The 119,553-nt window shown below is 59.1% G+C and overlaps 13 protein-coding genes and 1 non-coding gene across 17 annotated transcripts; 5 read left to right on the top strand and 9 right to left on the bottom strand.

The window, feature by feature from the left end:
• Window positions 1–18,776: 18,776 nt before the first annotated feature.
• On the bottom strand, window positions 18,777–23,319 carry LOC131568315 (interleukin-36 receptor antagonist protein-like). The gene is made up of 5 exons (XM_058820320.1): window positions 23,159–23,319; window positions 22,906–23,015; window positions 21,661–21,816; window positions 21,089–21,213; window positions 18,777–19,384 (listed from the first exon to the last, which is right to left on the bottom strand). Exons 1-5 carry the CDS (start codon window positions 23,185–23,187, stop codon window positions 19,193–19,195), a joined length of 612 nt encoding a protein of 203 aa, XP_058676303.1. The 5' UTR covers window positions 23,188–23,319; the 3' UTR covers window positions 18,777–19,192.
• A 1,376-nt stretch (window positions 23,320–24,695) lies between these two features.
• On the bottom strand, window positions 24,696–26,258 carry LOC131568161 (interleukin-36 receptor antagonist protein-like). The gene is made up of 4 exons (XM_058820083.1): window positions 26,029–26,258; window positions 25,853–25,941; window positions 25,635–25,765; window positions 24,696–25,080 (listed from the first exon to the last, which is right to left on the bottom strand). The coding sequence occupies exons 1-4, from the start codon at window positions 26,256–26,258 to the stop codon at window positions 24,868–24,870; spliced, it is 663 nt and encodes a 220-aa protein (XP_058676066.1). The 3' UTR covers window positions 24,696–24,867.
• Window positions 26,259–26,901: 643 nt separating this feature from the next.
• Window positions 26,902–30,157, top strand: TMED4 (transmembrane p24 trafficking protein 4). The gene is made up of 5 exons (XM_058820216.1): window positions 26,902–27,066; window positions 27,268–27,368; window positions 27,651–27,776; window positions 28,438–28,584; window positions 29,535–30,157. Exons 1-5 carry the CDS (start codon window positions 26,922–26,924, stop codon window positions 29,682–29,684), a joined length of 669 nt encoding a protein of 222 aa, XP_058676199.1. The 5' UTR covers window positions 26,902–26,921; the 3' UTR covers window positions 29,685–30,157.
• Window positions 30,158–30,398: 241 nt separating this feature from the next.
• DDX56 (DEAD-box helicase 56) lies at window positions 30,399–43,448 on the top strand. Its single transcript, XM_058820244.1, has 14 exons — window positions 30,399–30,461; window positions 30,832–30,993; window positions 31,974–32,134; window positions 33,109–33,279; window positions 34,203–34,293; window positions 35,536–35,780; window positions 36,933–37,046; window positions 37,894–38,076; window positions 38,332–38,426; window positions 38,519–38,592; window positions 39,155–39,244; window positions 40,035–40,140; window positions 41,160–41,248; window positions 43,056–43,448. Exons 1-14 carry the CDS (start codon window positions 30,399–30,401, stop codon window positions 43,134–43,136), a joined length of 1,725 nt encoding a protein of 574 aa, XP_058676227.1. The 3' UTR covers window positions 43,137–43,448.
• Window positions 43,449–45,323: 1,875 nt separating this feature from the next.
• NPC1L1 (NPC1 like intracellular cholesterol transporter 1) lies at window positions 45,324–60,319 on the top strand. Its single transcript, XM_058820082.1, has 20 exons — window positions 45,324–45,377; window positions 47,088–48,601; window positions 49,380–49,480; window positions 49,552–49,724; window positions 50,765–50,893; window positions 51,397–51,579; window positions 51,843–51,960; window positions 52,367–52,494; window positions 52,917–53,054; window positions 53,553–53,642; window positions 53,822–54,012; window positions 54,095–54,226; window positions 55,341–55,451; window positions 55,579–55,634; window positions 56,301–56,451; window positions 56,887–57,118; window positions 57,755–57,868; window positions 58,364–58,526; window positions 59,496–59,682; window positions 60,310–60,319. The coding sequence occupies exons 1-20, from the start codon at window positions 45,324–45,326 to the stop codon at window positions 60,317–60,319; spliced, it is 3,975 nt and encodes a 1,324-aa protein (XP_058676065.1).
• A 1,141-nt stretch (window positions 60,320–61,460) lies between these two features.
• MRPS24 (mitochondrial ribosomal protein S24) lies at window positions 61,461–63,776 on the bottom strand. Its single transcript, XM_058820297.1, has 4 exons — window positions 63,746–63,776; window positions 63,246–63,314; window positions 62,659–62,770; window positions 61,461–61,954 (listed from the first exon to the last, which is right to left on the bottom strand). The coding sequence occupies exons 1-4, from the start codon at window positions 63,770–63,772 to the stop codon at window positions 61,671–61,673; spliced, it is 492 nt and encodes a 163-aa protein (XP_058676280.1). The 5' UTR covers window positions 63,773–63,776; the 3' UTR covers window positions 61,461–61,670.
• A 675-nt stretch (window positions 63,777–64,451) lies between these two features.
• Window positions 64,452–71,465, bottom strand: C26H2orf42 (chromosome 26 C2orf42 homolog). The gene is made up of 9 exons (XM_058820288.1): window positions 71,345–71,465; window positions 69,581–70,404; window positions 68,759–68,869; window positions 68,399–68,533; window positions 67,995–68,099; window positions 67,280–67,387; window positions 66,302–66,402; window positions 66,068–66,230; window positions 64,452–64,703 (listed from the first exon to the last, which is right to left on the bottom strand). The coding sequence occupies exons 1-9, from the start codon at window positions 71,368–71,370 to the stop codon at window positions 64,516–64,518; spliced, it is 1,761 nt and encodes a 586-aa protein (XP_058676271.1). The 5' UTR covers window positions 71,371–71,465; the 3' UTR covers window positions 64,452–64,515.
• Window positions 71,466–72,701: 1,236 nt separating this feature from the next.
• Window positions 72,702–86,236, bottom strand: TIA1 (TIA1 cytotoxic granule associated RNA binding protein). Of its 2 annotated transcripts, XM_058820153.1 has the most exons (13): window positions 86,083–86,236; window positions 82,893–82,989; window positions 81,891–81,984; window positions 80,601–80,655; window positions 80,450–80,487; window positions 79,908–79,995; window positions 79,512–79,587; window positions 78,887–78,995; window positions 78,339–78,434; window positions 78,148–78,232; window positions 77,229–77,352; window positions 75,316–75,455; window positions 72,702–72,925 (listed from the first exon to the last, which is right to left on the bottom strand). In XM_058820153.1, the coding sequence occupies exons 1-13, from the start codon at window positions 86,106–86,108 to the stop codon at window positions 72,814–72,816; spliced, it is 1,140 nt and encodes a 379-aa protein (XP_058676136.1). In that variant the 5' UTR covers window positions 86,109–86,236; the 3' UTR covers window positions 72,702–72,813. The 2 variants fall into 2 exon arrangements, with proteins under 2 accessions (XP_058676136.1, XP_058676137.1); XM_058820154.1 differs by lacking the exon at window positions 80,450–80,487 and having other exon boundaries at window positions 81,886–81,984.
• Window positions 86,237–87,378: 1,142 nt separating this feature from the next.
• On the bottom strand, window positions 87,379–87,449 carry TRNAG-CCC (transfer RNA glycine (anticodon CCC)). The gene has a single exon. It is a non-coding gene; the product is annotated as a tRNA-Gly (tRNA).
• A 105-nt stretch (window positions 87,450–87,554) lies between these two features.
• On the top strand, window positions 87,555–92,294 carry PCYOX1 (prenylcysteine oxidase 1). Its single transcript, XM_058820109.1, has 6 exons — window positions 87,555–87,642; window positions 88,250–88,456; window positions 89,018–89,192; window positions 89,472–89,683; window positions 90,324–90,476; window positions 90,842–92,294. Exons 1-6 carry the CDS (start codon window positions 87,555–87,557, stop codon window positions 91,498–91,500), a joined length of 1,494 nt encoding a protein of 497 aa, XP_058676092.1. The 3' UTR covers window positions 91,501–92,294.
• Window positions 92,295–92,419: 125 nt separating this feature from the next.
• On the bottom strand, window positions 92,420–94,600 carry SNRPG (small nuclear ribonucleoprotein polypeptide G). Its single transcript, XM_058820113.1, has 4 exons — window positions 94,524–94,600; window positions 94,293–94,315; window positions 93,714–93,838; window positions 92,420–92,589 (listed from the first exon to the last, which is right to left on the bottom strand). The coding sequence occupies exons 1-4, from the start codon at window positions 94,553–94,555 to the stop codon at window positions 92,539–92,541; spliced, it is 231 nt and encodes a 76-aa protein (XP_058676096.1). The 5' UTR covers window positions 94,556–94,600; the 3' UTR covers window positions 92,420–92,538.
• Window positions 94,601–95,035: 435 nt separating this feature from the next.
• Window positions 95,036–99,985, top strand: LOC131568180 (prenylcysteine oxidase 1-like). The gene is made up of 6 exons (XM_058820108.1): window positions 95,036–95,317; window positions 96,085–96,291; window positions 96,838–97,012; window positions 97,292–97,503; window positions 97,653–97,805; window positions 98,181–99,985. The coding sequence occupies exons 1-6, from the start codon at window positions 95,227–95,229 to the stop codon at window positions 98,837–98,839; spliced, it is 1,497 nt and encodes a 498-aa protein (XP_058676091.1). The 5' UTR covers window positions 95,036–95,226; the 3' UTR covers window positions 98,840–99,985.
• Window positions 99,986–100,063: 78 nt separating this feature from the next.
• Window positions 100,064–103,107, bottom strand: FAM136A (family with sequence similarity 136 member A). 3 transcript variants are annotated; one of them, XM_058820110.1, is made up of 4 exons: window positions 103,020–103,107; window positions 102,048–102,188; window positions 101,395–101,650; window positions 100,064–100,534 (listed from the first exon to the last, which is right to left on the bottom strand). In XM_058820110.1, the coding sequence occupies exons 1-3, from the start codon at window positions 103,104–103,106 to the stop codon at window positions 101,462–101,464; spliced, it is 417 nt and encodes a 138-aa protein (XP_058676093.1). In that variant the 5' UTR covers window position 103,107; the 3' UTR covers window positions 100,064–100,534; window positions 101,395–101,461. The 3 variants fall into 3 exon arrangements, 2 of the variants coding, with proteins under 2 accessions (XP_058676093.1, XP_058676095.1); XM_058820112.1 differs by lacking the exon at window positions 100,064–100,534 and adding an exon at window positions 100,910–101,040; XR_009275711.1 differs by lacking the exons at window positions 101,395–101,650; window positions 102,048–102,188; window positions 103,020–103,107 and adding an exon at window positions 100,778–100,859.
• Window positions 103,108–104,291: 1,184 nt separating this feature from the next.
• Window positions 104,292–114,412, bottom strand: TGFA (transforming growth factor alpha). The gene is made up of 6 exons (XM_058820305.1): window positions 114,340–114,412; window positions 111,223–111,276; window positions 108,389–108,503; window positions 106,812–106,961; window positions 105,587–105,717; window positions 104,292–104,770 (listed from the first exon to the last, which is right to left on the bottom strand). The coding sequence occupies exons 1-6, from the start codon at window positions 114,368–114,370 to the stop codon at window positions 104,763–104,765; spliced, it is 489 nt and encodes a 162-aa protein (XP_058676288.1). The 5' UTR covers window positions 114,371–114,412; the 3' UTR covers window positions 104,292–104,762.
• Window positions 114,413–119,553: the final 5,141 nt, after the last annotated feature.

The following is a 119,553-nucleotide window of genomic DNA, read 5'->3' as shown; positions in this document are numbered from 1 at the left end:
GGTGGCACTTAAAAAGTGTCCCTTGTCCCACACGGGGGACATTGGGGACTGTCCCTTCACAGGGGTGGCACTTGGGGCTGTCCCTGTCACAGGGAGGGGACATATGGAGTGTCCCTGTCACAGGGGGTGGCACTTAAAGTGTCCCATGGAGGGGACATTGGGGACTGTCCCTTGTCCCTTCACAGGGGTGGTACTTTGGGGACCGTCCCTGTCACAGAGGTGGCACTTGGGAACATCCCCTGTCCCAGGGGGTGGCACTTTGTGGCAGGGTCCCCACGGGGGGTGTCACGGTTGGTCCCGGTGGCACTTGGGGACACTCCTGGGGACAATCCAGGTCTGTCACAGCCTGTCCCGGTGGCGCTTGGGGACAATGACGCGCGTGGCCCTGCGCTCCGAGATGTGGCGCCGCACGCGGCCCGGGGGCGGCTCTGTCACCAGCGAGGGGCTCGAGTGGCACTTGGTGAGCGGCGCGGGGACGGGGGGACACTCGGGGCTGTCCCCAAGGGCGCCCCCGGCCGCGTCCCCGAGGTCCCCGCCGCTGTCCCCGAGGGTGGCGCTGTCGCCGCTGTCCCCGCGCAGCCACGCCCCCAGCGCCTGCACGTAGGTCAGGCAGCGCTGGCGCTGCGGGGACACGCGCGTCACCAACCGAGGTGGCACCGGTGTCACCCCTCGTGTCACCCCAGTGGCACTGGGTCACCCCCTCCCTCCTCCTGGTCACTGTGTCACTCCCTGGTGTCCCCACTGTTCCCACTGTCCTCGATTCAGTGTCCCCAATGTCCCCAGTGACGTCCCCAATCCCTCAGTGTCTCCCTGATGTCCCCAATGTCCCCATTGCCCCCAGTGTTCCCATTGTCCCCAATCCCCGAATGTCGCCATTGTCCTCATTGCCCCCTCAATGTCCCCAATGTCCCTGTGCCACCCCAGTGTCTCCCCACTGTCCCCATTGTCTTCAATCCAGTGTCCCCACTGTCCCCTTTGTCCCCACTGTCCCAGTATCCCCAATGTCCCCATTGTCCTCATTGCCCCCTCAATGTCCCCAATGTCCCTGTGCCACCCCAGTGTCCCCATTGTCCTTTCTGTCTCCAGTGTTCCCATTGTCCCCGATGTCCCTGTGCCACCCCAGTGTCTCCCCAGTGTCCCCACTGTCCCCTTTGCCCCCATTGTCCCAGTATCCCCAATGTCCCCATTGTCCTCATTGCCCTCTCAGTGTCCCCAGTGTCCCTGTGCCACCCCAGTGTCCCCATTGCCCCAATGTCCCCATTGTCACCTCCTGGCACAGGAAGTCCCTGTGTGTCCAGTGTCCCCAATGTCCCCATTGCCCCCAATGTCCTCAATGTCCCTGTGCCACCCCATTGTCCCCATTGTCACCTGCTGGCGTAGGAAGTCCCCGTGTGCCCGGTGTCCCCATTGTCCCCAGTGTCCCCATTGCCCCCATTCTCCTCAATGTCCCCAATGTCCTCAATGTCCCTGTGCCACCCCAATGTCCCTGTGCCACCCCATTGTCCCCATTGTCACCTGCTGGCGTAGGAAGTCCCCGTGTGCCCGGTGTCCCCAGTGTCCCCATTGCCCCCATTGTCCCATTGCCCCCATTGTCCCCAATGTCCCCATTGCTCCCAATGTCCCCGATGTCCCCATTGCTCCCAATGTCCCTGATGTCCCTGCTGTCACCTGCTGGCGTAGGAAGTCCCTGTGTGCCCGGTGTCCCCAATGCCCCCATTGTCCCATTGCCCCCAGTGTCCCCATTGTCCCCAATGTCCCCACGTCCCCAATGTCCCCATTGCTCCCAATGTCCCTGATGTCCCTGCTGTCACCTCGTGGCGCAGGAAGTCCCCGTGTGCCCGGTGTCCCCATTGTCCCCAGTGTCCCCATCCCCCCCAATGTCCCCGATGTCCCCATTGTCCCCATTGTCACCTCATGCCGCAGGAAGTCCCCGTGTGCCCGGTGCTCCTCCTGCTCCCGTCCCCGTCCCTCGGGCAGGAGCCGCTGGTGCTCCAGGAGCTGGCACGTCACTGTCCCCAACCAGCGGCGCAGCTGGCACTGCTGCTGCTCCTGGGGACATTGGGGACACCAATGGGGACATTGGGGTCACTGTCCCCAACCAGCGGCGCAGCTGGCACTGCTGCTGCTCCTGGGGACATTGGGGACACCAATGGGGACATTGGGGTCACTGTCCCCAACCAGCGGCGCAGCTGGCACTGCTGCTGCTCCTGGGGACATTGGGGACACCAATGGGGACATGGAGCTGGCCCTGCTGCTGCTCCTGGGGACACTGGGGACATCACTGGGGACATTGGGGTGGCACAGGGACATTGGGGACAGTGGGGACACTGGGGACATTGAGGTGGCACAGGGACATTGGGGACACTGGGGACATGGGGATGACAAAAGGGACACTGGGGACATTGGGGTGGCACAGACCAAATTTGAGAGTTTTGGGGACATTTGAGGTATTTGGGGTTCCTGTGGGATTTGGGGTTTTGATGGGATTTGGGGTTTCTGTGGGATATGGGATATTTCAATGGGGCTTTTGGGTTTTTTGGATATTTCTGTGGGGTTTTTGGGGGGTTTTTGGGGTGTTTTTGGGGTGTTTCTCACCGGGGGGCAGTGGCTGGGCGCCGAGGGCAGGATGGGGTATTTCTGTGGGGTTTTTGGGGTGTTTTTGGGGTGTTTTTGGGGTGTTTCTCATCGGGGGGCAGCGGCTGGGCGCCGAGGGCAGGATGGGGTATTTCTGTGGGGTTTTTGGGGTGTTTTTGGGGGGTTTTTGGGGTGTTTCTCACCGGGGGGCAGCGGCTGGGCGCTGAGGGCAGGATGGGTCTCACGAAGCGGCGCCGGGACCCCACGGCCGCGGGGAACGGGGGCGACGAGCAGAGGGCGGCGGCCACGTTGATGCCAAACACCCACTGGGACAGCTCATGGGGACTCCTGTGACGTCACGGTGACGTCATCAGCGACGTCACGACGACGTCGTACCCGCCAAGCGTCCCGCGTGCCGCAAAAACCGCAAGTATTGCAAAGAAGCCCAAGCACCCCCAAATTACCCCAAAAATACCCCAAATTTACCCCACAAATATCCCAAAAATATCTGTAAAATGGCCCCTAAAATAACCCCAAAATACCCCAAAAATATCCCTCAAAATACAAAATAAATTCCCCCAAAAACTCCTCCTAAGGTAGCCTAAAAATACCCTCCAAATACCCCAAAAATCCCACTGAAAATTCCCCCCAAAATACCACAAAATTACCCCAAAAATACCCCTTAATTACCCCCAAATTTCCTCTCCAAAAATTCCCCCCAAATACCCCCTAAAATACCCCAAAAATATTCCAAAAATTACTCCCAAAAATACCCCCAAATTACCCCTAAAATACCCCAATAATATCCCAAATTATGTTTTTAGGATTTCAGATTTAGGACTCTTTTCAGGATTTGAGATTTTTTCCCATATTTGGGATATTTTTTTTATTTGGGGTTTTTTCCATATTTGGTTTTTAGTCCATATTTGGGATATTTTTTTAATTTGTTTTTTTTTTCCATATTTGGGGTTGTTTTCCATATTTGGCATTTTTTCCATATTTGGAATTTTCCCCCATATTTGGAGATTTTTTCCATATTTGGAATTTTTCCCCATATTTGGAGATTTTTTTCCATATTTGGGGGTTTTTCCATATTTGGGGTTGTTTTCCACATTTGGCATTTTTTCCATATATGGAATTTTTTTCCATATTTGGTGTTTTTTAGGATTTGGGATTTCTTTCCAGACCCGGCATTTTTTTAGGGTTTTGCAATTTTTTTAGGATTTTTGCATTTTTTTTTCAGAATTTTGCCTTTTTTAACCCTTTCCGAGCCACTTATCCTTATGGGATTTTTTTTTCCCAGCTTTAGGATTTGTTTTTTTTTTTAGGATTCCCTCCTTTTTGGGGTTTTTAGGGTATTTTTGGTCCCTTACTGCGCCTGGCAGAGGAACTCGCGCCGGTCCCCGGTGCGCAGCAGGAACACGTTGGGGCGTTTGGTGTATTTGGGGTGCGGCTGGGCCAGGGCGTGGGGCAGCCCCAAAACCTCCTCGGGGCCCTCGGGGGGGTCCCTCTGCAGCGCCAGGAGGGGCCCCCGGAGCTCAGCCCTGAAACGCTTCCAGCCCCGCCGGCCCCACGGCGCTGGGGGAAAAAATCCCAAAATTAGTAAATCATAAAATATTCCCGATAAAATCCCATTAAATCCACCACAAATCCCATGAATTTCCCATTAAATTCCCCCAAGTCCCATGAAATTCCCAATAAATTCCCCCAAGTCCCATGAAATTCCCAATAAATTCCCCCAAGTCCCATGAAATTCCCACAAAATCCCATTAAATTAATCCCAAATCCACCCCAAACCAGCCCCGCCGGCCCCACGGGGCTGGGGAGAAAAAATCCCAAAATTAGTAAATCATAAAATATTCCCGATAAAATCCCATTAAATCCACCACAAATCCCATGAATTTCCCATTAAATTCCCACAAAATCCCATTAAATTAATCCCAAACCCACCCCAAACCAGCCCCGCCGGCCCCGTGGGGCTGGGGGAAAAAAATCCCAAAATTAGTAAATACTAAAATATTCCTGATAAAATCCCGTTAAAATTCCAGCCCAAATCCCATGAAAATGCCACAAAATCCACCACAAATCCCACGAATTTCCCATTAAATTCCCACAAAATCCCATCAAATTCCACTAAAATCCCATAAAAATCCCCTAAAATCCTCAAATCCCCCAAACCGACCCTTTTTGCCGTCCCTCTCTGCCAGGACATTCCCCCCAAAAATCCCATAAACATACCAAAAACATCCCATAATATCCCCCCAAAATCCCCCAAAATTCTCCCAGAAATCCCATAAAATCCCCAAAAATCCCCTAAAATCCCCCAAATCCCCCAAAATCCCCCAAACCGACCCTTTTTGCCATCGCTCTCTGCCAGGACCTTCCTGGCCAGGACCCCCCTGCGGGCGGGGCCGGGGCCCCCCAGGAGTTCTGGGGGAAATTCGGGATTTGGGAATTTTGGGGCTTTTTTGGCCTTTTGGGAATCGGCCCCGGGCTCGTCCTCGTCGTCCCTGTGAAAATCCCAATAAAAATCCCGTTAAACTGGCAGGGAAATTGCAGAAAATCCCAGAAAATCCGACCCGAAACAACCCAACACAAATCTCACAAAATCCCAGAAAATCCCATAAATTCGGCATCAAAATCCCTTAAAATCTGACCCAAATCCCATAAAATCTGACCCAAATCCCACAAAAACCCCATTAAATAGATGGTAAATAGCAGAAAATCCCACAAAATCCAACCCAAAATCCCACAAAAATCCCAGAAAATTTGTGGAGAAATAGCAGAAGATCCCATAAAATCTGACCCGAATCCCACAAAATCCCATAAATTTGGCTTCAAAATCCCACAAAATCCAACCAAAATCCCATAAATTACCATTCAAATCCCATAAAATCCCTTAAAATCTGCCCCTAATCCCACAAAATCCAGCCCAAATCCCACAAAAATCCCATTAAATTGGTGGTGAAGTAGCAGAAAATCCCACCAAGTCCAACCCAAAATCCCACCAAGTCCAATCCAACTCCCATTAATTTGGCACCAAAATCCCATAAAATCTGACCCAAATCCCATAAAATTCAACCAAAATCCCACAAAAATCCCACAAAACCCAACCCAAATCCCCCAAAATCCCATAAATTCCCCCCAAAATCCCATAAACTCCCCCCCAAATCCCATAAATTCCCGCTCACGTTGCCCATTCCAGTTTCCGGCTGCGGATGGAACCGTACAGAGCCTGAGGGGAAAATTGGGATTTTTTTAGGGTTTTTTTTAGGGTTTTTAGGGTTTTTTTGGGATATTTTTTTCTAATTTTTAAAGGATTTTTGGGGGGATTTTTTCGGAATTTTTGGGGGATTTTTTCGGATTTTTTGGGGATTTAAAAAAAATTTTGGGGGATTTTTAAAGATATTTTGGGGGTTTTTCTGGGATTTGTTTTCAGATTTTTGGGGGTATTTTCTTAGGATTTTTTTCCCCCACTTTTGGGGCTTTTGTGGGGCTTTTTTTTTTAAGGATTTTTTTGGGATTTTTTAAAGGATTTTTTAAAGTTGTTTTTTGTTTTCATTTTGGCGGGGGATTTTTTTAGGATTTTCAATCTTTATTTTTTGGGTATTTTTTAGGATTCTTCTTTAGGACTTTTCTGGGATTTTTTTTTCAGATATTTTTTAGCTTTTTGGGGGGATCTTTTTAGGATTTTTTGGGGACTTTTTTAGGATTTTTGGGGGGTATTTTTTTAGGATTTTTAAGGGAATTTTTTGGATTTTTGGGGGTATTTTCGGGGGGATTTTTAGAGGATATTTTTAGGAATTTTTAGGATTTTTTGGGGGGGTTTTTTGGGGTTTTTTGGGTACCTTGAGCTGCTCCCGGGGGAAGTCCTGCCCGTCCATCATCCCGCTCAGGTTGGTCACGAACTCGGAGCTGCTCATGGCCCGGCCCAGGCGCTGCGGGGTGAGGGCAAAGTCACCCCAAAAACGGGAAAAAAACCCAAAATCTGCCCCCAAACGCTCCAAAATGCCCCAAAATCACCTCAAAAAATGTTAAAAAAAACCCTGAATTTGCCCCAAAACTGCCCCAAATCTGCAACCCAAATTGGCCCCAAAATCAACCCAAAAAAGGAGAAAAACCCAAAAGGAACCCCGGGGATGATTCACCCCAAACCCAACCCAAATCTGCCCCAAATCGACCTCAAATTGGCCCCAAATCTGCCCCAAAATCCCAAATCTGACCCCAAATCCACCCCAAAATCCCACATCCACCCCATGCCCCAATCCCCCTCCCCAAATTCCACGTGGGGATTTTCTGGGGATTTTGGTTTTTTTTTTTTTTTTTTGTATTTAGGGTCATTTTTGGGGTTGCCTTACCTGGATGTGAGCTCTGTTGGATTTTGGGGTATTTTGAGCAGATTTGGGGTAATTTCTAGGGTTGTTTTGGGGGTTTTTCTGGGACATTTGGGGATTTAGGGTTATTTTGGGATATTTGGGGGTTTTTGGGGGTGTTTTTTTGGGAGTTTTTTGGGGTTTTTTTGGGGGTGTCTCACCTGGCCGTGCAGGTCGGTGTTGAGCAGCATCAGGGCGCAGGTGAGGGTGTGAACGGAGTCTGGGGGGGAATTGGGGTTTTAGGGGATCCCAAATCCCCCAAAGGGACCCCAAAATCCCTAGAAGGGTTGGATTTGGGGTTTTTAGGGTCGGTTTTGGGGTGGATTTGGGGTTTTTAGGGTCGGTTTTGGGGTGGATTTGGGGTCTTACCAGCAGAAGGAAAAGCCCCGGGGTTGCAGCAGGGATTTGGGGTGGATTTAGGGTCAGTTTTAGGTATTTAGGGTTGGTTTTAGGGTATTTAGGGTGGATTTGGGGTCTCACCAGCAGAAGGAAAGGTGCTGGGGTTGCAGCAAGGATTTGGGGTAATTTTTAGGGTATTTAGTGTCGGTTTTAGGGTGGATTTGGGGTCTCACCAGCCGACAGAAAAGCGCCGGGGTTGCAGCGGGGATTTAGGGTCAGTTTTGGGGTATTTAGGGTCGGTTTTAGGGTCAGTTTTTGGGTGTGTTTGGGGTCTCACCAGCCGAGGGAAAGGCGCCGGGGCTGCAGTGAGGATTTGGGGTGGATTTGGGGTATTTAGGGCCGGGTTTAGGGTGGATTTGGGGTCTCACCCTCAGAAGGAAAAGCCCTCGGGTTGCAGCAGGGATTTGGGGTGGATTTGGGGTATTTAGGGTCAGTTTTGGGGTCTCACCAGCTGAGGGAAAGGTGCCGGGGTTGCAGCAGGGATTGAGGGTCAGTTTTAGGATATTTGGGGTCAGTTTTGGGGTATTTAGGGTCAGTTTTGAGGTATTTAGGGTCAGTTTTAGCTCTCACCAGCCGAGGGAAAGGTGCCGGGGTTGCAGCAGGGATTTGGGGTGGATTTGGGGTATTTAGGGTCAGTTTTGGGGTCTCACCAGCCGAGGGAAAGGTGCCGGGGTTGCAGCAGGGATTGAGGGTCAGTTTTAGGATATTTAGGGTCAGTTTTGGGGTACTTAGGGTCAGTTTTAGCTCTCACCAGCCGAGGGAAAGGTGCCGGGGTTGCAGCAGGGATTTGGGGTGGGTTTAGGGTCAGTTTTAGGACATTTAGGGTCGGTTTTAGGGTATTTAGGGTCAGTTTTAGGTCTCACCAGCCGAAGGGAACAGCCCGGGGTTGCAGCGGTGGAAGCGGCTCGAGAAGTGCCCCAGGACTCGCTCGCGCTCCTGAGTCTCCCCCGAGAGCACCAGGGCCCGCAGGAACTGCCTGGGGCACCCCAAAAACCCCCAAAGTGACCCCAAAACACCCCAAAACCACCCTGAAATACCACAAAACCGCCCCAAAAATTCCCCCCCAAACCCCGTCCCAAAAATCCCCCAAATTTCCCCCAGAATGACGCAAAAAATCCCCCCCAAAATCCCTCCAAACTCCCCCGAATTTCTCCACAAAAAATCTCCAAATTCCCCCACGAAACTGCCCCAAAAAAATCCCCTCAAATTTCCCCAAACAATCCCCAAATCCCTCCCAAAGTTGCCCCAAAATCCCCTCAAAAAAAATCCCCCAAACTCCCTCCAATTTCCCCACAAAAAAACCCTCTAGATCTGCCTCAAAATTGCCCCAAAATATCTCCCAAAATTGCCTCAAACAGTCCCAAATCCAACCCGAAGTTGCCCCAAAATCCCCCCCCAAAAATCCTCAAATAATTCCAATGATCCCAAAAATAGCCCCAAATCTTTCAAAAAAATCCCAAAAGTTCCCCCAAAAATCCCTCCAAATCCCTCCCTGAAACCCCAAATTCCCCCCAAATAATCCCCAAATTATTCTAAAAATCCCAAAAATCCCAAATCCCCCAAAATTCCCAATTTTCCCCCAGTTCTCACCTCAGGGCCTGCTCCAGGCTCAGCCCCTGGAACTGGAAGAGCTCCAGGTACTCCCGCGCCACCCGAGCGCTGAACTCCGTGCTGGGAAGGAAAATTTGGGACAAAAATCCTCAATTCCCACCCCAAAATCCACAATTCCCACAAAAATCCTCTATTCCCAAAAAAAAATTCCATAATTCCCACAAAAAAAATCCTCATTTTTTCCCCAAAATTCACTTTTTTCTCCCTCAAAATCCCCATTTTTCTCCTCCAATTTCCCTTTTTTTTCTCCAAAATTCCCATTTTTCCCCCAACTTTTACCCTCAAAATCCCCATTTTCCTTCCCAAAAATCCTATTTTTCCTCACAAATCCCCATTTTTCGCTTCATAATTCCCCTTTTTCTCCTCATTTTTTCCCCAAAATTCCCCTTTTCTCCCCCCAAAAAAATCCCCATTTTCCCCTCAAAAATCCCATTTTTCCCTCCCTAAAATTCCCCTATTTTCCCCCTAAAATTCCCCTTTTTTCTCCCATTTTGCCCCAAAAAAATCCCATTTTTCCCTCCCAAAAATCCCCGTTTTTTCCCCCTCATAATTCCCCATTTTTCTTCCCAAAAAATCCCATTTTCCCCTCCAAATCCCCTTTTCTCCCCCGCCTAAAATTCCCCATTTTCCCCCCCAAAAACCCCCATTTTTCCCTCCCAAAAATTTTCAATTTTTCCCCATTTTCCCCCCATTTTTCCCTCTCAAAAATCCTCTTTTTTCCCCATTTCTTCCCCCAAAAATCCCATTTTTCCCTCACGAAAATCCCTTTTTTTCCCCAAACCCCTCATTTTTATCTCCCAAAATTCCCCAATTTTCCCCCCTAAAATTCCCCATTTTTCCCTCCCAAAAATCCCTGGTTTTCCCCTCATAATTCCCATTTTTCCCCAAAAAAAGTTCAATTTTTTCCCATTTTTCCCTCCCAAAAATCCCCTTTTTTCCCCACTTCTTCCCCCAAAACTCCCATTTTCCCCTCACAAAAATCCCATTTTTCCCCCACAAAAATCCCATTTTTTCCCCCGTTTTCCCCAATTTTTTGTCCCCAAACCCCTCATTTTTCCTCCCAAAATTCCCTTTTTTTTTCCCCAAACCCCATTTTTTTCCCAATTTTCCCAAATTCCCGTTTTTTCCCCCCAATCTCTCACTCCTTGCGCAGGTACGAGGCCACCTGGGACTTCCTGACCCCGTCCAGGCGGAAAAGGCGCCGGGCCAGGGCCTGGGGGTCCTCCCTGAGGGGAAAATGGGGGAAAAAATGAGATTTTTGGGGTAAAAATAGGGGAAAATGGGGATTTTTGAGGGGAAAATGGGGATTTTGGGGTGAAAATGGGGATTTTGGTGGAAAAATATGGGGGAAAATGGGGATTTTGGGAAAAAAATAATGGGGGAAAATTGGGAATTTGGGGGGGGGAATGGGGAGGAAATGGGAATTTGAGGGGGGAAATAATGGGGGGAAAGATTGGGGATTTGAGGGGGAAAAATGGGAATTATGAGGAAAAATATGGGGGGAAATTGGGATTTTGGGAAGAAAAATGGAGATTTGAGGGGGAAAAATGGGAGTTTTGGGGGAAAATTGGGGGAAATTGAGGGGAAATGGGAATTTTGGGGAAGAATGGGAATTTGGAGGGGAAAAATTTGGAATTTTGGGAAGAAAAATGGGGATTTAGGGGAAAAAACTGGGAATTTTGAGGGGAGAAAATGAGGGGGGGAACAGAAATTTTGAGGGGGAAAAATGGGGGAAAATTGGGAATTTTTGGGGGAAAGATGTGGAAGAGTGGGAATTTTGGGGGGAAAAATGGGAATTTGGAAGGAAAATTGGGATTTTGGGGGCGGGGGGGATGGGAATTTAGAAGAAAAATAGGGGGAAGATGGGAATTTTGGGGTGGGAAATGGGGATTTTGGGGAAAAAGGGGGAGGGTCCTAATGGGGTCTGGGGTCTCGGGGGGTTCCTCACCCGGGGGGCTCCAGGTTGGTTTTGGGGGGCGGCTCCTCAGGGTCGGGGGGGGACCCCCCAAAAATCCCGGGGCTTGGGGGGGGCCCGGGGGGGTCCTGAGGGGATTTTGGGGGGTCCTGGGGGGGTTTGAGGTGGATTTGGGGGGATCTGGGGAGATTTTGGGGGATTTTTTGGGGGCTATGGGGAGATTTCGGGTGGATTTGAGGCATTTTGGGGGGGTCCTGAGGGGATTTGGGGTGGATTTGGGGCATTTCTGGGGGGCTTAGGGGAGATTTGGGGGGGTCATGGGGGGATTTGGGGGGAATAAGGGGGGATTTGGGGGGGCTCAGAGAGGGTTTGGGGTGGATTTGGGGCATTTTGGGGGGGTCCAGAGAGGATTTTGGGGGGTCCTGGGGCAACCTCAGGAGATTTTGGGGGAATTTTGGGGGGCTCAGGGGGGATCTGGGGGGGCTCAGGGGGGATCTGGGGAGATTTTGGGGCATTTTGGGGGGGTCCTGAAGGGATTTGGGGAGATTTTGGGGGATTTTGGGGGGGCCCCGGGGGCTTTGGGGGGGTTTGAGGGGGGTCAGGGGGTGGAGGGGGCTCTGGACCCCCCATTTTGGGGGGAAATTTGGGGTTTGGTGTCCCCATTTTTGGGGCATTTGGGGTTCCCATTTATGGGGTGAATCTGGGGGAATTTGGGGTCTTTGGGGTCCCTCTTTTTGGGGCAAAACTGGGGGGATTTGGGGGATTTGGGGTCGCTCTTTTTGGGGCCAGTTTGGGGGTTCTGAGGGGATTTGGGGTCCCTCTTTTGGGGACAAATTTGGGGGGATTTGGGGTCCCAATTTTTGGGGTAAATCTGGGGGTTCTGGGAGGTTTTGGGGTCCCTCTTTTTGGGGTAAATTTGGGGGCATTTGGGGGCTTTGGGGTCTCCATTTTTGGGGTAAATCTGGGGGGATTTGGGGGGTTTGGGGTCCCTCTTTTTGGGGTAAAAATGGGGCGATTTGGGGGCTTTGGGGTCCCTCTTTTTGGGGCCAGTTTAGGGGTTCTGGGAGGTTTTGGGGTCTCCCTTTTTGGGATAAATCTGTGGGTGCTGTGAGGTTTTGGGGTCCCTCTTTTTGGGGTAAATTTGGGGGCATTTGGGGGCTTTGGGGTCTCTCTTTTTGGGGTAAATCTGGGAGGTTTTGGGGTCTCCCTTTTGGGGGTAAATCTGGGGGGATTTGGGGCAAATCTGGGGGGATTCGGGGGCTATGAGGTCCCTCTTTTTGGGGCCAATTTAGGGGTTCTGGGAGGTTTTGGGGTCTCCCTTTTTGGGATAAATTTGGGAGGTTTTGGGGTCTTTGGGGTCCCTCTTTTAGGGGCACATTTGGGGGTTCTGGGAGGTTTTGGGGTCCCTCTTTTTGGGGTAATTCTGGAAGGTTTTGGGGTCCCTGTTTTTGGGGTAAAACTGGAGGGATTTGGGGCAAATCTGGGGGGATTTGGGGGTTTTGGGGTCCCTCTTTTTGGGGTAAATCTGGGAGGTTTTGGGGTCTCCCTTTCTGGGGTAAATCTGGGGGGATTTGGGGTTTTTGGGGTCCCTCTTTTAGGGGCACATTTGGGGGTTCTGGCGGGATTTGGGGTCCCTCCTTGTGGGGTAAATCTGGGGGGCTTTGGGGATTTTGGGGTAAATCTGGGGGGATTTGGGGTCCCTCATTTTGGGGTAAATCTGGGGGGTCCCAGGAACTGGGGGGCTCCTCCAGGGGGGTGGGAGGGTCCAGCCCCCCCCATTTTGGGTCCACCCATTTGGGAGGGTCCCCAAATTCCAGGGGTGGATCCAAGGGGTCCCCAAATTCCAGAGGCGGATCTGGGGGGTCCCCAAATTCTGGAGTTCTGGGTGGTCCTGGGGGAGGAGAAGACACCAAGGGGGGGTCCCCAAATTCCAGGGGGTCCCCAAATTCCAGGGGATCCCCAAATTCTGGTGGGTCCCCAAATTCTGGAGGCGGATCCGGGGTGTCCCCAAATTCCGGGGTTCTGGGTGGTCCTGGGGATGGAGAAGACGCCAAGGGGGGGTCTCCATCAGGATTGGTGGGACCCCTCCCCAAATTAACCCAATCCCCCCCAAATTTGGGGTGCCCCACTCACCCCAGCCCGTGGTGGTGGTGGTGGCGGCTCCTGGGGGGTGGCACCCGAGGGTGGCATCGAGGGTGGCACCGTGGGGACGCCAGGGGGGCACCCCCGGGGGCAGCGGGTGCTGGAACAGGGGGTTGGTGTGGAAATGGGGCTCCTCATCCAGGTCCTCCTCATCATCCAGGTCATCCTCCAGGTTCTCCTCATCCAGGTTCTCCTCATCATCCAGGTCCTCATCCACGTCCTCATCCAGATCCTCCTCATCCAGGTTCTTCTCCTTCGTGTTCTTCTCCTCATCTAGGTCCTTCTCATCCAGGTTCTCCTTGTGTTCATCTTCATGGGAGGAGTCACCGTGGTCATGGTGGTCATCACGGTCATGGTGGTCATCACGGTCATGGTGGTCATGGTGGTCATCTAGGTCATTGTGGTCATTGAGCTCATGGTGGTCATCACGGTCATGGTGGTCATCACGGTCATTGCGGTCATCATGGCCTTTGTGCTCATCGTGGTCATGGTGGACATTGTGGTCATCAAGGTCATCAAGGTCATGGTGGTCATCATGGTCTTTGTGGTCATTGAGGTCTTTGTCGTCATCAAGGTCACTGAGCTCATGGTGGTCGTCATGGTGGTCACGGTGGTCATGGTGGTCATCACAGTCATGGTTGTCATCTAGGTCATTGTCATCATCATGGTCCTTGTGGTCATGGTGGTCATGGTGGTCATCACAGTCACTATGGTCATTATGGTCATTGAGGTCACTGAAGTCATTGTGGTCATTGAGGTCATGGTGGTCATCATGGTCATTGTGATCATCCAGGTCATGGTGGTCATCATGGTCATTGAGGTCACGGTGGTTATCATGGTGATCTAGGTCATGGTGATCATGGTGGTTATCATGGTCTTTGTGGTCGTCAAGGTCATTGTGGCCATCGCGGTTATCACAGTCATGGTGGTCATCGTGGTCATCATGGTCATGGTGGTTGTCACCATCATTGTCACCTTCCTCTCCCTCCTGGCTGAGTCTGGGGGCTTGGGGCCTGGAGGAGATGGGACCATCCATGGTGGTCCCATCCATGGTCATGGGACTGGGGGAGATCCTGGAATCCACGGGAACGTTCTCTGGACAAATCGCTTCATCAGGGGTCACGGGCCTGGGTGAGGTGGGACCATCCATGGTCATGGACCTGGGTGAGGCAGGACCATCCATGGTCACGGTCTTGGCCAAGGTGGGACCATCCATGGTCACAGGCTCAGGTGAGATCCTTGAATCCACAGCCAGGTGCTCTGGAGAGAAGGTCCCATCTGTGGTCACGAATTGGGGTGAGGCGATCCCATCCATGGTCACGGTCCACGATGAGGTGTCACCACCCATGGACATGATGCCCCCAAAGAAGAACTCAAAGCTTTGGTCCCTGGGAATGGCCTGGGGTGGGATGTCCTCATCCATGGACACATGCAGGATCTCCTCCAACGTGGATCCATGGCCTTGGAGCTCCTGGGAGATGCTCCCACCCACGGTCATGGATTTGGGTGGGATGTCCACATCCGTGCACGCCTGGAAGATCTCCTCGCACGTGGATTCATGGTCGCGGAGCTCCTGGGAGAGCTCCATGGTCATGGATTTGGGTGGGATGGAACCATCTGTGGACATCTGAAAGATGTCCTGATCCATCAACATGGATTTGCGTGGGATGTCCTCATCCTCGGCCATGGATTTGGGTGGGATGTCCTCATCTACAGCCGTGGGTTTGGATGGGATGTCCTCACCCATGCACACCTGGAAGATCTCCTCAAACGTGGATTCAGGGCTTTGGAGCTCCTGGGAGACGTTCCCATCAATGGTCATGGATTTGGGTGAGATGTCCTCATGTGTGACCATTGGTTTGGGTGAGATGTTGTCATCCATGGGTTTGGGTGGGATGTCCTCATCCATGGACTTGGGTGAGATGTTGTCATGTGTGACCATGGCTTTGGGTGAGATGTTCTCATCCATGAATACCTGGAAGATCTCCTCAAACCTGGATTCTTGGCCTTGGAGCTCCTGGGAGATGCTCCCAGCCCCATCCTGGCGGTGGTCCTGAGGATGGTCCTGGAGGTGGTCCTGGGCCAGGTCCTGGTGTTGTTCCCCAGTGTCCGTCTGTCCCTCGATGGCGCCCTGGAGCTCCTGGACACAGAGCTGGGCACGGAGCAGGCTGGCCCAGAACACGTCCGGGACCGCGGCCGGAGCAGGGGTCAGGGCGGGGGTCAGGGCAGGGGTCAGGGTGGGGGTCAAGGCAGTGGTCAGTGCAGTGGCTTGGGTGGGGGTCATGGTCAAGGTGGGGGTCTGGGCAGTGGTCAAGGTGGGGGTCAAGGAGGGGGTCAGTGCAGTGGTCAGTGCAGGGGTCACTGCAGGGGTCAGCGCAGGGGTCAGCGCAGGGGTCAGTGTCCGTGCGGGGCTCTCTGCAGTGGTCAGTGCAGGGGTCACTGCGGGGGTCACTGCAGGGGTCAGCGCAGGGGTCACTGCGGGGGTCACTGCAGTGGTCACTGCAGGGGTCAGCGCAGGGGTCACTGCAGTGGTCAGTGCAGGGGTCACTGCGGGGGTCACTGCAGGGGTCAGTGTCCGTGCGGGGCTCTCGGCCCCTGCCCCCGAGAAGGCGATGGCGTCCAGCACCGGCAGCGCCACGGGGGGGACGGGGGGGGCCCTGGGGGGGTCCATGGGCGCTGCCGGACCCTCCCTACGGCCGGAGAGTGGACAATGGATGTGCAATGACCATGGGGCAGTGCCGGACCCTCCCTACGGCCGGAGAGTGGACAATGGATGTGCAATGACCATGGGGCACTGCCGGACCCTCCCTACGGCCGGAGAGTGGACAATGGTTCCACAACGGCTGGAGTGGCCAGAGGAGTGACCGTGGGTCAGTGCTGGACCTCAGGGAGCGGCTGGAGGAGTGACCATGGGGCAGTGCCGGACCCTCCCTATGGCCAGAGGGTGGGAGTGACCACGGGGCACTGCTGGACCCTTCCTCGGGTGGCTCCACAGTGGCCGGAGGAGTGACCGTGGGTCAGTGCCGGACCTCAGGCAGTGGCTCTGCGGTGGCCGGAGTGTCCAGAGGAGTGACCATGGTGTGGGGAGACCCTGGGGAGAGGAGGAAGAGGGAGAAAGGGATGAAGGAGGGAGGGAAAGAGGGAAGGAGGGAGAGGGATGGAGGAGGAAGAGGGATGGAGGAAGGAAGGAAGGAAGGAAGGAAGGAAGGAAGGAAGGAAGGAAGGAAGGAAGGAAGGAAGGAAGGAAGGAAGGAAGGAAGGAAGGAAGGAAGGAAGGAAGGAAGGAAGGAAGGAAGGAAGGAAGGAAGGAAGGAAGGAAGGAAGGAAGGAAGGAAGGAAGGAAGGAAGGAAGGAAGGAAGGAAGGAAGGAAGGAAGGAAGGAAGGAAGGAAGGAAGGAAGGAAGGAAGGAAGGAAGGAAGGAAGGAAGGAAGGAAGGAGAAAAAAGGATTCGAGAGAGGGAGGAAATGCGGGAGGAGGGAGGGAAGGAGCGGAGGAGGAGGAAGGAGAGAGGGAGGGATGAAGGAGGGAGGGAAAGAGGTGAGGAGGGAGAGGGATGGAGGAGGAAGAGGGAGAGTGGGAGTGAGGAAGGAAGGAGGAAAAAGAGTGGGGAGAGGGAGGGAAGGATGGAGGAAAAAAGGATTCGAGAGAGGGAGGGAGGAAGTGCGGGAGGAGGGAGGGAAGGAGCAGAGGAGGAGGAAGAAGAGGAGAGAGGGAGGAAGGAGAGAGGGAGGGAGGGAGGAAGGAAGGAAGGAGGAAAAAAGGAGGGAGGGAGTGCGGGAGGAGGGAGGGAAGGAGCAGAGGAGGAGGGAGAGAGGAGGAGGAGGAGGAAGGAGAGAGGAGGAGGAAGGAAGTGCTCGGAGGAGGGACGGAGGGCGCGGAGGAGGAAGGAGGAAGGACAGCGAGGAGGAGGAGGAGGAGGAGGAGGAGGAGGGCACAGCGAGGGCTCCGGGGGTCTCCCCGACCCTCCCCCGGTGTCACCTGCAAGTGCCACCTCCCCCTGTCACCACCCGGTGCCACCGCGGCCGCCCCGTGTCACCTCCCGGTGTCACCACGCGGTGTCACAGCGGGCACCTCGTGTCGGTGTCCCCGCGTCACCAGCCGGTGTCACCTCCCGGTGTCGCGGAGCCGCCACCCGGTGTCCCGCCGTGTCCCGGTGTCCCCGGGCGCTGTCACCTCCCGGTGCCGCTGTCCCCGCGGCCACCCCGCGTCACCGTCCCCGTGTCACCCGCGTCACCCGCGGCCGCTTCCGCCCCGCCGGGACAGGAAACGGGGGGAGGGCACCCCAAAAACCACCCGCGGAACCCCGAAAATTCCGACCGAAAAAAACTCCCCGAAATCCCCAAAAAACTCCCGGGATTCCCCGAAAAATCCCACCCGGGACCACCCCCCCCAAAAAATTCCGGGATCCCCCAAAAAAAGGGGATACCAAAAAAAGCCGGACCCCAAAAAAAAACCCCGGACCCCACAAAATCTGGGACCCTAAAAATCTCATTCAGAACCCCCAAAAAACTGCCGGGATCCCAAAAAAAAAAAAAAATACGGGATCGTCCAAAAAAACTCAGGACCCCCCAAAAAATCCAGGATCCTTAAAAAGCTTCGGGACACCCCAAAAAACTCCCGAACCCCACAAAATCCGGGACCCCAAAAATCCCACCCGGGACCCCAAAAAATCCCATTCAGGACTCCAAAAATCCCGCGTGACCCCAAAATCCGGCCCGGGACCCCAAGTTTTATGGGGGACACCAAAATGGGGGGGCAGGGGGACCCCAAAATTTCCGGGTGACCCCAGAGAGGGGGGGCAGCGAACTTTGAGGGTTCCGGGGAGACCCCAAGAGTTGAGGGGACCCCAAAAGTGACCCTGAAAACCAGGAGGGGAACCCCAAAGTTAATTGGGATCCTCAAAAGGGTCGGGGGGACCCCTAAAGTTCCGGGCGACCCCAAATTTTAGGGGGGCGGGGGGGGGGGGGGCAAAGGTTATGGGGGCGGGGCCGGGAGTTTTTGGGGTTCCCCCGGATTTTGGGGGGGTTTCCCTGATTTGGGGGGTCCTGGGGGGGTTCGGGGACGTTTTGGGGACCCCCAGACCCTCCCCGGGCTTTGGGGACCCCCCCGGGGCCGCCCCCTGCCCTCCCCTCCCCCTTCCCTTACCAGCAGCGCCGCGCGGGGGCGTGGTCTGGCGTCACCACGCCCACAATGGGCGGGGCAATTGGGCATTAGTATGCACGACACGCCTCTGTGGTCGGCCACGCCCCTCTGAGTGAGGCCACGCCCCCGGCATGAGGAAAGGGGCGGGGCGTGCGGTGGGCCAGGCTTGGGGCGTGGTCTGTCGTGGTCACGCCCATAAGGGGAGGGGTTTGATGGATGTTGGCATGAGAGACACGCCCATCAAGCTAGACCACGCCCCCTAATTGAAGGGAAGGGGCGGGGCTGACGGGGGGAGGGTCCTGAGCGCCCCAAAAAAGGATTTTGACCATAAAAGGAAGTTCCGGGCCCCAAAAAGGAAGATTCTGATCCCAAAAGGGGGTTCTGGACCCCAAAAAGGAGCATTCTGACCCCAAAAAGGAGCATTCTGACCCCAAAAGGAGGGTCCTGTCCTGCCACGGGTCCGTCCTGTCCCCACAGGTCACACCCACGAGGTGACACCAGCAGATGGCGCTTTATTGACAGGGCAGTGACAACAGCCCCCGGTGTCCCCTCGCCCACAGATGTCCCCGAGCCATGGACGTCCCCAAGCTCTGGATGTCCCTCCACCATGGATGTCCCTGGTTGGTGGCACTGTCGCTCGCGGCGCAGGTAGAAGGCGGTGGCAGTGATGAATGTCCCCAGTCCCGGATGTCCCCAGTCCCATGGATGTCCCCAGGTGTCACTCGCGGCGCAGGTAGAAGGCGGTGGTGGCACCATGGATGTCCCCAGTCCCAGGGATGTCCCCAGGTGTCACTCGCGGCGCAGGTAGAAGGCGGTGGTGGCACCAGGGATGTCCCCATGATGGATGTCCCCAGATGTAGAAGGGGGTGGTGGCACCATGGATGTCCCCAGTCCCATGGATGTCCCCAGGTGTCACTCGCGGCGCAGGTAGAAGGCGGTGGTGGCACCAGGGATGTCCCCATGATGGATGTCCCCAGATGTAGAAGGCGGTGGTGGCACCATGGATGTCCCCAGTCCCAGGGATGTCCCCAGGTGTCACTTGCGGCGCAGGTAGAAGGCCGTGGCGCCCGGGGCCAGGCCCAGCGGCTCCTCCGGGGCCGTGCTGAGGAAGAGCCCGGGGAAGGCGGCGGCCTCGAAGGTGTGCGTGGAGCCCCCGAAGGTCTTGTAGAAGGTGAAGGGCAGGGCCCTGTCCTTGTCCCCCGAGAACAGGTCCAGCAGCCCCACGTCCTGCCGGGCAGGGGACACAAAATGGTGGCACCGAATGGTGACAGCAGCGGCATGGTGGCGTCACCTCGGGGAACGACCATCTGCAGGTGGCACCTCCACGAGGAACCCACACAAACCCAGTCTCCAGGTAACCCCATGTCCAGGTGACATCACCTCGAGGAACATCCATCTCCAGGTGACCCCATGTCCAGGTGTCCCCATCCCCAGGTGACATCACCTGATGGAACAACCATCTACAGGTGGCACCACCTCGAGGAACCCACATAGACCCAATCTCCAGGTAACCCCATGTCCAGGTGACCCCATCTCCAGGTGTTCCCATCCCCAGGTGATCCCATCTCAAGGAACATCCATCTGCAGGTGGTATCATCTCCAGGTGTTCCCATCCCCAGGTGACCCCAAATCCAGGTGACATCACCTCAAGGAAGACCCATCTGCAGGTGGCACCATCTCCAGGTGACCTCATGTCCAGGTGTCCCCACCCTCAGGTGACTCCACCTCGAGGAACCCACACTGATCTCATCTCCAGGTGACCCCACCTCAAGGAACCCCCATCTCCAGATGACAACAACATCAGGACCACACCCCCAGGTGACCACACCCCCAGGTGATGCCATCATCACCCCGCCCTGGGGAATCCCCACTTCCTGGTGACCCCACCTCCAGGTTGGCATTGCTTTGGGGTGACGCCACTCCCGGGTGCCCCACCTTGGGCTGACCTAGCCCTGGGTGCCCACCACACCTTGGGATGGCTCTTCCCAGGATGTTCATCTTGGGTTCTCCACCTTGGGCAGACCCACCTTGGGCTGAGCCATCAAAATCTGAGCACCCATTGGTTTGACCACAGCATCCCAGAATTCCCACTTCCTGGTCAAACCAGCACGTTGTCCCAACCACCTCTGGATGTCCCCACCTTGATTGACTCACCTTGGATTGACCTACCTTGAGTGACCCACCTTGGATTGACCCAGATTGAGCTGACCCACCTTGGGTTGTCCACCTCGGATTGACCCATCTTTGGGTCCCAACCACCTCTGGATGTCCCCACCTTGATTGCTCCACCTTGGATTGGCCACCTTGCATTGACCCAGCTTGAGTTGACCAACCTTGAGTTGTCCGCCTTGACTGACCCACCTGGACTGACCCAACTTTGGGCCTCAACCACCTCTGGACGTCCCCACCTTGAGTTGACCCACCTTGAGTGACCCACCTTGGGTTGCCCACCTGCATTGACCCAATTTGAGTTGACCCAACTTGGATTGACCCAAATTAGGTTGACCTATCTCAAGTTGACCTACCTTGAGTTGATTCCACTTGAGCTGACCCACCTTGGGTTGCCCACCTTGCATTGCCCCACCTGGATTGACCCAATTTGAGCTGACCCACCTTGGGTTGATCCACCTTGGTTGACCTACCTTGAGTTGACCAACCTTGGCCTGTCCACCTTGGATTGACCCATTTGTGTGTCCCAACCATCTCTGGATGTCCCCACCTTGATTGACCCACCTTGAGTTGACCCATCTTGGATTGACCCAACTTGTGTTGACCAACCTTGGGTTGCCCAACTTGCCCTGACCCATCTTGAGCTGTCCCACCTGTGCCACCTTTGTGTCCCCACTGCCCCACATTGAGTCACCCCGTGTCACCCCCAGCCCCTGTGCCACCCCCGTGTCCCCTGTGCCACCCGTGCCACCCCCGTGTCACCTCCAGGCTCAGCCGGGGCTCGGGGCCGGTGCCACAGGACAGGGCGCGGGTGCCACCGCGGATGCCCACGATGAGGGGACTGCGCCGGCGCTCCAGGTGCCGGTTGGGGACAACGCTGATGGGCTCTGTGGGACATGGGGTGTCACTGCTGTGCCCCCAGGGTGTCACCCATGGAGTGTCACTCTTGTCACCCCCAGGGTGTCACCCACAGAGTGTCACCCTTGTCACCCCAGAGGGACACCCATGGAGAGTCACCCATGGATTGTAACTCCTGTCCCTTACAGAGGGACACCACAGATTGTCACCGCTGTCCTTCCAGAGGGACACCCGTGAATTGTCACCCATTGGCAGTGTCGCCCATGCAGTGTCACCCCTGTCCCCCCCCCCAGGGTGTCACCCATGGATTGTCACCCCTGTTTGCCCCCAGGTGTCACCCCTGCAGTGTCACCGCTGTCCCTGGGTGTCACCCATGGATTGTCACCCATTGGCGGTGTCACCCATGGATTGTCACCCCTGTCCACCCCCCGGGTGTCACCCCTGCAGTGTCACCGCTGTCCCCGGGTGTCACCCACCTTCCAGGGCGGCGTTGGCCCCCTGCAGGCTGGTGGCCACCAGGTGTCCGTGGCGCAGGCACAGCCCCTGCTGCTCCGTGTCCCGCAGCACGTAGTGGTACGGCTGGGGCTCGGGCCGTGACGCCGGTGTCACCTCCCCGAAGGGCACCGTCACCTCTGGGGACACGGGGACAGACGGGTGGGACACGGGGACGGCGGGATGGACAGGTAAGGACATGGGACACGGGGACACGGGGACAGACGGGTGGGACACGGGGACGGCGGGATGGACAGGTAAGGACATGGGACACGGGGACACGGGGACAGACGGGTGGGACACGGGGACGGCGGGATGGACAGGTAAGGACATGGGACACGGGGACACGGGGACGGAGAGGTGGGACATGGGGACATGTGGATGGACAGGGGGACATGGGGACATGGGACACGGGGACACAAGGACAGACAGGTGGGACACGGGGACAGCAGGATGGACAGGTGGGACACAGGGAGGGACAGGTAAGGACATGGGACATGGGGACATGGGGACGGACAGGTGGGACACAGGGACATGGGGACACAAGGACAGACAGGTGGGACATGGGGACAGCAGGATGGACAGGTGAGACACAGGGAGGGACAGGTAAGGACATGGGACATGGGGACAGACAGGGGGGACACGGGGACAGCGGGATGGACAGGTGGGACACAGGGACAGACAGGTAAGGACATGGGACACAGGGACACGAGGACAGACAGGTGGGACACGGGGACATGGGGACACAGGGACACCAGGACAGGTGGGACATGGGGACATGAGACATGGGGACATGGGGACAGACAGATGGGACACAGGGACGGACAGGTAAGGACATGGGACATGGGGACGGACAGGTGGGGATGTGGGACACCGGCATATGGGACATGGGGACATCACAGGGACGGACAGGTGGACAGGGGACACGGGGACGGACAGGTGGACACAAGGACAGGGGGACTGACAGGTGGGGACATGGGAGCGTGGGGACACAGGGATGGACGGGGGGTCATGGGGACACGGGGACATGGGGACACAGGGATGGACAGGGGGACGTGGGGACATGGGAGCACCACAAGGACGTGGGGACGTGGGGATGTGGGGACACGGAGGGGACACCCGGAGGATGTGGCACATGAGGACATCACAGGGACACAGGGACAGGGGACGTGGGGACATGGGGACAGGGGTGGACACGGGGACAGGGACACGGGGACACCTGCACCCACCTATCCCCAGGAAGTCGTCGAACAAGGCCACCATGTCGGGGTCGATGACGCCCTCGGCCGTGTCCCCGCTGTCCGCCATGGCCCCCAGAGGGTGTCCCCGGGGTGTCCTTCTGTGGGGACAGAGGGCTCAGGGCAGGTGACACCGGGGAGGTGACACTGCCGGGGCGCGAGGCAGGGGACAGCGCTGTCCCTACCTTGTCCCCATGATGTCCCTATGCCATCCCCACGCTGTCCCCACGCTGTCCCCGCTCACCTGAGGGCAGCTCTGGATGCGCGTGACATGGCTGGGCCTGCGGAGATGGTGGCACAGGTGGCACAGGCGGCACAGGCGGCACTGCGTGCCAGCAGGATTGTCCCCGAGCGTGTCCCTGTCCCCGGAGCAGCACCTGTGGATGTGTCACCTCCCGGGATCCTGTCCCGTGTCCTCTGGGCCGTGTCCCCGCGGGTGACAGTGCCTTTATGGAGCCGGGCAGGGCGGGGACAGAGCCCGCCCCGGTAATTGGCAGGGGAGGTGACAGTGACAATGACACCGAGCGATGGTGAAATGCCACCTGCTGCCAGCGTCCCCAGTGCCGCTCACGGCCACCACGGCGGGAATGTCCCCTGTGCCAGACCTGTCCCCTGTGCCATGGCACCCTGTGGGTGGCCCCTGTGCCCTGTCCCTGTGGTGCCATCGCCTTGTCACCATTGTCACCATGAGTGTTGTCCCCAGGGTGCTGTTAGCCCTGTCCCCTGTGTCCCATCCCTGTGTCCCTTGTCCCCAAACTCCCGCGTGCCCTGTCCCCGGTGTCCCCAGTGTCCCATCCCCGTGTCCCTTGTCCCCAAAGCCCTGTGAGCTCTGTCCCCAAGGTCCCACATCCCCAGTCCCCAAGGTCTTGTGTGCCTTGTCCCCATGGTGACCTGTCCCCAAAGTCCCATGTCCCCTGTCTCTATTGTCCCCCACTCCCTGTCCCCACCTTCCCGTGTGCCCTGTCCCCATGGTGACCTGTCCTCCAAATGCCACCATCCCTGTCCCTATTGTCCCCCATTCCCTGTCCCCACACCCCGTGTGCCCCCTGTCCCCTGTGTCGCGCTGTCCCCGCGCTGTCCCCGCCGTGTCGCCCGTGTCGCGTTGTCCCCGTGCCGCCCCGCGGGATCCGGGAAGGGGCCGCGCCACCCCCTCCCGTTGGGGACGTCCCGTCGTGTCCCCATCGCCCGGGTGGCGCAAGAGCGGCCACTCCGCGGCGGTGACACATCCAGCGGGGCCACCAGCCCCGCCCTGCCACCCGTGCGCCACCACCCGTGTGCCACCACCCGTGTGCCACCACCCCTGTGCCACCACCCACACTCGGGCACCGCTGGCATCGGCATCTCTTTATTCGCGCACCGGAGCCCGGGGAGGATGGCGCTGTCCCCAGGGGGATGTCGCTGTCCCCAGGGCGATGTCGCTGTCCCCAGGGGGATGTCGCTGTCCCCAGGGCGATGTCGCTGTCCCCAGGGGGATGGCGCGCCCCGGAGCAAGGGGGGATGGCACGGTCCGGGATGGATGTCACCGTCCTGGGGAAGATGTCGCCGAGGAGCGAGGATGGCACCCTCGCTGGGTGAGGATGTCGCCATGCTGGGGGGCATGCCAGCCTCTCCAGGAAGGTGTCACCACCTTGGGATGAAGGTGTCACCACCCTGGGGGACAGGGAATGGGGGACAGATGCCTGGAGATGCCACCCTCCCCAGAGGGATGTCACCACTCTGGGGGAGATGCCACCCTCCCCAGAGGGATGTCACCGTGCTGAGGGGAATGCCACCCTCCCCAGAGGGATGTCATCGTCCTGGGGGTGATGCCACCCTCCCCAGCGGGATGTCACCGCTCTGGGGGAGATGCCACCCTCTCCAGGGGGATGTCACCGTTCTAGGGGTGATGCCACCCTCCCCAGGAAGATGCCACCACCCCGGGTCCCCGCTGTCCCCGCGCGGGCCCGGGGGCGCTCAGCAGAGCTGGAAGTAGAAGTCGAGCAGGTTGGAGGTGACATCGCGGTGGCGACAGAGCGCCAGGGGCTGGTGGCCGCGCGGGGACGTGCACAGGAACCAGCCGGGGTGCGCGGCCGACTCGAAGCGCCACAGCCCGTCCCGGTAGGAGCGGAAGAAGGTGAAGGCGGCCGCGCTGTCACCGGCGCGGGGCAGCTCCCGGATGTCCACGTCCTGCGGTGACAGCGCCGTGTCACCCGCGGGGACAGCGCCCGGGCACCGCGGGCACCGTGTGCCAGCGCCGCGGTGCGGTGTGGGCACCGCCTGTAATGTCCCCATCCCACGATGTCCCATCCCTGACGTCCCCACGTCCCTATGCCCGCGGTCCTGGTGTCCCTACCCCGCAATGTCCCACTCCTGAAGTCCCCATGTCCCCATCCCCACAGTCCCAGTGTCCCCATGCCCGCAGTCCCCGTGGTCCCTGTGTCCCCCCCCCCACAATGTCCCATCCCTGAGGTCCCCGCTGTCCCCTCGCTGTCCCCACGCTGTCCCTTCGCTGTCCCCACGGTATCCCCGCTCTCCCTACACTGTCCCCGCTGTCCCCTCGCTGTCCCCTCGCTGTCCCCGCTGTCCACGCTGTCCCCTCGCTGTCCCCTCGCTGTCCCCGCTGTCCCCTCGCTGTCCCCTCGCTGTCCCCGCTGTCCCCGCTGTCCCCTCGCTGTCCCCTCGCTGTCCCCGCTGTCCCCTCGCTGTCCCCGCTGTCCCCTCGCTGTCCCCGCTGTCCGCACCTGCAGCCGCAGCCGGGGCTCTCCGGCGGGGCCGCGCTCGGTGCGGAGGCAGCGGGAGCCGCTCCGGATCCCCAGGATCACCGGCAGCCGCGCGGGCTCCAGGGCTCGGTTGGGCACCCAGAACACTTTCTCTGCGGGTGGGTGGGTGACACGGGGACCCTCAGCGCGCGTCCCCGCGGCTGTCCCCGCGCGCGCCCCCGCGCTCGTCCCCGCGTCACCTTCCAGCGCGGCGTTGGCGCCCTGCAGGTGCCCGGCCACCAGCTGGTCACCGCGCAGGTACAGCGAGCGCTGGTTCACGTCCCACAGCCTGGCGGGCAAAGGGGGGACGGCGGTGCCACCGCTCGGTGCCACCCCCGTCCCGTGCCGCCCCCGCCGCCCCCGGGCCGCCCCTTACCGGTACTGGAACACCTCGGTCTGCAGCGCGGGCGCGTGGCAGAGGGCGAAGCCTTCGGCCTCTGCGCGGAGGAAGAGGAGGGCGAGGCTGAGGGCGGCCACGCGGAGGCCCCCGCGCCCCCTGCCCGCGCCCGCCGAGCCTCGGGGACCCCTCCCGGTGGCACCGGCCGTGCCGGGCGCTCCGTGTCCCCTCCGGGCCGTGCGCGGGGTCCCCGGGCAGCGCTCACCCATGGGACCCCCGGTTCTGCCGGGACCCCGGCTCCGGTGCGACCGCGGCTCCGGTGCGACCCCCGGTTCCTGTAGGACCCCCTGTTCCGCTGGGACCCCGGCTCCTGTGACGCCCCTGCCTCCGCTGTGACACCCCCGGCTCCGGTGTTACCCCCGGTTCCAGTGGGACCCCCGGCTCCGGGCGCTGCGGGCGGCGGAGAGGAAGGGAGGAAGGAAGGAAGAAAGTTGCCGGTGTTGCCACACTGCTGAGAAGGGCGCGCCCCGCCCCCGCCATTGCTCAGCATCCCCGCGGGGTGACAAACGAGGGGACACATGGCGGGGGGGGGGAAGGTGACAGCGTGACACGCGTGGGGACACCGCGACCCCCGCGATGGCTGTGGCGGGGCTCGAACTTGCGATCTCAGCAGTGAGAGAGCGGCGCCCTCCCCGCTGCGCCACCGCGGCGGAGGGCGCGCGTGCGCGCTGCGGGAGCTGCGGGAAGCACACGGGTGGCGTGGGGAGCCCTGAGTGGCCGTGGGTGTTGCGCATGCGCAAAGCGAGACACGGCGGTGAGGGCCGCACTGCGCGTGTGCAGAGCCTGCGCCGAGAGTGCGGCGCATGCGAGTTGAGCAGGGTGAGGCGCTGGCGCATGCGCAGAGCGCCCCCGGCGGGCGGGCGGGAGGAATCATGGCGGCGCTGTGGGATGCGATGAGGGCGGCGATGGCCGCGGTGCTGCTGCTGGGCTGGGGCGCGCACGGGCTCTACTTCCACATCGGAGAGACCGAGAAGCGCTGCTTCATCGAGGAGATCCCCGACGAGACCATGGTCATCGGTGCGGACGGCGGCGGGGAGTACCGGGAATGGCGGGGGCGTGAGGGGGGAGAGACCACCGGGAATGGCGGGGGGGGAATGGGAGAGACCACCGGGGGATTGGCGGGGAGCGGGGGGAACCACTGAGGGTTGGCGGGGGGGGAGCGGGAGGAACCACCGGGCGCGGGGGTCGGCTCCGAGCCCCGTGCCCGCTCCGTGCCAGGCAATTACCGGACGCAGCTGTGGGACAAACAGTCCGAGTCCTTCCTGCCCTCCACCCCCGGGCTGGGCATGCACGTGGAGGTCAAGGACCCCGACGGAAAGGTGAGGGGGGCTTGGGCATCTCGTGGGCACGGGGAGGGGCTCCTGGGCATCCCTCGGGCATGGGGAGGGGTCTTTGGCGGGGGGCGTTTGGGCAATCCCCAGGCTGTGCCCCAGCCCCCGGGGGAGTGACAGTGTCCCCGTGGGATGCCAGTGCCATGGCCTGACAGTGTCCCCACAGGATGCCAGTGGCCGTGCCCATGGCCCTGACGCTGTCCCCACGTTGGCACAGGTGGTGCCAATAGCCATGCCCATGGCCCTGACAGTGTCCCCACGTTGGCACAGGTGGTGATGTCGCGGCAGTACGGCTCCGAGGGGCGCTTCACGTTCACGTCGCACACGCCGGGCGAGCACCAGATCTGCCTGCACTCCAACTCCACCCGCATGGCGCTGTTCGCCGGGGGCAAGCTGGTAACCGTGCCCTGTGCCAGCCTGGCACAGCCCTGAGACACCCTCGGGGATGGCCCTGGCGCAGCCCTGGGGGAGCCCCATGCCCTTCTCATGGCTGTGCCAGCGCTGGTGACAGCCCTGTGCCCTACCCATGGCTGTGCCATTGATGGTTCCATTGCTGGTGCCATGGTTGGAGCCATGATTGGTGCCATGGTTGGACCATGGTTGATGCCATTACTGGTGCCATGGTTAGTGCCGAGGTTGTTGCTATGATTGATGCCATGGTTGATGCCATGGTTGGCGCCATTACATGGCTGGATCCATGGTTGGAGCCATTACCAATGCCATGTTTGGCATGTTTGGGAGCCGTGATTGGAGCCATGGTTGGAGCCTGGTTGGTGCCATTACTGGTGCCATGCTTGGACCATGGTTGTGCCATGGTTGGGAGCCATGGTTGGCACCAGTAATGGTGCCATGGTTGGTGCCGTGGTTGGTTTGAGCCATGGTTGGTGCCATAACTGGTGCCATGGTTGGTGCCGTGGTTGGTTCGAGCCATGGTTGGTGCCATTACTGGCGTCACGATTGTTGCTATGGTTGGAACCATGGTTGGTGCCATATTGTTGGCATTACTGGTGCCATGGTCGGTGCCAGCCGTGGTGCCAGCCCGTGCCCTGTCCCGCAGCGGGTGCACCTGGACATCCAGGTGGGCGAGCACACCAACAACTACCCCGAGATCGCTGCCAAGGACAAGCTGACGGAGCTGCAGCTCCGCGCGCGCCAGCTGCTCGACCAGGTGGAGCAGATCCAGAAGGAGCAGAACTACCAGAGGGTAGGTGGGCACCAAGGGGGGTTTGGGGGGATTTATGGGGGTTTGGGGGTGAATTCGTGGATTTTTGGGGTCAATCTGAAAGGTTTTGGGGTGGATTCATGTAGGGTTTTGGGGTCAGTCTGTGAGGTTTCAGTGTGAATTTTTTGGGTTTTAGGTGGATTTCTCAGGGGTTTTTTGGGGTGAATTTGTGGGGTTTTGGGGTCAGTCTTTAGGGTTTTGGGGTGAATTTATGGGGTTGAATTCATGGGGTTTTGGGGTCGATCTGAGGGTTTGGGGTGAATTCATGTGGGGTTTTGGGGTGAATTTTTGGGGTTGAATTCATGAGGTTTTGGGGTCAATCTGAGGGTTTGGGGTGGAGTTCACAGGGTTTTGGGGTAGATTTTTGGGGTTTTGGGGTGAACCTGCAGCTTTGGTGTGGATTTATGGGATTTTGGTGTGGATTTATTGGATTTTGGGGTGGATTTGTGGGGTTTTGGGGTGAATCTTCGGGGTTTTGGGGTGAATCTTTGGGGTTTTCCCCTCAGTACCGGGAGGAGCGGTTCCGCATGACGAGAGCACCAACCAGCCAATCTGTGGGGTTTTGGGGTAGATTTTTGGGGTTTTGGGGTGAACCTGCAGCTTTGGTGTGGATTTATGGGGTTTTGGTGTGGATTTATGGGATTTTGGGGTGGATTTGTGGGGTTTTGGGGTGAATCTTTGGGGTTTTGGGGTGAATCTTTGGGGTTTTCCCCTCAGTACCGGGAGGAGCGGTTCCGCATGACGAGCGAGAGCACCAACCAGCCAATCTGTGGGGTTTTGGGGTAGATTTTTGGGGTTTTGGGGTGAACCTGCAGCTTTGGTGTGGATTTATGGGATTTTGGTGTGGATTTATGGGATTTTGGGGTGGATTTGTGGGGTTTTGGGGTGAATCTTCGGGGTTTTGGGGTGAATCTTTGGGGTTTTCCCCTCAGTACCGGGAGGAGCGGTTCCGCATGACGAGCGAGAGCACCAACCAGCGCGTGCTCTGGTGGTCCATCGCCCAGACCGTCATCCTCATCCTCACCGGCCTCTGGCAGATGCGGCACCTCAAGAGCTTCTTCGAGGCCAAGAAACTCGTCTAGCCCCCCGAAACCCCCTCGAGGGGTACCCCAAAATCCATTCCAACCTGGGGGGCAGCCCAAAACCGACCCCAACCCCAAAAGACACCCCAAAATGCACCCCCATCCCAGGGTGTGCCCCAAACCTCACCCTCACCTTGGGGAGCACCCCAAAACCAACCCTGATCCCAGAGGGATCCCCAAAATCCACTCCTAACCCTGTAATGGGGGATCCCACCCACCTTGGGCTGCTAGGGAGGGACCCCCAAACCCATCCCACGCATTTTGGGGTGCTGGGGAGGGTCCCTCACTCCCTTCTGGCACCCCAAACCCATCCCAGGTTGCTGGGGAGGGACCCCAAACCCATCCCACCCACCCTGGGGCGCTCCCTGCGGATTTTGGGGTGCCCTGCTTGCCATGGAGGGAGCAGAGAAAGGCGCCACCCCCCGAGGTGGTTTTTTTTGGGGGGGGAAATAAAGGTTTTTTTGTTCCACCAAGAGTTGCCGGTGCGTTTTGGGGTGGGAAGGGGGTCGTGGCGCTGCAGGCATTCAGCTGCTGCCCAAACCCGGCCGTTTTCACCCCAAAAATCGGTCCCGGGGCGGATTTTGGGGTGTCGGGGTGCTCTGGGTCCTCCGCCGCCAGGGGGCGCCCTCAGCCGCCATGGCGGCGCTCTGCGCGCGCCGGAAGCGCCGGTGGGCGGGGCCGCGGGACCGGAAGTGCGTGCGCGGCGGGGCCAAGATGGCGGCAGAGATGGAGGCGAAGGGGTTCGAGCACATGGGGCTGGACGGGCGGCTGCTGAGGGTGAGCGCAACGGGACCGGCGGGGAGTTTGGCCGGGGATAGCGGGGCATTGGGGAGGCGGCGATCGCCGGGGTGCCGGGAGGGGTGAGGGGTCCCTCCGAGGGGAGGGATCGGGGGAAGAAGGGATGGGGACACCGGGGTGGCGCGGGGGTTGTGGGGTCGCTCTGGGGACCCTCTGAGGGCACGGGGACACTGGGATCCCTCTGAGGGGAGGGTGCGTTGGAATCCCTTCAGGGGTGGGGGGGGCTGAGAGGGCACCGGAGTCTCCTGGGGTGGGAGGACAGTGGAGATTGTCCCCACGGGGAGGCGGTGGCACTGGGACTGTCACCATTGCGGTGTCCCCGAGGTGACACCGAGCTCTGTGCCCGCAGGCGGTGGCGGAGCTGGGCTGGGCAGTGCCCACGGCCATCCAGGCCCGCGCCATCCCGCTGGCCATGGAGGGCCGGGACCTGCTGGCCCGGGCCAGGACCGGCTCAGGGAAAACGGGAGCGTACGGACTGCCCGTGCTGCACAAACTGCTGGGGATCAAAGAGGTACTGGGGAAACTGGGGGAACTGGGGGTACTGGGGGAACTGGGGGTACTGGGGATACTGGGGGTACTGGGACTGCACAAACTGCTGGGGATCAAAGAGGTACTGGGGAAACTGGGGGAACTGGGGGTACTGGGGGAACTGGGGGGAACTGGGGGAACTGGGGATACTGGGGGAACTGGGGGTACTGGGGGAACTGGGGGTACTGGGGGTACTGGGGGTACTGGGACTGCACAAACTGCTTGGGATCAAAGAGGTACTGGGGAAACTGGGGGTACTGGGGGAACTGGGGGGAACTGGGGGTACTGGGGGTACTGGGGGAACTGGGGGAACTGGGGGTACTGGGGGAACTGGGGGTACTGGGAATACTGGGATTGCCCGTGCTGCACAAACTGCTGGGGATCAAAGAGGTGCTGGGGGAACTGGGGAAACTGGGGGTACTGGGGATACTGGGGGAACTGGGGATACTGGGGGAACTGGGGATACTGGGGGAACTGGGGATACTGGGACTGCACAAACTGCTGGGGATCAAAGAGGTACTGGGGGGAACTGGGGGTACTGGGGGAAACTGGGGGGAACTGGGGGTACTGGGGGGAACTGGGATTGCCCGTGCTGCACAAACTGCTGGGGATCAAGGAGGTACTGGGGATACTGGGGGTACTGGGAGGAACTGGGGGTACTGGGGGGTACTGGGGGGTACTGAGGGGAACTGGGGGTACTGGGGAGACTGGGGGAACTGGGGAAACTGGGGGTACTGGGGGAACTGGGGGTACTGGGGAAACTGGGACTGCCCGTGCTGCACAAGCTGCTGGGCATCAAGGGAGTACTGGGGGCACTGGGGGCACTGGGAGCACTGGGGTGCCCTGGGGGACTGGGGGCACTGAGGGGATGTGAACACTGGGGTGCACTGGGGGCCGCTGGGGCTGACCCTGCTGTCCCCCCCGTGTGCCCCCAGTGACCCCGCCGTCCCCCCGTGTCCCCAGGCGTCCCCAGCCGTGCCGCAGGCCGTGCGGGCGCTGGTGCTGGTGCCCTCTGCGGAGCTGGCACGGCAGGTTGGGCACACCCTGCGCCGCCTGGCCGCCTTCTGCGCCCGCCAGCTGCGCGTGGCCGAGCTCTGCGGCCACTCGGACCTCGCCGAGCAGCGGTCAGCCACCCCTGAGCCCCCGGTGTGCCCTGAGCCCCCGGTGTCCCCAGAGCCACCCCCTGAGCCCCCGGTGTTCCCTGAGCCCCCCCGTGTCCCCAGAGCCCCCCCGGTGTCCCCTGAGCCCCCGGTGTCCCCAGAGCCCCCCCGTGTCCCCAGAGCCACCCCCTGAGCCCCCCGTGTCCCCAGAGCCACCCTGGTGTCCCCTGAGCCCCCCCGGTGTCCCCTGAGCCCCCCCGTGTCCCCTGACCCACCCGGTGTCCCCTGACCCACCCGGTGTCCCCAGAGCCACCCCGGTGTCCCCTGAGCCCCCCCGTGTCCCCAGAGCCACCCTGGTGTCCCTGACCTGCCCACCGTGTCCCCTGACCCCCCCCGTGTCCCCAGAGCCACCCTGGTGTCCCTGACCTGCCCACCGTGTCCCCAGGCTGGTGCCCTGTGGTGGGCACACCTGGACGTGTCCTGGCACACCTGGATGGGCACAGCCTGGCCCTGACCCCTCCCTGGGTGTCCCCTGGGTGTCCCTTCAATGTCCCTGAGCCCCGTGACCCCTCTGGGTGTCCCCTGAGTGTCCTCTCCATGTCCCTGACTCCTCTCCAGGTGTCCCCTGGGTGTCCCCTCAATGTCCCTGACTCCTCTCCAGGTGTCCCCTGAGTGTCCTCTCCATGTCCCTGACTCCTCTCCAGGTGTCCCTTCCATGTCCCTTCAATGTGCCTGACCTAACCCCTCCCTGAGTGTCCCCTGGGTGTTCCTGACCCCTCTCTGAGTGTCCCCTCGATGTCCCCAAGCCCCCCTGGCCCCTGTGTGTCCCCAGGCCGGTGCTGATGGAGCAGCCCGACATCGTGGTGGGCACGCCTGGCCGTGTCCTGGCACACGTGGCCGGGCACAGCCTGGCACTGGCTGTCCCCTGGGTGTCCCCTCAATGTCCTGGGTGTCCCCTGGGTGTCCCCTTGGTGTCACTGACCCCTGTGTGTCCCCAGGCCGGTGCTGATGGAGCAGCCCGACATCGTGGTGGGCACGCCTGGCCGTGTCCTGGCACACGTGGCCGGGCACAGCCTGGCACTGCGGCCCTGGCTGGAGCTGCTGGTGCTGGACGAGGCCGATCTGCTGCTGTCCTTCGGCTTCGGGGACGACATCCGCGCCCTGCTCTGGTGGGGACACGCTGGGGACACGCTGGGGACAGCCGGGGGACGTGGGGGGACACAGAGAAGGACATGGTGGGGACAGGGAGGGGAAACCGGGGGGACACCCAGGGGACACTGAGGGGACACTGAGGGGACATGGGGGCACACCAGGGGACACAGAGAAGGACTCAGGAAGACAAGGATGGGATACTGAGGGGACACCCAGAGGACACCGGGGACAGGGAGGGGACATAGAGAAGGACATGGGGGGACAGGGAGGAGAAACCGAGGGGACATCGGGGGACACACTGGGGACAGGGAGGGGACACCCAGGGCACAGGGGGGGACATAGAGAAGGACACAGGGGACAAGGAGGGGATACTGAGGGGACACCTGGGGGGACAGGGAGGGGACACCCAGGGGAACATGGAAGGGACAGGGAGGGGATACAGAGAGGGACACAGGGGACAGGGAGGGGATATTGGGGGGACAGGCAGGGGACACCAAGGGGACAACGAGTGGGGACAGTGGAGGTGACAATGGGAGGGGACACAGGGAGACAGGGAAGAGACACCCAGGGGTGGCACTGGAGGGACAGGAAGGGGGGACAGTGTGGGAGTACAGGGGGCGGCATGGGGACAGTGGGGGGGACAAGGGGAGGGGACACTGAGAGGACAATGGGGGCACACCAAGGGGGACGGGGAGGGGACACTGAAGGCTTTGGGGTTTTTGAAGTTTTGGGGTTCCCTGAGAGATTTTGGGGGACGCTGGAGGTTTTGAGATTTCAGGGTGTGCTGAGAATTTGGGGGGCACTGGGATCTTGGGGTCTTGAAGGTTTTTTGGGGCACTGAAGGGTTAGGGGGGTTCTGAGCAGTTTTGGGGTGTTCTGGGTGGTTTTGGGGTGCCCTGGGGAGGTTTTGGGGTGCCCCTGACCCCCCGTGCCCCCCCAGCCACATGCCCAAGATCTACCAGGCCCTGCTGGTGTCGGCCACCCTGAACCCCGAGCTGGAGGCGCTGCAGGAGCTGGTGCTGCACAACCCCGTGAGGAATTTGGGGGGTTTGGGTCATTTTGGGGGGTCTGGAGTGAGCTCTGGGGGTTCCACCCTGAAACACAAATCCCTCATTTCCCATTCCTGACCCCAAATCCTGTTCCAGGTGCAGGTTCTGTCCCCAGAGTTGCTCCCAGCTGCAGCAGTTCCCAGTGCCCATTTTGGGATCCCGACCCCAGATTCCCTGGGAATTCCAGTTCCCCAGTGCCCAGTATTGGGGTTTGAACCCCAAATCCCATTCCATGTCCATGTCCTGCCCCCCGAGCCCCAACTCCCCGGCAGTTCCCAATCCCCAGTTTCAGGTTTTTAACCCCAAATTCCTGTTCCAGGTGCGTGTCCTGCCCCCTGAGCCCCATCTCCTGGGCAGTTCCCAGTCCCCAATTTCAGGTTTTTAACCCCAAATCCTGTTCCAGGTCCATGTCCTGCCCCCAGAGCCCTGTCTCCTGGGCAGCTCCCAGCTGCAGCAGTTCCCCAGTTCCCAATTTGGGATTTGGCAGTTCCCAATCTCCAATTTTGGGATTTTAACCCTAAATCCTGTTCCAGGTCCATGTCCTGCCCCCAGAGCCCCAACTCCCCGGCAGCTCCCAGCTGCAGCAGTTCCACAGTTCCCAGTTTGGGATTTGGCAGTTCCCCAGTGCCCAATTCCAGGTTTTTAACCCCAAATCCCCCAATTCCAGGTCCATGTCCTGCTCCCAGAGCCCCGTCTCCCCAGGCAGCTCCCAGCTGCAGCAGTTCCCCAGTGCCCAGTTTGGGATTTGGCAGTTCCCAATCCCCAATTTTGGGATTTTAACCCCAAATGCCCCAATTTTAGGTCCATGTCCTGCCCCCCAAGCCCTGTCTCCTGGGCAGTTCCCAGTCCCCAATTTCAGGTTTTTAACCCCAAATCCCCCAATTCCAGGTCCATGTCCTGCCCCCAGAGCCCCAACTCCCCGGCAGCTCCCAGCTGCAGCAGTTCCCCAGTTCCCAGTTTGGGATTTGGCAGTTCCCAATCTGAAATTTTGGGATTTTAACCCCAAATCCCCCAATTTTAGGTCCATGTCCTGCCCCTAGAGCCCGGTCTCCTGGGCAGCTCCCAGCTGCAGCAGTTCCCCAATCCCAAATTTCAGGTTTTTACCCCCAAATCCTGTTCCATGTCCATGTCCTGCCCCCAGAGCCCTGTCTCCCGGGCAGCTCCCAGCTGCAGCAGTTCCCCAGTGCCCAATTTCAGGTTTTTAACCCCAAATTCCAATTTTAGGTTCAGGTTCTCCCCCCTGAGCCCCGTCTCCCGGGCAGCTCCCAGCTGCAGCAGTTCCAGCTGCGCTGTCCCACGGAGGAGGACAAGTTCCTGCTGCTGGCGGCGCTGCTGAAGCTGCGGCTGCTGCGGGGCCGGGCGCTGCTCTTCGTGGGCAGCCTGGCCCGGGCCTTCAGGGTCAAACTGTTCCTGGAGCAGTTCGGGATCGCCGCCTGCGCCCTCAACCCGCAGCTGCCCGCCCGCTCACGGTGAGTATGGGGGGGTTTGTGGGGTGGGATTTGTGGGGTGGGATGGGAATTGCCATCTGTGCCCTCAACCCGCAGCTGCCCGCCCGCTCACGGTGAGTATGGGGGGGTTTGTGGGGTGGGATTTGTGGGGTGGGATGGGAATTGCCATCTGTGCCCTCAACCCGCAGCTGCCCGCGCAGTCATGGTGGGTATAGGGGGTTTGTGGGGTTGGGTTTGTGGGGTGGGATGGGAATTGCCATCTGTGCCCTCAACCCGCAGCTGCCCGCCCGCTCACGGTGAGTATGGGGGGGTTTATGGGGTGGGGTTTGTGGGGTGGGATGGGAATTGCCATCTGTGCCCTCAACCCATTGCTGCCTGCCCGCTCACGGTGAGTCCTGGTGGGGTTTATGGGGTGGGGTTTGTGGGGTGGGATGGGAATTGCCATTTGTGCCCTCAACCCATTGCTGCCCGCGCAGTCATGGTGGGTATAGGGGGTTTGTGGGGTTGGGTTTGTGGGGTGGGATGGGAATTGCCATCTGTGCCCTCAACCCGCAGCTGCCCGCCCAGTCATGGTGGGTATGGGGGGTTTGTGGGGTGGGGTTTGTGGGAATTCCTGGTTTTGTCCTCAGTCTGCAGCTGCCTGTGTGATCCCGGCGAGTCCTGGTGGGTTTGTGGGGTTTGTGGGGTGAGGTTTGTGGGAATTGCTGTTTGAGTCCTAAATTCCTGGGTTTTCACGTGGTCCCAGTGATTCCTGAGAGGAAGGAATGGGGTGGGATTTGTGGGGTGAGAATTCTCGTTTGTGTCCTCAACCCACTGCTGCCTGCGGGATCCCCGTGAGTCCTGGTGAGATTTGTGGGGTGGGATTTGTGGGAATTGCCACTTGAGTCCTGAATTCCTGAATTTTCACCTGATCCCGGTGATTTCTGAGGGGAGACAACGGGGTGGGATTTATGGGGTGGGGTTTATGGGAATTCCCATTTGTGCCCTCAACCCGCTGCTGCCTGTGGGATCCCGGTGAGCCCTGAGGGATTTCTGGGGTTTCTGGGGTTTATGGGGTGCTGTTTTTTGGAATTTCCATTTGTGCGTTTAATTGCCATTCGTGTCCCGGGGTGCCTGGTGACACTGGGATGTCCCAGGTGTCACTGGGATGGTGTCCCCGTCCCTGTCCCACAGGTGCCACGTCATTGCCCAGTTTAACCGGGGTCTCTATGATTACATCGTGGCCACCGACGAGGAGGGGCCGGCGGAGCCCCCCCGGCACCGCCCGCGCAGGGCGGGCACGGCCAGGTCAGACTGGGGACATTGGGGACATTGGGGTGGCACAGGGGACAGCCAGAGCCCCCCCGGCACCGCCCGCGCAGGGCGGGCACGGCCAGGTCAGACTGGGGACATTGGGGACATTGGGGTGGCACTGGGGACAGCCAGAGCCCCCCTGGCACCGCCCGCGCAGGGCGGGCACGGCCAGGTCAGACTGGGGACATTGGGGACATTGGGGTGGCACTGGGGACAGCCAGAGCCCCCCTGGCACCGCCCGCGCAGGGCGGGCACGGCCAGGTCAGACTGGGGACATTGGGGACATTGGGGTGGCACTGGGGACAGCCAGAGCCCCCCCGGCACCGCCCGCGCAGGGCGGGCACGGCCAGGTCAGACTGGGGACATTGGGGTGGCAATGGGGACACTGGGGACATTGGGGACAGCCAGGGCATGGCCAGAGCTCCCCCGGCGCCGCCTGCACAGGGGGGGCACGGCCAGGTCAGATTGGGGACACTGGGGACAGTGGGGTGGCTGTGGGGACATTGGGGACAGCAGGGTGGCACTGGGGACAGCCAGGTCAGATTGGGGACAGCCAGGACATGGCCAGGTCAGCCTGGGGACAGCAGGGACACTGGGGACTCTGGAGACAGCCAGGTCAGACTGGAGACAATAGGGACAGCAAGGGGACATTGGGGACAGCCAGGTCAGACTGGGGACATCTTGGGGACACTGGGGATGGCACTGGGGACAGCAGGGACAGTGGGTGGGACTGGAGACTGGGACCCACGTCCCTGACCCCGTTGTGTGGGGAGGAAGGGTGACAGGAAGGGACAGTCCCCGCGGTGTCCCCCTGTCCCTGACTGTCCCCATGTGCCCCCAGGAAAGGTGACAAGAAGGGTGACAAGAAGGGTGACAAGAAGGGTGACAAGAAGACGCAGCCCCCGCAGTGTCCCCAGGACCCCGAGTTCGGGGTCTCTCGTGGCATCGATTTCCAGAACGTCGCCGCCGTCATCAACTTCGATGTCCCCAACTCTGTGGAGACCTACATCCATCGTGTGGGCAGGTGTGACACAGGGCCACCACGGGGTCACCAGAGTCACCTTGGTGTCCCCAGGGTGTCCCCGTGGTCCCTGCTATCCCTGTCCCCACGCTGTCCCTGTCCTCAGGGTGTCCCTGTCCCCACCGTGTCCCTGTCTCCACAGCTCCCAGTGTCCCTGTCCCCATGGGTGCCCCCAGGGTGTCCCCGGTGTCCCTGTCCCCGTGGTCCCTGTGTCCTGTCCCCGTCCCCACGGTGTCCCCACGGCGTCCCTGTCCCCAGGACAGCGCGTGGGGACAGCCCTGGCACGGCGCTGACGCTGGCACTGCCCGACGAGCTGGAGGGGCTGCGGCGCATCGAGGACACGCTGGCAGCAGGTGACACTGGGGACACTGAGGGGGTTTGGGGACGCTGAGGTGACGCTGAGGTGACGCTGAGGTGACGCTGAGGTGGCCCCGTGTCCCCGCAGAGAACGGGCAGTCCATGCTGCAGCCCTACGAGTTCCGCATGGAGGAGATCGAGACGCTGCGCTACCGCTGCAGGGTGAGGGGACACTGAGGGGACAGCGGGGACACCAGGGGGACACTGAGGGGACAGGCCTGTCCCCAGGGTCCCATTAATGTCCCCAGTGTCCCATTAATGTCCCCAATGTCCCATTAATGTCCCCAGTGATGTCCCCAATGTCCCCAGGACACCATGCGCGCTGTCACCAAGCAGGCCTGTCCCCAATGTCCCATTAATGTCCCCAATGTCCCATTAATGTCCCCAATGATGTCCCCAATGTCCTCAGGACGCCATGCGCGCTGTCACCAAGCAGGGCTGTCCCCAGTGATGTCATTGATGTCCCCAATGATGTCATTGATGTCCCCAATGTCCCCAGGACGCCATGCGCGCTGTCACCAAGCAGGCCTGTCCCCAATGATGTCATTGATGTCCCCAATGATGTCATTGATGTCCCCAATGTCCCAATGATGTCCCCAATGTCCCATTGATGTCCCCAATGATGTCATTGACGTCCCCAATGATGTCATTGATGTCCCCAATGTCCCATTGATGTCCCCAATGATGTCCCCAATGTCCCCAATGATGTCCCCAATGTCCCCAGGACGCCATGCGCGCTGTCACCAAGCAGGCCGTGCGCGAGGCGCGGCTGCGGGAGCTGCGCCAGGAGCTGCTCAACTGCGAGAAGCTCAAGGTGAGACCCCAAAACTGGGGTGAAAACCCCCAAAATTGGGTAAAAAAAAAAAAAAAACACAAAAATTGGATTAAAAAAAAAAAAACCAAAATTGAGATAAAACCCCCAAAATTGGGGCTCAAAAAAAAAAAAAAAAACTAAAATGGGGATAAAAACCTCCTAAATGGGGATAAAAAACCCACAAAAATTAAAATGGAAGCTTGAAAAAAATAGGATTAAAAGCACCCGAAATGGGGATAGAAAAATACCCAAAATTGGGATAAAAATCCCTAAAATGGGGATAAAAACCCCCAAATGGGGTTAAAACCTCTGCAATGGGGATAAAAAACCCCACAAAAATTAAGATGGGTGCTTTAAAAAATGGGATTAAAAATACCCAAAAGGGGGAATTAAAAAATACCCAAAATGGGGACAAAAAACCCCCAAAATTGAGATGAAAAAACTCCCCAAAATTGGGATAAAAAAATACACAAAATGTGAATAAAACCCCCAACATTTGGATTAAAAACCACCATAATTTGGATAAAAACCCCAAAATTGGTGTAAAACCCCCAAAATTGGGATAAAAAGCCCTAAAATTTGGATTAAAAACCCCAAAATGGGGCTAAAAACCCCAAATCTTTTGGGGATTTCCTCCCCAACCCCTCAGTTTGAACCTGATTTTTGCCATTTTAACGCCTCTGGGGGAGGAGTTTCCCTGCTGCAATTGACAAATTATTGATTAGTTCTTAATTAAGGATGAATTAAGGGCTAATTAAGGGTTAATTAATGGTTAATTAATGAATTCCAGGTGTATTTTGAGGACAATCCCCGGGACCTGCAGGCGCTGAGGCACGACCGGCCCCTGCACCCGGCCAACGTGCAGCCACACATGGGCCACGTGCCCGAGTACCTGGGTACCAAAATGGGGCAAAAAAGGGGGAAATTGGGAAAAAATGGGGAAAAAATGGAAAAAAAATTGAAATTTGGGGAAAAAACGGGGCAAAAATGGGGAAAAAATTTGAAATTTTGGGAGAAAAATGGGGAACTGGGAATGGGATCAGCCCCATGTGGGCCACGTGCCTGAGTACCTGGGTGCCCAAAAATGGGGCAAAAAAGGGGGAAATTGGGAAAAAATGGGGAAAAATGGAAAAAAAATTGAAATTTGGGGAAAAAACGGGGCAAAAATGGGGAAAAAATTTGAAATTTTGGGAGAAAAATGGGGAACTGGGAATGGGATCAGCCCCACGTGGGCCACGAGCCTGAGTACCTGGGTGCCCAAAAATGGGTCAAAAAAGGGGGAAATTGGGGAAAAATGGGGAAAAAATGGAAAAAAAATTGAAATTTGGGGAAAAAACGGGGCAAAAATGGGGAAAAAATTTGAAATTTTGGGAGAAAAATGGGGAACTGGGAATGGGATCAGCCCCATGTGGGCCACGAGCCTGAGTACCTGGGTGCCCAAAAATGGGGCAAAAAAGGGGGAAATTGGGGAAAAAAAAAGGAATTTGGGGAAAAAACGGGGGGAAAATGGGGAAAAAAATTGAAATTTTGGGGGAAAAAATGGGGAATGGGGAAGTGGGTCCTGGGAATGGGGTCAGCCCCACGTGGGCCACTGGGCACCAAAATGGGGCAAAAAAGGGGGAAATTGGGAAAATAGGGAAATTTTGGGGAAAAATGGGTTAAAAAGTGAAATTTTGGAGTAAAAATGGGGAACTGGGAGCAGCTTCAGCCCTACCTGGGCCACGTACCTGAGTACCCAAAAATGGGGCAAAAAAGAGGGAAATTGGGAAAAATGGGGGGGAAATTTGAAAATTTGTGGAAGAAAAAGGGGGAAATTGGGGAAATTAGGGTTTGTGGGTGGTTTTGGGGTAGGAATTGGGGTAACTGGGATTCAGGGGTGGTTTTGGGGTGCACTAACCCCCTTTGTGCTCCCCAGTGCCCCCCAGTCTCCGCGGCATCGCCGACCCCAACCCCAAAAAGAGGAAATGTCCCCGAGGGGCCGGGGCCCGGCGAGGGGGGAGGAAGGTGAGGGACCCCAAATTCCCCCCAAAATTCCCACAAAATCCCCCAAATTCCCTCCCAAAGTCCCCCGGATTCCCTCCCCAAATTCCCCCCTCAAAATCTCCCAAATCCCCACCTCCAAAATCTCCCAAATCCCCACCTCCAAAATCTCCCAAATCCCCTCCCCAAAATCTCCCAAATCCCCTCCCCAAAATCTCCCAAATCCCCACCCCCAAAATCTCCCAAATTCCCCCCCAAAATCTCCCAAATTCCCTCCCCAAAATCTCCCAAATCCCCTCCCCAAAATCTCCCGAATCCCCTCCCCAATTTGCCCCCGACCAAAATCCCCCAAATCCCCCCCAAAATCCCTGAAATTTCCCCAAATTCCCCCCTAAATTCCCCCCCCCAAATCCCCCAAATTCCCTCCCAAAAATCCCCCAAATTCCCCCCACGAAAATCCCCGAAATCCCCCAAATTCCGCCCCCAAAATCCCCCAAATTCTCCTCCCCAAATTCTCCCCAAAGCCCCTGAACCCCAAAATTCCCCCAGAAGCCCCAAATCCCCCCCTTGCAATTTCCCCCATAAATCCCCCCCAAATCCTCCTCAAACTCTCCCAAATCCTTCCCAAAACCCCCAAATCCCCCCCAAATCCCCCAAAACCCCCTGGACCCCCAAATCCCCCCCAAATCCCCCCTAAATCCCCCAAATCCCCCCAAATCCCCCCTAAATCCCCCCAAACTCCCCCAAATCCCCCCTAAATCCCCCCCAAATCCCCCAAACCCCCCCAAACTCCCCCAAATCCCCCCTAAATCCCCCCAAATCCCCCCCAAATCCCCCCTAAATCCCCCAAATCCCCCCTAAATCCCCCAAACCTCCCCCAAACCCCCCTAAATCCCCCCCAAATCCCCCCCAAATCGCCCCTAAATCCCCCCAATCCCCCCCAATGCCCCCCAAATCCCCCCTACATTCCCCCTAAACCTCCCCTAAATCCCCCCCAAATCCCCCAAATTTCCCCCAATCCCCCCAAATCCCCCCCTAAATCCCCCCCAAATCCTCCTCAAACTCTCCCAAATCCTTCCCAAAACCCCCAAATCCCCCCCAAATCCCCCCTAAATCCCCCCAAATTCCCCCTAAATCCCCCCTAAATCCCCCCAAACTCCCCCAAATCCCCCCTAAATCCCCCCCAAATCCCCCCAAACCTCCCCAAACTCCCCCAAACCCCCCTAAATCCCCCCCAAATCCCCCCCAAATCGCCCCTAAATCCCCCAATCCCCCCCCAATGCCCCCCAAATCCCCCCTACATTCCCCCTAAACCTCCCCTAAATCCCCCCCAAATCCCCCAAATTTCCCCCAAATCCCCCCTAAATCCCCCCCAAATTCCCCTTAAATCCCCCCCAAATCCCCCCTAAATCCCCCAAATCGCCCCTAAATCCCCCCAATCCCCCCCAATGCCCCCCAAATCCCCCCTACATTCCCCCTAAACCTCCCCTAAATCCCCCCCAAATCCCCCAAATTTCCCCCAAATCCCCCCTAAATCCCCTAAATCCCCCCCAAATCCTCCTCAAACTTTCCCAAATCCTTCCCAAAACCCCCAAATCCCCCCTAAATCCCCCCAAATCCCCCCTAAATCCCCCCAAATCCCCCCTAAATGCCCCCTAAATCCCCCCCAAATCCCCCAAATCCCCCCTAAATGCCCCTAAATCCCCCCTAAATCCCCCAAATCCCCCCTAAATCCCCCAAACCCCCCCAAATCCCCCCTAAATCCCCCAAACCCCCCCAAATCCCCCCTAAATCCCCCAAACCCCCCCAAATCCCCCCCGTTTCTCCTCAGCCCCGCGGCTCCGGGAATCCCCTGCAGAGCTTCAGATTCGCCCGGCGAGGGAACAAACGGGGGGCAAAGGGCACCCCCTGAGCCTGGCACCCCCTGGGCACCCCCTGGGAGCCTGACACCCCCTGGGAGCCTGACACACCCTGGGCACACCCTGGGCACACCCCCTGAGAGCCTGGCACCCCCAGGGGCAGCGGGCACCTCCTGAACCTGGCACGCCTGGGGGTAGCTGGGGACGCCCCCTGTGCCAGCCTGGGGACACCGGTGTCACCCTCTGAGCCCCTGGGCACACCCCGGGGTCACCACGGCCACCCCCCGTGCCAGCCTGCGGGCCCACCTGTTACCCCCTGTGCCACCCTGAGGGCACCACGGGGGTCGGTGACAAATAAAGGTGCCAAGGAGCCGCTCCGGTGTCCCCTGGTGTCCCTTGAGGCCGGGCTGGGCACGGTGCCAGGCGGGTGACAGGGACGCTGCTGTGGGCAAAGGTGCCAGGGCAGTGTCCCCGTTATCTGTGCCCCCGTTATCTGTGCCCCCCTTATCTCTGTGCCCCGCTATCTGTCCCCCCTTGTTGTCCCCAAGGCCACCAGGGCCATAAACAGCGGTACGAGGGCACCCAGGAGTGGCACCGATGGCACTGGGGGCTGGCACCTCTGGGGACACTGCAGGGACCTGGCACGGGCTCGGGGGTGGCACCGGGGTGGGTGTGGCACCGGGGTGGGTGTGGCACTGCCCCGCCCTGGTGACATCGGGGACAGGTGTGGCACCGAACGGGGTCCAAGGCCCTGAACCCGGCGGGTACAGAGGGCACCGGGTGGCACTGTCACACTGGGATGGCACGGCACTGTCACACTGGGATGGCACAGCACTGTCACACTGGGATGGCACTGTCACACTGGGATGGCACGGCACTGTCACACTGGGATGGCACTGCCACACTGGGATGGCACAGCACTGTCACACTGGGATGGCACTGTCACACTGGGATGGCACTGTCACATGGGGATGGCACGGCACTGTCACACTGGGATGGCACTGCCACACTGGGATGGCACAGCACTGTCACACTGGGATGGCACTGTCACATGGGGATGGCATGGCACTGTCACACTGGGATGGCACTGTCACACTGGGATGGCACTGTCACACTGGGATGGCACAGCACTGTCACACTGGGATGGCATGGCACTGTCACACTGGGATGGCACAGCACTGTCACACTGGGATGGCATGGCACACTGGGTTGGCACTGTCACATGGGGATGGCACTGTCACACTGGGATGGCACGGCACTGTCACAATGGGATGACACTGCCACACTGGGATGGCATGGCACTGTCACAGGGGGATGGCACCGGCATGGCACTGTCACTATCAGGATGGCACTGTCATACAAGGCGTGGCACTGGCACCGCCGGCTTGTCACTGGGACAGAGGGCACCGTGGTGGCGCTGGCACCACCAGGATGGCGCCAGGATGGCTTTGGCACTGCTGGGATGGCACCAGGATGGCCCTGGCACAGCACAGCCGGGCGTCACCCCGGGATGTGGCACTGCCACTGTCACAGGTGCCCGTGGGTGATGTCCTGCTGCCACCCTGTGCCAGCCGTGCTCCCGAATTCCTGCGTTTATCCCCGAATCTGCACCCCTGGGTGCCCCCGATGCCACCCTGAACTGCCAAATTCCCGATCTGGTGCCCGTGGGTGGCCCCTGATGCCACCCCTGGTGCCAGCCTGAACTCATCAATTCCTGTTTTGTCCCCATTTCAGTGCCCTGCTGGCACTGCCCCCTGTACTCCCGAATCCCCATTTTTTCCCCATTCCAGTGCCCATCGGTGCCACCCAGAACTCCCCCGTTTTCTCCTCATTTTGATGCCACCCCGAGCTCCCAGATCCCCATTCCGGTGCCCATCGGTGCCACCCCAAGCTCCCAAACCCCCGTTTTCTCCTCATTTTGATGCCCATCGGTGCCACCCCGAGCTCCCAAGCCCCCGTTTTCTCCTCATTTTGATGCCCATCGGTGCCACCCCGAGCTCCCAAACCCCCGTTTTCTCCTCATTTTGATGCCCATCGGTGCCACCCCGAGCTCCCAAGCCCCCGTTTTGCCCCGTTGCGGTGCCCGCGGGTGCCAGCCCGTGCCCGCCCCGCCCGGACCGATCGATCGATCGGGTTAATGATCGATCCGCCCGGGGCTGATTGGCCCCGCTGCCATCAGGCCAGCGCTGCCCTGCCCGCCCTTAAAGGCGCGGGTGGCACCGGGGCACAGCGCTGCCAGCATGGCCGCCTCCCTGGCACTGCCCGGCGCCCTCCTGGCCGCGCTCCTGGCGCTGGTAGGGACGGCGACGCCGCGGGTGGCACTGGGAGGGCACGGGGCGGGCACCGGGGGTGGCACCGGAGCGGGGACATTTGGGGGGGCTGAGGGTGGCAGAGCCGGGGGGACGCGGGTGTGGTGCCCACTGGTGGCATTTGGGTGGCATTTAGAAGGTTTGGGGGTGGCAGAGCCGGGGAACGCTGGCGTGGTGCCCACCTGGTGGCATCTGGGTGGCTGAGGGTGGCAGAGCTGGGGGTACCGTTGTGGCACCCACCTGGTGGCATTTGGGTGGCATTTGGAAGGTTTGGGGGTGGCAGAGCTGAGGGGACACGGGTGTGGTGCCCACCTGGTGGCATCTGGGTGGCTGAGGGTGGCAGAGCTGGGGGTACCGTTGTGGTGCCCGCCTGGTGACATCTCGGTGGCACTTGGAAGGTTTTGGGGTGGCAGAGCTCGGGGGACACAGGTGGGGTGCCCACCTGGTGGCATTTGGGAGGGGCTGAGGGGGACACTGCTGTGGTGCCCTTTGGGTGCCCATTGGGTGACACTTGGGTGCCCATAGCGTGCCATTAAGAGGTGGCAGAGCTGGGGACACCATTGTGGCACCCACTGGGTGACATCTGGGTGGCATTCAGAGGTGGCAGGGTGGGGACACCCCTTGGTGCCCTTTGGATGCCAGTCAGGGCTGATGTGCAGGACCTGGGAGTGGCAGAGCCGCTCCTTGTGGTGCCCTCGGGTGGCACCTGGTGACAGCTGGGTGGCACTGGGGAGACTGAGAGGGGCAGAGCAGGGGGACACCTCCATGGTGCCCATCAGGTGCCACCAGGGTGGCATTTGGGTGACGTTTGGACGGGCTGAGAGTGGCAGAGTGGGGACAATGTTGCGGTGCCCATCAGGTGCCACTTGTGTGCCATTTGGAGGGGCTGGGGTGACAGAATGGAGGGGACACTGCTGTGGTGCCCTTTGGGTGCCATTTGGGTGACATTTAGGTGCCATCTGGGTGTGGTTGGAGGAACCAAAGGTGGCAGAGCCGTGGGGACTCCGCTGTGGTGCCCTTTGGGTGACATTTGGGCGCTGTCGGAGGACCTGGAAATGGCAGAGCTCTGGATACATTGTGGTGCCCATCAGGTGCCACCTGGGCGCCATTTGGTGGAACCGGGGTGACAGAATGGAGGGGACACTGCTGTGGTGCCCTTTGGGTGCCATTTGGAGGACCTGGAGGTGGCAGAACGTGGGTACAATGCCACGATGCCCACTGGTGCCATCTGGGTGCGGTTTGGAGGAACCAAAGGTGGCAGAGCCACGGGGACACCGCTGTGGTGCCCTTTGGGTGGCATTCGGGTGGCATTTGGAGGAACTGGGGTGGCAGAACGTGGGGATGATGCCGTGGTGCCCTTTGGGTGCCATTTGGGTGTCGTTGGAGGGCCTGAAGGTGGCAGAGCCACGGGGACACGGCTGTGGTGCCCGCTGGTGACATTTGGGTGACATTTGGAGGAACCGGGGCGGCAGAACGGAGGGGACACCGCTGTGGCGCACACTGGGTGACATTTGGAGGAACTGGAGGTGGCAGAACGTGGGTACAATGCTGTGGTGCCCACTGGTGCCATCTGGGTGCGGTTTGGCGGAACCGAAGGCGCCAGAGCTGCGGCGACGCCTCCTCAGCGCCCATCGGGTTCCCCTCAACCCCTCAGGGTGCCACCACCGTGCCACCGCCCCGTCCCTGTCCCCGCAGGCGTCGCCGTCGCTGACCCCCGTGCACCAGGCCGGCGTCTGCGCCTTCTACAACGAGTGCGGCCGCAACCCCGAGGTGAACTCGTCTCTGGTGCCCGCCAAGGTGCCCTGCCTGTCCAACACGCCGGCGCGGGTGGCACGGGGCGCGCTGCTGTCCCTGCTGCGCGTGGTGTGCCCCGAGCTGGTCGGGGGCGACAATGCCACCGTGCGGGTTTGCTGCAGCTACGCCCAGCTGGTCTCGCTGCGCCGCAGCGTGGAGCTGTCGGGCGCCGTCCTGGCACGGTGCCCGTCCTGCGCCCGCAACTTCGCCAACCTCTACTGCCACAACATCTGCAGCCCCGACCAGAGCCTGTTCACCAACGTCACCCGCGTCGCCGACTACGCGGCGCTGCCCGGCGCCCGGGCCGTGCTGGAGTACCAGCTCTTCTACCGCAGCCGCTACGCCGAGGCCGCCTTCGCCTCGTGCCGGGACGTGCGGATGCCCGCCACGGGCGGCTACGCCATCTCCACCATGTGCGGGCGCTACGGTGCCCAGCTGTGCACGGCCCAGCGCTGGCTGGACTTCCAGGGCGACAAGAACAACGGGCTGGCGCCGCTGCAGATCGACTTCCAGCTGCTGCCCGACGGCTCCGAGCCCGGCCGGGGCGTCGCCCCGCTGGACGCGCCCGTCTGGGGCTGCGACCAAGCGCCCGACGCCGACCAGGAGCCGTGCTCGTGCCAGGACTGCGCCCAGGCGTGCCCGCCCACGGTGCCGCCCGCCGACCCGCCGCCGCCGTTCCGCATCGGCCGCGCCGACGGCGTGCTGGTCATCTGCGCGCTGCTCTTCGCCGGCCTGGCCCTGGCCTTCCTGGTGGCCGCGCTGTGCCGCCGGGGCGAGGCCGAGGCGGCGCCGAAACCGCGTGCCCGCGGGTGCTCGCGGCGGGTCAGCGACGCCTGGCAGCGCGGCCTGGAGCGGGCGTTCCGCCGCTGGGGCGCCCTGGTGGCCACCTGGCCGCTGGCCGTGCTGGCCGTGGCCGTGGCCGTGGCCGCAGGGCTCTCGGTCGGGATAGTGACCCTGCAGCTGACCACGGACCCCGTGCAGCTCTGGTCGGCGCCGGGCAGCCGTGCCAGGCAGGAGAAGGAGTTCCACGACCGCCACTTCGGGCCCTTCCTGCGCACCAACCAGGTGATCGTGACGGCGCCCGGGCGCCCGGGCACCACCGCCTACGACTCGGTGGTGCTGGGCACCAAGAACTTCAGCGGGGTGCTGGCCCAGGACGTGCTGCTGGCGCTGCTGGAGCTGCAGGAGGAGCTGGCGGGCACCACGGCGCGGGCGCAGGGCAGGAACGTCACCCTGCGGGACGTGTGCTACGCCCCCCTGAACCCCACGGCGCCCGGCGTGGGCGACTGCGCCGTGTCCAGCGTCACGCAGTACTTCCAGAACAACCGCAGCCGCCTGGCGCTCCGCGGCTGGCAGCAGGATGGCAAAGTGCAGGGCACCGTCGACTGGCACGACCACCTCATCTACTGCGTCAAGTGGGTGCCGCGGGCGGGGGCCACAGTGGGGCGCGGTCACTGTGGGGTGCCCAGGTGTGGGGTTCGGGTGCCCCAAGGGTGCTGGACGTGGCGTGGTGCCCATGGGGTGCCCAGCTGTGGGGCTGGGGTGGCATCTGTGGGTGCTGGACATGGCATGGGGACTATGGGGTGTCCAGTCGTGTGGCTAGGGTGATGCCCAGGGGGCTCTGTCCATGATTTGGTGCCCGTGGGGTGCCCAGGTGTGGGGCTGGGGTGACATCTGTTGAGTGCCCCATGTGGCACAGTGACCGTGGGGTGCCCAGCTATGGGGTTGGGGTGATGCCCATGTGGGTTTGGGGTACCACCTGCATGTCCCCATCGCTCTGGGGTGCCAGACTGTGTCTCTGGGCTGCCACCTGGCTGTCCCCCATCACTGTTGGGCTGTCACCCACATGTCCCCATCACTCTGGGGTGCCTGCCCATGGGTTCAGAATGCCACCTGCATCCCCCATGCCAACCGAGGCGCCAGGCCGTGGGTTCAGGGTGCCACCCACACATCCCCCATGCCATCCGGGGTGCCAGGCCGCGGGTTCAGGGTGCCACCCGCACGTCCCACACCAGCCGGGGTGCCAGGCCGCGGGTTCAGGGTGCCACCCACACATCCCCCATGCCATCCGGGGCGCCAGGCCGCGGGTTCAGGGTGCCACCCACGCATCCCCCATGCCACCCCGCGGGTGGCAGCGGGGCCGGGGCCGGGCGGGCACAGCCCCCGCTGACGGCCCGGCCCTGTCGCCGCCAGCTCCCCGCTCTCCTTCAAGGACATCACGGCGCTGGAGCTGAGCTGCATGGCCGAGTACGGCGGGCCCGTGTTCCCGTACATCGCGCTGGGCGGATACCGCGGTACGGGGCGTTCGGGGCTCCCCGGGGCGTCCCCGCGCCGTCCCCGCGCCGTCACCGCCGTGTCCCCGCAGAGTCCGAGTACACGGAGGCCGAGGCGCTCATTGTCACCTACTCGCTGAACAATTTCCCCGCGGGGGACCCGCGCCTGGAGTGGGCGCTGAGCTGGGAGCGGCAATTCCTGAGCGTGGTGCGCGACTTCCAGCGGCGCCACCGCCACAACCTCTCGGTCACCTTCATGGCCGAGGTGGGCGCCGTGTCCCCTGCGTGTCCCTGTGCGACCGCCGTGTCCCCTGCGTGTCCCTGCGTGTCCCCTCTGTGTCCCTGTGTGGCTCTTGTGTCCCCTCCATGTCCCTGTGCCCTCCGTGTCCCTGGTGTCACCCGTGTCACTGTGTCCCTTATGCCACCTCCATGTCCCCGTGTCCCTTCCATGTCCCCAGTGTCCCCGGTGCCCCCCGTGTTTGCGGTGTCACCCGTGTCACCCTGTCCGTATTGGCCTCAGTGAACCCCGTGTCCCCTCCATGCCTCTGGTGCCCGCAGTGCCCCCATGTCCCCTCCGTGTCCTCAGTGTCCCCATTGTCCCTGTGCCACTTCCATGTCCCCAGTGTCCCCCATGCCCCTGGTGCCCACAGTGCCCCCCACGTCCCTGTGCCCCGTCTATGTCCCCATGTCCTCTCCATGTCTCCATGTCCCCAATGTCCCTGGTGCCCCCCGTGTCCTCCACGTCCCTGTCCCCCCTCTATGTCCCAGTGTCCCTGTGCCCCTTGTGTCCCTGGTGTCACCCGTGTCACCCTGTCTGTATTGGCCTCAGTGAACCCCGTGTCCCCTCCGTGCCCCTGGCGCCCGCAGTGCCCCCATGTCCCCTCCGTGTCCTCAGTGTCCCCATTGTCCCTGTGCCACTTCCATGTCCCCAGTGTCCCCCATGCCCTAGGTTCCCCCAGGGCCCCCCACGTCCCTGTCCCACTCTATGTCCCTACGTCCCCTCCATGTCCTCAGTGTCCCTGTGCCCCTTCTGTGTCCCCAGTGTCCTCAGTGTCCCCCACGCCCTAGGTTCCCCCAGTGTCCCCGTCCCCCCTCTATGTCCCGGTGTCCCCCGTGCCCCCCGTGCTCCCGGTGCCCCCTACGTCTCTGTCCCCCCTCTATGTCCCCAGTGCCCTTTGTGCTCCTCGTGTCCCCCTGCCCCTGGTGCCCGCAGTGCCCTCCCCGCCCCTGTCCCGCCTCTATGCCCCCGTGCCCCCCTGTGCCCCCGGTGTCCCCGGTGTCCCCTCACTGTCGCGGTCCCCTCAGCGCTCTCTGGAGGACGAGATCAACCGCACGAGCGGGGAGGACATCCCGGTGTTCGCCGTCAGTTACCTGCTGGTGTTCGCCTACATCGCGCTGGCCCTGGGCGAGTACACGGCCTGGAGGAGGGTCCTGGTGAGCGGGGGGCACCGGGAGGGCACCGGGAGGGGCACGGGGACCTGGTGAGCTCGGGGGCACCGGGGGTGGCGCAGGGACCTGGAAAGGCCCGGCGGGTCGGTTTGGGGGCATTCCAGGGGTTCGGGGGCGTCGCAGATCGGGAAAATCCGGGGGGGTTCAGGGAGAATCTGGGGGGGTTCGGGGGATCGGTTTCGGGGGGTCGGTTCAGGGGGGTTCGGGTGGATCCCCGTGATCCCAGGGGCACTCCGGGGTGGCGGCAGCGGCCCGGGAGGGGTTCGGGGGTGCCAATACAGGGGTGCCAGTCCGGGGGGTTTGGGGGTGCTGACCCGTGGTGCCCACCCGGCGGTGCCAATCCCGGGTTTCTGACGGCGGTGCCCACCCGGCGGTGCCAATCTGGGGGTGCTGACCCAGGGATGCCGATCCGGGGGTGCCAATCCAGGGGTTCCGGGGGTGCCAATCCGGGGTTTCTGACGGCGGTGCCCACCCGGGGGTGCCCGCAGGTGGAGTCCAAGGTGACGCTGGCGCTCGGGGGCATCGTGGTGGTGCTGGGGGCCGTGCTGGCCGCCATGGGGCTGCTGGCGCTGCTGGGGCTGCCCTCGTCCCTCATCATCATCGAGGTCGTGCCCTTCCTCGTGCTGGCCGTGGGCGCCGACAACATCTTCATCTTCGTGCAGGAGCTGCAGGTGGGCACGGGGGGCACCGGGGGGCACGGGGGGCATCGGGGGGCACCGGGGAACCGGGGAATGGGGGTGTCATTGGGGATGGGGGCACCGGGGGCCTGGAGGGCACTGGGGGCATCAGGGGTGGGGGCACATTTCAGGACAGGCATCCCCACGGGGCAAGGCTGGCATTTGTGGGCATGGGGGAATTTGGCATCCGGGGGTGCCCCCTGGGTGTTCCCTGGGTCTGGGGGTGCCCCCGGGTGCCCCTGACCCCCCTGTGGCAGCAGCAGTCGCATCGGGAGCCGGGCGAGACGCGGGAGCAGCACCTGGGGCGGGTGCTGGCACAGGTGGCACCGAGCATGCTGCTCTGCAGCCTCTCCGAGACCATCTGCTTCCTGTTCGGTGAGGAGGGGGCACCGCGGGCACCGGGGGCAAAGGGGGCACGGGGACATGGGGGGCACAGGGAGCGCAGGGTGGGCACAGGGATATGGGGCAGGCAGGGGGTACAGGGAATGGGGGGCACAGGGAATGGGGGGCACTGGGTGGGCACAGGGACACGAGGGACATGGGGGGCACAGAGGGCACCGGGGATACAGGGACACAGCGGGCACGGGGGGCACGGGGACATGGGGGGCACGGGGGCGGGCACAGGGACACGGGGGACGAGGGGCACGGGCCGGGGGGTGTGGTGCGGTCTGGGGGGCTGGCACGGGGTCCTGGTGACACCAAGGGGGACCCGGGGGTGTCCCAGTGACCCGGGGGGTGCCAGGGATGTCCCGGTGACCCGGGTGGTGCCCGGGCCCCGCAGGTGCCCTCTCGTCCATGCCCGCCGTGCGCACGTTCGCCCTGACGGCCGCGCTCGCCATCGCGCTGGACTTCGTGCTGCAGATGTCGGGCTTTGTGGCGCTGGTGGCGCTCGACAGGCGGCGACAGGAGGTGGCACCGGGGGGGCACCGCGGGGCGAGGGGAAGGGGCACGGGCCGGGCGCGAGGGGCGGGCACAGGGTGGGCACGGGGACCCCAGGGTTGGTGAGAGGGTCCCTACAGTGGGTGAGAAGTCCCCAAGGTGGGCATGGAGACCCCGGGGCGGGCACGGGGTGGGCAGGGGGATCCCAAGGTGGGTGTGAGGATCCCCAGGGTGGGTGAGAATGTCCCTAGGGTGGGCACAGGGTGCCCACGAAGCCCCCGGGGTGGGCGTAAGGATGCCCAGGGTGGGTGAGGGTCCCTGGGCCGGGTGAGGGTCCCCATGCGGTGCCCAGGCTGGGCAGGGCACACCCACAGGGCACGGGGGGTGCTGCGGAGGAGCCGTGCCAACCCTGCTGTGCCAACCTCCCCGTGCCAACCCCGCCGTGCCCCCAGGCCGGGCGCTTCGACCTCTGCTGCTGCTGCGGGACGGGCAAGGGGGGCACGGCCGGGGCGGGCCGGGGGCTGCTGCGCCCCTTCCTGGAGCGCTGCTACACCCCCGTGCTGCTGCACCCCCTCGTGAGACCTGCCGTGGTGAGGGCACGGGGGGCACGGGGGGCATGGGGGGAATTGGGGGAATTGAGGGCATGGGGGCATTGGGGGCATGGGGGGCATTGGGGGAATTGAGGGCATGGGGGCATTGGGGGAATTGGGGGCATGAGGGGCACAGGGGGCACAGGGGGCATGGGGGGAATTGGGGACATGGGGGGCACGGGGGGCACAGGGGGCATGGGAGCAGGGGGAGGCATTGGGGGCACGGGGGGCATTGGGGGACACTGGGGGACATGGGGGCATTGGGGGCATGGGAACAAGGGGGGCATTGGGGGACATGGGGGGCATTGGGGGCATGGGGGACATGGGGGGCAGGGAGGCACTGGGGAGACAGGAGGGATTTGGTGTTTTGGGGTGACACCAGAGTTCTGTCAGGGGTTTTGGGGGTGACACAAGGGGCCGTGGGGGGGTTTGGGGTCCCAGGGGGGGTCTCTGGGGGGTTTTGGTGCCCGGGTCCCTGAGCAGAGCCCCCTCCCCCAGGTGCTGCTGTTCCTGTTCCTGGCCTGCGCCGGGCTCTTCCTGCTCTTCCACGTGTCCGTGGGGCTGGACCAGGAGCTGGCGCTGCCCGAGGTGGGCACAGGGATGGCACGGCCCCGTATGGGGCCACACGGGGAGACCGGGACCCCTCTCTGCCCCTCAGTGTCCCTTTGGGCCCCTGTGCCCCTTTTCCTCCTCTGTGCCCCTTCGAGCCCCCTCTGCGCCCTCTGGGGTGCCCCTCGGGTGCCCCCTCTGATGCCAGCCGTCCCCAGGACTCGTACCTGCTCGAGTACTACTCGGCCATGAACCGCTACCTGGCCGTGGGCGTCCCCACCTACTTTGTCACCACGGGCGGCTACAACTTCTCCTCGGAGAACGGCACCAACGCCATCTGCTCCAGCTCGGGCTGCGACACCAACTCGCTGACGCAGAGCATCCAGCTGGCCACGCGCTACGCCAACGTGTGAGTGCCCATCCGCGGGCGCCCACGGAGCCCGGCTGGCAGCGCCCGGCCCGTGCCAGCCCCTCCTGTGCGCCCTCCGCAGGTCCTACCTGGCCATCCCGGCCACCTCGTGGCTGGACGATTTCCTGGACTGGCTGAACCCCATGGTGCGCTGCTGCCGCGTCCACCAGAGCGGGGAGCACCAGGGCCAGTTCTGCCCCTCCACCAGCAGTGAGTGCGGCCGGGGGCACCGGGGGGCACCGGGGGGCCAGGGTGTGGCAACTGGGTGCTCGTGGGGTGGCCATTGAGTGCCCACCATCGGGGCCAGGGGGTGCCCATTGGGTGCTCATCGTGGTGGTCATTGAGTGCCCACCATGGGGGCCATTGGGTGCCCATTGGGTGCTCATCATGGCAGCCACTGGGTGCTCATCACGGTGGTCATTGGGTGGCCACTGGGTGCTCATCATGGCGGCCATTGAGTGCCCACCATGGTGGCTGTTGGGTGACCATTGGGTGCTCATCATGGCAGCCACTGGGTGCTCATCACGGTGGTCATTGAGTGCTCATCATGGTGGCTGTTGGGTGACCATTGGGTGCTCATCACGGTGGTCATTGGGTGGCCACTGGGTGCTCATCTTGGCGGCCATTGAGTGCCCACCATGGTGGCTGTTGGGTGACCATTGGGTGCTCATCATGGCAGCCACTGGGTGCTCATCACGGTGGTCATTGAGTGCCCACCATGGTGGCTGTTGGGTGACCATTGGGTGCTCATCATGGCGGCCATTGAGTGCCCACCATGGTGGCGGTTGGGTGACCATTGGGTGCTCATCATGGTGGTCATTGAGTGCCCATTGGGTTGTCATGGGGTGGCCATTGAGTGCCCACCATGGAGGGGTTCTTGGGTATCCATTGAGTGTCCACCGCCATGGCAAATGAGTGCCCACCCTGGTGGCTGTTGGGTGGCCACTGGGTGCCACCTTGGGGACTCGGGGGTGGCCATTGGGTGCTCATCATGCTGGTCATTGAGTGCTCATCATGGTGGCCATTGGGTGGTCATGGGGTGGCCATTGGGTGCCCACCATGGGGGCCATTGGGTACCAATGATGACTATTGGGTGCCCATTGAATGCCCACTGGCTGTCCATTGGGTGTCCATTGGGTGCCCACCACAGTGGTCATTTGGCATCTACTGTGATGCCCACTGGGTGCCAGTTTGGTGCCTGCTGTGATGGCCACCATGTGCCCTTTGTGTGCCTGTGGTGGTGCCCAGCGGGGTGAGCGGTGTCCAGTGCCCGCACTGACTCCGTGTGTGCCCACACTGACCCCGTGTGTGCCCACAGCTGACCCCAGCTGCATTCTGGGGCAGTGCCTGAAGCGGCTGCGCCGCCCCACGGACGAGGAGTTCCAGCGATTCCTGCCCTGGTTCCTGCAGGACCGGCCCTCCCTGCATTGCCCCAAGGGGTGAGTGGCACCATGGTGGCACCGCCCTGGCACTGCCCTGGGTATCCCCTGACCCTGTGTCCCCTCTGGCTGTCCTGGCTGTCCCCTGGGTGTCCCCCATGTCCCCTGACCCCCCCTGTCCCCGCAGTGGCCTGGGCGCCTACGACACCTCGGTGAGCATGGACGACAATGGCACCATCCTGGGTGAGTGAGGGTGGCACGGGCACAGGGGCTGGGGTGACCACTGAGCCCTGGAGTGACCACTGACCACTGCAGACCACCCTGTGGTGCCCATTAGTCCCAGAGTGACCACTGTCCCCATGGTGCCCACTGTCCTGTAGTCACCACTGCCCACAAGGGTGCCCACTGCCCCCCTGGTGCTCACTTCCCCTGTGGTGCCTGCTGTCCCCATGGTGCCCACCGCCCTGTGGTGACGGTGCCCCCGCGGTGCCCACTACCCCCAGAGTGCCCACTGCCCCATGATACCCATTGCCCTGTGGTACCCACTGTCCCCAAGTGCCCGCTGTCCCTGTGGTGCCCACTTCCCCATGGTGCCCACTGTCCCCAAGTGCCCACTTCCCCATAGTGCCCACTGTCCCCGCGGTGCCTGCTGCCCCTGTGGTGCCCACTGCCGTCATGGTGCCCACTGCCCCCAGAGTGCCCACTGCCCCCAGAGTGCCTGCTGTCCCTGGACTCACCACTGCCCCCATGGTGCCCGCTGTCCCTGTGGTGCCCATTGTCCCCAAGTGCCCGCTGCCCCATGGTCCCCACCGCCCCCGTGGCGCCCGCCACCCCGTGCTGACATTGCCCCCGTGGCGCCCACTGCCCCGTGGTGCCCGCCGCCGGGTGCTGACGCTGCCGTGCCCGCAGCCACCCGGTTCATGGCGTACCAGCGCCCGCTGCGCACGTCCCAGGAGTACACGGATGCCCTGCGCGCCGCCCGCGCCCTGGCAGAGTACATCACGACCACCCTGCGCGCCGTGCCCGGCACCGACCCCGCCTTCCGCGTCTTCCCCTACACGTGAGTGGCGCTGCCAGCCCGGGGGGGACGGGGGTGCCCGGTGAGGGAGGGCAGGTAGCGGTGCCCAGGTCAGGGTGCCCGGTCTGGGGTGCTGGGGGTGCCCCAGTGCCCCTGTTGGGGGTCATGAGTTGGCGCCCCAGTGAAGGGTGCCCATTCCAGAATGTTGGGGGTGCCCCAGTGCCCTTGTTGGGTGCCCATACCAGGATACCCAGTGCCCATTTTGGGTGCCCAGTGCCCATTTCAGGGTGCCCGGGGCCCATTTTGGGATACTGTGTGCCCATCCCCGGGTGCCCAATGCCCAATTTGGGGTGCCCAGTGCCCATTTTGGGATCCCGGTGCCCATTTTGGGACACCCGGTGCCCATTTTGGGGTGGCCGGTTCCCCTCCCCGGGTGCCCGGTGCCCCAGCCCGTGCCAGCGCGGTGCCACCCCGCAGGGTGACGTACGTGTACTACGAGCAGTACCTGACGGTGGTGCCCGAGGGGCTGCTGACGCTGGCACTGTGCCTGGTGCCCACCTTCGCCGTGTCCTTCCTGCTGCTGGGCATGGACGGGCGCTCCAGCCTGGCCACGCTGCTGACCATCGCCATGGCACTGCTGGGCACCGTGGGCTGCATGGCGCTCTGGGCAGTGCCCTACAACGCCGTGGCACTCATCAACCTGGTGGCGGTGCGGGCACGGGGACAGCGGGACATGGGGCATGGCACGGGGGGTGGCATGGGGATGTGGGGCACAGGGGACAGTGGGGACATGGGGGCATGGGGGGGTGGCACAGGAACATGGGGTGGCACGGAGACACAGGGCACATTGAGTGGCATGGGGAGGGGGGGTGGCATAGAGACCTGGGGTGGCACAGGGACATGGGGCACAGGGCACGGGGGTGGCACAGGGGACAGCAGGACACAGGGCATGTGGGGTGGCACAGGGATGTGGGGCACATTGGGTGGCACGGGGACACAAGGCACCTTGGGTGGCATGGGGATTTGGGGTGGCACAGGGACACGGGGGATATGGAGTGGCACTGAGCATGTGAGGTGGCACATGGGGTGGCTTTGTGGGCACAGGGGGTGGCAGCAGGAGCTGGGACATATGAGGTGGCACTGGGGTGGCTCTGGTGGCACAGGGGGTGGCTCTGGGGACACAGGGGTGGCTCTGGTGGCACAGAGGTGGCTCTGGTGGCACAGGGATGGCTCTGGTGGCACGGGGGTGGCTCTGGTGGCACGGGGGTGGCTCTGGGGACACAGGGGGTGGCTCTGTGGGCACAGGCAGTGCCCGGGGTGCCAGCCCAGCCCGCTGTCCCCGCAGGCCGTGGGCATCTCGGTGGAGTTCGTGTCCCACATCACCTGCGCCTTCGCCCGCAGCCGCCAGCCCACGCGGGTGGCACGAGCCAAGGAGGCCACTGTCACCATGGGCAGCAAGGTGGGCACGGGGACACTGAGGGACACCAAGCCCTGCCGGGGTGGGGGTGGCACCGAGGGACCCCAAACTGTCCTGGGGGTGGCACCGAGGGACCCCAAACCCTTCTGGAGCTGGGGGGTGACACTGGGGGACCTCCTGGTCCGGGGGTGTCACCGCGGGTCGCTGTCCCTGTGGGGGTCGCTGTCCGTGTGTGGGGCGGTGACACCGAGCATGGCTGTCCCTGTCGGGGCGGTGACACCGAGCATGGCTGTCCCTGTCGGGGCGGTGTCACTGCGGGTCGCTGTCCCTGTCGGGGCGGTGACACCGAGCATGGCTGTCCCTGTCGGGGCGGTGTCACCGCGGGTCCCTCTCGGGGCGGTGTCACCGAGCATGGCTGTCCCTGTCGGGGCGGTGACACCGAGCATGGCTGTCCCTCTCGGGGCGGTGTCACCGCGGGTCCCTGTCCCTCTCTGGGGGGTGTCACCGAGCGCGGCGCTGTCGCCGCTGTCCCCGCAGGTGGTGGCGGGGGTGGCCATGACCAACCTGCCCGGCGTGGTGGTGCTGGCGTTCGCCAAGGCGCGGCTCGTGCAGATTTTCTTCTTCCGCCTCAACCTCATCGTGACCCTGCTGGGGCTGGCGCACGGGCTCGTGTTCCTGCCCGTGCTGCTCAGCTACGTGGGTACGGACGGGGGACAGCGCTGGGGACAGGGACACGGGGACAGGGACATGGGGACAGGGACACCCCTGGGGACAGGGATACAGGGACAGGGACACCCCTGGGGACAGGGACATGGGGACAGGGACACCCCTGGGGACAGGGAACAGGGATGGGGACAGGGACACGGGGACGGGGGGACACCCCTGGGGACAGGGAAACAGGGACAGGGACATGGGGACAGGGACACCCCTGGGGACAGGGATACAGGGATGGGGACAGGGACACGGGGACAGGGGGACAGGGATACAGGGACATGGGGACAGGGACACCCCTGGGGACAGGGACACAGGGACAGGGACATGGGGACAGGGACACCCCTGGGGACAGGGGGACAGGGATACAGGGACATGGGGACAGGGACACCCCTGGGGACAAGGTCACCGGGACAAGGACAGTGTCACCTCTCTAGGAACCGGGACAGGAACCCCCAGACAGGACAGGGACATCGGGACAGGGACACCCCTGGGGAGAGGGACAGGGACAGCAGGACAGGGACATGGGGACAGGGACAGGGTTACACCAGGACAGTGTCACCTCAGGCATGAGGACAGTGTGACACCCCTGGGGACAGGGACACGGTGTCACCTCCAGGACAGGGATGGTCTGGCCCCGTTGTACCAGGATGGAGACAGGGACAGACCAGCACTGGGCATTTGTCACCTCCCCAGGACAGGGACAGGGACAGTGACAGCAGCTGCCTGTCACCTCCAGGACAGGGACACTGTGTCACTCATGGGAACAGTGACAGTGACATGGTGCCCATTGTCCCCTCAGCCTAGGGACAGTGACAGTGACACTGTGCCCATTGTCCCCAGAGCCTGGGGACAGTGACGCCGCTGTCCCCTCAGCCTGGGGACAGTGACAGTGACACCGTTGTCCCCAGGGCCTGGGGGACAGTCACAGTGACACAATGCCCCATTGTCCCCGCAGGGCCCGCGCTGCAGGTGCCACCAGGGGAGGACACGCCGGGGGACACCGTGCAGGGGACAGGGCTGGGCCTGGCCAACCCCGGCTTCAAGGACACGGACATGGACAGGGACAGGGACAAGGGGAAGGACAAGGGGAAGGACAGGGACAGGGACAAGGGCAAGGACAAGGACAAGAGCAAGGACAAGGACAGGGACAAGGGCAAGGACAGGGACAGGGACAAGGACAAGGACAGGGACAAGGACAAGGACAAGGGCTCCAGGAAGGGCTGAGCCCCCCACTCCCCCCCGTGCCCCTCCCCCCTTTCTATTTAAACTGGTTTTGTCACATCCTGCACTGGTTGGACTGGGATGGATGGGGGGGGAGGCGCCGCACAGGGGTGGGGACACGGGGACGGCGTGTGGGACACGGGGACACTGTGGGGACACGGGGACAGCATGGGGGACACGGGGACACTGTGGGGACACGGGGACAGCATGGGGGACACGGGGACACTGTGGGGACACGGGGACACTGTGGGGACACGGGGACAGCATGGGGGACACGGGGACACTGTGGGGACATGGGTATGTCATGTGGGACACGGGGACACCGTGGGGACACCATGTGGGACACAAGGACAGTGGGGACACCATGTGGGACACGGGGACACTGTGGGGACATGGGGACACCATGTGGGACACGGGGACACTGTGGGACACAGGGACACTGTGGGGACATGGGGACACCATGTGGGACACAGGAATGTTGAGGACACGAGGCCATGTGGGGCACAGGGACTTTGGGAGCATTTATGGGTTTATTCCCGGCCCTATAGGAACGTGTAGGGCACAGTGGGGACATCGCAGATCACTCCTTTAGGAACATTTATGGGGTTTTTAGGAACATTTATGGGGTTTTTAGGAACATTTTCAGGTTTATTCCCTCGAGGAACTTGTAGGGCACAGTGAGGACATCCCAGATCACTCCTTTAGGAACATTTATGGGGTTTTTAGGAACATTTATGTTTTTTTAGGAACATTTATAGGTTTTTTAGGAACATTTACAGGTTTATTCCCTCGAGGAACTTGTAGGGCACAGAGGGGATATCCCAGAGCACTCCTTTAGGAACATTTATAGGGCATTGCCTGTGAGAGTTTATAGGTTTATCCCTGGCCCTACAGGTACTTGAAGGGCACACTGAGGACATTCCAGATCATTCCTTTAGGAACATTTATAGGTGTTTTAGGGCCATTTATAGGTTTATTCCCTCGAGGAACTTGTAGGGCACACTGAGGATATCCCAGATCATTCCTTTAGGATCATTTACAGATTTTTTGGGACCATTTACAGGTTTATCCCTAGAAGAACTTGTAGGGCACACTGGGGACATTCCAGATCATTCCTTTAGGAACATTTATAGGTTTTTTTATTCCCAGCCCTAGAGGAACTTGTAGGGCACACCCCAGAGCATTCCTTTAGGATCACTTACAGATTTTTTGGGACCATTTGCAGGTTTATCCCTAGAGGAACTTGTATGGCACACTGAGGACATTCCAGATCATTCCTTTAGGGCTGTTTATAGGTTTTTCAGGAACATTTACAGGTTTATTCCCTAGAAGAACTTGTAGGGCACACTGAGGACATCCCAGAGCACTCCTTTAGGAACATTTATAGGGTTTTTAGGAACATTTATATAAAGGTTTATAGGTTTATTCCCTAGAGGAACTTGTAGGGAACATCCCAGATCATTCCTTTAGGAACATTTACAGGTTTATCTCTAGAGGAACTTGTAGGGCACACCCCAGATCATTCCTTTAGGAAGATTTATAGGTTTTTCAGGACCATTTACAGGTTTATCTCTAGAGGAACTTGTATGGCACACCCCAGATCATTCCTTTAGGAACATTTATAAGTTTTTCAGGAACATTTACAGGTTTATCCCTAGAAGAACTTGTCTGGCACACTGAGGACATCCCAGAGCACTCCTTTAGGAACATTTACAAGTTTATTCTCTAGGGGAACTTGTAGGGCACATCCCAGAGCACTCCTTTAAGAACATTTACAGGTTTATTCCCAGAGGTGCTTGTAAGGTACACCCCAGATCACTCCTTTAGGAACATTTACAGGTTTTCCAGGACCATTTACAGGTTTTCCAGGACCATCTGCAGGTTTTTTAGGGCCGTTTCCAGGTTAACCCTAGATGAACTTGTAGGGCAGGCGGGCGGGCAGGGTCTGCAGCTCCAGGCGCACGGGGCACTTGTAGAAGTGGCCGAGCAGGGTCTCGGTGTAGCCCTGCAGGAAGTAGAGCTTGTGGGGCGGCAGTGCCCGCGCCAGGAGGGCGCAGAGCACCAGCAGGTTCCCGCGGCGCTTCAGCACCGCCTCGTCCAGCAGCAGCCCCGGGAACGTCCCGGCCAGGAAGCGCCGCAGGAACGCGTCCTCCAGGGCCCGCGGGGCGGCGCCCGCCTCGCCACACAGGTTACCTGGGACAGAGGGGACATTGGGGACACTGGGGACATTGGGGACATTGGGGACACTGGGTCACTGCCCGCCCGCCTCGCCACACAGGTTACCTGGGACAGAGGGGACATTGGGGACACTGGGGACACTGGGTCACTGCCCGCCCGCCTCGCCACACAGGTTACCTGGGACAGAGGGGACATTGGGGACACTGGGTCGCTGCCCGCCTGCCTCGCCACACAGGTTCCCTGGGGGGACAGGGGACACTGGGGACACTGGGGACACACGTGTGGCATTCGGTGACCTCCCTGCTGGGCTGCACCTGCCTCGCCACACAGATTACCTGGGGGGACACACAGGGGACATTGGGGACACTGGGGACATTAGGGACACTGGGTCACTGCCCGCCCGCCTCGCCACACAGGTTACCTGGGGACACAGGTGACATTGGGGACACTGAGGGACCCTTGTCTGTGCTACACCTGCCTCACCACGCAGGTTCCCTGAGGGGACAGGGGACGGTGGCACTGGTGGCACTGGTGGCACCAGCCCAGCCGTGGTCCTGGCACCACAGGAGTTGTGTGAACTGTCCCCGGGATGCCCATGGGTATCCCCACCAGGCTCCCACGATGCCCACGTACCCCACACTGCCCTGTCCCCGCCGTGCTCCTGTGTCCCCACAGGCCATCTCCCTGTCCCCCATGTCCCCTGTCCCCGTGTCACGCACCGGTGTGCAGGGACAGCCAGCCCTTGCGGTGCCCGATGTGGTGCGGGGCGTGCGCCTGCTCGTACGTCACCAGCTTGTCACCCTTGCCCGCGCGCACCCGCGCCGCCCGCGCCTGTGGGGACAGCAGCGTCAGCGACAGGGTCAGGGGACAAGGGGACATTGGGGACAGGGACAAGGGACATTGGGGACATTGGGGACAGCGGGGTCAGGGACAGGGGACACATGGACAGGGGGACATCAGGGACAGCAGGGACAGGGGACAGCGGGGTCAGGGACATGGGGAAAGTGGGGTCAGGGGGACATGAGGACAGGGGGACAGCAGGGTCAGGAGACAGGGGACACGAGGACAGGGGACATCGGGGACAAGGGACAGGGGACATCGGGGACACGAGGATAGAGGATAGGGGGACAGGGAGACACGGGGTCGGGGAACAGAGGACAAGGGACAGAGGGGACAGCAGGGTCAGGGGACATTGGGAACAGGGGGACATGGGGACAGCAGCGTCAGGGACACGGGGACAGTGGGGTCAGGGAACAGCAGGGACAAGGGACAAGGGGACACGGCCGCAGGGTCCCCGAGCACTCACCTTGAGGCACACGGGGCTGGTGTGGAGCTGCCGGGCGGCGTTGGGGACGTGGAGGGCACGGGGAAGGACCTGCACAGGGGACAGGGCTGGGGACGGCTGGCAGGGGACATCCCGGTCCCCAGGGCTGGGGACATCGCAGTCTCCTGTCCCCAGCACAGCCAGCGTGTCCCCAGGAGCCGCACGGAGCAGCCCCGGTGTCCCCGCAGCAGGGATGTGACCCCACAGCTCGTGACGCTGTTCCCGGTGTCACCGCAGCCCTCGGACCTCTCATCCAGTGCCCCCCACCCTCAGCGTGTCCCATCCCCAGTGTCCCGTGTCACCCCCATTCCCAGTGCCCCCAGGCTAAGTGTGCCGCATCCCCAATGTCCCCCAAACCCGGTGTCCCTTGTCACCCCCACCCTCAGTGTCCCCCATTCCCGGTATTTCCCCATTCCCGGTATTTCCCAATCCCGGTATTTCCCCAATCCCGGTATTTTCCCCCATTCCCGCTCTCCCCTCACCCGCAGGCCCCGCGCGGCCGCCGCCATCTTGGCTGAGGGAGCGGCAGCAGCGCCCCCTGGCGGCGGGAGGGCAGCACGGGGGGGGACTGGGATGGACTGGGATGGACTGGGAGCACTGGGAACACTGGGAGCACTGGGGATACTGGGATGGACTGGGAACACTGGGAATACTGGGAGCACTGGGGATACTGGGATGGACTGGGATGGACTGGGAACACTGGGAGCACTGGGGATACTGGGATGGACTGGGATGGACTGGGAACACTGGGAATACTGGGAGCACTGGGGATACTGGGATGGACTGGGATGGACTGGGAACACTGGGAGCACTGGGGATACTGGGATGGACTGGGAACACTGGGAGCACTGGGGATACTGGGATGGACTGGGAACACTGGGAGCACTGGGGATACCAGGAGTACCGGGGGTCCTGGGAACTCCTGAACTGGGCTCCTCATGAGCGCTTACTGGGAGCAACTGGGAGCCTCTTGGTGCCTACTGGGAGCCTTTTGGGGCAGTCTCCCAGCTCCCTTGCCCCTCACCCTCCACTCTTGGGGTCTCCCAGGTGTCCCCCCTCCCATTCTGGGAGTCTCTCAGGCGTTCCCCGTCCACTTTTGGGGTCTCATAGGTGTCCCCCCCCCATTTTGGGGTCCCCCCCATCCCGGTGCCCACACACACACACTCAGCCCCCTGTGGGTGGCACAGCTTTATTCTGGGGGTGCCCCCGGGTGCCCCCCGCACTCGAAGCCCCCCGTCCCGTTTCGGGGGGCTCAGGGGAAGACGATGGAGCCCAGGGGGGGCTCGGGGGGGGTCCCGCGGCCGGGGGGCTGCCGGGGCCCCCCGTGGTGCCCGTACTGGAACTTGAGGCGCAGCTCGCCCAGGCGGGAGCGGGGCAGGATGTCGGGGATCCACTCGATGGTGAAGGGCGTGGGCTCCTTCTGCGTGGGGGACGTGTGGCCTGGGGGGGCACGGCGGGGGGGCTGCCTCAGGGGGCCCTGCTGGCCCTCCATGGACCCCCAAACCCATGGAGATCCCCCAACCCCATGGAGACCCCCCTTCTGCCCCTCCATGGACCCCCAAACCCATGGAACCCCCCCAACCCCATAGAACCCTCCCTTCTGCCCCTCCATGGACCCCCAAACCCATGGAGACCCCCCAACCCCATGGAGACCCCCCTTCTGCCCCTCCATGGACCCCCAAACCCATGGAACCCCCCCAACCCCATGGAGACCTCCCTTCTGCCCCTCCATGGACCCCCAAACCCATGGAACCCTCCCTGCTGCCCCTCCATGGACCCCCCCAAACCATGGAACGCCCCTTTCTTCCCTTCCCTGCTTCCCTGAAAACCCCAACCTCATTAACTCCCCTTCTCCCCTTCCCTGAACCCCCAAACCCATGGAACCCCCTCTGCCCTTCCTTGAATCCCCCCAACCCCATGGAACCCCCCTTTTCCCTTGCCTTGAAGCCCCCCAACCCTATGGAGAGTTGGGACCTCCTGGGGCTGTTTTGGGGTCCCACCCTGCCCTCCCCAGGCGGGTTTTGGGGCCCCATCCCGCCCTTTCTGGGGCTATTTTGGGGTCCCATCCTGCCCTTTCGGGGCACTGTTTTGGGATCATGCTCTGCCCTTTCTGGGGGTTGTTTTGGGGTCCCACTCTGCCCTTTCCAAAGCTATTTTGGGGTCCCACTCTGGCTGGCTGTTTTGGGGTCCCATCCCGCCCTTTCTGGGGCTATTTTGGGGTCCCACCCTGCCCTTTCCAAAGCTATTTAGGGGTCCCACTCTGGCTGGCTGTTTTGGGGTCTCATCCCGCCCTTTCTGGGGCTATTTCGGGGTCCCACCCTGCCCTTTCTGGGCACTGTTTTGGGGTCCCACTCTGGCTTTCCCAGAGCTGTTTTGGGGTCCCACCCTGCCCTTCCTGGGGGTGGTTCTGGGGTCCCACTCTGCCCTTCCTGGCTGTGTTTAGGGGTCCCACCCTGCCCTTCCTGGGGCTGTTTTGGGGTCCCACTCTGGCTTTCCCAGCTGGGTTTTGGGGTCCATTCCTGCCCTCCCCAGACCTATTTTGGGGTCCCACCCTGCCCTTCCTGGGCGCTGTTTTGGGATCATGCTCTGCCCTACCCGGGGGCTATTTTGGGGTCCATTCCTGCCCTCCCCGGGCCTGTTTTGGGGTCCCATTCTACACCTCCCAGGCGGGTTTTGGGGTCTCATCCTGCACTTTCTGGGCGCTGTTTTGGGATCATACTCCGCCCTTCCCGGGGCTATTTTGGGGTCCCACCCTGCCCCTCCCGGGGCTATTTTGGGGTCCCCCCGTGCCCCCCGAGCCTCACCGACTTTGAGGAAGGTCTGCAGCTCCAGGGGCCGCAGCGGGGGCTGCCTCTCGTGCGGGCCCAGCCCCTCGGGCACGCTCTCCACCTCCACGCGGGGGCTGCGGAAGGGCTCGTAGGAGCCGTCGCGGTTCTGCACGAAGCTCCGGGTGATCTCCAGCGGCACCTGCGGGCCGGGCAGCGCTCAGGGCCGGCCCCGCGGGGCTGGGGGGGCCCGGGGGGGCGTCCCGGCCTTACCTCGGGCGTGTCGAAGATCTGCTTGACCTGCAGGACGTTGGTGATGTGCCAGGTGTACTTGGAGAAGGTGCCCAGGGGCAGCGCGTCCCTGCGCACGAAGGCTGCGGGGAGGGGTCGGGGCGGGCTCGGGGGCTCCGGCCCCTCTGATCCTCCCTCCTCTTGGTTTTATCAGCCCTCTTTGGTTTTCCTCTCCTTCCCCCCTTTTCTCCTTCTTTTCCCTCCCTTTTTTGCTTCTTTTCCCCCATTTTTGTCTCTTTTCTCCCTTTATTTTTCCCCTCATTCCTCCCTTTATTTTCTCCCCTTCCTCCCACTTTTTAATTCCCTTTCTCCCTCCCCCCCCTCTTTTTTATTCCTCTTTTCCCCCATTTATTTTTTCATCCCTCCCTCTCCCCATTTTTCTCCATTTTGCCCCCCTTTATTTTTTCTCTCCTTTATTTTTCCATGCCCCTTTCCCCTTTATTTTCCCCCCTTTATTTTTCCCCTTTACTTTCACCCCCCTTTATTTTTCCCCTTCATTTTTCCATCCCCATTTCCCCCCTTTTTTTCCCTTTTATTTTTCCACCCCCTTTTCCCCCCCTCCTCTTTATTTTCCCTCCCTTTTTTCCCCTTTATTTTTCCTCCTTTATTTTTCCCTCCCCATTTTTCCCCATTACTTTTCCTCCCCTTAGTTTTTCCCCTTTATTTTTCCATTCCCATTTCCCCCCTTTTTTCCCCTTTATTTCCCCCCCTTTTCCCCTTTATTTCTCCACTCCTCTTTCCCCCACTTTATTCCCCCCCTTTATTTTTCCCCCCTCCCCTTTATTTTCCCTCCTTTTTTTCCCCTTTATTTTCCCCTTTATTTCCCCCCTTCCCTCCCCAGCACCCAAGAAAAACCCCGGAATCCTCTCTGTGCCCCTGCTCCTTGCCCCACACTCAGCTCCCAGCAGGATTTATTGTGTTTTCTCCCCTTTTTTGGGTGTTTTTCCCCTTTTTCCTCACCCGTGGTGGAGTTGGGCAGCCTCTTCTTGCCGCTGCCGCTGGAGATTCGCTGCTGCAGAGCCTCGAAGAAGGACTGGGGGATGTGGAAAACCAGCGGCTCTGGGTGGCCTGGGAGGGCACAGCGGGATCAGGGAGGGGCTGGGGGGCCCAAATTGTCACCCCAAAATGTCCCTGTGGCTTATGGGGTCAGCAGTGCTGGAATTCCCAGGGAAATGTTTGGGATTTGGAGGCCGCACCCGCCCTGTCGCTGTTTTGGCGTCACTGGGAGGAGAATGGGGAGGGCATGGTGACAGTGGCATGGATGGTGAGGGTACAAAATGGGACCAAAAGTGTTCCCAAATTATCCCCAAAAATGGACACAGAGTTCCCAAAATGGTACCCAAAGTATTCCCTGAAACGGACCAAAAGTATTCCCGAAAAGGGACCAAAAGTGTTCCCAAAATGTCCCCCAAAGAGCAGAGGGGCTTGAGAATTGTGGAATGGCTTGGGTTTCATCCCATCCCCAGTCCCTCCCCAGCTCTTCTGGAATGTTCCCTTCAGGCCCTGGAATGTGCTGGAAGCTCTCTCTGGATCTTCTCCCTTCTCTGGGTGAACATTCCCAGCTCTCCCTGGAATGTCCCATCTCCAGGGGAGCATTCCCAGCTCTCCCAGCCCGGCTCCAGGGACCCCACAAAAGCTCCAGGGGACAATCCCAGTCCTTCAGGAGCTCACTCACCCTCAAACTGGTAGTGCATGGTCTGGTGGATGCGCTCTGTGACACTGCCCAGCCACTCCTGGAAGGACAGGGACACCTGGGACTCATCCAGCGCCTGGGGACAGCCTGAGGGGACACCGAGGGGACACTGGAACATCACCGTGCCCCAAACATCACCCCAGGGCTCTGTGACACGGCCCAGCCACTCCTGGACCCCAAAGCTCCTCTGGTCCCACCATGGTCCCACACTTTGCACTGTCCCTGGTGGCTCCAACCTGGCCTTGGGCACTGCCAGGGATCCAGGGGCAGCCACAGCTGCTCTGGGAACTCCATCCCAGCCCCTCCTCATCCTCAAACCAGGAATTCGTTCCCCAAATCCCCATCAACCCGTGCCCACCCTGAGGTGGCAGTGCCCCAGGGCTCACCGTGTCTCTTCAATGAGGAGGATGATGAGGATGGGGAAGGTGAGGAGGAGACCACGGGCAGCTTCCTCAGGCTGCTCCTCCTGGGGGTGGGATGAGCTGGCTCTGGAGCCAGGAGGGGCCCGGGCACCTGCGGGCCTGAGGGAGGGATTGTCACCAAGTGCCACCTAATGTCACCCACTGTCACCTCCCTCCTCTGGGCTTCCACCCCCACACCACAACCAGGGACCCCCACGAGTTCCTAATGCCCGGAGCTGCTCCAGAGGTTCCACAGCTGGATCTGACCCCATGGAGCTTGTCCAGAGGTTCCCCAGCTGGATGTGACCCCACAGAGCAGCCCCCAGCCCTCCCCAGGACACTCACCTGTCCCCAGGTCCTTCCTCCTCCTCCTGGCCCTGGCAGCAGCCGCCCCCCGTGCCCGCGCTGTGGGGCCGGGGCCCCGGAGCAGCTGCGGGATCAGCGTCCCCTTGAGACCTGGGGACACAGGGACTGTCCCTAAAACATCCCAAATGAACCCCAAATGTCCTGCTCTGGGAGGGGGTTCAGAGCTCTCAGCCCTGCAGAAAGACCCCAAAGCCACTGGGATCTGTCCCCCAGCCCCAGTGGATCTCTGTGCTCACAGCAGGATGGGGCAGCACAAACCCAACGCCCAGGGGATTCGGGGCCATGGAATGGGCACTGGCAGAGCCCAGGAGGGTTTTTAGGGTGCCCCCCAAGCCCTGCCCACTCCCACCGCTGCCCAGGGGATTTGGGACCATGGAATGGCCCAGGGTGGGAGTTTTTAGGGTGCCCCCCAAGCCCTGCCCGCTCCCATTTCTGCCCAGGGGATTTGGGACCATGGAATGGCTGCTGGCAGAGCCCAGGGGGGGTTTTTAGTGTGCCCCCCACCCCTACTTGCTGCCCAGGGGATTTGGCACCAGTGGGGGTTTTAGGGTGCCCCCCAACCCCTGCCCAGGGGATTTGGGACCATGGAACGGTCCATGGGGCTTTTTAGGGTGGCCCCCAAGCCTTGCCCACTCCCCAGGGCATTTGGGACCATGGAATGACCCAGGAGGGTTTTTAGGGTGTCCCCCACCCCCTGCCCAGGGCATTTGGGACCATGGAATGACCCAGGAGGGTTTTTAGGGTGTCCCCCACCCCCTGCCCAGGGCATTTGGGACCGTGGCATTCCCAGCCCGCTCCCACCGCTGCCGTCGGCCGTGAGGAACTCGGAGAACTCCTGGGCCAGGCTCTCGTCGCTGGCGAAGGCGCAGATGCAGGCCAGGAAATGGATGCAGCGCGCGGGGGGCGACTCCTCCTCCTCCTCCTCCTCTTCCTCCCCCTCCTCCTCCTCGTCCTCCCGCCGCTCCCCCTTGGCACGGCCGCGCCCGGGCACGCGGCAGGCGCAGGAGAAGCGGCGCTGCCCGAAGCTGGCGTGCAGGTAGCCCAGGCCGTGCCCCGGGCCGGCCTCGCACTTGACCACCAGCACGCTCTTGGTCACCCTCTGCACCAGCGGCCCCGAGGGCTCCGCGGCCAACTCCCACAGGCTCCGCTTGGCCTCGGCGGGCGCCTGCACCGCGCCCAGCACCGAGCTCTTGAGCGGCAGCGGCGTGGCCTCGGCCCGGCAGCCCAGCGCCAGCTTCAGGTGCTGGCACTGCCCCTCGGCCCGGCCGGCGCAGGCGGGCGCGTGGCAGCGCCCCGAGCTCAGCTGGGTGATCAGGGTGCCCTCGGGGGTCCGGATGGCCGTCTCGGACACCCCCAGCTCCACGAAGCAGCGGCGCTGGCGCTGGCACACCGAGTACAGCCGGCCCCGGGCGCCGCCCAGCAGGCGCACGGCGTCGGCGGTGCCCGGGGCGCGGCGGGCGCCCGCCCGGAACACGGCCCCGCACGTCTTGTTCTTGCAGCTGAGCCCCCGCGTGCCGTTGTAGGTGCCGCAGCGAGGGCACTTGCGGATGCCGCGCAGCGTGGCCTTGCCCAGGTCGGACAGGAAGGACGGGGCCTTGGGCCTGCCCGGGCACGGGTCCATGGGGCTGAGGAGACATGGGAGAGGGGTCACGGGGGAACCTGGGCACGGCGAGCACCCTGACGGGCCCTGTGGCACCCCAGTGAGCACCCTGAGATCCCCTGTGCCACCCTGAGATCCCCTGTGCCACCCTGACGGGCCCTGTGACACCCTGAGAGTCCCTGTGCTGTGCCAATGGCCACCCTGAGTCCCTGTGCCACTCCAGTGATCATCCTGAGTGCCTGTGCCACCCTGACAGGCCCTGTGCCACCCCAGTGAGCATCCTGAGAGTCCCTGTGCCACCCTGACAGGCCCTGTGCCACCCCAGTGAGCACCCTGAGAGTCCCTGTGCCACCCTGACAGGCCCTGTGCCACCCCAGTGAGCACCCTGAGAGTCCCTGTGCCACCCTGACAGGCCCTGTGCCACCCCAGTGAGCACCCTGAGAGTCCCTGTGCCACCCTGACAGGCCCTGTGCCACCCCAGTGAGCACCCTGAGAGTCCCTGTGCCACCCTGACAGGCCCTGTGCCACCCCAGTGAGTACCCTGAGATCCCCTGTGCCAACCTGACAGGCCCTGTGCCACCCCAGTGACCACCCTGAGATCCCCTGTGCTATGCCAATGGCCATCCTGAGAGTCCCTGTGCCACCCCAATGGTCACCCTGACAGGCCCTATGCCACCCTGAGAGTCCCTGTGCCACCCCAGCAGACCCTGTGCCACCCCAATCGCCACCCTGAGAGTCCCTGTGCCACCCCAGTGAACAGCTGAGAGTCCCTGTGCCACCCTGACAGTGTCTGTGCCACTCTATCTAGTGCCTGTGCCACCCCAATGGTCGCCCTGGCACTCCCCGCGCCACCTCCCCTCACACCCGGGGGTCTCTCCCCTCACGGCCACGCCCGGGGTTTCCCCCCTCACCCCCAGCCCCCGGTTCCTATCACAGCCAGCCCCGGGGGTCCCGTCCCCCCTCACCGGCGTTTTCCGGCGTTTCCCAGCATCCCTCGCGGCCCGTGACGTCAGCTCCGCCGCCGGCCCCGCCCCGGTACCTGGGCCCCGTTACCGCCGCCGGCAGCGCCGTCAGAGCGGCTCCACTTCCGCCATCGGCGCGCTCCTATTGGCCCGCTGGCATCACGTGGTGCACCGCGGGGGCTGCTGGGAGTTGTAGTCCAAGGAGAGCTAAACCCCCCCACGATGCTTGGACTACAACTCCCAGCAGACCCCGCGGCGAGAATTCCCTTTTTCCCTCCCCAATTCCTCAATTTCCCTTTTCCCCCACAAAAATTTCGCCTTTCCCCCCCCAAATTCAGCCCATTTCCCCCCTCAAATCCCAGCAGCTCCACCCACCCCCTCTCAACCCCACCGCACCACCACCTGACAAAACACAGCACACACCAGCTCACTTTTTTCATTTTTCTTTTTTTTTTTTCCTAAAAAAAAAGTTTTTCCATATTTTTTTTCCATTTTTGTGAGTTTTTGTGTTTTTTTTTTAAAGGCTGGGCGAGAGGTAGGATAAAAAAGGGCGTTTTTTGGCCTCTGATAGATGAGGTTTGGGAGCTCTTCTCACCTTCACTCCCTTGTGAAACACACCTGGGCTACGGAGGGAATTTTACACAATGGATTAAAAACTTTATATTCCAAGAGATATCTCATATCCACAAAAAAAGAAGGACCAAAAAAGAGGAAGATTTGAGGCATAAATCACATCAAAAGGCTCCTTTGTGTCCTACCTTTAAATAAGGAAAACGTACAAAAGTGGCCGAAGGTTGTGCAAAAATTCTTCAATTTGCTCGGAATATTTTACAGAATCAGTACAGGAAAATGTAGAAATCAGTAAAAAATTAAAAAAAAAACAACCAAGCCCCGGAGGGATCTGTTTTAGCAACAGGAATTTTGCTGTCCCAGGGTGGGAATCTTGGCTCATGTGGGGAGATTTGGGCACTTTTGAGTCCCTTTTTTATTTTTATTTTTGTATTTTGTTTTTTTCCCCAGCATAAGGCAAAAACCCAGCCCTGAAAAACACACTGAGATCCACAAGAAAAGGATGTAAACGAAGATTTCTCTGGTAAAAAAGCCTCCTCCAAGAGGCTCCTTTCAAACAGAGCTGTGGGGCTGAAGGCACCTCCAGATCCCCACACTTTTGGCTTCTTTTGGGGTGGTTTTTTCCCAGCTCTTTCTGAGGGAAAAAAAATCCCAAAAAAAAAAAAAAAAATCCAAAAAACAAACCCCCCAAGAATGACTTTGTGCAATTCCTGCCCCGATTCTCAGCTGAGGCAGCCGAGTCCCTGCAGTTTGTGTTTGTAAAAAAACACATTCAAAATAAAAATAAACCCAAAAAAGGAGCGAAGGCGGCGGCGGTGAGGGCGATCCAGCATCCGGGGTGGTTCTGGGGTGAAAAGGGGGGGGTTTGGGTCAATCTCAGCGCTGGGGGGGCTCAGGGGGGGTCAGGGGGTCTCGAAGCCCACGCGGAAGCCAGGCTGGGGGGGCACCACGGCGCCGTTCTGGCCCTGCACGCCGAAGCCGGGGGGCATCCAGGGGGGCGACGACTGGCTCTGCCTGGGGAGGGGAATAAATCATTAGAGACTGGTAAAATATCCTGTAGGGATTGTTGAACTAAATAAATATCACTTAGGGATTGCTAAACTAAATAAAAACTCTTTAGGGATTGCTAAAATATCATTTAGGGGTTGTTAAATTAAATAAAAACTCTTTAGGGGTTGCTAAAATATCATTTAAGGACTGCTAAAACAGCTGCACGCTGAACCCGGGGGCATCCAGGGGGTCGATGACTGGCTGTGCCTGGGGAGGGGAATAAATCATTAGAGACTGGTAAAATATCCTGTAGGGATTGTTAAACTAAATAAATATCATTTAGGGGTTGTTAAATTAAATAAAAACCCTTTAGGGATTGCTAAAATATCATTTAAGGGCTGCTAAAACAGCTGCACGCCGAACCCGGGGGCATCCAGGGGGGCGACGACTGGCTCTGCCTGGGGAGGGGAATAAATCATTAGAGACTGGTAAAATATCCTGTAGGGATTGTTAAAATATCATTCAGGGGTTGTTAAATTAAATAAAAACTCTTTAGGGGTTGCTAAAATATCATTTAAGGGCTACTAAAACAGCTGCACGCTGAACCCGGGGGCATCCAGGGGGGCGACGACTGGCTCTGCCTGGGGAGGGGAATAAATCATTAGAGACTGGTAAAATATCCTGTAGGGATTGTTAAACTAAATAAATATCATTTAGGGGTTGTTAAATTAAATAAAAACCCTTTAGGGGTTGCTAAAATATCATTTAGGGGTTGTTAAATTAAATAAAAACTCTTTAGGGATTGCTAAAATATCATTTAAGGGCTGCTAAAACAGCTGCATGCTGAACCCGGGGGCATCCAGGGGGGCGATGACTGGCTCTGCCTGGGGAGGGGAATAAATCATTAGAGACTGGTAAAATATCCTGTAGGGATTGCTAAAATATCATTTAGGGGTTGTGAAATTAAATAAAAACCCTTTAGGGATTGCTAAAATATCATTTAAGGGCTACTAAAACAGCTGCATGCCGAACTGGGGGGCATCCAGGGGGGCGATGACTGGCTCTGCCTGGGGAGGGGAATAAATCATTAGAGACTGGTAAAATATCCTGTAGGGATTGTTGAACTAAATAAATATCACTTAGGGATTGCTAAACTAAATAAAAACTCTTTAGGGATTGCTAAAATATCATTTAGGGGTTGTTAAATTAAATAAAAACTCTTTAGGGGTTGCTAAAATATCATTTAAGGGCTACTAAAACAGCAGCACGCTGAACCCGGGGGCATCCAGGGGGTCGATGACTGGCTCTGCCTGGGGAGGGGAATAAATTATTAGAGACTCGTAAAATATCCTGTAGGGATTGTTAAAATATCATTTAGGGGTTGTTAAATTAAATAAAAACTCTTTAGGGGTTGCTAAAATATCATTTAAGGACTGCTAAAACAGCTGCACGCTGAACCCGGGGGCATCCAGGGGGTCGATGACTGGCTGTGCCTGGGGAGGGGAATAAATCATTGGAGACTGGTAAAATATCCTGTAGGGATTGCTAAACTAAATAAAGATCACTTAGGGATTGCTAAACTAAATAAAAACCCTTTAGGGATTGCTAAAATATCATTTAGGGGTTGTTAAATTAAATAAAAACTCTTTAGGGATTGCTAAAATATCATTTAAGGGCTACTAAAACAGCTGCACGCTGAACCCGGGGGCATCCAGGGGGTCGATGACTGGCTGTGCCTGGGGAGGGGAATAAATCATTAGAGACTGGTAAAATATCCTGTAGGGATTGTTGAACTAAATAAATATCACTTAGGGATTGCTAAACTAAATAAAAACCCTTTAGGGATTGCTGAAATATCATTTAAGGGCTGCTAAAACAGCAGCACGCCGAACCCGGGGGCATCCAGGGGGTCGATGACTGGCTCTGCCTGGGGAGGGGAATAAATCATTAGAGACTGGTAAAATATCCTGTAGGGATTGTTAAAATATCATTTAGGCGTTGTTAAATTAAATAAAAACCCTTTAGGGGTTGCTAAAATATCATTTAAGGGCTGCTAAAACAGCTGCACGCTGAACCCGGGGGCATCCAGGGGGGCGATGACTGGCTCTGCCTGGGGAGGGGAATAAATCATTAGAGACTGGTAAAATATCCTGTAGGGATTGCTAAACTAAATGAAGATCACTTAGGGATTGCTAAACTAAATAAAAACCCTTTAGGGATTGCTGAAATATCCTTTAGGGATTGTTAAATTAAATAAAAACCCTTTAGGGATTGCTAAAAAAAGCTTGAAGACTGCGGGGAAAAGGGTTTGGGGGTGAAAAAAATCCTTTAGGGATTCCCCACCTCACTGGGATGTCCCCCCTGCTGTGGGATCAGTTTGGGATCAGTTTGGGATCAGAGGTGCCAGGACTCACCCAAAGCCCTGCTGGCTCCAGGCCTGGCCGTACACGCCGTAGGTGGGCACCTGCCATCCGTTGGGCACGTACTGGCCCAGCTGGGCACCGCCGTACCACTGCCCCCACTGCCCGTAGGCCGGCGGGTAGCTCAGCTGGCCCTGCGGCACACGGGCACCGTCAGCGACGGGCACGCACCGGGCATCCAGCAGCCAGCCATGGATCCATCATCAGCCAGCCATGGATCCATCATCCATCCATCCATCCATCCATCCATCCATCCATCCATCCATCCATCCATCATCCATCATCCATCCATCCATCCATCATCCATCATCCATCCATCCATCCATCCATCCATCCATCCATCATCCATCATCCATCCATCCATCATCCATCCATCCATCATCCATCCATCATCCATCCATCATCCATCCATCCATCCATCATCCATCCATCATCCATCCATCCATCATCCATCCATCCATCATCCATCCATCATCCATCCATCCATCATCCATCCATCCATCCATCATCCATCCATCCATCATCCATCCATCCATCATCCATCCATCCATCCATCCATCATCCATCCATCCATCATCCATCCATCATCCATCCATCATCCATCCATCCATCATCCATCCATCATCCATCCATCCATCATCCATCCATCCATCCATCATCCATCCATCCATCATCCATCCATCATCCATCCATCCATCCATCCATCCATCCATCCATCCATCATCCATCCATCCATCATCCATCCATCCATCCATCCATGCATCCATCCATCATCCTTCCATCCATCCATCCCTCCATCCATCATCCATCCATCATCCATCCATCCATCCATCATCCATCCATCCATCCATCATCCATCCATCATCCATCCATCATCCATCCATCCATCATCCATCCATCCATCCATCCATCCATCCATCATCCATCCATCCATCATCCATCCATCCATCATCCATCCATCCATCATCCATCCATCATCCATCCATCCATCCATCATCCATCCATCATCCATCCATCCATCATCCATCCATCCATCATCCATCCATCCATCCATCATCCATCCATCCATCATCCATCCATCCATCCATCCATCCATCCATCATCCATCCATCCATCCATCCATCCATCCATCCATCCATCATCCATCCATCATCCATCCATCCTCCATCCATCCATCCATCCTCCATCCATCCATCCATCATCCATCCATCATCCATCCATCCATCCATCCATCCATCCATCATCCATCCATCATCCATCCATCCATCCATCCATCCATCATCCATCCATCATCCATCCATCCATCATCCATCCATCCATCCATCCATCCATCCATCCATCCATCCATCCATCCATCCATCCATCATCCATCCAACCATCATCCATCCATCATCCATCCATCCATCCATCCCTTCCCAGCCAATCAGCAGAGGTTAATTAGCACCTCCCTCCATTCCCAGCCAATTAGCAGAGGCTAATTAGCACCTCCCTCCATTCCCAGCCAATCAGCAGAGGTTAATTAGCACCTCCCTCCATTCCCAGCCAATCAGCAGAGGTTAATTAGCACCTCCCTCCATTCCCAGCCAATCAGCAGAGGTTAATTAGCACCTCCCTCCCTCCATTCCCAGCCAATCAGCAGAGGTTAATTAGCACCTCCCTCCCTCCATTCCCAGCCAATCAGCAGAGGTTAATTAGCACCTCCCTCCCTCCATTCCCAGCCAATCAGCAGAGGTTAATTAGCACCTCCCTCCCTTCCCAGCCAATCAGCAGAGGTTAATTAGCACCTCCCTCCATTTCCAGCCAATCAGCAGAGGTTAATTAGCACCTCCCTCCCTTCCCAGCCAATCAGCAGAGGTTAATTAGCACCTCCCTCCATTCCCAGCCAATCAGCAGAGGTTAATTAGCACCTGCTGCACAGGGCTGGCCATGTCCGGGCTCTCCTTGCCCCAGTAGCATTTGACCACGTGGCCCTCGATGGTGGTGCCGTTGACGGAGACGATGGCGTGGGCGGCGCTCTCATGGGAACTGAACCTGGGGATGGGGGATTGATTGGTTGGTTGATTGATTGATTGATCGATCAACTGATTGATTGGGGTATTGACTGATTGGGGTATTGATTGGGATACTGATTGGGATATTGAAGGGATATTCATTGGGATACTGATTGGGATATTGAAGGGATATTTATTGGGATACTGATTGGGATATTGAAGGGATATTGACTGGGATACTGATTGAGAATATTGATTGGGGTATTGATTGGGATATTGATTAGGAATATTTATTGGGATATTTATTGGAAATATTTACTGGTAATATTTATTGGCAATATTAATTGGGATATTTATTGGAAATATTTACTGAGATATTTATTGGGAATATTTACTGGGATATTTATTGGAAATATTTATTGGGAATATTTTCTTGAGATATTTATTGGGAATATTTACTGACATATTTATTGGGATATTTATGGGGGATATATATGGGAAATATTTATTGTTAATATTTACTGCGAATATTTTCTTGAGATATTTATTTTAAATATTTATTTGGAATATTTATTGGTATATTCACTGGAAATATTTATTGGGATATTTATTAGAAATATTTACTGGAAATATTTACTGGGAAAATTTATTGGGATATTTATTGGGAATATTTACTGGTGATATTTATTGGGAATATTTATAGGGATATTTATTAGGAATATTTACTGAGATATTTATTGGGAATATTTATAGGGATATTTATTAGGAATATTTACTGAGATATTTACTGGGACTCCAATCCCACTCCCCCCTGGGAGCCCCCATTTTCCCCCACCTGACGAAGGAGTAGCCTTTGTCGGGGAACACGCGGATCTCCATGATCTGCCCGAAGGGGGAGAAGGTCTGGCGCATCAGCTGCTCTGGAGCAGGAAGGACGGACGGACAGACAGACAGACAGACAGGCAGCAGGTGAGGCACAGCCGGCAGCGTGGGCGGGGCTGGCGCGGTGGGCGGGGCCACACGTACCTGAGAGGCCCGAGGTGACGCCCCCGCAGTACACGGTGCAGTTGCTGGGGCTGGACTGAGTGACCACCTCGTCATAGCACAACTGCTTGGTGCTCGCTGCAAAACACGGGCTTGGGGTTTGCAGAGAGATTGGGGGTGGGGTTTGCAAAGGGCAGGGATGGGAACTGGGGGGCAATTCCAGTCCTGACTGAACAGGATCGTTGGGAATGACCTGCAAATCTCTACAGGGACAGCTCAGAGCCATTCCGGGGCCTGAAGGGGCCCCAGGAGAGCTCGGGGACAAGGGGTGGAGGGACAGGACACAGGGAATGGTTCAAACTGGGCAAAGGGAGATTTAAATGGGATTTTGGGATGGAATTCCCAGAGCAGCAGTGGCTGTCCTGGATCCCTGCTGGTGTGCAAGGCCAGGCTGGGCAGGGCTTGGAGCACCCTGGGACAGTGGAAGGTGTCCCTGTCATGGGGTGGGATGGGCTCTGAGGTCCTTCCCACCCCAGAACCTCAGGGATCCCCCATGCCAGGAGCTGCCAGGGCACAGGGTGGGCACCCACCCTCATAGGTGCTCTTGGGAGCTGGAGGTTTCCTGGTGGCCCAGTTGGTCCTGATCTGCCGGCCCCCGAGCCACTGGCCCCCCATCTGCTGGATGGCGTTCTCAGCGTCCTGCGGGGGACAGAGGGACAGACAAACCCCACTGACCCCACTGCTGGCACCCCTGCTGTGGGACAGGGCCATGGGGGTGACCCCAGTGCCCTCCTGAGTGATCCTGCAGTGTCCCCAACCCCTTCCCGTGGGACAGGGCCAGGGGAGTGACCCCAGTGCCCTCCTGAGTGATCCTGCAGTGTCCCCAACCCCTGCTGTGGGACAGGGCCAGGGGAGTGACCCCAGTGCCCTCCTGAGTGACCCTGCAGTGTCCCCAACCCCTTCCCGTGGGACAGGGCCAGGGGAGTGACCCCAGTGCCCTCCTGAGTGACCCTGCAGTGTCCCCAACCCCTTCCCATGGAACAGGGCCAGGGGAGTGACCCCAGTGCCCTCCTGAGTTTTTACCCATTTTTGAGGAAGGACCCAAAGATCTCTCACCCATTTGTTGAACAGGGAAATGAAGGGATTTTACCCATTTACTGAAGAGGGAAATAAGGGTTTTCACCATTTTTGAGGAAAGAAACAAAGATCTCTCACCCATTTGTTGAAGAAGGAGACGAAGCCGTAGCCCTTGGACTTGCCCGTGGCCATGTCCTTGACCACCCGTGCGTCCCTAAAGCACAAAGGGAACCTTTAAAATCTGATTTATTTGCCATCATATTCCACCTGCTCATTGCAAATGCTCCATAGAAATGATAGAAAACAAAAATAAAAATGCAGGAATTGAAAGGCATGTGTTGCCTGTTAAGTGAATTCTTTAATTCTCAGGTCAATTTGTTACCCCATTTTTGGGCAGCTGTAAATTTTGATGGGAGAGCAAACCAGGTGGGATAAAAGCTCCGCTGTGTGAGCAGAGCTGTCCCTGCAGTGCCACAGTGTCACACACTGACACAAAGCTGTCCCCAACCTGAGCTGCCCCACAAAAACACTCACGAGATTCTTCCGAAGGGAGCAAAGGCTGCTTTGATGTCCTCAGTGGTGATCTCAGGGCTCAGGTCCCCCACAAAGACGTGGAAATGGTCTTTGGGGGAAAACAGAAAGGAGGTTCAGCGGTTGAAGACGCCCTCTGAGCAGAACAGAGGGAAAAACACTCTTCTTAAAAAAACTCTTTATTAAAACTCAGCTGTCATTAAAAATTCATTATTAAAAATCAGGCACTGGTGGGGTTTAGCCACACCAGCCTGAAATTCCAATAATTTCCCGACAGAAACTGCTGGGAGTGATGGAACCTTCTGGATGCTCCTTGAGGGAGATGCTCAATGTGCCTCAGAACTCCAGAATGAGACATTTTGGGTTTTAATTCCCAACTGCCCACAGATTAGCACCAAATCCCTTCCTGACGCTACAGGGAAATGGAAGAGAATTTAAAGGAATTTTTCCACAAAAGTTCAATGGAAAACAAACAAAAAATCCCAAACTCAGCTTCAGGAACACCCTGGAGATCCACAATTTGATGTTTAAGAAATTACAATTACCTTGTGAACGCTGTGTGATGGCAAAGATCAGATTTGCCCTGAAGTTTAATTAACACAAACACAATCAACAATTAGGATTCCAACGCAAACCATCCCCACAGAGCTCTGTGTGCTGCGTTTCTGTCTCACACCTGGCTCAGGTGACACTTACTGCTGGTGTCTTTCTTCTGGCTGCTGGGGGTGGTGGCCCAGTTCACTTTGACCTCCTGCAAATGGCAACCACACATCAGGTTTGGCAAATCCCAAAAAGCTCAGACACCTCCAGCGCTCAAATCTGACCCTACAGGGCAAGGCTGGGGGGCAAACTCGAGTTTAAGATATTTTTCTGGGGAGGGGGTTTGTTCTTAAATTAACAAGGCTAGATTAACTGCTCTGGGAGGGTTCACTTGGAGAAAGGAAAGCTCCAGGGAGAGCTTCCAGAACATTCCAGGGCCTGAAGGGGATCCAGGAGAGCTGCAGAGGGACTGGGGACAGGGGATGGAGGGACAGGACACAGGGAATGGCTTCAAATGTCCCAAGGGTGATTGTGAACAGGATGGGGACAGACTCTGATCAGTGTGCCCGGTGACAGGGCAGGGACTGAAAGATGGGAAGCTCCACCTGAATATGAGGAAAAGAAGGAAAATATGAGGGAAAAGATGAAGGAAAACTTTCCTTGGAGGGCTGGAGCAGGCTGTGGGAGCTCCTTCTCAGCACACATCAAAACCCTGCTGGGCTCTGCCCTTGCACTGCTCTGAATGAGCTTTGGCAGGAGATCATCTCCAGAGGGGCCTTACAGCCCAGCCATGGAATTGTGTGATTGTGCTCCCAGCTGCACATCCCCAGCTCCACCTTCCTCCCAATGCTCTGAGCTCCTCCTCCCAACAACCTGAACTTCCCCTCCCAACACCCTGAACTGCTTCCAAAATCCTGAACTCCTCCAACACCCTGAACTCCTCCAACACCCTGAACTCCTTCCAAAATCCTGAACTCCTCCAACACCCTGAACTGCTTCCAAAATCCTGAACTCCTCCAACACCCTGAACTCCTTCTCCCAATGCTCTGAACTCCTCCAACACCCTGAACTCCTTCCAAAATCCTGAACTCCTCCAACACCCTGAATTCCTTCTCCCAATGCTCTGAACTCCTCCAACACCCTGAACTCCTTCTCCCAATGCTCTGAACTCCTCCTATACCCAGAATTTCTCCTCCCAAGGCTCTGAACTCCTCCCAAAATCCTGAATTTCTTCCAACTCTCTGAACTGCTCCCAACACCCTGAACTCCTGTTCTGAGCCCTGTCCCACTGAGATCTCTGCCCCAAAGGCAGAATCCCCCATTTGCAGCAGGAGCCCTCCTCTCCCAGCAGGATCTGCCCCTGGGTGCCCCCAGCCCCTGGCACAGCCTCTCCCAGCAGGATTGCCCCTGGCACACACTCACCAGGAGCAGGGCAGCTTACCTTACCCATTATCTTCCTGCCGTTCATGGCAGCCAGCGCTGCGGCCGCGTGCCGGTGCTCGTAGAACTCCACGAAGCAGTAGGGATCATTGCCAGCTGTCTGAGACAGGACAGGGGCTGGCATTGGGGACCTGGGCTGGGGTTGGGGACTTGAGCTGGGATTGGGGGCACTGAGATGGGATTGGGGACCTGAGCTGGGACTGGGGACACTGAGCTGGGATTGGGGACCTGAGCTGGGACTGGGGACACTGAGATGGGATTGGGGACCTGAGCTGGGACTGGGGACACTGAGCTGGGATTGGGGGACCTGAGCTGGGATTGGGGACTCTGAGCTGGGATTGGGGCACTGAGCTGGGATTGGGGACACTGAGCTGGGATTGGGGGCACTGAGCTGGGATTGGGGACACTGAGCTGGGATTGGGGGCACTGAGCTGGGATTGGGGACATTAACCTGAGATTAGGGACACTGAGCCAGGACTGGAGAGACAAACCAGGCATCAGGGACTCACACCTGGGATTAGGGACACTGACCCAAGATTAGGGACTCAAACCCAGAACAAGAGACACTAATCCAGTATTAGGGGCACAAACCCAGGATTAGGGACACTGACCCAGGATTAGGGACAAAACCCCAGGATTAGGGACACAAAGCCAGGCTCTGGTTGCTCTGCTCAGCCTCTGACTGCTGACACCTCAACAGCTCCACCTGGACACGTTTTCTGACCCTACAGGGACTAACAACGCTCTCAGAGCTTTCAATTCTGCTTTAGAAAGGGAAAATTATGGCAAAGACCTTTTCAAACCTCATTTGCAATCCCCTCCTGATTTAATGAGGGGATTCACTGTCCCTCTCCATGCCCACCCATCCCTAAATTCCCCACCAGGTACATCCAGAAACGAAGCCAAACCATGCCCAGGTTTATTCCAGGTGCTGTTCCCTGAGCACAGGCACAGCCTGGAGGCAGCACCCTGAGGGGAGCAGGGGGATCAGAGGATTGGGGCTCTTACATCCATGATCATCTTGCAGTTCTTGCAGGGCCCGATCTGGCTGAAGAGCTGCAGGATCAGAGCCTCGGTCACGTCCCTGGAGAGGTTCCCCACGTACCTGAGGGACAAACACAGAGAGGGACAGGGATGTGGGACATGCTGGAGCCTGGAGAGGGGCTTGGGAGCAGGGATGGAGTGATGGGAAAAGGGGGAATGGCCTCCCACTGCTGAGGGCTGGGTGAGGTGGACACTGGGATGGAACTCCCAGAGGAGAATCCCTGGGAATGTCCAAGGCCAGGCTGGACAGGGCTCGGAGCACCCTGGGACAGTGGGAGGTGACCCTGCCCATGGCAGGGGGTGGCACTGGGCAGGTTCATGTCCCTTCCCACCCAAACCAATCCAGGATTCCATGGCTCCATGAAGTTGACCTTCCAAACTGATTTCCCAGGTCAGAGTCCAGTTCCCATATCCCTACACTGATTCATTTCCCAGTACAGAAACTCCAGTTCCCATATCCCTGTACTGAATTCCCAGTACAGAAACTCCAGTTCCCATATCCCTGTACTGAATTCCCAGTACAGAAACTCCAGTTCCCATATCCCTACACTGAATTCCCAGTATAGAAACTCCAGTTCCCATATCCCTGTACTGAATTCCCAGTACAGAAACTCCAGTTCCCATATCCCTACACTGAATTCCCAGTACAGAAACTCCAGTTCCCATATCCCTACACTGAATTCCCAGTACAGAAACTCCAGTTCCCATATCCCTGTACTGAATTCCCAGTACAGAAACTCCAGTTCCCATATCCCTACACTGAATTCCCAGTACAGAATTCCAATTCCCATATTACTACTACAATTTCCCAGAACAGAAATTCCAGCTCTCATACTCTTACACCTATTGATCTCCCAGTACAGGAACTCCAGTTCCCATATTTCTATTATGATTTCCCAGTACAGAAGTTCCAGCTCCCCTATCCCTACCCCCCCATCCCTGCCCCAGCAGCTCAGGCTGCTGTTTTTCCACATTTCCCACAACATTTGGATGGTTCTCCCCAAAGCCCTGAGGTTTTGGAAGCCCCAGATGTGCCTGGAACGTGCTGGAGTGCAGGGCTCAGCCTCTGCAGCACAACCACAGCTCAAACCCCCACTCCCACCTGGGGCTGTGGCTCCCTCACCCACCAAGGCCCAGGGGTGGCTGTTTTGTTGTTTTGTTGGTGTTGTTGTGCCCAAATCGTGGGATTTTTATAAAAAGCCCAGTGAGAAACCTCAGCCCTCGAGGTGCAGCCACAGTTCCTGCACAGGAATGTTCTGTGGGAAAAACCTCAGCCCAGGAATCGTGGCCAAAGGGCAGCCCTGGAACCACCCTGGTGCACCTGCAGTGCCCCCAGAGGGGCAGAAAACAGCCAGCAGCACATCCAGGATCCGTTTGTGCTCCAGGCTTTGGTTATGGGGGAAGGAGACACAGTTCTGTCAGGAATGGCTCATCCAGGAGCTCTGTGCTAATTATTAAAGCAACTTTTAGGCAGGAGGCAGGATTGGGTTTTAAAAACCCTTTACAGGCTTTGTTTCCTCAGAATGGTAAAACAAGGAGGGATCGGAGCACCTCATTAAGGCAATTAAATTAACAGCAGGGCATTCTCCCCCCAGCAAGTCCAGCTGAGAGGGGGCTCCGAGAGGCTGAACACCCAACCTGAGCTGCACTTTCTGCTCCTTCCCAACCCCACCTATGGCACCAGCTGGTGACAATTCCCTGTATGACCCCAGAGAGCCTCAGGGAGGGAGTGACAGAAATCCCAGCCTGGATTTGCTGAGCCCTGGGCTGTTTCAAGGCAGCACTCGGTGATCCTGCAGCTCTTTTGTGATGTTCTGTGTGTGCCAGCAGCTGCACATGCTCCAGGACAGGGACCTGCATTCCTTGGCACCACACATCCGAGCCTTGGGATGGGGAAAACACCTTCCCAGACAAACACACCAACACTGTGTGTGCAGAGGCAGGAATAGCTCCCAAAATGTGGGAAAACAGCGGGATTGGAAAGCAGGGAGTGCTCAGGACAGCTGGGGTGAGGCACGTCGGGGTCCTGCTGTCCTGTGGGCACTCAGCAGTCCCAGGGCACAACAATCCCTCAGCTTGGAATGATTCCCTCCTTCCCTCCCTGCCACACTGCTGAACAAGGCTTCTGGGGGTGGGATGGCAACAGTGGGGCCTGATTCCCCTGATCCAAACAGGGGAAAGCTACTCCAGTAACACCTGCCTGAGAGAAGGAGGGGAACAGCCCAGGTGAGCACAGCAGTCAGGTTCTGCAGCACCTTTTGCTAAAATCCAACCTAAACCTCCCCTGGCGTGGCTTCTTAACTCCTAATTCACTCTGTGGGAAGCAACAGGTTCAGAGAGTGCTTTGAACACTGGGACAAGCCCTGGATTCATGGGCACTGCCTGGTCATTCCTAGGGAGCTGCTGAGCAGGCCAGGGGGCTGCAGCTGTGTGCCAAGGCCAAAATCCAGCCAGTCACTCACAAAACCCTTCATGAATCACACAGAGTGACAGGATCCTCACCAGGAATGGTTTAGGATGGAAGGGACTCAGATCATCCCAGTTCAATGCCCTGCCAGGGGCTGGGATAGACAAGGGAGGGGGGCACACACACCTTAGAGCCCCTTCCCTCCAGATGTGCGCAGATGTACCAGGGAGGGGGCACCTTCCACACTGCCTTCCCTCCGGGTGTGACCTGGCACGGACTGCGGAGAGCGGCCCACATATTCCAGACCCCCTTTCTATCCAGGAGAAGGAGGGACACACCTTCCTGGCCGCTTTTCCCTCCGGGTGTGAGCTGGCATGGACTGGCAAGGGGCACACACCTTGCAGACCCCTTTTCTCTCCACATGTGAGTTGGGACGTACAGGGGAAGGGACACACAGCTTCCACACAGCCCTGGCCCTCCAGGTGTGAGCTGGAGGCCCAGGGGAACGCCCGGAGCGGAGGGCAGGCCGGCGGTGCCCAGCACTGGCACCGGGGAAAGGGCAGCAATACCGCGGGAGCCGGGCTCCGTCGCTGCCGGAGGGGGCCGGCCGCCCCTCAGCCCCGCAGCACTGCGGGCGGCCGAGGCTCCGCGGCGGAGCCCTGAGGGGCCCCGATCGTGAGGCGACCCCGGGCCGCCCCTCCCCGCGGAGCCGGGAACAATAGGCGGTCTCGCCCCCTCCCCACTCACAGGGTCTTGGGCATTTCATCCTCCATGGCGCCGCCGCCGCCCGCCCCGGCTCTTCCCGCCCGCCGGGGCGGCCCCGTGAGCCCTGGGCAGCCCGGGCAGCCCGAGCGGCGCCGGCCCTGCCGGCGGACGGTCCCGCGGCGGCTCCTCGCAAGATGGCGGCGGGCGGGCGGGCTGAGGGGCCGGGGGGGGCGGGGGCGGGAACGCGCGTGCGCGGGGAGAGCGCGGGAACGGCGCGGGGACGCGCGGCAGCTCCGCGCATGCGCGGCCGTGAGGGTAAGGCGAGAAAAGTGGTGAAAAGTGATTTAAAATAAAGGCGTTAAAAGTAAAAGGGGTGAGAAATGAAGGGATTTAAAAGGCGTTGAAAATAAAAGGGTGAGAAATGAAGGGATTTAAAATAAAGGGCTTAAAAATAAAAGCGTTGAAAGCGCTTAAAAGCGGGGTGATAAGGTGCTAGCGGACACAGGGAACGGGGGCATCAGACCAGAGAAATGGCAATAAAGGTGGGAAAATAAAGGTGTTGAAAGAAAGAAATTTAAAATTTAAAAAGTAAAAAGAAAATAAATAAAAGGAGTTAAAACCGCGTTGGAAAGGGGTATGCGCGTAAGGGACATGCGGGCACCAAGAATAGGGCCAGCAGGGCTGGGAAATAAGGGTATTAAAAGTAAAGGAGATAAAGGCGTTAAAATAGAAGTGTCTAAAATGGAGGAGTTTAAAATTACAGGATTAAATATGAAAGAATTGAAAGTAAAGTCGTGGTGAAAAGGGACAGGTGGGCATCGGGAATGAGGCAATGAGGTGGGGAAATAAAGTTTATAAAATACAGGGACTAAAAGAAAGATTACTAAAATAAAGTAATTAAAATAAATTATAAACATTTAATAATTAGAGGAACTAAACATGAGGATTTAAAAATTAAAAAATCAAAGGAAAAGGGATTAAAAGCAGTGTGAAAAAGTTCATGTAGGGACCAGCAACAGAGGCCAGGGGCAGGAGAGAATAAAAATAAGCGAGTTAGAATAAAGTAGGTGAAATAAATGAGTTTAAAAGAAAAGGGTTTAAACGAAAATAATTTAAAACCAAGGCATTAAAATAAAATAATTAAAAGCAAAGAGATTTTAAAAAAGGGATTAAAAGCAGAGCGAAAAGGTACATGTGGGCACCGAGAAAGGGGCACCTTCTGCAAGGGCGGGAAAATGAAAATAAAGGAGTTAAATGAACATAATTAAAAGTAAAGGCAGTAAAAGACTGTACTTTGAAATTCAGATTAAAATAAGTAAATGAAACGTAAAAGATCTGTGCGCCGCCCGGGAATCGAACCCGGGTCGCAAGAATGGGAATCTTGCATGATACCACTACACCAGCGGCGCGGTTGAGAAGCGGGGACTCTCCGTGTCCTTGATGATCCCGCTGTCCGCAGCCGGCCAGAGCTGCGCTCCCGGCCCGCCCATCGCCCTCTGCCCTTCCCCGCCGCCATGCCGGGCCTCGGCCGCCTCCTGACGCTCCTGCTAGGCGCTCTCTGCCCGCTCGCCCTCAGCCTCCGCCATGGGCCCTCCAAGATCGGTGCGAACGGGGACACAGCGGGCTGAGGGGAGGCGGTTGTGTGAGGGACCGGAAATTTGGGAGGGATCTGTGAGGGGAAAGCTCAGGGGGAGCTCTTAAGGGGATCTGTCAGAGGCGCTGTGAGGGGGATCCCTTGAAGGCATTTGGAGGGGAAAACTGTGAGGGGATCTGTGAGGGCGCAGGGTACCAGTGGGACCCTTTGAGGGGATCTGTGAGGAAGGAGTGAGACTTTATGGGACTTTGAGAGGATCTGTAATGAGAGGACATGAGGGCACCTATGTGGGTCAGGGAGTATGGGGGACATGTTCCGTGAGGGATCTGAAGTGGGGGAATCCATGAGGGATCTGTGTCGGGTCAGGGAGGTTGGGAGGGGGCTGCGAGGAAGGTGCAAGGGGGGACCCCATGAAGGTCAGCGGGGGCCTGTGAGGGGATCTTTGAGGGGCAGGGGATATGAGATGGGTTCCTTTGAGGGGATTGGGGTGAGGAGGCCATGAGGGATCTGTGAAGGGGCTCCCTTGAGGGGATCTCTCATGCAGGGGCCTGTGAGGGGGGTGTGTGAGGGGGGGGTTCATGGGGCTGTGAAGGTGACCGTGCCCCCTTCTCGCAGCCGTGGTGGGCGGCGGGATCGGCGGCTCGGCCGCCGCGTATTTCCTGCGGCAGAAGTTCGGCCGCAGCGTGCAGCTGCACGTGCTGGAGAAGGCAGCGCTGGGCGGCCGGCTGGACACGCTGGACGTGGAGGGGGCCAGCTACGAGGCAGGGGGGTCCGTGATCCACCCCCTCAACCTGCACATGAAGCATTTTGTCCAGGAGCTGGGTGAGCATGGACACCCCACCTTGGTGTTTCCCAGTCCCAAAATTGTGCCTTGATCCGAAAATGATCCCCCTGGGTGCTCTGGGTCCCACTCTGCTGGGGGACATCCCCTTGGAAGCCCCTTATCCACCCCCAGTAGTCCCCCATATCCTTCCCCAATAGTTCCTGTTCTTTTGCCAATATCCCCCCATATACTTCCCTATTAATCACCTTTGTCCAACATCTCTCACTCACAGGACACTTTCCTTCCCAAATAGCCCACCATGATTTCCCCCATGCCCCTTGTGGTACCCCAGCCCCACTCCAGGCAAAGGAAACACACATCCCAGTGGGAATGGTTTCACCCCTGTCTACAGGTGACCCACTTATGGCATCATAAAGGCCCCAAAATCACCTCCAATCACTCCCTGGCCTGTGATCAAGGGCTAATTCCCCTTTCCACACTTTGGCACTCCAGTCACTCACCCATATCAGCATGTAGCCAGCTTATCTCTAGGCAGTTATAAGTGAGGTAGAATAGCTCTGCCTTTCCCAGAATTACCTTTTTCTGTCCTTTTCCCAAAGGCCTCTCGGTCGCCTCACCCCAGGGCAGCCTTGCAGGCATTTACAATGGGGAGGAATTTGTGTTTGAGGAGAGCAGCTGGTCCTTCATCAACCTCCTCAAGCTGCTGTGGCACTATGGGCTCAACCCCCTGCGCATGTCCATGTGGGTGGAGGACATCCTGGACAAGTTCATGAGGTGGGCTGGGGTCCTGAAGGGGAAAAATTGGGAAAGGGACATTAGGGACACCTCATGCCATGGGACACCTTGCTCTGTCCCTGGTGGCTCCAAGCTCCGTCCTTGGGCACTTCCAGGGGTGGTGCAGCCGCTCCATCCTCATAAAAGTCCCCAATCTGGAACCTGAACCTGCCCTCTTGAGCCTCCTTGTCCTGCGGTCCCCCAGAGCCACCCCGTGAGCTCCCCGCGGGTGCCAGGGCCAGAGCTCACTGACAGGACAATCCCTGTGGGCACCGACAGGATCTACCGGTACCAGATGCACGACTACGCCTTCAGCAGCAACGAGCGCCTGCTGCACGCCCTGGGCGGCGACGACTTCGCGCGGCTGCTGAACCAGAGCATCGACGAGGCCATGCAGAAAGCAGGCTTCTCCCAGAAATTCATCAACCATGTGGTGTGTCCTGCCATGAGGGTGAATTACGGCCAAGGGGTCGCCATCCCTGGCTTTGTAGGTGAGTGTTTGAGGGAGCCTCCCATCCTGGGTGTGGAGAATGGATTGGAAGAGAACAGAGATGGTTCTGTGGGCAGCCTTGTCCTTGATGAGCTGGCAGCTGTACTAATTACCAAAGAATGGAAGCAGCCTTGCCCTGGACAGGTCACCAGCCTGCCCAGTGAGGATGTGTGGTATAAAAGAGTGGGTTGGGCAGCGGTGAGGAAGAGGAAGGAGGAAGAGAGAAGGGGAAGAGAGGAGTCAGTGTTGCGTGGTGCTGCCCATTTACAGAAAAAAAATGGAAGTTTACTGTAAAGGATAATAAAGGGCTGGTGCTGGCCACATCTTCAGCATCAGTCATTTCAGCCCACTGTCAATGGGGAAAGGTTTGGAAGTTTTATTGAAGTATAATAAAAGGCTGATGCTAGCCACTATCTTGGCTGTCAGTTGTTCAAGTCCAGCAGCAATGGGGAAAATCATCTGGGTCCACCAACAATTGGTGCCCCATGTGAGGAGTGCCAAAAGCTACACCACCCATCCTGGATGTTGGGTTCCTGCTCCCTGGGCTCCCAGCTCTGTGTCCCAAAGGGACATTTAATGCCCCCAGTTTTGCAGTTTGTTTTTCCAGTGTTTCCCTGCTGACAGAGGCGGTTTCCTTGCAGGTGCTGTGTCCCTGGCCGGGGTGCAGTCGGGCCTTTGGTCTGTGAAAGGGGGGAACAAACTCGTGTGCTCCGGCCTCATCTACTCCTCCAAGGCCGAGGTTATCCCGGGAACAGTCGTGTCCATAGAGCCAAAAACCAGACACCAGCGTGGTGGTGAGTGGGGCTGGAGTTCCCTTCAGGAGGGAGGGGATGGTGACACTGGAGAACTCGGCGCCTTCTGAGTGTCTAAGTGAAAATTCCTGCCTGGGAGGCTGGGGAGGGGCTGGGATGGGATTCCCAGAGCTGTTGCCTGGAAGTGTCCAAGGCCAGATTGGATGGAGCTTGGAGCAGCCTGGTACAGTGGAATGTGTCCCTGCCATGGAACTGGATGGGCTTTAGGATCCCTTCCAGTCCAACCCATTCCATGAAAACAGGGCTCCAAACCCAGCTGCACAAATTGATGAACCCAAATGTTGGGATGCCAGGGACAGTTGGGATTCCTCCCAGCAGGGTCAGGATAACCGAGCTGCTCTCCACAGGGGATGTGGTGAAGCTCTACGAGGTCACCTACAACACGTCCTCGGGGCTCACAGGGGACACCTACGACATCGTGGTCATCGCGGCGCCGCTCGGCCGCAAGATGGCCAACATCACCTTCCGCAACTTCGACCCTCCCATCCCGGAATTCCCCAATCCCTACCACCAGACCGTCACCACCCTGGTGCACGGGCGCTTGAACACCTCCTTCTTTGGCTACCAGGACCCCCAGGCCTTTCCCTTTGGGGCCATTTTCACCACGGACAACCCCAAACTGTTCATCAACAGCCTGGGTGTGGTGTCCCCCGTGGGTGACACGGGCACGGGCGAGACGCTGCCGCTGCCCTCGGCCGTCTGGAAGGTGTTTTCCAACGAGGAGCTCAGCAAGGAGCAGCTCAGTTTGCTCTTCTCCTCCTACGACTCGGTGAAGGTGAAGCCGTGGCTGGCGTATCCCCAGTACAGCGCTCCCGAGAGGTTTCCCCCCATCGTGCTGCACGAGCGGCTCTACTACCTGAACGGGCTGGAGCGCGCCGCCAGCGCCATGGAGATGAGCGCCATCGCCGCCCGCAACGCCGCCCTGCTCGCCTTCCACCGCTGGCACGGCCACGGCGCCAGCGTCGACCAGGAGGACCTGCACGAGAGGCTCAAAACGGAGCTCTGACACGCCCCCGGGGCTTAATTAACGCTAACGAACTCTGTGCTGCGCCCCTCCTAGGAGGTGTTCCGTAGGATCGTGGGATCCTTAGGATTGGAGGGTCTTAGATCACAATGACCCTCAAGATGCCATAATTAACTCTAATGAACTTTGCCCCTCCAAGGAGGTGTTTCATAGGATCGTGGGATCCTTAAGACTGGAAGATCTTCAAGACCATCAAGATCTTCAAAAACGTCAAGACCTTCAAGATGCTGTAATAAACTCTAATGAACTCCATACTTTGCTCCTCCAAGGAGGAGTTTCATAGGATCAGGGGATCCTTAAGGTTGGATGAGTTTCAAGAAGATCAAGACCTTCAGGATCATCAAAACCTTCAAGACCTTCTAGATCCTCAAGACCCTCAAGTCCAACCATCAACCCAACTGTGTTCACCGCTAATGGTTTTCTCAAGTGCCACGTCCATGTGTTTTGGAAACTTTCAGGGATTCTGACTCTGCCACAGCCTAGGCTGGACAACTCTTCCTTCCATGACAAAATTCCTCCCAGTATCTCATCTTGATGTCCCCCAGTGCCACCTGGAGGCTGTGTGGCCAGCTCAGGAGGGAACAGGAGCAGTGAAGCCTTCCCAAGTAAGCCGGGACAATTTTTCCTGCCAAAGAAAAATTCCTCAGGGAGAAGATGAGCTGCTGGGAGCTGCCAAAGTGGGTGGGAAAGAGGAAAAAACACCAATATCCATCACTGTGTTCAGGTATGAAGGAGTTAATAAAGAATTGTTAAGTGTCCATGTTTTGAAAGAGAAAACCACCAAAAATAGCACAAATTTAATACCTACTCCCATAAATGAAAAGGTTTTCCATGAGTTTTCCCAGGGTTGGGAGCAGAATTAACACCCAGCTGCCAAAAATTGATATGAGAAAGGCTTGAGTTAGGTCAACCATTACAAAACTGATTTAATAACAAAACCAAAATAATTGTTCACTCCTGGGCGGCATTGTGGACGAGGGAATGGAAGCGGTGGGTGGGGATTTGGGGTTTTCCAGGGGTTTATACTCGTTCCAAAGCTTCCAGCATGATGATGCTGTTCCCTCGGATCACCTGCAACGGGGAAGGTGAGAGCTGTTACCTCTGATTGAAAGTAACAGCTTGTTTCAGTTTGTTTCCCCAAAAATCCCTGAAAATTTGCCTGCAATTCCCCCACAAGGATGAAACCAGATGGATCTCCCATTCCTGTTCCTCACCAAACCTCCTGCTCATTCCACACACAGCTCCACCAGTGCTCCCAGTGCCTTTAGCACCCCACTCCCAGTACACCCAGTACTCCCAGTGTCCTCAGCACCCCAATCCCAGTACTCCCAGTGCACTCAGCACCCCCATCCCAGTACACCCAGTACTCTCAGTGCCTTCAGCACCCCAATCCCAGTGCTCCCAGTGCCTTCAGCACCCCACTCCCAGTGTCCTCAGCACCCCAATCCCAGTGCTCCCAGTGCCTTCAGCACCCCCATCCCAGTACTCCCAGTGTCCTCAGCACCCCAATCCCAGTACTCCCAGTGCTCTCAGCACCCCCATCCCAGTGCTCCCAGTGCCCTCAGCACCCCAATCCCAGTACTCCCAGTACTCCCAGTGCCCTCAGCACCCCCATCCCAGTGCTCCCAGTGCCCTCAGCACCCCGCTCCCAGTGTCCTCAGCACCCCACTCCCAGTGCTCCCAGTGCTCTCAGCACCCCAATCCCAGTATTCCCAGTACTCCCAGTGCCCTCAGCACCCCAATCCCAGTACTCCCAGTGCTCTCAGCACCCCAATCCCAGTATTCCCAGTACTCCCAGTGCCCTCAGCACCCCCATCCCAGTGCTCCCAGTGCCCTCAGCACCCCGCTCCCAGTGTCCTCAGCACCCCACTCCCAGTGCTCCCAGTGCTCTCAGCACCCCAATCCCAGTATTCCCACTACTCCCAGTGCCCTCAGCACCCCAATCCCAGTACTCCCAGTGCTCCTAGTGCTCTCAGCACCCCCATCCCAGTGCTCCCAGTGTCCTCAGCACCCCAATCCCAGTACTCCCAGTGTCCTCAGCACCCCAATCCCAGTACTCCCAGTGCTCCCAGTGCCCTCAGCACCCCAATCCCAGTATTCCCAGTACTCCCAGTGCCCTCAGCACCCCAATCCCAGTACTCCCAGTGCTCCCAGTGTCCTCAGCACCCCGCTCCCAGTGCTCCCAGTGCCCTCACCACCATGCCGATGTTGTTCTGCTGCCCGCCCGCCGCCATCTCCACACACTCGTCGATCACCAGGTTCATGAAGGGGTCGAAGCCCCGCAGGATGCCCTGCACGTGCCGGCCGCCGTTCAGCTTCACTGCGGGAACGCAGGGGTTAAAGGGGGACGGTTCCCAAAATGGGAGAGTTCCCAAAACGGGACTGTTTGCCCCCAAATCTGCAGCTTGGAATGAGCGGGACCCGCAGGGGGTGAATGGGAAGGAAGGACTGAGCACAACCCATAATGAGATAAGGGGAAAAGAATGAATTTTCAACTCATTTTATAGTTAAGTTAATGAATTACGGCTTAATGAGCGAATTAGAATTTTAATTAATGAGCTGCAAGGTTTGAAATCCATCAGGGATGTTGCAGGGGGCAGACCCGAGTGCCAGCCCCAGCAGCCGGGACCCCCTCCCTGGGCTCTGTGAGGGGTGCGCGGGGGTCCCCAAAACCGGGCCCTGCTGGGGGGCGGGCGGGGATCCCCGGGCACCGTGAGGGGAGCGGGCTGGGGTCGCGGGCAGAGGATCGGGGTGGGATCAGTTCCAGAACTCACACGACAGCTTCTTGTCCATGAACCTGCAACGAGAAGGCAGCGGGTGAGCACCGGCTGGTGGGGACGGGGCAGGAGCCCCCCGCCATTATCCCCTCACGAACCGCCCCCTCCCGCCGCCATTGCAGCGGAGCACCGGCCAGCGGCGGAACGCGCCGTTCCGGTGCCCGCTTCCCCCACACCGTGCCCGGCTCCCCTCGCCCCCCGGTGCAGCCCCGGCCCCTCCGGACGCACTTTTTCAGCTCGGGCGGGTGCGCTTTGCTCATGGCGCCCGCAGCCCCCGGCCCGTCTCTGCCGCGCTGCCGCGCTCTGACGTCACCGCGCCGTGCGTCTCTCCGCGCCAGCCAATGGCGGGGCTCGGGGCGCTACCGCACTCACCCGAGTAGCGGCGCAGCCAGGGGAAGGCAGCGGGGCGCAAAGGGGGGGAAGCAGGGGGCGGTGAGGGGAGTGCGCGGCTACACGGGGAGGTACGGCGGCATGGCCCCCACGGCGTGCGGCGCGCGTGCGCGCATGTTGTGTGTGAGTCTGCCTTTGTACATGTGTGTCCACATGTGCACACGTGTGTGTGTGAAATGTTCACATGTGCGCAGGGTCTTGGGCATTTCATCCTCCATGGCGGCGGCGCCGCCCTCTTTGGCTGTTGCCGTCCGCCGGTGCTGCCGCGTGAGCCCTGGGCAGCCCGAGGGACGCCGGCTCCTCGCAAGATGGCGGCGGCGGGCGGCCGGAGGGGCCGGGGGAGCGGGAAAATTAAAGCAATGGACTTAAACTGAATTAATTAAAAGTAGATGAAGTAAAAGAAAGGACTTTGGAATTCAGGATAAAAGGACGCATTTCGTAATTCTGGATAACAATTCAGAGGGACACAAAAGGTCCGTGCGCCCCCTGGAATCGAACCCGCTCCCGGTCCGCCCATCGCCCTCTGCCCTTCCCCGCCGCCATGCCGGGCCTCGGCAGTGTCTTGCCGCTGCTGCTGCTCGCCGCGCTCTGCCCACCCGCCCTCAGCCTCCGCCATGGGCCCTCCAAGATCGGTGCGAACGGGGATAGAGCGGGCCATGGCCGCGGGATCAGGGGAGGCGGTTGTGTGACGGAGGGCGGCTGTCAGGGACGGGGAACTGGGGCAGGGATCTGTGAGGGGAAAGCTCAGGGGAGATCTCTTAAGGAGATCTGTCAGATCTGTCACAGGCGCGGTGAAGGGGTGTCCCTTGAAGGGATGAGGGGATCTGGGAGGAGCAGGGGGTGCCCCTGGGATCCTTTCAGGGGATCCGTGAGGATAAGGGAGAATTCCTTGAGGGACATTGAAGGGATCTGTCATGGGAGGCCCCTGAGGGGACCTATGTGGGTCAGGGAGTATGGGGGGTGTCCCATGAGGGATCTAAAGTGGGGGGAACAGTGAGGGATCTGTGGGGGTCAGGGAAAGGTGAGCAGAGGATCCTTTGAGGGGATCTGTGAGGAAGGTGCAATGGGGGACCCCTCAAGGTCCTTGAAGGTCAAGGGGAGCCTGTGAGGGGACCATCAAGGGCCAGGGGATATGGAGGGGGCTCCTTCGAGGGGATTGGGGTGGCGAGGCCATGACGGGTGTGTGAGAGAATTCCCCAGAGGGGATCTGTCATGCAGGGGTCCGTGAGGGATCTGTAAGGGGGCTCCCTTGATGGAATAAGGGTGGTGGGTCCTTGAGGGGTCTGTGAGGGGTTCCTGTGAGGGGATTGGGGTGGGGAGCCCATGAGGGGCCTGTGAGGGGGGTGTGTGAGGGGGGGGTTCATGGGGCTGTGAAGGTGACCGTGCCCCCTTCTCGCAGCCGTGGTGGGCGGCGGGATCGGCGGCTCGGCCGCCGCGTATTTCCTGCGGCAGAAGTTCGGCCGCAGCGTGCAGCTGCACGTGCTGGAGAAGGCAGCGCTGGGCGGCCGGCTGGACACGCTGGACGTGGAGGGGGCCAGCTACGAGGCAGGGGGGTCCGTGATCCACCCCCTCAACCTGCACATGAAGCATTTTGTCCAGGAGCTGGGTGAGCATGGACACCCCACCTTGGTGTTTCCCAGTCCCAAAAGTGTGCCTTGATCCGAAAATGATCCCCCTGGGTGCTGTGGGTCCCACTCTGCTGGGGGACATCCCTCAAAAGAACAAGGCTTGGTAGCTCCTTATCCACCTCCAGTAGTCCCCAATATCCTTCCCCAATAGTTCCTGTTCTTTTGCCAATATTCCCCCATTTACTTCCCTAGTAATCACCTTTGTCCAATATCCCCCACTCACAGGACACTTTCCTTCCCAAATAGCCCATCACCTCCCCCATGCCCCACTCCAGGAAAAGGAAACCCACATCCCAGTGGGAATGGTTTCACCTCTGTCCATATGTGACCTCCTTATGGCATCATAAAGGTCCAAAAACCACCTCCAATCACTCCCTGACTAATTCCCCTTTCCACACTTTGGCACTCCAATTTTCAATCACTCATTCTTATCAGCACGAAGCCAGGTTATCTGAGGAAGTTGTAACTCAGGTGGAATAGCTCTGCCTTTGCCTAAATTACCTTTTTCTGTCATTTTCCCAAAGGCCTTTCAGCCAACACACTCCCGGGCGGCCCCTCAGGTGTTTATAACGGGGAGGAATTTGTGTTTGAGGAGAGCAGCTGGTCCTTCATCAACCGCCCCAAGCTGCTGTGGCACTATGGGCTCAACCCCCTGCGCATGTCCATGTGGGTGGAGGACATCCTGGACAAGTTCATGAGGTGGGCTGGGGTCCTGAAGGGGAAAAATTGGGAAAGGGACATTAGGGACACCTCATGCCATGGGACACCTTGCTCTGTCCCTGGTGGCTCCAAGCTCCGTCCTTGGGCACTTCCAGGGGTGGTGCAGCCGCTCCATCCTCATAAAAGTCCCCAATCTGGAACCTGAACCTGCCCTCTTGAGCCTCCTTGTCCTGCGGTCCCCCAGAGCCACCCCGTGAGCTCCCCGCGGGTGCCAGGGCCAGAGCTCATTGACAGGACAATCCCTGTGGGCACCGACAGGATCTACCGGTACCAGATGCACGACTACGCCTTCAGCAGCAACGAGCGCCTGCTGCACGCCCTGGGCGGCGACGACTTCGCGCGGCTGCTGAACCAGAGCATCGACGAGGCCATGCAGAAAGCAGGCTTCTCCCAGAAATTCATCAACCACGTGGTGTGTCCCATCATGAGGTTTGCTTATGGCCAAGGGGTCACCGTCAATGGCTTTGTTGGTGAGTGTGTGGAGGAGCCTCCCATCCTGGCTGTTGGGTTCCTGCTCTCTGGCTCCCAGCTCTGTGTCCCAAAGGGACATTAATCCCCCCAGTTTTGCAGTTTGTTTTTCCAGTGTTTCCCTGCTCTGACAGAGGTGATTTCCTTGCAGGTGCTCTCCTTTCAGCCTGGCTGGAGTCAGGCCTTTGGTCTGTGAAAGGGGGGAACAAACTCGTGTGCTCCGGCCTCATCTACTCCTCCAAGGCCGAGGTTATCCCGGGAACAGTCGTGTCCATAGAGCCAAAAACCAGACACCAGCGTGGTGGTGAGTGGGGCTGGAGTTCCCTTCAGTGGGGAGGGGATGGTGACACTGGAGAGCAATCTTGGCCCCATGGAGGGTTTCAAAATGAACATTCCTCCCTGGGGTGCTGGCATGGGATTCCCAGAGGAGCTGTGGCTGTCCCTGCATCCCCAGAAGTGTCCAAGGTCAGACTGGGTGGGCTTAGAGCAAGCTGGGATAGAGGAATGTGTCTCTGCCATGGAACTGGATGGGCTTCAGGATCCCTTCCAATCCAAAACCTTCCATGAAAACAGGGCTCCAAACCCAGCTGCACAAATTGATGAACCCAAATGTTGGGATGCCAGGGACAGTTGGGATTCCCTCCCAGCAGGGTCAGGATAACCGAGCTGCTCTCCACAGGGGATGTGGTGAAGCTCTACGAGGTCACCTACAACACGTCCTCGGGGCTCACAGGGGACACCTACGACATCGTGGTCATCGCGGCGCCGCTCGGCCGCAAGATGGCCAACATCACCTTCCGCAACTTCGACCCTCCCATCCCGGAATTCCCCAATCCCTTCCAGCAGATCTTCACCACCCTGGTGCACGGGCGCTTGAACACCTCCTTCTTTGGCTACCAGGACCCCCAGGATTTTCATCTTGGAGCCGTTTTCACTACGGACAATCCCAAACTGTTCTTCAACAGCGTGAACCTGGAGCCCCCCGTGGGTGACACGGGCACGGGCGAGACGCTGCCGCTGCCCTCGGCCGTCTGGAAGGTGTTTTCCAACGAGGAGCTCAGCAAGGAGCAGCTCAGTTTGCTCTTCTCCTCCTACGACTCGGTGAAGGTGAAGCCGTGGCTGGCGTATCCCCAGTACAGCGCTCCCGAGAGGTTTCCCCCCATCGTGCTGCACGAGCGGCTCTACTACCTGAACGGGCTGGAGCGCGCCGCCAGCGCCATGGAGATGAGCGCCATCGCCGCCCGCAACGCCGCCCTGCTCGCCTTCCACCGCTGGCACGGCCACGGCGCCAGCGTCGACCAGGAGGACCTGCACGAGAGGCTCAAAACGGAGCTCTGACACGCCCCCGGGGCTTAATTAACGCTAACGAACTCTGTGCTGCGCCCCTCCTAGGAGGTGTTCCGTAGGATCGTGGGATCCTTAGGATTGGAGGGTCTTCAAGAACATCATGACCTTCAACATCTTCACGAACATCAAGACCTTCAAGATGCTGCAATTAACACTAATCAACTCTATAGTTTGCCCCTCCAAGGAGGTGTTTCATAGGATCATGGGATCCTTAGGATTGGAAGGTCTTCAAGAACATCATGACCTCCAAGAACATCAAGACCTTCAAGACCATCAAGATGCCATAATTAACACTAATGAACTCAGTGCTTCACCCCTCCTAGGAGGTGTTTCATAGGATCATGGGATCCTTAAGGTCGGATGAGTTTCAAGACCTTCAAAACCATCAAGAACATCAAAACCTTCTAGACCTTCAGGATCACCAAGATCTTCAAGATCTCCAAGAATGATCAAAACTTTCAAGGCCATTAGGATCTTCAAGACCCTCAAAAACATCAAAACCTTCACAACCATCAAGAGTCTCGAAGTTGTTAGGACCTTCAAGTCCAACCATCAACCCAACCACGTTCACCATTAACGATCTCCTCAAGTGCCGCGTCCACGCGTTGTTTGGACACTTCCAAGGGTTGATGACTCTGCCACAGCCTAGGCTGGACAAGCCTTCCTTCCATGACAAAATTCCTCCCAATATCTCATCTTGACCTCCCCTGGTGCCACCTGGAAGCTCTTTGGCCAGCTCAGGAGGGAACAGGAGCAGTGAAGCGTTCCCAACTAAGCCGGGACATTTTCTCACACAAACTCCTCGAAGACCTTGATTTATCCTTGTCTGAGATTAGGGAATTCATGAAAAATGCCATATTGACCCCAAAAGTGCCCTCCAGCTGGGAATATCAACTCCCTGGCTGTCCATCCCTCTGCCCCAACTTTTCCTGCCAATTAATTTTTCCTCAGGGTGGAAACTGGGGGGAATGGGGTGGTGGGAGCTGCCAAAATGGGTGGGAAAGAGGAAGAACCACCAATATCCATCACTGTGTTCAGGTATGAAGCTAATAAAGAATTTAACAATGTCCATGTTTTGAAGGAGAAAACCACCTAAAATAGCACAAATTTAACATTCACATCAATAAATTAAAGTTTTCCTTGAGTTTTCCCAGTGTTGGGAGTGGAATTAACACCCAGCTACCAAAAACTGGTGCGAGAAAGGCTTGAGTTAGGTCAACCATTACAAAACTGATTTAATAACAAAACCAAAATAATTGTACACTCAGGAGCAGAGTCATGGACAACGGAATGGAACTGGTGCTGGGGAATTTGAGGTTTTTCCAGGGGTTTTATACTCGTTCCAAAGCTGCCAGCGTGATGATGCTGTTCCCTCGGATCACCTGGAAGGAGGGAGCTGAGAAGCACCCAAAGCTCTGAATTCCCATTCCTGTGCTTTACCAAACTTCCCCCTCATTGCGCACACACGGCTCCACCAGTGCTCCCAGTGCCCTCAGCACCCCGTTCCCAGTGCCCTCAGCACCCTGCCGGTGTTGTTCTGTTGCCCGCCCCCATCTCCACGGACTCCTCGATGACCGTGAGGGTCCCCGGGCACCGTGACAGGGATCAGAGCGGGCTGGGGTCGCGGGCAGAGGATCGGGGTGGGATCAGTTCCAGAATTCACACGACAGCTTCTTGTCCATGAACCTGCAACGAGAAGGCAGCGGGTGAGCACCGGCTGGTGGGGACGGGGCAGGAGCCCCCGCCATTATCCCTTCACGAACCGCCCCCTCCCGCCGCCATTGCAGCGGAGCACCGGCCAGCGGCGATGCACGCCGGGACACCGGCCAGCGGCGGACCGCGCCGTTCCGGTGCCCGGTGCCCGCTTCCCCCCACACCGTGCCCGGCTCCCCTCGCTCCCCGGCGCGGCCCCGGCCCCTCCGGACGCACTTTTTCAGTTCGGGCGGGTGCGCTTTGCTCATGGCGCCCGCAGCGCCCGGCCCGTCCCTGCCGGGCAGCCAATGGCGGCCCCCGCGGCGCTACCGCACTCACCCGAGTAGCGGCGCAGCCAGGGGAAGGCAGCGGGGCGGGAATGGAGCGAAGCAGGGTGCGGTGAGGGGAGTGCGCGGCTACACGGGGAGGTACGGCGGCATGGCCCCCACGGCGTGCGGCGCGAACGGGCACGCGGTGTGCGCGTGTGCAGGTGTGCACACCTGGGTGAGAGTGTGTGTGCACAGGGTCACACGTGTGTGTGTGTGTGCGTGTGTGTGTGTGCCACTGTTCCCAAGCATCACCCCCCAATACCTCCCCATACCTGCAGTCTCCCCTCAGCACCCACCCAATCAGCCCCAGTTTCCCCAGTGTCCTCCATCACCCTCTATCGCCCACTCCAGTGCCCCCCAGTTCCCCCTATTCTCCCCCATCACCCCAGTCGCCCCCATCACCCCCAGCCCCCATTGTTCTCCCCCATCACCCCCAGTGCCCCGCCAGTTCCCCCCATCACCCCCAGGGCCTCCTATTCTCCCCCATCACCCCCAGCAGCACCCGCGGTTGTTGGGAGGTGCCACCTTGGCCTTTAATGAGTGCGTGCTGCTGCGGGGGTGTCCCCGGGGTGTCCCGGGGGTGTCCCCGCTGTCACTGCTGGATGCTGGCCAGCCCGTCCCGCATCTTCTTGGCCATGGCGGGCACGAGGCGCAGGTGCTGCTCCCCGCAGGTGGCCAGGCAGGCGTCCAGCTGGCCCCGCACGCGCGGCTCCGAGCCCCCCGAGTCCAGGGCGTCCTTGGCCTGGTCCGAGCACTGCAGCGAGCAGCGGCTCAGCCGGTCCTGGGGATGGCACGGTCACTGGGGGGACTGGGGACACTGGGGACACTGAGGGGACTGGGGGGGCAGCAGCTCAGCCAGTCCTGGGGATGGCACGGTCACTGGGGGGACTGGGGGGTCAGCACAGGACAGGGAGGTCAGGGGATGGACTGGGTGTAGGGGGCACAGGGAATGCATTGGGGGTGCAGGGATTGGGGGCTCATGTCCTGCCCAGGGTCGCAGTGCTATCCCAGGGCTCCCAGAGCTGTCCCCAGGGGTCCCAGTGCTATCCCAGGGCTCCCAGTGCTGTCCCCAGGGCTCCCAGTGCTGTCCCAGGGGTCCCAGTGCTATCTCAGTGCTATCCCGGTGCTGTCCCAGGGGTCCCGGTGCTGTCCCCAGGGTCCTGGTGCCCCCTCCTCACCTGGAAGTGCTCAAGCTCGGCGGTGACGATGGCCTGGGCGCGGGCCAGGGGCGCGTGGCAGCGCTCGATGCAGCGCTGCACCTCCTGCATGGACGCTGCGGCGTCCTCGCAGCACCGCGCGCTGCAGCGGAACATGGCGCCCTGGGGACACAGGGGGACAAGGGGTTAACGGGGGGTACCCTGGGGACACGGGGTAATGGGGAGCAACAGGGGACATGGGGTACTCTGGGGACACGGGACACAGGGCACCCTGGGGACACGGGTTAACGGGGGACACCAGGGGACACGGGGTACCCTGGGGACACGGGGGACAAGGGGTTAACAGGGTCTGTTGGGGGGCACAGGAGATGAGCTTGGGGGGTACAGGGTTCATTTAGGGGGCACAGGGCGTGGAGGGCACAGAGTGTCTTGGGGACACAGGGAATGTATGAGGGGTACAGGAGATGCACTGGGGGCCACAGAATGTATTTAGGGGGCAGGGGGTGTGTTGGGGGGCACAGGGGATGTGTGAGGGGTATAGGAGATGAACTGTGGGGGGCACAGGGTGCATTTACAGGGCACAAGGGGATGAACTGGGGGTGCACAGGGGGTGTTTAGGGGGCACAGGGTGTGTTTGGGGGCACCGGGGATGCACTTGCAGGACACAGGGTGTGTTGGGGGGCACAGGGAATGTGTGAGGGGTACAGGACATGTACTGGGGGGGGGTACAGGGTGTGGAAGGCACAGGGTGTGTGGGGGGCACAGGGTGTGTTTAGGGGCCACAGGGTGTGTTGGGGGACACAGAAGATGCACTTGGGGGGCACAGAGGGTGTATGCGGGGGTCACAGTGAATTGGGGGGGGAGTCTCAGGGTGTGTATGGGGGCCGGTCCCGGCGCTGCTCGGGCACCCACGTGTGTGTGTGTGTGGGTGCCCTGGACCCCTCCCTGCCTGTCCCCCCCGTGTCCCCGAGTGTCCCCGAGTGTGCCCGGTACCTGCATGCCGCGGATCTGCTCCCGCTCCAGCCCCTGCACCGCGCTCTCCACCGCGGCCTGCACCCGGCCCTGCGCCGCCTCCGCCATGGGCCCGCTCTAAACCTTAAACCCGCCCTAAGCCCGCCCCGATCCGCCCTAAACCCGGCCCTGCACCGCCTCCACCATGGGCCCGCCCTAAACCTGCCCTCAAACCCGCCCCGATCCGCCCTAAACCAGCCCTAAACCAGCCCTAAACCAGCCCTAAATCCGCTTTAGAACTCGCCCCGAACCGCGGCCTGCGCCCGGCCCTGCGCTAGACCCGCCCCAAACCCGCCCCGATCCGCCCTAAACCTGAGGGCAACCGCCCCAAAACCAACGGGAATCGCCCCAAAACCCGCCCCAAACCTGAGGGGAACAGCCCCAAAATCAACGGGAACCGCCCCAAATCTGAGGGGAATCGCCCCAAAACCCGCCCCAAACGTGAGGGGGATCGCCCCAAATCCGTCCGGAACCGCCCCAAAATCAACGGGAACCGCCCCAAAAGCGCCCTGAATCACCCCCAAACCCGCTGGGCAACCGAAAAGCCCCGAATCGCCCCAAACCTGAGGGAAATTGTCCCAAACAGCCCCAAAACTAGCGGGGATCGCCCCAAACCTGCTGAGAATCGTCCCAAACCCGCCCCAAAACCGCGGAGAATCCCCCCCCAAAACTGCAGGGAATTGTCCCAAAATTGCTGCGAATCACCCCCAAAGTGACCCCAAACTGCAGAGAATCCCCCTAAAACTGCCAGGAATTGTCCCAAAACCTCCGGGACCAGCCCCAAACTGATGGGAATTGCCCCAAATCTGCCCCAGAATGGGGCCAAAACTGGGGCATCAGGGCTTGAAAATTTGGGATGAAAATTTGGGAATTTGGGGCTGATCCTAAAACTGTTCTTCAAAATTTGGGATAAAATTATGGGAAAATGGGTCTGAGTTCGATATTGGGGCATTGGGCTTCAAAATTTGGGATGAAAATTTTGGAATTTGGGGCTCAGCCACCCCTGGGAATATCCCCCCACTCCCAGCTGTGGGATTCAGCATCTCCTTCCCAAATATCCCCCCACCAAAAAAACCCCAAGCCACGAATTTTCTGTAAAAAAAATTGTTTTTACATCTAAATAACTAAATAATTTACATCTAAATCTTAAATAACTCTAAGTCAGGTTTTTAGGATGGAAAAAAAAAAACAAACCCAAAGACCAGGCGATGACAAGAACATCTTTATAGGAATCAAAATTAATTTAAACCAGGCGAAATAAATTAAAACATTAAATATTAACTTTCAGTGCAACATATACAGAAGACATGAGAGTAACCACGACTTAAAAAAAACCCAAAAAACCCCAAAAACAACCCCAAAACAGAGGGAAAAGCTCTGGGTTGGTTACTAAGGGGGAGTTAAGGCTGTGCCTCCAGCCCGAGGAGGTTTCCTGGGATTTAAATTCATTTATTATTAATAAAAAGCTGGGATTTGTCCCCAAAAATGAGCCGGGCTTGGGTGTTTTTTTTTCTTTTCTGTAGAAAAATAAATCCCCATCCTGGCGGGGGTTTGGGTTAAAATCCCAAATATTTGGGTTTGAGAAGTCCCGGGAAAACGACCCGAGAGTCGAGGGAGACCCCGGGGAAACGGTGGGAAAAGGGGAAAACGCCCCAAAAAGGATCTGAGGCGGGGAGGGGACGGTCCTGGGGCGTCCCCAGGTGTCCCCAGGTGGTCCCGGGTCTGTCACACACCTGTGGGGGTGGAATGGCAGCGGTTACACATCAGGGTGTCACCTGTGTCCCCAGGTGTCCCCCACCTGTCCCAGGTGTCCCTAGGTGTCCCATGGATGTCCCCAGGTGTCCCCTCCCCTGTCCCAAGTGACCCTAAGTGTTCCTGGTGTCCTCCACCTGTCCCAGGTGTCCCCTCCCCTGTCCCAGGTGTCCCTAGGTGTCCCATGGATGTCCCCAGGTGTCCCCTCACCTGTCCCCTATGTCCCCTTACCTGTCCCAAGTGTCCCCTGTGTCCCAGGTGTCCCCTCCCCTGTCCCAGGTGTCCTAGGTGTCCTCTGTGTCCCCACATATCCCTCACCTGTCCCAGGTGTTCCCTCACCCATCCCCTGTGTCCCCAGGTCTCCCCTCACCTGTCCCAGGTGTCCCCTGTGTCCCAGGTGTCCCCTCCCCTGTCCCAGGTGTCCTAGGTGTCCCCGGTGTCCCCACATGTCCCTCACCCATCCCCTGTGTCCCCAGGTCTCCCCTCACCTGCCCCAGGTGTCCCCAGGTGTCCCTCACCCGTCCCACGTGTCCCATGGATGTTCCCAGGTTTCCCTCGTGTCCCCTGGTGTCCCATAGATGTCCCCTCACCTGTCCCAAGTGTCCCCTGTGTCTCAGGTGTCCCTTTCCCTGTCCCAGGTGTCCCCAGGTGTCCCTCACCTGTCTCGCTGTGGCAGCAGGACGCTCCCCCTTGAGCAGCCCCCCCGGTTTCTCCTGTCACCCCCATGTGTCCCCATGTGTCCCCATGTGTCCCAGGCGTCCTGTGGTGTCCCGTGGATGTCCCCAGGTGTCCCTCACCTGTCTCGCTGTGGCAGCAGGACGCTCCCCCCTTGAGCAGCCCCCCCGGTTTCTCGGGGCCGGCTCCGGGCTCGCGGCACCAACCGGGACAGGGACAGGGACAGGGCCAGCGCTTCCGCAGGCGACAGCAGCTGGGGACAGCAACGGGACAGCGATGGGACATGGGGACAGCAACAGGGACATGGGGACAGGGACATGGGGACAGGGCCAGCTCTTCTGCAGGCGGCAGCAGCTGGGGACAGCAATGGGACAGCGATGGGACAGCGATGGGACAGCGATGGGACATGGGGACAGCAACAGGGACATGGGGACAGGGACATGGGGACAGGGCCAGCGCTTCTGCAGGCGGCAGCAGCTGGGGACAGCAATGGGGACAGCAATAGGGACAGCAATGGGACATGGGGACAGACATGGGGACAGGGACAGGGCCAGCACTTCTGCAGGTAGCAGCAGCTGGGGACAGCAACGGACACAGCAATGGGACATGGGGACAGGGACGGACATGGGGACAAGGCCAGCGCTTCCACAGGTGACAGCAGCTGGGGACAGCAACGGGGACAGCAATGGGACAGTGACAGGGGGTCAGAGACAGGGACATGGGGAATGGGGACAATGACACAGACATGGAGACATGGGGACAGCGACAGGGACATGGGGACACAGGGAATGGGGACGGGGACAAGGACAGGACACAGGGACATGGGGAATAGAGACATGGATGGGGACACAGGGAATGGGAATGGGGACGGGGAATGGAGACACAGAATGGGGACAGGGATGGGGACACAGGGACATGGGGAATGGGGACAAGGACAGGACACAGGGACATGGGGAATGGGGACACAGGGAATGGGAATGGGAATGGGGACGGGGAATAGGGACACAGGGACATGGGGACACAGGGACATGGGGAATGGGGACAGGGACATGGGGACACAGAGATGGGGATGGGGACAGGGAAGGGGACAGGGAATGGGGACACTGGAAATGGGAATGGGGACAGGGGACATGGGGACAGGGATGGGGAATGGGGACAGAGGTGGGACAGGGAATGGGGGTGGGGGACGGAGATGGGGACAGGGACTGGGTTGGAGATGGGGTTGGGGACAGGGACAGGGTCAGGGATAGGGAATGGGGACGGTGATGGGGACAAGGACACAGGGCAGGGGGATGGGGACAGGTCCCCTGTCCCGGGCTGTCCCCAGGAAGCCCCGGTGGCACTCACTGGACCAGGACGCAGACGGTGACGAGCAGGGCCGAGGCCACCACGGCCACCACGAGCAGGGCAGTGATGGTCTGCTTCTTCTGGGTGGCTGCCACCACGGCCAGCAGGTCAGCGTGCTCACAGCGCGTCCCCACGTACCCCGAGTGACACCTGGGGACACAGGGCAGGTCAGGGTGTCCCCACGTACCCCGAGTGACACCTGGGGACACAGGGCAGGTCAGGGTGTCCCCATGTACCCCGAGTGACACCTGGGGACACACAGGGACACAGGGCAGGTCAGCCTGGAGTTTTGGGATCGCCAGGACACTGACCCTGGAATTTTGGGATCACTGAGACCCCAAACCCAGAGTTTTAGGGTCAGGGGATTTAGGCACTCACACGCAGGCGGGTTTCTCCCACAGTTCTGGGGTTTCTCAGGGATTTCTCAGGTTTCTCCTGCCCCCACAGTTCTGGGGTTGGGGGGTTTAGGCACTCACACGCAGGTTCTCCTGACCCCACAGTTTTGGGGTTTCCTCAGCACAATGACCCCACAGTTTCTGGTTAGGGGATTTAGGCACTCACACGCAGGCGGGTTTCTCCTCCTGATCCCATAGTTTTGAGGGATGTGACCCCACAGTTTTGGGGTTTCTCAGGGATTTAGGCACTCACACACAGGCTCTCCTGACCCTACACTTTCAGGTTTAGGGGATTTAGGCACTCACACACGCTCGGGTTTCTCCTGACCCCACAGTTTATGGTTAGGGGATTTAGGCACTCACACGCAGGCAGGTTTCTCCTCCTGATCCCATAGTTTTGAGGGATGTGACCCCACAGTTTTGAGGTTAGGGGATTTAGGCACTCACACACAGGCTCTCCTGACCACACAATGTAATGGTTAGAGGATTTAGGCACTCACACACAAGCAGGTTTCCCCCACAGTTTCTGGTTAGGGGATTTAGGCACTCACACACACGCAGGTTTCTCCTGACCCCACAGTTTTCATGGTTAGGGGATTTAGGCACTCACACGCAGGCAGGTTTCTCCTCCTGATCCCATAGTTTTGAGGGATGTGACCCCACAGTTTTGAGGTTAGAGGATTTAGGCACTCACACACAAGCAGGTTTCCCCCACAGTTTCTGGTTAGGGGATTTAGGCACTCACACGCAGGTGGGTTTCTCTCACAGTTTCTGGTTAGGGGATTTAGGCACTCACACGCAGGTGGGTTTCTCTCACAGTTTATGGTTAGGGGATTTAGGCACTCACACACACGCAGGTGGGTTTCTCTCACAGTTTATGGTTAGGGGATTTAGGCACTCACACGCAGGTTTCTCTTGCCCCCATAATTTCGGGCTTAGGGGATTTAGGCACTCACACACACGCAGGTTTCTCCTGCCCCCACAGTTTCTGGTTAGGGGATTTAGGCACTCACACACAGGCTCTCCTGACCCTACACTTTCAGGTTTAGGGGATTTAGGCACTCACATACACGCAGGTTTCTCCTGACCCCACAGTTTTCATGGTTAGGGGATTTAGGCACTCACACACACGCAGGTTTCTCCTGCCCCCACAGTTTCTGGTTAGGGGATTTAGGCACTCACACGCAGGCGGGTTTCTCCTCCTGCACCAGGAAGCGGCACGTGCCGTGGAAGCAGAACTGCCGGTGCGAGTCCGGGCACTCGTTGAAGTGCGACCTCACCGCCGCCGCCACCGGGACTGGAGGGAAAACGAGGAGAAAAATGGGGATTTTGGGGAGAATCCCAAAAAAATGGGGGAGCAGCCCCCGGGAAGGGCTGGCGTTAGAGGAAAGGGGTGGTAGCAGCCTTGGGGTGACAAGAGGGACACCGGGCTGGGCTCCCTCCCACCCCAAAAGGACATTTCCCATTCCAAAAGATTCCCCATCCCAAAAGGAGGTGTCCCGTCCTAAAAGGAGATCTCCCACCCCAAAATGAGTTTTTTTCACCCCAAAAGGAGATTTTCCCACCCCAAAATGAGTTTTTCCCGTCCTAAAATGAGATTTCCCACCCCAAAAGATCTTCCATCCCAAAAGGAGATTTTACCCATCCCAAAAGGAGATTTTCCATCCCAAAAGGGAGATTTCCCACCCCAAAATATTTCCCAGCCCCAAAAGGAGATTTTCCCACCCCAAAAGGATTTTTTCCCACCCCAAAAGGAGATTTCCCCCACCCCAAAGTTGAGCAGAGCTGCTTTAGGGTTTGCTTTGGGATCTCTGTGCATCCACCCCAAAGATCCCAGCCGGGTGCAGCCTCAATAATCCCTGAGGAATTTCCTAAAGAGCTCAGGAGGAGGAGGAGGAGGAGGAGGAGGAGGAAGCCCGGGCCCGCTCCTGGTTCCCATTAAACCCCATCAAACCCCCTGGTGTGAATTATCCCGAGGGAATTTCCTGCTGGGATCGTTTGGGCGCTCCCGACCCAGCCCCGGCCCCGGGAGGATTCATGGCAGCCCCAAGGAGGGGCTGGATCAAAGCCTGGGATGTGGGATGGGATTGGGGTGTCCCCGTGTCCCCAACACTGGGAAGGGCCACCTTGGGGTGTCACCATGTCCCCAAAGCTGGGAACGGCCACCTTGGGGTGTCACCATGTCCCCAAAGCTGGGAACGGCCACCTTGGGGTGTTCCTGTGTCCCCAGGGCTGGGAAAAGCCACCATGGGATGTCCCCAAAGCTGGGAAGTGCCACCTTGGGGTGTCCCCGTGTCCCCAACACTGGGAAGGGCCACCTTGGGGTGTCACCATGTCCCCAAAGCTGGGAACGGCCACCTTGGGGTGTTCCTGTGTCCCCAGGGCTGGGAAAAGCCACCATGGGATGTCCCCAAAGCTGGGAAGTGCCACCTTGGGGTGTCCCCGTGTCCCCAACACTGGGAAGGGCCACCTTGGGGTGTCACCATGTCCCCAAAGCTGGGAACGGCCACCTTGGGGTGTTCCTGTGTCCCCAGAGCTGGAAAAGCCACCTTGGGGTGTCCCCGTGTCCCCAAAGCTGGGAAGGGCCACCTTGGGATGTCACCATGTCCCAAACATTGGTAAAAGCCACCTTGGGATGTTCCAGTGTCCCCAGTTCTGGAAGAGCCACCTTGGGGTGTCCTCGTGTCCCCAAAGATGGGAAAAGCCACCTTGGGGTGTCCCTGTGTCCCCAGTGCTGAGGAGGTTTGGGGTGGCTGGGATTGGGATGTCCCAATGTCCCCAAAAGCTGGGAAAAGCCACTTGGGGTGTCACAGTGTCACCAACACTGGGAAAAGCCACCCTGGGATGTCCCCATGTCCCCACAGCTGGAAGAGCCACCTTGGGGTGTCCCAGTGTCACCAGACCTTGGAAGGGGCTCTTTGGGGTGTCCCTGTGTCCCCAGTGCTGAGGAGGATTGGGGTGGCTGGGATTGGGGTGTCCCCAATACTGGGAAAAGCCACCTTGGCGTGTCTCCATGTCCCAGACATTGGGAGAAGCCACCCTGGGATGTCCCTGTGTCCCCAGAGTTGGAAGAGCCACTTTGGGGTGTCCCCAATGCTGGGAAGGGCCACCTTGGGGTGTCCCTGAGTCCCCAGTGCTGGGGAAGTTTGGGGTGGCTGAGATTGGGATGTCCCCGTGTCCCCAACATTGGGAAGGGCCACCCTGGGGCGTTCCTGTGTCCCCAGAGCTGGAAGAGCCACCTTGGGGTGTCCCCAGTGCTGGGAAGGGCCACCCTGGGGTGTCCCTGTGTCCCCAGAGCTGGAAAAGCCACCCTGGGGTGTCCCCAATGCTGGGAAGGGCCACCTTGGGGTGTCACCATGTCCCAAACATTGGTAAAAGCCACCTTGGGATGTTCCAGTGTCCCCAGTTCTGGAAGAGCCACCTTGGGGTGTCCCCAACATTGGGAAGTGCCACCCTGGGGTGTCCCTGTGTCCCCAGAGCTGGAAAAGCCACCCTGGGGTGTCCCCATGTCCCCAGGTCTGAGGGGGTTTTTAGGGATTCTTCTGGAAACCCTTTCCTTGTGGGGAAACCCTTTCTTTCGGGGCCAAAACCTTTCCTTTTGGGGCCAGAAATCCTTCTTTTGGGGGGCTGGAAACCTTTTCCTTTTGGGGAACAGGAACCCTTTTTTGTGGGGCTGGAAATCCTTTTTTGGTGGTGCTGAAAGCTCCCCCTTTCCTTGTAGGGAAACCCTTTCTTTTGGGGCCAAACCCTTTCCTTTTGGGGCCAGAACCCCTTGGTGTTTGGGGTCAGAAACCCTCTTTTATGGGGGCCACAACCTCTTTGTTTTTGGGACCGGAAACTCTGCTTTTGGGGCCAGAACCCCTTTTTTGGGAGCAGGAAACCATTCCTGGTTTTCCCCTCAGAGCTCAGCCCCAGTATCCCACCCAGAGCCCCGTAACCCCATAAAGAGGAAGGGTGGGACACCAAAAAACCCCAAAATTCCCCCAAATGCCCCCAAATTCCCGCTGGGCACTCACCGCTCCGGCCGGCCGTGCTGTTGTCCAGCGCGTGGCACGCGGCCAGCAGGACACCTGGGGAGGGACAATGGGGTCAGCCACGCCCTGACCCCAAAAAAACCCCACAAAAAAACCCCCAAAGGGGGATTTAGGGTCGGCAAAACCACCCCGAGATTTTGAAGGGAACCGCGGGAATTTTTAGGAAATTTTTAAGGGGAAAATCCTCAAGGTTTTTAAGGGAAATGCAGGAATTCCCTGTGGCAGGAACGACCCCCTCGAGCGATCGCTTGGAGACTTTTAAGGAAAAACCTCCAGGATTTTGAAGGAAAACACAGGAATTCCCTGTGGGCATCCTGATGGGATCAGTGGGCATCCATCCCTGTGGGCATCCATTCCTCCTGGCATCCCAGTTCTGGGTGGGCATCCATCCCTTGGCACTCCAGTGGGATCAGTGGGCGTCCATCCCTGTGGGCATCCATTCCCTGGGCATTCCAGTTCTGGCTGGGCATCCATTCCTTGGCATTCCAGTGGAATGAGTGGGCATCCATCCCTTGGCATTCCCGTTCTGGGTGGGCATCCAGGTTCTGAGTGGGTGTTCATCTCCTGGGCATCCAGGTCCTGAGTGGGCATCCATCCCAGTGGGCATCCAGGTCCTGAGTGGGCATCCATCCCTGTGGGCATCCTGATGGGATCAGTGGGCATCCATCCCCTGGGCACTCCATTTCTGAGTGGGCATCCAGGTTCTGAGTGGGTGTTCATCCCCCTGGCATTCCAGTTCTGGGTGGGCATCCGTCCCCCTTGGCATTCCAGTGGGATCAGTGGGCATCCATCCCCATGGATATCTATCCCTTGGCATTCCAGTTCTGGATGGGCATCCATCCCCCTGCCATCAGGGTGGGATGAGGGGGCATCCATCCCCTGGGCACCCCAGTTCTGAGTGGGTGTTCATCTTCTGGGCATTCTGGTCCTAAGTGGGCATCCATCCCTGTGGGCATCCATGCCCTGGGCATTCCAGTAGGATCAGTGGGCATCCATCCCTGTGGGTGTCCATCCCTTGGCATTCCAGTTCTGGGCGGGCATCTATGCCTTGGTATTCTGGTTCCGAATGGGCATCCATCCCCTTGGCATTCCAGTGGGATCAGTGGGCATCCATCCCCAAGGGCGTCCATCTCCTGGGCATTTGGGGGGCATCCATCCCTGGGCATTCTGGTTCTGAGTGGGCATCCATCCCTGTGGGCATCCTGAAGGGATCAGTGGGCATCCATCCCCTGGGCACTCCATTTCTGAGTGGGTATTCATCTCCTGGGCATTCTGGTTCTGGATGGGCATCCATCCCCTTGGCATTCTAGTGGGATCAGTGGGAGTCCATCCCTGAGGGCATTCCAGTCCTGAGTGGGCATCCGTCTGCCCTTGGCATTCCGGTGGGGTCAGTGGACATCCATCCCCAAGGGCGTCCATGCCCTGGGCATTTGGGGGGCATCCATCCCTTGGCATTTTGGCATTGGGGTTCTGAGTGGGCATCCATCCCTGTGGATGTCCATCCCCCGGGCATTCAAAGGGCATCCATCCCTTGGCATTGGAATTCCAGGTGGGCATCCATCCCTTGGCATTGGAATTCCAGGTGGGCATCCATCCCTCGGCATTGGAATTCCAGGTGGGCATCCATCCCTCGGCATTGGAATTCCAGGTGGGCATCCATCCCTCGGCATTGGAATTCCAGGTGGGCATCCATCCCTCGGCATTGGAATTCCAGGTGGGCATCCATCCCTTGGCATTCCAGCTCCTCCGTTCCCCTCCCCAGCTGCTCTCCGTGGGCAGGTGGCTGGCCCAGCCCTCACCCCCGATCCCACAGAAACTTCCCCAAAAACTTGGCAAATTCTCCATGCCCAGGCCCAGCCCGGGGACACCGGACACCCCCGGACACTCGGACACCCCCGGACACTCGGACACCCCCGGGACACCCCCGGGACACCCCCGGTCCCCGCTGGAGCTGCCCCATCCCCACCCCTGTTCCAGCCCATCCCACCCCGTTCTTTGGGATCTCCGGGAATCTCTCCCTCGGAAAGGCTCCCAAACTTTCCCACCGCGATTCCAGCAGCTCCATCCCGGTAATCCCCGGCAATTCCCGGCTCGCTTCTCCCGAGATTCCCGTCCCGGTCCCAATCCCCGCTGCAAGGACCCGGAGCGCTCCCGTTCCCTTCCCCGAGGGTTCCGATCCCACCGGGAACGGCCGGAGAGCGCTCGGAGCCCCCCGAGGGCGAGCAGCGGCACCGGAGAGACCCGGAGCCACGGGAGAGAACGGGAGAGAACGGGAGAGAACGGGAGAGAACGGGAGAGAACGGGAGAGAACGGGACACAGGAGCTCGGGATGAGCCCCGGCAGGAGGGACACGGGGCTGGAACCACCGGGGGACGCTCGGAGCCACCGGAGGAGCCTTGGATGAGGAACGGGACCGGGACACGGCGCCGGAGCCACCGAGGGAGCCTTGGATGAGGAACGGGAGCGGGACACGGCGCCGGAGCCATCGGGGGACGCTCGGACCGGTGGCAGCACCGGGCGCTGGAGCGGGGCCAAGCGCAGCCGCTTTCCCACCGGGATACCGGAGCTGCGGCTCGGTGCCACCGCCGGACACAGCGGGACAAAGCCAGCCGAGCTCCAGCCGCCCGCACCGGGATCCGTCCGTCTGTCCGTCCGTCCTTCCCGCGGGAGCATCCCCGCTCCCGTCCCGTCCCGTCCCGTCCCGTCCCGTCCCGGCTCGGCTCGGCTCCAGCCCGGAGCGCCCCCGCTTCCCACCCCCCCTTCCCTCGCACCCCCCTCGCCACTCTAATTAGCCCCCAGCCCTAATTAGCCGCTCTAATTAAGCGTCTGACCGCGGCCGTACTCACGCGTCGCGGCGGAGGCGCCTTTCCCACAGGGAACGAACTTCGGGAGCGCCCGCGCGGGGGAATTTTATGGGGTTTTTATAGGAATTTTATAGGATCTTTATAGGGTTTTTACCGCGTTCCCGCGACCCCCAGAACCCACCCGCGGAGCCCCCCGAGCCCGCCCCGCTCCGGGGTCCGGCCGGGCTGGGGTCGCGGAGCCCCCCGGGCCGAACCGAACCGAGCCGGGCCGGGCCGGGCTGAGCCCCGCACGTACCGAGGGCGAGCGCGGCCGGGCCGCCCGCCATGGCGGGGCTGCACCGGAGCGAGCGGGGCCGGGGCCGGGCCGGGCCGGGCGGGCGCTGGCGGCGGGGCCGCTGCGGGGCCGAGGGGCGGCTCCGCCCGGCGGAAATGGGCGGCACCGGCCGGGCCGGGGCGGGGACAGCGCGGGCAGCGGCACGGCCGGACCGCCCCGGGCACCGGGCGGGACACACCCCCGGGACCGCTGGGATCCACCCCCGGGACCGCCGGGACCCTGCCGGACCCATCCCCGGTACTGTGCGGGACACACCCCCGGGACCACCGGGACACAGCCCCGGGACCGCCGGGACCCTGCCGGACCCATCCCCGGTACTGTGCGGGACACACCCCCGGGACCACCGGGACACAGCCCCGGGACCGCCGGGACCCTGCCGGACCCATCCCCGGGACTGTGCGGGACACACCCCCGGGACCACCGGGACACAGCCCCGGGACCACCGGGAGGCTGTGGATCCCACCCCCAGGACTGTGCGGGACCCACCCCCGGGACCACCGGGACACATCCCCGGGACCACCGGGACACACCCCCGGGACCACCCGACACCGTGCGGGACCCATCCCCGGCACCTATCGGGACCCCCCTGGACCCACCCGGGACTACCGGAACCCATTCCCGGGACCACCCGGACCCCTCCTCGGACACCCTGCGGGACCCGCTCCCGGGACCCCGTATGGGACACACCCCCGAGACCACCGGGACCCACCCCGGGACCCCTCCGGACCCACCCCGGGGACCCCCCCGGGACTCTGTGGGACCCACCCCCGGCACCACCGGGACTCACCCTCGGGACCTCCTGACACCATGCGGGACCCATCCCCGGGACCCCCCTGGATTCACCCTCGGGACCACCCCTGGGAGCACCCCCGGACCCCTCGGACCCACCCCCGGGACCACCGGGACCTTGCGGGACCCACCCTTGGGACCCCTCCCTGGACACCCTGCGGGTCCCATCCCCGACACCCTGCGGGTTCCCCCCCTCGTGATCACCCGCATTGAACCCCCCGGACCCCCGAGATCTCCCTGGGACCAGCAGGGCCCCCCCGTGTCCCTCCCTGTCCCCCCCCCGGGACTCCCGGGTTGCCAAACCCCTGCCAGCACATCCTGTGTCATCCTCAGCTGCTGCTGATCCCAGCCTTGGTCATCCCCAAATCTGCAGGGCCACCACCCTGCTGATCCCACCCTTGGTCATCCTGAAACCCGTGGAGGCCTCATCCTGCGACCCCACCCTCGGTCACCCCAAAATCTGCTGACCCCACCCTTGGTCATCCGGAAACCCATGGAGGCCTCATCCTGCTGACCCCACCCTTGGTCATCCCAAAATCTGCTGACCCAAATCCAGCCAGTAATGACCCAAATCTGGTCAGTGGTGTCCAAATCTGGTGGTGACCCAAATCCGGCCAGTGGTGACCCAAATCTGGTCAGTGGTGACCCAAACCTGGTGGTGACCCAAATCCAGCCAGTGGTGATCCAAAACTTTGAGTGGCGACCCAAATCCAGCCAGTAATGACCTAAATCTGGTGGTGACCCAAACTTGGCCAGTGATGACCCAAATCCAGCCAGCGGTGACCCAAACCTGGTGGTGACACAAACCTGGCCAGTACTGACCCAAACCTGGCCAGTGGTGACCTAAATCCAGCCAGTGGTGTCCAAATTTAGTGGTGACCCCAAGCTGGCCAGCAATGACCCAAATCTGGCCAGCGGCCAGCACATCCCCCGTTATCCATGAGGATCATCCCTGAGGACCCCAGATCTGATCCATGGAAGCCCCTGGGTGTGGGGCCAGGTGAATTTGGGGACCGGGCTGTGTCCCCTGTTGTGTCCCCCGGCATGTCCCCTCCTATGTCCCCTTCATGTCCCCTTCATGTCCCCCCCGTGTCCCCGGGCCGTCCCCTCCCGTGGGAGCCTGTGGCAGCCCCGGGGGGAGGCGGGCCCGGCCCGGCCCTGCCCGTTCCCGTTGTTCCCCGTTGTTCCCGTTCCGTTCCCAGCTGATACCATCTGATTCCATCTCATCTCCCCTCGGCGCTTGAAGGCGCCGCTTTGAAGGGGCCGCAGCCGCCGCTCCCCGACGCCGCCGATCCCGATCCCGGCTCCCCACGAGCTCTGGAGGAGTCCCGGCACAAAGGCCACCCAAAATCCCACCCCAAATTCCTCCCAAAACCCCACCGGAGCCTGTGGGATCGCCCTGGGGGCTGCGCGTTCCTGCAGGGATCCCACGGCATTCCCACCCTGCAGGGCTCGTCCCAAACATCCCAAAGCGCATTGGAACGCGATCCCACAACCTGAACGCTCCAGAATGTGAACATCCCAGGACCTGAACATCCCAAAATTCAGCATCCCAGTGCCCTGAACATCCCAAAATCCCACTGGACCACAGGTGGCCCTGGGGGCTGCACGTTCCTTCAGGGGTCCCACAGCATTCCCACCCTGCAGGGCTCGTCCCAAAGTGCATTGGAATGTGATCCCAGAACATTCCAGAGTGTGAACATCCCAAAACCTGAATATCCCAGAACCTGGACATCCCAAAATTCCACTGGAACGTGCTGGACCACCCATGGGACCACCTGGGGGCTGCACATTCCTTCAAGGATCCCACAGCATTCCCACCCAAAGTGCATTGGAATGCGATCCCAGAGCGTGAACATCCCAAAACTTGAATATCCCAGGACCTGAACATCCCAAAATCCCACTGGAACCCATTGGACCACCCATGGGAGCCGCGCATCCTGGGATCCTCATTCCTTCAGGGATCCCACGGCATTCCCACCCTGCAGGGCTCATCCCAAAGTGAATTGGAATGCAATCCCAAAATTCAACATCCCAGTGCCACGACCAGCCTGGGCCAGGTGGGAATGGCAATGGCCCAAAAAACATTCCCGATTCCCACTGGCATTCCTGACCCCAAAAACCATTCCTGACCCCAAAAAACATTCCTGACCCCAAAAACATTTCTGGCCGCAAAAAACATTCCTGATCCCAAAATCCATCCCCAATCCCCACTGGCATTCCCAACCTCAAAAACCATTCTTGACCCCTGACCAACATTCCCAGCCCCAAAAAAACATTCCTGACCCTAAAACACATTCCTGACCCCAAAAAACATTCTTGACCCCAAACAACATGCCCCAACAAAAAACTTTCCAAATCCCAAAAAAAATTCCCAACCCCGAAAAACTTTCCTAAGCCCAAAAAACATTCCTGACCCCCAAAAAGCTTCCCGATCCCAAAACCTGTTCCTGATCCCAAAATCCCTTCCTGACCTCCAAAATCCCAGGAATCCCAGGGCTCCCAGTTCCTTTTCCCAGTTCCAAAACCACAACCCCAAACCGAGGGTTTATTTTGGGACTACAATAATAAATAATAATTAAATTTGGGGTTATTTAATTGTTCCTGCCCGGGGAGCCTCCGGCTGTTGGGTTTTCCTCTTGGGATTGTTCTTTGTTTGTGGTTTATATCGGGTTTGGGATTAAAGGGTCATTCCTGGGGTAAAATCTGGGCTAAATCCATCGATTTAGGGCAAATCCCTGAAAAAGGGGCATAAATTCCATCCTCTCTCCTGGGGCAGGAAATCCTACGGGATTTTTGGGCTGGAATGTGGCAGTTTGGGTCTTTTCATGTAGGAAACAGTGGGAAAATCCACCCAAAATACGGGATTTTGGGATTTATCCATGCAGTGCAGTTAATGGGAGAACCCCCACAAAAAATGGGATTTTGGGATTTACCCAGGCTGAAAAGCGACTCTGCAGACCCCAATAAATGGGAAAACCCACCCAAAAATGGGATTTGGGGATTTATCCAGGCTGGAATATGGCAGTGCAGTTCATGGGAAAATTCATTCCAAAAATGGGATTTTGGGATTTATCCAGGCTGAAAAGCGACTCTGCAGACCCCAATAAATGCGAAAACCCACCCAAAAAAATGTGATTTTGGGATTTATCCAGGCTGGATAGCAGACCCCATTCCATGGGAAACCCCACCCAAAAAATGAGATTTTGGGATTTATCCAGGCTGAAATATGGCAGTGCAGTTAATGGGAGAACCTACACAAAAAATGAGATTTTGGGATTTATCCAAGCTGGAGGGCAACACTACAGTTAATGGGAAAACCCACCCAGAAAAAAAATGGGATTTTGGGACTTATCCAGACTTGAGAGCGGCATTGCAGACCCCAATAAACGGGAAAACCCACCAAAAAAACCCTGTGATTTTGGGATTTAGGGACTTCCAAACACCCTCCGTGCCCCCACAGCGACAACTCCAACACCCCGAGACATTCCAGCAACATTCTCGATGCAAACCCTCACCCCTTTTACTCTTCCACAACTTCAAAAACCCCTCATTTTTACACGTGGCAATATAAAAAAAAAGCTAAAAAAAAAACTAAAAAAAAAAAAAATAAAAAAAGCAGGAAAGATCCCCCAAAAGCGGGAACAAGGGCGCTGTGTGCTGGTGCCCGGCAGGAACCCTCGGGTCCCTGTTGATCTTGGACGGGGGAGGAGAAAACGAGGCCGAGGGAAGGAAAACACGGCCTCGGGCTCCCCCCTGCCCTGCCCGGGGCTCCAACAATCCCAAATTGTCGCTGCCCAGAGGGTTTGGGCTCCTCGGAGGGGCCCTGGAACCGAGCAGGAGGGGAGAGGGGCAGGAACGGGATGGGATTCCCAGGGCAGGGAATTCTGCTGGCTTGGAACCCCGGGAGGAGCCTGTTCCTGCTGGCCCAGCCTGGATTTCGGGGGTCTGACCCATCCTGGGAGGGCAGAACCTCTGATATCTTCCCCATCCCAAATTTTGGGGGTCTGACCCATCCTGGAGCTGGTTTTGGATGGGCAGCACCTCCAGGGTCCTGCTCATTGCAAAGTTTGGGGTTCTGACCCACCCTGGAAGGGGAGAACCTCCAGCATCTGCCCCATCCCAAATTTTGGGGGTCTGACCCTTCCAGCATTTCCCTCACCCCAAATTTTGGGGGTCTACTCCATCCCGGGGCTGGTTTTGGAAGGGCAGCACCTCCAATGTCTTTCCCATCCCAAATTTTGGGGGACTGACCCATTCTGGGAGGGCAGAATCTCTGATATCTTCCCCATCCCAAATTTTGGGGGTCTGACCCTTCCAGCATTTCCTTCACCCCAAATTTTGGGGGTCTACTCCATCCCGGGGTTGGTTTTGGAAGGGCAGCAC

The sequence above is a fragment of the Ammospiza caudacuta genome, chromosome 26 (genome assembly GCF_027887145.1).
Source record: "Ammospiza caudacuta isolate bAmmCau1 chromosome 26, bAmmCau1.pri, whole genome shotgun sequence".
Lineage (NCBI taxonomy): Eukaryota > Metazoa > Chordata > Aves > Passeriformes > Passerellidae > Ammospiza > Ammospiza caudacuta.
Note: the sequence above shows the minus strand (reverse complement) of the source record. Positions and strands in the feature narration are given on the sequence as shown.

Excerpts from the sequence above, each read along its gene's own strand:
- TIA1 (XM_058820153.1), bottom strand. The coding sequence starts at position 86,108 with ATGGAGGATGAAATGCCCAAGACCCT. Across the intron at positions 80,488-80,600 it reads CCAGAAGAAAGACACCAGCA|GGCAAATCTGATCTTTGCCA; the intron begins GTAAGTGTCACC and ends ATTAAACTTCAG. Across the intron at positions 78,435-78,886 it reads TCCCAAGAGCACCTATGAGG|CGAGCACCAAGCAGTTGTGC; the intron begins GTGGGTGCCCAC and ends CGTGTTTTGCAG.
- DDX56 (XM_058820244.1), top strand. The coding sequence starts at position 30,399 with ATGGCGGCAGAGATGGAGGCGAAGGGGTTCGAGCACATGGGGCTGGAC. Across the intron at positions 39,245-40,034 it reads TCAACTGCGAGAAGCTCAAG|GTGTATTTTGAGGACAATCC; the intron begins GTGAGACCCCAA and ends AATGAATTCCAG. Across the intron at positions 40,141-41,159 it reads CCACGTGCCCGAGTACCTGG|TGCCCCCCAGTCTCCGCGGC; the intron begins GTACCAAAATGG and ends TGTGCTCCCCAG.
- FAM136A (XM_058820110.1), bottom strand. The coding sequence starts at position 103,106 with ATGGCGGAGGCGGCGCAGGGCCGGGTGCAGGCCGCGGTGGAGAGCGCG. Across the intron at positions 102,189-103,019 it reads AGCAGATCCGCGGCATGCAG|GGCGCCATGTTCCGCTGCAG; the intron begins GTACCGGGCACA and ends CTGTGTCCCCAG. Across the intron at positions 101,651-102,047 it reads CCGAGCTTGAGCACTTCCAG|GACCGGCTGAGCCGCTGCTC; the intron begins GTGAGGAGGGGG and ends TGCCATCCCCAG.
- MRPS24 (XM_058820297.1), bottom strand. The coding sequence starts at position 63,772 with ATGGCGGCGGCCGCGCGGGGCCTGCGG. Across the intron at positions 62,771-63,245 it reads CCAGCCCCGTGTGCCTCAAG|GCGCGGGCGGCGCGGGTGCG; the intron begins GTGAGTGCTCGG and ends CTGTCCCCACAG. Across the intron at positions 61,955-62,658 it reads CTGGCTGTCCCTGCACACCG|GTAACCTGTGTGGCGAGGCG; the intron begins GTGCGTGACACG and ends CCTCTGTCCCAG.
- LOC131568161 (XM_058820083.1), bottom strand. The coding sequence starts at position 26,258 with ATGGGTGAGCGCTGCCCGGGGACCCCGCGCACGGCCCGGAGGGGACAC. Across the intron at positions 25,942-26,028 it reads ACCGAGGTGTTCCAGTACCG|GCTGTGGGACGTGAACCAGC; the intron begins GTAAGGGGCGGC and ends TTTGCCCGCCAG. Across the intron at positions 25,766-25,852 it reads CGCCAACGCCGCGCTGGAAG|AGAAAGTGTTCTGGGTGCCC; the intron begins GTGACGCGGGGA and ends ACCCACCCGCAG.
- TGFA (XM_058820305.1), bottom strand. The coding sequence starts at position 114,370 with ATGGCGGGCGGCCCGGCCGCGCTCGCCCTCG. Across the intron at positions 106,962-108,388 it reads GAGGAGAAACCCGCCTGCGT|GTGTCACTCGGGGTACGTGG; the intron begins GTGAGTGCCTAA and ends CTGTGTCCCCAG. Across the intron at positions 105,718-106,811 it reads ACCGTCTGCGTCCTGGTCCA|CTGCTGTCGCCTGCGGAAGC; the intron begins GTGAGTGCCACC and ends TGCTGTCCCCAG.
- LOC131568315 (XM_058820320.1), bottom strand. The coding sequence starts at position 23,187 with ATGTCACGCGCATCCAGAGCTGCCCTCAG. Across the intron at positions 23,016-23,158 it reads GCATCCAGAGCTGCCCTCAG|AAGGACACCCCGGGGACACC; the intron begins GTGAGCGGGGAC and ends CTGTCCCCACAG. Across the intron at positions 21,214-21,660 it reads GGCCAACGCCGCCCTGGAAG|AGCCCATCAGCGTTGTCCCC; the intron begins GTGGGTGACACC and ends CATGTCCCACAG.
- C26H2orf42 (XM_058820288.1), bottom strand. The coding sequence starts at position 71,370 with ATGCTGGGAAACGCCGGAAAACGCCG. Across the intron at positions 68,100-68,398 it reads CTCCTCATTGAAGAGACACG|GCTGTCCCCAGGCGCTGGAT; the intron begins GTGAGCCCTGGG and ends GTGTCCCCTCAG. Across the intron at positions 67,388-67,994 it reads CATGCACTACCAGTTTGAGG|GCCACCCAGAGCCGCTGGTT; the intron begins GTGAGTGAGCTC and ends GTGCCCTCCCAG.
- NPC1L1 (XM_058820082.1), top strand. The coding sequence starts at position 45,324 with ATGGCCGCCTCCCTGGCACTGCCCGGCGCCCTCCTGGCCGCGCTCCTG. Across the intron at positions 50,894-51,396 it reads CGGCCTGGAGGAGGGTCCTG|GTGGAGTCCAAGGTGACGCT; the intron begins GTGAGCGGGGGG and ends GGGTGCCCGCAG. Across the intron at positions 51,961-52,366 it reads GACCATCTGCTTCCTGTTCG|GTGCCCTCTCGTCCATGCCC; the intron begins GTGAGGAGGGGG and ends CGGGCCCCGCAG.
- LOC131568180 (XM_058820108.1), top strand. The coding sequence starts at position 95,227 with ATGCCGGGCCTCGGCAGTGTCTTGCCGCTGCTGCTGCTCGCCGCGCTC. Across the intron at positions 95,318-96,084 it reads CCATGGGCCCTCCAAGATCG|CCGTGGTGGGCGGCGGGATC; the intron begins GTGCGAACGGGG and ends CCCTTCTCGCAG. Across the intron at positions 97,806-98,180 it reads AACCAGACACCAGCGTGGTG|GGGATGTGGTGAAGCTCTAC; the intron begins GTGAGTGGGGCT and ends TGCTCTCCACAG.
- SNRPG (XM_058820113.1), bottom strand. The coding sequence starts at position 94,555 with ATGAGCAAAGCGCACCCGCCCGAGCTGAAAAA. Across the intron at positions 93,839-94,292 it reads CATGGACAAGAAGCTGTCGT|TGAAGCTGAACGGCGGCCGG; the intron begins GTGAGTTCTGGA and ends GCGTTCCCGCAG. Across the intron at positions 92,590-93,713 it reads AGAACAACATCGGCATGGTG|GTGATCCGAGGGAACAGCAT; the intron begins GTGAGGGCACTG and ends TCCCCGTTGCAG.
- PCYOX1 (XM_058820109.1), top strand. The coding sequence starts at position 87,555 with ATGCCGGGCCTCGGCCGCCTCCTGACGCTCCTGCTAGGCGCTCTCTGC. Across the intron at positions 89,193-89,471 it reads ATCCTGGACAAGTTCATGAG|GATCTACCGGTACCAGATGC; the intron begins GTGGGCTGGGGT and ends GGGCACCGACAG. Across the intron at positions 90,477-90,841 it reads AACCAGACACCAGCGTGGTG|GGGATGTGGTGAAGCTCTAC; the intron begins GTGAGTGGGGCT and ends TGCTCTCCACAG.
- TMED4 (XM_058820216.1), top strand. The coding sequence starts at position 26,922 with ATGGCGGCGCTGTGGGATGCGATGAGGGCGGCGATGGCCGCGGTGCTG. Across the intron at positions 27,067-27,267 it reads CGACGAGACCATGGTCATCG|GCAATTACCGGACGCAGCTG; the intron begins GTGCGGACGGCG and ends GCTCCGTGCCAG. Across the intron at positions 27,369-27,650 it reads TCAAGGACCCCGACGGAAAG|GTGGTGATGTCGCGGCAGTA; the intron begins GTGAGGGGGGCT and ends ACGTTGGCACAG.